This window comes from Schistocerca gregaria, chromosome 4 (assembly GCF_023897955.1).
Source record: "Schistocerca gregaria isolate iqSchGreg1 chromosome 4, iqSchGreg1.2, whole genome shotgun sequence".
Classification (NCBI taxonomy): Eukaryota; Metazoa; Arthropoda; class Insecta; order Orthoptera; family Acrididae; genus Schistocerca; species Schistocerca gregaria.
The window spans coordinates 512,723,585-512,867,763 of NC_064923.1; the positions used below are offsets into that span (position 1 = coordinate 512,723,585).

Genomic DNA, 144,179 nt, shown 5'->3' on the forward strand with positions numbered 1-144,179 from the left:
CCTGGAAAAGATAAAATAGCAAATTTCTGGCTAAAGTAGTTCACCTCAACACATTCACATCTAACTAAATTATTTAAGTTACATTGCAGAGCCATACATATTCCCTGATACATTTACACATGGAATAATGTATATGAAACCTAAAGATCAAGCAGACACAGCAAAACCAGCAAAATATCGCCCATAACATGCCTACTAACAATATACAAAATATTAACTTCAGTCATTACACAGAAATTAATGACACATACAACACAGAACAAAATTATAAATGAAGAACAAAAAGGCTGTTGCAAAGGAGCACGGGGATGTAAAGAGCAACTGATAATAGATGCAGAGGTGACATATCAAGTTAAAACTAAACAAAGGTCGCTACACTACGCATACATTGATTACCGAAAAGCTTTTGATAGTGTACCCCACTCATGGTTACTACAAATATTGGAAATATACAAAGTAGATCCTAAATTGATACAGTTCCTAAACATAATGAAAAATTGGAAAACCACACTTAATATCCAAACAAATTCAAATAATATCACATCGCTGCCAATACAGATTAAGTGTGGAATACACCAAGGAGACTCATTAAGTCCTTTCTGGTTCTGCCTTGCTCTGAACCCACTATCCAACATGATAAATAATACAAATTATGGATACAATATTACTGGAACATACCCACACAAAATCACACATTTGCTATACATGGATGATCTAAAACTACTGGTAGCAACAAACCAATAACTCAACCAATTACTAAAGATAACAGAAGTATTCAGCAATGATATAAATATGGCTTTTGGAACAGACAAATGTAAGAAAAATAGCATAGTCAAGGGAAAACACACTAAACAAGATTACATATTGGATAACCACAGCGACTGCACAGAAGCGATGGAAAAAAAACAGATGCCTATAAATATCTAGGATACAGACAAAAAATAGGAATAGGTAATACAAATATTAAAGAACTACTAAAAGAAAATTATAAACAAAGACTAACAAAAATACTGAAAACAGAATTGACAGCAAGAAACAAAACAAAAGCTATAAATACTTATGCTATACCAATATCGACCTACTCATTTAGAGTAGTGAAATGGAGTAACACCGACCTAGAAGCAGTCAGTACACTTACACTATCACAATGCCACAAATATAGAATACATCACATACATTCAGCAACAGAAAGATTCACATTAAGCAGAAAGGAAGGAGGAAGGGGATTTATCAACATAAAAAACCTACATTATGGACAGGCAGACAATTTAAGAAAATTCTTTCTAGAACGAGCAGAAACTAGCAAAATGCACAAAGCAATCACTCATATAAATACATCAGCTACACCACTGCAATTTCATAACCACTTCTACAACCCTTTAGGTCACATAACATCAACATATATGAAGAAAGTAAATTGGAAAAAGAAAACACTACATGGCAAGTGCCCATATCATCCAACACAGCCACACATCAATCAAGACACATCCAACACATTGCTAAGAAAAGGCAATATATACAGTGAGATGGAAGGGTTCATGATTGCAATACAGGATCAAACAATAAACACCAGATATTACAGCAAGCATATTATTAAAGATCCCAATACCACAACAGATAAATGCAGACTTTGCAAACAACAAATAGAAACAGTAGTTCACATCACAAGTGTATGTACAATACTAGCAAATACAGAATACCCCAGAAGACATGACTATGTAGCAAAAATAATACATCAACAGCTTGCCTTACAACATAAACTTATAAAACAACACGTTCCCACATACAAGTATGTACCACAAAATGTACTGGAGAATGATTAATACAAATTATATTGGGACAGAACCATTATAACAGATAAACCACCACCACATAACAAACCTGACATCATACTCACCAATAAAAAGAAGAAATTAACACAACTAATTGAAATATCCATATCCAATACAACAAATATACAAAAGATAACAGGAGAAAAAATTGAAAAATACATCCAACTGGCTGAGAAAGTCAAGGATATGTGGCATCAGGATAAAGTTGACATTATACCAATTATACTATCAACTACAGGAGTCATACCACACAATATCCACCAGTACATCAATGCAATACACATACATCCAAACGTACATAATAATAATAATAATAATAATAATTATTATTATTATTATTATTATTATTATTATTATTATTATTATTATTATTATTTAAAATCTTAAAATCCTTCTGATGGTCAGTGTGTATATGGGATGTCCACTAATATCTCAAAAACTGTCTGACATTGCTGAACCATTAACTGTGATAAACGTCTACTTGCTGGTGTTTTTCCATACTTTTCTGAAACTTCCAAGGGCAGCACAAGTTGTAAAAGGGGTGACCCTGAGTAGTGGGAAGCTTCAAACCAATCTAAATAATTTTAGTCCCCACTAAAATCGTTGACTGCAACAAAAAACAAATCCCAAATTATTTTTAAATTAATGAACTCATTACAGGTTAACAAGAGTTTTCAGAAAGGCAAATCTACAGCAATAGCAGCACTGAATCTGGTGAATAGGACAAGGAAAAGTTTTAAGAACAAGAGTAACACTGACACTTTGTGACATTAGTAAAGTGTTTGACTGCATTCTCTTTTTTAAAAACAAGTTCACTCTGTATGGAATCTTATTTGAGAAAAGAAGGCAATTTGTATCCATTCAAAGAGCACTATCATAAGCAGTTCACTTTTTGTGCCTCATATTTGGGGACAGAAAATTCGAAAGGAAAACACAATCTACATCTACACAGATACTCTGCAAGCCCCTGTATGGTGTGTGTGGCAAAGGACACCCTGTACCTCTACTATGTAGCATCATTTATGATACTATATTCCAGTCATGAATGACTTTTGTACCATATGGCTGGAAATTCCTTTTCCTGTCTCCAAGAAAGCAAAAAGGGAAATCCCTTAATAGAGGTTGTTGAGATCTGGCTTCGCAGGATAGAGCGGTTCAGGTTATGGTTGTGGAGGGGGCTGTAATCAATTACTGTTAGTTGCACAAAACACACACACTTTTATTTTCCTAAGAACCACTTAATTACACATTGCCTTAAAAGGATCAATTTAAAATAATACATCTGAAGACCTAGTTAAGAAAACTTGCGATACCTCCTGGGCTGAATGCCTGAACACAACTTATAAAAAAAAATTGCTTTAAAGAATACACACGACTGAAGGCCTTTCTTTAATAAATAAATAAATAAATAAATAAATAAATTCATGTAAGTACTCGGCTGAAGGCCACACAAGACATTCAACAACTTGGGGCTTAGGTCCTGGATAACAAAATTTTTCAGATAGAACACACATTCAAAATTTTAGTTATTAAACAAACCAATCTTCAAATTTTTAATTTCTCAGCTGAAGACCTTATTTAACATTAAAACAAAGTAAATTAATAGACGGCTGAAGGCCTTGTACAATACATCAGACTAAAATGAAAATCACAGTCTAAAACCAGCAGAACAGTGGTGCTCAGAAGTGTTCAGAGGGTCGGCCTGAGGAAGTAGCTCTAACATAAGGTGGGGTGAGACAGGCAGCCAAGAGTAAGGTTAAATAATCGGATGACAACCTGACTCGAGGACAGCTGAAGGACTGATAAACAACCTAACAAATTCCCTTCCGCCCGACCAACGGTATGACACCGGAAAATATGAGCCAAGGATGAAGATACCAGCAGCACTAAATCTTTCAATTCAGTATCTAAGAACAGCCAAGGCACAATAACCACTATTAAGAAAAAAAACATGAGCAACTAAAAGGCTGTCGAGCTACACAATGTGCCAGACAGCATCAACACGGTGAGGAAAAACACACAGCCGGAAAACTACTCAAATGACCAGGGCAGATAACTGGGCCATTAATGGCCACAAGGCAGAAAATACCACTGGTCCACTTCACTGATAAGTAACAAACAATTTAATAGTGAAAGACTATACAGGAAGATGGCTGCAAAATTTTGCCGACTCCAACACACCATAAGTTGCTGCTAGCCGGAACAGCCCATGAAGCAACGACTGGCAATGAACAGAGAGATGTCACAGCAGTTGAGATTTCAAGCTGGTTAACTGATCACTCAACTTCAGTGTCCAGGTTCGGTGGGCAACAAACTTTGCATCTCTCGCAGCTAGCGCCTCACAATCAGACTGCACGTGCATGCCGCCAGCAGTCCCAGCCTGACCTCGTGCTGTGGAGGCTCCCTCACTGCTCTGTTCCAATCGACCAGCTACATGAAGCACACAGACAGCATTAAAATAGCTGCTCAGTCAAAACACACAAGCTACACATGGTTCCACGAAAACACTTCCTCAAACAACTCGAACAGTGCTAAACCAGTGACTGTGGAACAAAAAGGACAAATCACAAGTAGAAACACAAGGGGAACACAGAAGTGGTCAGTGACCAAATACACATCATCCGATGAGACTACCAACCAAGGTCATCCCCACTCAAGTCATGTGTCGGTAACAGTTGGGCGAGTTATGGCTGTCTGGACCTCACTGCTGCTCCATCCGGACTGAACTCCCGGCACACGATGACCCAAAAATACTAGCGGTCGCCCAAACATAGTACAACAGTGCTCTTATCAATAAGCGCTGCTACTACCACTCACAGGCAGGCAAGCCAGCAACTTAGTAACGCCAGTAAATCGAATAAGAAACACGACAGCAGTAGCGCAAAGACGAGATGTCAAGCAATAAACAGCACGAACATGAGCAATGCATGGCTCAGTCATTTTGGTTCCTCAGTTGGTTTTTCACATGTATCGCAAACTGAAGCAAATTGATTAATGCTGCTGGTGCTACTGATAAGAATATAAAATAAATCTTTATCTTTGTTTTTCACTGAGGTCTTCATTTTCCAACTGTTTCAATTTTTTTTCCTACTTCCATTTCATCATCAAACACAATATTTTCAACTTCACTCTTTGGTCCATGAAAACTAATCTCTGAAGTTACTGATGGACATTGTAATGTCCTCATTTGGTATACACCAGTAACTGTGTCACAAAAGGAATGTATTGTGATAGTAATCCATGAATGTAGAAGGGGGGAAAAAAAACAACCCTTGTTCCACATCATTATGATTCAGGTCTAACTTGCAAGAGGGTCCATGGAACATGAAATTAAGTAAATGAACTCAAAGTAGCTACCAGAGTATTAAGAGAGACACTATGAACATTAGAGACTCAGAAAATGGTTGTGGTAGGTATACTACGTAGGGATGGTCTAACTGAATCTTCTTGTGTAAACAAGGAGCTCCACAAAGCCAACAAGACTTACAAAAATATCTGCAAGTCAATTTTAAATGATGTTTCTCTCTCCTTAGATGATACGGAAATAAAGCACTTTACTGATCATGGGAATCATCAAAATAAATGGGACAAATCACTACCCAGCCAGAGGATCGCGACAAGAGCCTTTTTCCTAGAAATAAGAAATATGACACAGCTGCATTGCCAACAGCAAAGGAGATATCCAACTATCTTGCATAACCAAGGGGGCCAAAGTCCTGGAAAATCCCTGCCCTACTAACAAAACATCTGTAGCAGTAATAGAATATGAAGAAACCTCAGCTACAGAAGAAAGAATACAATAACAGTGGCAGCAACAGATGACACAGGGACAACACCACTAAAAGAACAGAACAGTAAGTGAAATGTGTAATGTAGCAGGCAGTTGAAGTGCCTCCATCCTAAACGATCTTTTTTTATTTCAAGCACAAGGAGCGGGAGACCACCACGATAAGTACAACCAAATGTTTAACATTTTTCCACTAATATATTTAATTCATGAAAAACAAAGTTCAGCAACAAAAAGTCAATCTGAAAACACTAGATGGCTCAACTGTGTGTTCTCCAGAACACTGGTGCCAAGGAAATGAAATTTTTTTTTAACCTTATATGAACGTGTTTGTTTTGTTGCAGAGTCTCCATAAAAGATTGGCTGGAGGGGCCAGGGGTTTATGTGCAAAGAGGTAATTCAGCTGTCAGAAATGACCTTAATGACCTTAATGACCTTGCTGACCTTACTACATTAACCATTAACCATTGATAAACATTTTGAACTATCAGCTGATGAAGTAAGAGAACATAGCATGTAAGCGTACTGATTCACCAATGGTGGAGTGGTGGTATGGATATTTTTTCCACAACAGTAAACTAGCCACTAGCTAATATATCTCTTCCAAAAATGAAAATAATTATTTGTGTGGATTTAAGTGTCAATACAGTGAAGTCAGATAGGCCTACTTAAATATTCTGTGTAGTTATGGGATGTCCTCAGTTGTAAATTGTCCCAATAGAGCCGTGGTTACCAATCTGGGGGTAATTACCCCTTGAGAATTAAAAAATAAATGATTTCATTCTGTTTCAGTAATGAAACAAGATTATTTTCAAAAGATCACTACTATTACCAAAACTTTGTAAGACTCTTAATATTGATTATATAAGTTGTCAATAGTCACTTTTCTCAATTAGTAGCATTAATGTGGTGGAGGTTACAGTTTACTCACAGTCCTCCCACTACATGCATATGTTGGGCTTTATCCTGTACATCACTGATGATAAAAGTGAGACATATACATAACAAATGCTAAATATCTCAAGAAAATGTCTTCTCCAGGTTGTAGTTCATAAATGGCTTCATTATTTGTTTCGAAACAGATAAATGAATTAATTGACATGACACAGCAGTAACTACATGAGGGCTACTACAGCACTGTACACACAGTGTTTTGCACATAATTAAGTACAGTTTATGGCAAGAACGAAATAATGTTCAAGCTTTTGCCGCTGTCCATCCCCCCCCCCCCCCTCTCCACACTCTCGAGGGGGGGGGGGGGGGGAGCAGCAGCATCTTTTCCCTTCCATGCTGCATGTCTATCCACTTGCTATTCTTTTCCCCCTCCATTGGGGAACATGTCTGCAGTGTTTTGGGAATGTTCCGCATTGCCTGTCGCTGACATAAGAACAGTCTCACTACTGTTTTTTGTTCCCTTTTTGCTTTCTTTGTTTCCCTTCTTCTCTCATTCCTCCACTTTGACATTTGAAATTCCTCTTTTTCTTCCTCCTTGTGCACTTCTGAAAGCCAGCCCACACATCTGACATGTAATGGGTGACTAAATAACGTAATTCCCAGCCTGAGGTCGACAGATAGGATTCGCACCCCCTAGTACAGGCCAGGCCCAGGGAGGGGTGATTGCCTTAGCTGCAACCTTCCCAAATTGCCGACTGGTCCCTGTGTCAGGTGTTCGGGAGGTGTTAACTGAGATGTGAACAATCACCTAAGGCAGGTGTGCACCTCCTTGTGAAGGGAGCCCCCACTTGAAAGGAGAGCACCATCAGAAACGCTGGCAATCATGGGGATTTTCTCGCAGTGAGTCAATCATCTTCACAATCCACGTCTACGAAACATAAACAGAATTAAACTAACAAAGACCTTCCCAGCTGCACCATGGTTCCTTGTGGTCTCACATACTGAAGGTGGTCAGTCCTGTTTATTATATACAGAGTTATTGATGCAATTACTGGCCCTGTGAAATCCTGTTCTCTTTTATGGAATGTCCCTTTGGTTTTGGAGACTACTTCTGATTCTCAAGCAGAGCATCTGCTTGCTGCATCGGCTCTCCATGGTTACTCTGTTTGTATCGAGGCCCATAGAACTTTGAATTCTTCCCACGGCATTATTTACACTTGGTGTTCAATGGTCTAACTGACGCCAAAATCCAATCTAATCTCTCTGATCATGGTATCATTGCTGACAATTGGGTGATGAAAAAGGTATGATTCCTCTGTAGTGTCCACCAGCACTCTTTTTCTCACCTCTGATAGTATGCGCTTCCGTCAAAGATCAAAGCAGTCTATGAAATTATCACAGTCAAACCACTGCACTGCTACCAGTGTCATTGTTTCAACCACGCTAGGACGTCTTGTTGACCCCAACCAACTGTGTAACCTGTGGTAGGAATGCACGTGAAGGCAACTGTCCATCTCCTTCTCCCCGCTGTATCAACTGCAATAGCGGCCACGTTGCCTGCTCTTGGGATTGTCCCATGTATCTTGATGATTGGGCCGTTTGATGAGTGGGCTGTCAAAGAGATCCAGGTAGAGGAAAAAGTGCCTTTCTCAGTCGCTCACAAGTTATTGGCAGACCCTTCGTTTTCACATCTGGCACCTATAGTTCTGTTTTTGTTACCCCTTGCTCCACACAGACATGCAACCTCAAATTCAGCTCTGAGGTTGTGAAATTGTCCAGTGTCAAGGTCGCATCACTGTGTCCAGCTACGCAACAAGCCATTGAACTCTCCTCTCAATGGGCGAAGCCACCAGCTACACAACTGTAGGCTGGAAAGGACATAAAAAGTACTTCCGTGAAAACTTCCTACATCCCTCCAGCCAAACAACACCCGAGTCTTCCTCTGCTAGCAGGAAGGGCTCGATGAAGTCCACCAAAGGTAAATGGTTGTCTCCTTTGCCAACTCGAAGATCCTCTTTGACGGTGTTGGCACATGATACCTTAGCCTGACCAGCCTCCGTGTCACTTGTTCGCACCACCAACCGTTTTTCTGTGTTGGACTCCACAGACCCACAGTACAAGCAAGCCAATGCTTCTGTGGACCCCATGGAGCAGAATTCTCTGTAGCAGCAACTCTTCACAGGCTAACACTCAGCAGCTGCCAAGGTGAAACCCCTTCATCTCTTCCTCATCATGATTCTCCTCCTCCAATGGAACCTTTGCAGCCTCCAGTCCCACAGAGAGGATTTATGGCTGCTTTTAGCATCACAACATCCTCTTGTACAAAACTGCATCCTCACGACCGCTTTGAGCTTTCATATTTCTTCCCGGTTTGTTTTGCCCTTCCCCCTGAGGTCAGCATTCCATCTCATGGGGGTGTCATGCTGCTCATATGGGATGATGTTCATAGTCAACCCGTCTCCCTGACTACCCATCTTCAAGCTGTTATAGTTCTCCTTTTCCTTCCTCACCTGACTTTTTCCTCTGTACTGTTTGTCCCTCCATCTTTTGATGTCACCAGAGCAGACTTCATTCTGCTTATTGAGCAGCTACCTACCCCATTTCCACTACTCAGTGACTTTAATGCACATCGTCCCCTTTAGGGTTCTACCAGAACCTGTCAGAGGTGCCCTCTTGGCTGATCATCTTAATCTACTCAGCCTCTTCTGCCTTAACACTGCGGCACCCACATTCCTTTCCAACTCCTCACATACCTAGTCCCATTTGGACCTATCCTTCTGCACTTGCCCAGCTTGAGTGGTCCCTTTTCTCTGACTCATACTTGAGTTATCATTTCCCAGGTACTATCCATTTGCTGACTCCTACCCCACCTGTGTGCACTTCCAAATGGCAGCTTACTAAAGTTGACTGGCAGCTTTACTCCTCCCAGGTGACCTTCGAAGAACACGATTTCCACTTTTGTTATGGCCAGGTGGAATATCTCACCAACATTATCCTTACTGGTCATAGAATGAAGGCTTTCATGACTGGATGACATAACTGCTGGGAAACCTTTCAGGGTGTGAGGTTGTGGTCCAAGAAACTCTTCCGTTCCTGACATTTCGTGCAGGACTGTGCTGGACATCTTCAGAGGCACTCTTCCGCTGAGTCTTGCTGACTGACTGGTCAGACATCCAAAGATCGACATATATACTATAGGAAAGGGGGCATGGTCGAAGTAACATGGGATAAGCAGCTTGTCAAAGATAAAACTTAACTATCAATTGTCATCTTGTCAAATATAAAACTGTCTAGCGATTCTGCAGAGCTACTTTCCATATGTTGCTAAGTTTCATTGCCTCCTCTTGTCTGTTAAAAGTATCCTGATGCTTATAAATTGCAATGGATTCTCTACATAGTCATGGATAATAATTTGACGTTGTAGATAAAATTTTGTTTCAGAAAACTTCACTTTGTGGTTTCCTGACTGAAGAGTGTGCTCTGCTACAGCTGATTTCTCTATTTTTCCTAGTTGGCAGAGACTTTTGTTGTCTTTTAACCATGTATTTACACATCTGTTGGTAGTTCCAATATAAACTTTACCATATGTACATGGAATTTTGCATACACTACATGTTGACAGAGGAGGGCGTTTATCTTCACAGATCGGAGTGTTTGACTTATTTTCTTTGTTGGTCTAAAGACCAGTCTAGTGTCACGTTTCTGTAACATCTTACTGATCTGAACCATTACTTTTTTAATAAAAGGGAGAGAAACCGTATTTTTCTGTCGTTGTGATTCATCCTTGTCCTTAGTTCCTTGGTCATAAAATTCACTTTACCTCTTATCCTGAGTAGCTTGCTTCAAATGTTCTATTTCAGTGTCCAGGTGTTATGATGTGCATATCCGCTCGGCTCTATTGACAAAACTTTTAATGACAGCTCTCTTTTGTTGTGGATGGTGATTGGAGTTTTTATGCAAATATCTGTTGGTATGTGTTACTTTCCAAAAAACTTTATGTTCCAAACTTCCATCGCATCATCTCATAACTAATTATCATTTTCCATTTCCATGGAAAACTGGATTTTTGGATTAATTGTACTTAGATGATCAAAGAATTCAACCAAAGCCTTTCTACCATGGCGTCAAACCACAAATGTGTCATCTACAAACCGATATCAGTGAGATGGTTTATAATTTGCTTTGTCCAGAACTGATTGTTTGAATTTCTCCATATAGAAATTAGTGGTTGCAGGACCCAATGGCTACCCATTGCTACGCTGTCAAGTTGCTCATAAAATTCATCATCCCACTGGAACTGTCTCGATGTAAGGCAATGTCTAAAAACAGCAGTTAAATCTCCTGGAAAAATATCCGTTATGAAAATCATAACTTTGTTAACCGGAATCATAGTGAATAATGACACTGTGTCAAAACTTACAAGAATTTATTCAGGATCCAGAATTAGTCCTTCAAGTTTCTCAATAAAATGACGCGTCTTTTATATATGAGTCAGTTTTCCCAATATATGGTTATAAATGATATGCTAGATATCTTGCTGTTTCATTTGTTGGGAAATTGATGGCACTAACTATTGGTCTCAAAGGAAAATCTATTTTATGAATTTTGGGTACACCATAGAGTCTAGGACACATAGCTTCATTCTTCAATTAAGCTCTTTTTATCTCCTTTTTGAATGGAGGTAGATGACTTAGACAATTTGTTTTCCTCGGTATGCTGACTGTAGGGTCCTTCATAAGTATTTTGTACTTTCTTGAGGTTAAAAGGTTCAGAATTTCACTTCGATAATGCTCTGTATTCACAACAACAGTAGCATTCCCTTTATCAGCATAAACAACCACTATCTTTTCATCTGCATTTAAATCTCTGAGAGCCTTCCTCTCACCTTTTGTTAAATTACTTTCCAGAGGTTTAATGTGGCATAAGACCCTACTGGTTTCGATTTGATCGCATTTGCAGATTCCTTGGGGAGATCTCATATACCTGATATACCTGCTTGTATATATTCTCTATAATATCCTCAACTGGTACTCTGTTAGGTGTTACAGGGTAGTTTCCTCCTTTTGCAAGGATGAAAACCTAGTATTGAGATAACCTCTCTCTCCAACTTGTTAACAACAGTATCAGACATCACCGTGTTGCTTGTGATGCTACCTTAGTTTGTAACTTCCTGAACTTTCTCTTCTGTCTACTCGAAGTCATTTCCATCATAGCTTCTGTAGATGTAAACATAAGGTAATCTATTTTATTCCACAGATCTATCTGTATCTTACCAGCAAGGAATAAATGCAGTTTCAGTAACTTACGGTCAACAGCAAAATTCTTGTGTAATGTATCCTTTCTTGGAGTAATGCTCTTTCTGTACAATCACAAATCCAATGCACCTGAGCTGCCTGGAACATCCTCTTCAGCTTTTAAAAGTTTGGTATAGAAAATGAGTCTCTAGAATGTAACAAGAAGGTTAAAGTACAAATTAGATGTGCTCTCTTCTTATGTAAAAATTCCAGACGTGTGATTGATTTTGAGAAATCCTCACCATAGAGTCTTCTGACCATGGAATGAAGGCTCTCATGACCAGATGATGTAGCTGCTGGTAAACCTTTCCCGATGTGAGGTTGTGGTCCAAGAAATTCTTCTCTTCCTAACATTTTGTCCAGGACTGCACTGGACATCTTCAGAGGTGCTCCTCCGCTGAGTCTTGCTGACAGTGTGATGGAAGTTTGAACATAAAGTTTTTCGGAAAGTAACATATACTGACAGATATTTGCATAAAAACTCCAGTCACCATCCACAACAAAAGAGAGGTGTCATTAAAAGTCTTGTCAATAGAGCTGAGCGGATATGCACATCAGAACACCTGGATACAGAAATAAAACATTTGAAGCAAGCCTTCGAGAAAAATGACTTCTCAGAGAAAGCGGTAAAGAGATTTTTACGACCAAGGAACACAAGACCAAAGGACAAGGATGAACCAAACGATGGAAAAATAGTAAAAAAAGTAACGGATCAGATTGGTAAGATTTTACAGAAACATGACATCAGACAAGCCTGTAGACCAACAAAGAAAATAAGTCAAATACTCCGATCTGTGAAGATAAATGCCCTCCTCTGTCAACATGTAGTATATACAAAATTCCATGTACATGTGTTAAAGTTCATATTGGAACTACCAAGAGGAGTGTGAATACATGGCTAAAAGACCATAAAAGTCTCTGCCAACTAGAAAAAATAGAGAAATCAGCTGTAGCAGAGCATGCTCTTCAGTCAGGAAACCACAAGGTGAAGTTTTCTGAAACAAAATTTTATCTACAATGTCAAATTATTGTCAATGACTATGTAGAGAAGCCACTAAAATTTATAAGCATCAGGATACTTTTAATAGAAAAGAGGAGGCAATGAAACTTAGTGACATATGAAAAGTAGCTCTGCAGAATCGCTAGACAGTTTTATCTTTGACAAGATCTATCTCTGCTTATCCTGTGTTACTTCGACCACACCCCCTTCCCTGCAGTATATGTGTCACCCTTTGGACATCTGACCAGTCAGTCAGCATGACTCAGCGGAGGAGTGCCCCTGAAGATGTCCAGCACAGTCCTGGATGAAACATCAGGAACGGAAGAGTTTCTTGGACCACAACCTCACTTCCTGAAAGGCTTACCAGTAGCTATTATTCTTACTGCTGCAGAACGTTCCATTCCTTGCACTTCCTCTTTATGATGATGCATCCCAGTTCCTTGGTGAACTGAGGCCTGCCATGATGCAATCACACACAGAGACGTGCTCTCCACATTTTTAACCGTCGTCCTATGATGGCAAACTGCATTCATTATAAATAGATGCTTGCGAAGTGTCATCGTGTCCTTTGGGAAAGCAAAAGAGCTAGCTGAATTTCATTCACTAGTTCTTTTAACAGTTCCACCCCTTCCTCTGTTGTGTGGGCCAACTTCCAATGGCTCTCTTGGACCTAGATCCATTCACTAATTTCTGGCGTGAAAGTAGCAGACAATGTTATCGTGGACCCTATTGCTATCTTCAACATCTTGGGTCACCATTTTTCAGAAATTTCAAACTCTTCCCGCTATCAATCTGCCTTCCTCCATCAGAAATGAGTGGAGAAGGCTCAGGCGATACCCATCTCTTCTGAGCTTCTCAGAATCATGAATCAGACAAAATTTCAGTTGACGTGATGAATGGCAGCTAGCCCTAAATGTGGAAAAATATAAGTTAGTGCAGATGAGTAGGAAAGTCAAACTTGTAATGTTCGGATACAGTATTATTAGTGTCTTGCTTGATACAGTCAAGTCATTTAAATATTTGGAGGTAATGTTGCACAGCAATACGAGGTGGGACAAACATCTGAGAATTGTTGTAGGGTAGGCGAATGGTTGACTTCATTTTATTCGGAAAATTTTAGGAAAGAGTTGTTCATCTGTAAAGGATACTGTAGCATGCTGGTGCAACCTATTCTTGAGTACTGCTCGAGTATTTTGTATCCATATCAGCTCAGTTTTAAGGAAGACATCAAAGTAATTCAGAGGTCGGCTGCTAGATTTGTTACCAGTAGGTTCGAATAACATGTAAGTGTTACAGAGATGCTTCAGTAAGTCAAATGGGAAGCCCTCGAGGGAAGGCAATGTTCTTTTTGAGAAACACTGTTGAGAAAATTTAGAGAACTGGCATTTGAAGCTGACAGCCAAATGATTCTACTATGTCCAACATACATTGTGTGTAAGGACCACAGAGACAATATACAAGAAATTAGGGCCCATATGGAGGCATACAGACAGTTGTTTTCCCTTCACTCTATTTGCAATCAGAAAAGGAAAGGAAATGGCAAGTAGTGCTACAGGGTACCCTCCGCCTCACACCGTACAGTGGCTTGCAGAGTATTGATGTAAATGTAGACATAGATGTAGAGGAATGTCCAGTTCACCCCTCTCTGAATTACCAACATTGTGACTACATCAATTTGTGGGTCATAATTTAAGAGATCAACTAACAGGACCAGATTTTCTGCCACTTGTCTGAATAGAGCACATTACCTGGTGTTCATTTGAGAAGTGTTGCCACAGTTGTTGGAGACTGTACCTCTTGGTGTCCATGACAGGATATGGTTATTCATGAGAACCTGAACAACAGATACAGTATACTTATCATTTTATAAACAGACAACATGAATACTTGAGAAAGTGCAGCAAAATTGTGTGCAATGTATTTCATGCACTGAGACTAGAGATTGTCGCTTTGAACAGCTGTTAAGAACTTAAGTTATTTGTTACTTTCTCCATGTTTAGAGAGAGCTCTCCAGCTGTATTCCTAGTTAATGAAGAGCCATTCTAGTTGCTAATATATTCTCAATTTTATTCCAAAACCTATTTTGGCTTTTTCATTTAAATCATTTTCTAGTGTCTTTCGAAATAGGTGAAACATAAAAGTCGGTCATAAGCTAAAATAAAGAACATATTAGCAACTGGAGTATTCATTAATACTTAAGCTGTTGCTATCAAGTTTAAGTTTTCTATGTCAATAAAAACTAAATGTTGATTTCTGACTGTTATTCCCTTACCTCAAAGTACCCATTTTAAGATCCTCTGTAATCTACATAATTTTGACCCCAAATGCATAGGAACATGCATAAAACTACATTAGCTGATAGGCTGTTATATAAACTGGTGTGCAAAACTTAAGGATGAATCTAACTTTCACACCATGTGTCATGCCAAGTAACATAGCTTGATCAAATTTTGATCTCACATGAAAAGAGATGCTACAGTATAGTACAGAAAATAACTGAAACAAATATGCAATAAGATGAACTAAAATATGACTATCATTCAAAGACAATAATTACACTGCTGTCACTGTGATTTATGACGGTCCCCTGAGCATTACAAAATGTATAACACTGTTCTTAATAGGGTGCGTGATCACCAGGCATGGCAATGCATGCTCTGCCATGTGCTCCCATGCTGGCCACAAGGTTGGTAAGGTGTTCTTGTGGCAGGACATTTCATTCCTCCATCAATGAGATTGACAACTCTTGAATGGTCATTAGTGCATGTGGACATATTGCAGGACATCTCCTCAATGAATCCTAAACATCCTAGACAGGATTTAAGTATGGTAAATGGGCACACCAGTCTATTTGCCAAATGTCCTTTTGTTCCAAGAGCTCCTCCACTTGTGCAGTTTGATGTGGTTGCATACTGTCAATCACAAAAATGAAATTGGGGCTAAATGCACCTCTGATAATACACACATAAGAAAGGCTTACAGTTCATAATAATGCTGACCAGTGAGCGACAGTGTTTGAAGATAAGGAAGTCAGTACATTATACCTCCCCAGACCATAACATCTGGACTATCGAAACAATCATGTTTGACTAAGTTCCTCAGTGTGTTATGTGTTCCCAGCTCTCACCTTGTGCGGGTACATAATGAATTCAGAACATTGTGAGACATAATCATTTTGGTGGTGCCAATGCTATGGTGTGGGGAGGCATGACATTGAATTCCAAATCTTAGCACACAGTACAGTCACTGGCTGTTATTGTGATGCTGTACTCCTTCTCTTTGTGTGTCTGTCAGAGGTGCATTTATTTTTATGGGTGACAATGGCTAGCTGCTTTAACTTGTGCAAGTGGAGCAGCTCTTGGAACCAGATTGTTTTCGGCAAACTGAACTGATCTAAATTTCAATCCCATGAAGCACATGTGGGATGCATTGGGACACATATTGCAGTATGTCAACGTGCACTAAGGACCACTGAATAGTTGTCAACTGCACTGCTCGATAATGGAATGTCCTCCTTATAAGAACTCCTTACCAGCCTTGTGGCCAGCATGGAAGCATGTTGCAGAGCATGCTCTGCTGTCTGTGGCAATCATACATACCATTAAGAATCTAAACCCTCCTTTGTCATGTCCAGGGGACATACCTGCAGCAAAATTATTGTCTTTGAATAAAAGTGTCATTTCTGTTCATCCCATTGTTCTTTCATTTTGTTACCTTCTGTACTATACTGAAGCAGTTCATTGTACGTGTGGTCCAAATTTATTTGGGCTATGTTACTTGACAGTGACACATCACGTGAAAGTTACTTTTGTCCATAAGTCTTTCACACCAGTGTATTGTGGCTTTTGTGACTGTATGTGGACACAAATTCGCAAAGTGTTCATACATAAGTAAACAAGGTGAGAAATGTAATACTGTATGCGCTACTTCATACTTAAATAGTCTGACATGCTGTTTTGATTGTAAATTATGTGGTTCACATGGTGACATTAAAATAAAATCCTTTAGAAGCGTAAGGGGTAAACTTGTTGATTAAATGTGCCCTGCCTAAAGACACAGCTGGAGATGAATCACATGAAGGCTGTCAAGAAAGTAGCCTCTATTAGGTTTTTAATTAAATAATGGAATAATTGAAGCAAATGTATAATAAAAATCTTAAACTACATTTCTGTATAACATCCCTAATAAAACATCATTCAAATTTTAACATTTATATCTGTCTTAATAGGACAAAGTCACACAGCACAAAATTCTGCCAACTGAGACTGCAGCTATCCTATGACTCTGAAATTAACTTCTGGAGACATCGCTGGGAGCTAAGACACTTTTTTTTTGTGTGAATGATGACATGGAAATACCTCGAGGCAAATCATAGCGTGAATCTTCAAAACTGTCATGTTTGAATTGATGCAGTAATTCTTGATTTCTGGACAATGTATGGTTGAGCTTTCTAATACAAAAGTATGAAAATGTTACTCAAGAGACTACATGTTGAATATTCTTCAAAGTTTTCTTAAAGTCTCACAGTAGGCTTCAAAAGTGATTGTCCTTCCACATTCCATAAAATCCACAACATGTTTCCTTTACTTTAAGAGTTTCAAAAAATAGTAGCCGTAACCTTCCTGCCTGACAGTGTTCTGCATGTTTTCTTTGCTCTGTTGGGCAATGCAGTATGATGCCACACCACTAGCTCCTGTTTTGTCTCCACGTTAGCATTTGAAACCCAAGTCTTATGACAGGTTGGGATTCTATTCAGTAGACCTCTCCCCGCACTGTAACCAAAAAGGAAGTCCAGAGAAATGGTCATTTGTTGAGATTTGTACAAGGGTCAGTCAATGAAAAAATGTTTTCAGTTGCCTGTGGACCATAATTGTACCCAGGTGTATACCTCTTTGTCAAAGCAAATTAACGGCCATGAAACACTTTCCCCAGGGCTCCAAAAATATGGAAATTGCAAGGAGGGAGATTGAGCAAACATGTTGTCAAGGTGTTTTCAATTACCTTGAAGAAGTTTCACTGGAACATCCTAACACATCCTCTATACAGTCTCAATCTCTCCCCATGCACTTTCAATATTTTTGAAGTCCTGAAGGAAGACATGGATAGCCGTCAATTTGCTTTGGACAAAAAGGTGCATACATGGAAGATTCTATAGGCAGCCACAAACAGTTTTCCATAAAGGCACTGACTATCTTGTCTCACAGTGGGATAAATGCAATTCCTTTTGAAATAATCATCTTGATATGTCTGATTTTCATTTGACTGCTTGTTATCGATTAAGCAATGGAAACTCCAGGTAGGAATATTGATGTAGAAGAAGCTGAGTAGCACGTGGTGTAGTGGTTACGATATTAAACTGTTGCATGGAGGGTCGTGAGTTCAAAACTCGCCTGGCCTGTACAATTTTAATTTCTATATTTGGTTCGAGTACATTCTAGAAGTATCCACAAATGGCAAGAATCATTGCACAGGAATGTTCTGTTGCTGTATATATACTGTATGTGTTCTGGCCAGAGGCAGTTTGCTCTGCACTCTTGTATGTGCAAGTGCTGAATAAACCTTCGTTAAGTGAAGTTAGTGTTCAGTCATTCATCTGATTACACCTTCTTCTATGTCACATTATTCTGGTGGAGACACCAGGTATTTGAACTTGTAATAGAGCACATTATCGACGATACAGTGGCTCCCATCAGGCCATGACAGAGCTGCCGTTTACATGGCGAGAAACCAGAGTTTGAGCCATATTCAACAGACTGCAGTCTATCAGACACAGAAGAAGAAGAGGACGTTACAATGACAGCAACTGTGTGCCACCACATGAGACATCCTTCCGGGTTCTGTGGTGATGATGGCCAAGATCCAAACAAGTGGCTGAAGGTATATGAGTGTATAGCCAAATTTAACAAATGGGATGACACCGTGTGTTTGGCTAACATATTTTTCTACTTGGAGGACACTGCCAAGCAATGGTATGAGAACAACAAGGAGAAATTCACAAGCTGGGAAGTATTCCAGATGGAACTGCGCAAGTATTTTGGTGACACAGAATGACAGAAGGGCAAAGCTGAAGATAAAGTGCAGGGCACAGCATCAAGGAGAAACTACAGCATCCTTCATTCAAGATGCCTTGAGCTGTGTAAAATCGTGGATCGTAGAATGAAGGAGGAAGATAAGGTTGCACATCTCATGAAGGGTGTTGCTGAGGACATGTATCAAGCCCTACTCCTGAAGGAGGTTTCGACAGCAGACGACTTCATAAAATGGTGTCTATATATTGAGACAATGCATAAAAAAAGGATTACATGCAAGAAGTTTTAATGGCTTCCAAACACTGTATTGATGTCCGTGATTGAGGAAGCTACTGATCTCACAAGTGTTCTTCATCAGATAGTGAGAGAGGAAGTTCAGAAGGCACGTGGATTGCACGGTGAGCAAAAAACCAACATGTTTCAAGAGGTCATAATGGAGGAAATGGAACAGACGCTGAACCCAGCCTCTTGTTCTTCATTTCCTTTTAAAATGGTGAAAAAAACGAGACCCAGGCAGAGTTATGTTCCTACAATGCCGCATGAGGAACCTGTTTGGGCACCAAGAAAGACTGACATCTGGAGGACCCAGGCTAACAAACCAGTATGTTTTCACTGTGGTCTACTGGGACACGTGGTGCAATATTGTCGAGAAAGGCGGCAGATATTTGATGACGCCCACACCAGAACACTGATCTTAGCCGATGCCAACTCCAGGACAACGAAGATGAACAAGAAGATGTGGGAGCAGGATGACATAGGTCATCGTTGCCACAAGCTAACCACTGGAGAGGATGCTCCCCAACACGCCAATCAAGGTCTCCATCACTGTTCAGAAGCTCTAGCCAATCACCTAGCCACTGCAACCTGGTAAACTAGAGGGTGCGAGCTTCCTTGGCTGTGAGGCTGCCGAAGAGAAAAATCCTCCTCAGTCGATTACTACAAAAATGATAGGGAACTACATCGATATCCTCATGGATGGCTGATCAGCCCAAGCTCTTGTGGACTCTGGAGCATCATATTCATTAATTTCGATGAAGTACCGTCGCCAGTTGCAGAAAACCGTATTGGTCGACAACAAAACATCTCTGCTAAAGGTGGCTAATGGGAAATACGTAAAACCTACAGAAAGATGTACCATTAGTGTGGGTATAAGTGGCCATACACAGCCCTTAGAATTCATCGTCTTACAAGAGTGTAGTCATGGCGTCATTATCGGATGGAACTTTTTGAAGGATTCTCAGGCAATTATAGATTGTGGTCTCTCGAAGATTATGCTAGACAAGATGAGATAATGTGGACAGGAAGACGCGCATCCGAGTGTGTGGAGACTATGTGTACTGGACGAAGTGATCATTCTTGCAGTCAGCGCTAGAAAGATAACTGTCACGTGCCATGCCATGCATCAACCCATTAATCTTGTAGTGGAATGTACGAGAAGCATACCACTGAAGAATAACTTGATCATCCCGGCCTGTGTCATCTTGTTTAAGAACAGGTTCGATGAATTGTGGATAGTTAACTGTCGCCGAGAACCACAGATCCTTCCAAGACGCTTGTGCGTAGCAAACGCTCAGCCATTAATTTAAGAACAGCTGAGCATCATAGAAACCTCCCATACCGAGTATGTGGGCGAAATTAGCACTACCACTATGAGACAAGATCTTCTAGCTCAACATCACCAGATTTCGTTAAGGAACAACAGAAGAATCTACTTGGCATTCTTCAAGAGATCTCTGAATGCTTCAATCCACAGGTGAAGAGCAAATTAGACAAATTGATGGTGAAGCACCGGATTAGCACTGGAGACCATCAACCAATAAGCCAGAGGGAAGCCATGTGTCAGCAAGGGAAAGGTGAACAATTCACAGCAAGGTAGAGAAAACGATGAAGAATGACATCATTCAGCCTTTGCAGAGCCCACAGTCATCACCAGTGGTCCTCGTCAGGAAGAAGGATGGCAGTTGGCCCTTTTTTGACGATTGCAGGAACCTTAATAAGATAATTAAAAAGGACGTTTACCCTCTTCCATGAACTGACGATGCACTAGATTATCTGAAGGGGGCTAAGTTTTTCCCAACAAAGGGCATGTACTCAGAGTACTGGCAAATTCAAGTAGATGAGGCTGATTGTGAGCAAACTGCATTCATCACCCCTGAGGGCGTATATGAGTTTAAGGTAATGCCATTTGGTTTGTGTAATGCACCAGCAACTTTTGAATGGATGATAGATAATCTTCTAAGGCATCTGAAGTGGACAATGTGTCTTTGTTATGTAGATGACATTATAGTTTTCTCAGAGACATCTGATGAACATATAAAAAGACTGAAGGCCGTTCTTAAGTGTCTCTAACAAGATGGACTGAAACTTGATCCAAGAAAGGGTCTCTTTGCAGCAAAAGAAATCAAAATACATGGACACCTTGTGTGCAGCCAGACCCAGAAAAGGTCCATCTATAATGGAATTTCCTATTCCTCAAAGTATTAGAGATGTGAGAAGCTTCCTCGGATTATGTTCTTATTACCATTGTTTTATCAAAGACTTGTGTATCAAAGCCAGGTCACTCCAAGAGTTGTTAAAAGCCAATGCTAAATTTATCTGGGCTGGTGCTCAACAAGATTCTTTCAATATGCTGCGAAAAGCTCTGATGACTGACGCTGTACTTGGTCCGTATGATGAGAGAGCACCTACAGAACTACACACAGATGCTAGTGGGTATGGGATTAGTGCTGGTGTAGATTTCAGGTGGGAAAAGTCAAGAGAAACTACTCAACTACAGAAAGAGAATGTCTTGCTGTGATCTGGGCCACGTGCAAATTTCGACAAGATCTCTATGGAAGTTGTTACAGACCATCATTCACTTTGTTGGTTGACAGTTCTTAAGTATCAAACCGGACTACTCACCAGGTGGGCACTACATCTTCAAGAGTATGACATTACCATAGTGTACAAAAGTGGAAGAAAACACCAAGATGCTGACTGTCTCTCAGGAAGCCCTGTGCAAGACCATCAAGACTTTGCTGAAGATAGTGACTGTCTCACTGCACTCCAGGATCTCTCTGGTGAGCATAAGAAGGATGCCAAGTTATCTCAACTTATAATTGCCTTAAATTGGTTAGAGGATGTGAAAGGACAAGTTAAGGTAGTTAATGCATTACTTTGCAAGAAAAACTTTTATCTGTTTTGGAAAGAGGAGGGTACCAGTGATTCCTAAACACATGCGCTTAGAAGTTCTACAGAAATCCCATGACACACCTGATGCAGGACATTTAGGATTTATTAAGATATACAATAGAATCCGCAAGAGAGTTTTCTGACCAGGTTTATTTAGGAGTGTCTGTCACTATGTGTCGCACTGTTGAGAGTACCAGAGGAGAAAGGCAGTTCCTCAGAAACCACCTAGCCGACTCATACCAATTCCACCAGCCGAAACGCCTTTCCAGCATGTTGGGAGTGACCTCCTTGGACGATTTCCAACGTCTGGTAGTGACAGAAAATGGATTATTGTTTGCACTGATTATCTAACACGTTATGCCATTGCAAAAGCCGTAAAAACAGCCGAAGCATTCGAGGTAGCCAAATTCATCGTGGAAGACATTGTATTAAAACACGGTGACCCAAGGTCATTAATTACCGATGAAGGGAAACTTTTTCAATCAAATCTTGCGAGAGAGATAAACGGTCAGTGCAACATTACTTATCACTTGACGACTGCTTACCATCTGCAAACTAACGGTTTTACTGAAAGCCTTAATAAGACCTTGGCCGACATGCTATCAATGTTCATCAATGTTGAGCAGAGCAACTGATATGAGGTGCTATCTTTTGTGATGTTTGCCTACAACATCGCTACATAAGACCCCACAGGATTTATGCCATTTTTCCTGGTGCATGGGCGTGAGGTGACTATGACTATGGACACTGTGTTTCCGTTACATCCTGATGACATGGACGATGACTACATCGGCCAGGTGTTAACCAGAGTTGAGGAAGCTCAGCAGTTAGCTCAACTCCACACAGTGCAAGCTCAAGAAAACAATCGCCAAAGGTATGACGCAAGTTACCGCCCTGTTGTCTACCAGCCTGGTGACCTCATCTGGATTTTCACTCCTGTTCAGAAGGTTGGGCCCTCTGACTTGCTCTTGAGGCGATACTTTGGACCTTATAAGGTTGTAAGACAACTTGCTGATGTTACTTAAAGTTGAAGATTTTGACCCAGACACAAGATGACAAAAACCTAGAGATATGGTCCACGTGCTTTGAATGAAGCCCTATAAGGATCTGGCCATCGCAGGGTAAATTCAAGGCTCCAGTGACAGGCAACAAGCAGAAGGGTGCTGAAGAGTGTATCGGCAAAAGAAGTTCTACAAAGATCACCAACAGGATGAGAATCAGTCATCAGTAGTCGGAGTATGCACGACTGATGACTCCCAGACTAGGAGGACATAACACTGAGACGCTGTTCTCTTATGGAGGGAGCAATGTCACAGAGAAGATGAGTAGCACCGTGATGTAGTGGTTCAAGAAACATCAAATAAAATGTGTCTTCCCCTCTCCAGCATGATTGCGAACTATACTGGATCCCATTAAAGACAATACGGGTCTGGGGAGACCAGGGATATATCAAATCCTGTACCAGTGTGAGAAATAATGAAGTGACCAGATGTGTCACGCTGTTCAGGATAGAAGCACTGAACATAAGCATCACACCAGATTGTGTTAGCCAGAAAAGTCTGCTGGTTGCTGAACACTGTCTTGACACAGAACACGCCGTGAATTATGGAGAGATGAAGATCCTTTCAGCTGCTTTCATGTGTTGGGACCACAGCATTAAAGAAGCAGGCAAATTATGTGTAAGTAACAACCTGATTAATAAAGACATGGGATTTCAACTCAGAAACGCTTGGGAATCAACATTGGCGGTACTAAGGCATCATCGGCTGCAGATGAGTGAATCCGAGTCAACACCAATGGAGAATCAGAGACCACACACTTAAACTGGGCATGAACACTCTGCCCGCATGCATGCTTGGCCACGATTTGCGGCCACACTTTTCACACGTCACACATGCAAAGTCTGTGGTCCATTTCTCTAGCAGGAGGCACCGGATATCGCCATACTCTTTGATTCGTCTGTGACATTGTTACAGCCCCAACTCCTGGTGCCTACACTTTTTTAGTGAGTCGGCATATACACTCCTGGAAATTGAAATAAGAACACCGTGAATTCATTGTCCCAGGAAGGGGAAACTTTATTGACACATTCCTGGGGTCAGATACATCACATGATCACACTGACAGAACCACAGGCACATAGACACAGGCAACAGAGCATGCACAATGTCAGAACTAGTACAGTGTATATCCACCTTTCGCAGCAATGCAGGCTGCTATTCTCCCATGGAGACGATCGTAGAGGTGCTGGATGTGGAGTGAAATGGGTGTTGCATTGGATAATGTAGTGGAAGCTGCACAATATTCCAACGAGACAGTTGCTCGTCATCTTCAGGTGATTACTGACATGTTGCTGCAGTGGCTCGATAATATACACTCCTGGAAATGAAAAAAAGAACACATTGACACCAGTGTGTCAGACCCACTATACTTGCTCCGGACACTGCGAGAGGGCTGTACAAGCAATGATCACATGCACGGCACAGCGGACACACCAGGAACCGCGGTATTGGCCGTCGAATGGGGCTAGCTGCGCAGCATTTGTGCACCGCCGCCGTCAGTGTCAGCCAGTTTGCCGTGGCATACGGAGCTCCATCGCAGTCTTTAACACTGGTAGCATGCTGCGACAGCGTGGATGTGAACCGTATGTGCAGTTGACGCACTTTGAGCGAGGGCGTATAGTGGGCATGCGGGAGGCCGGGTGGACGTACCACCGAATTGCTCAACACGTGGGGCGTGAGGTCTCCACAGTACATCGATGTTGTCACCAGTGGTCGGCGGAAGGTGCACGTGCCCGTCGACCTGGGACCGGACCGCAGCGACGCACGGATGCACGCCAGGACCGTAGGATCCTACGCAGTGCCGTAGGGGACCGCACCACCACATCCCAGCAAATTAGGGACACTGTTGCTCCTGGGGTATCGGCGAGGACCATTCGCAACCGTCTCCATGAAGCTGGGCTACGGTCCCGCACACCGTTAGGCCGTCTTCCGCTCACGCCCCAACATCGTGCAACCCGCCTCCTGTGGTGTCGCAACAGGCGTGAATGGAGGGACGAATGGAGACGTGTCGTCTTCAGCGATGAGAGTCGCTTCTGCCTTGGTGCCAATGACGGTCGTATGCGTGTTTGGCGCCGTGCAGGTGAGCGCCACAATCAGGACTGCATACGACCGAGGCACATAGATCCAACACCCGGCATCATGGTGTGGGGAGCGATCTCCTACACTGGCCGTACACCTCTGGTGATCGTCGAGGGGACACTGAATAGTGCACGGTACATCCAAACCGTCATCTAACCCATCGTTCTACCATTCCTAGACCGGCAAGGGAACTTGCTGTTCCAACAGGACAATGCACATCCGCATGTATCCCGTGCCACCCAACGTGCTCTAGAAGGTGTAAGTCAACTACCCTGGCCAGCAAGATCTCCGGATCTGTCCCCCATTGAGCATGTTTGGGACTGGATGAAGCATTGTCTCATGCGGTCTGCACGTCCAGCACGAACGCTGGTCCAACTGAGGCGCCAGGTGGAAATGGCATGGCAAGCCGTTCCACAGGACTACATCCAGCATCTCTACGATCGTCTCCATGGGAGAATAGCAGCCTGCATTGCTGCGAAAGGTGGATATACACTGTACTAGTGCCGACATTGTGCATGCTCTGTTGCCTGTGTCTATGTGCCTGTGGTTCTGTCAGTGTGATCATGTGATGTATCTGACCCCAGGAATGTGTCAATAAAGTTTCCCCTTCCTGGGACAATGAATTCACGGTGTTCTTATTTCAATTTCCAGGAGTGTCTGTGCTATGGTCTGTCAAATAGTTACCCGAACTGCTTATGGATGCAGTTTTATCTTTTATACTGTTTTATACACTCACTTCACTTTTGCACACTATTAAAACAACTTTTCTGACATCTCCTACTGCTTCCTCTAATATTTCTTTTATTTCTGTCACAGTATTAATTGTTGCCACATAATACTTGATATGCACCCAAATTGCTATGATGGTGTTAAAATGGCAGTAGTATATGGGGAGCCTAAAATCCTATGACAGTTTTCTTTTCCACCGCCTCAACCACATACTGTCGAAACTGTGGGTTACTGTGTTTCGTAAGTTCCACGAACTACTCCTTAAACAAATCAACATGAACTTACACGTTGTTATGTTTTAACCATTCAACAGTGTCTGCTTTTTTGTTACCTTTGTTGGAGTTTTGGTACGGGGTATTATCAAGAACAATGAACCATGGCTGATTACATTTGCCCGTAGTTGGTTCTTGAACCACTTAAGAAAATTCGTGTGGTAGTTGCTTGTTTTCCCAATCTGTAAACCAGGAGACAGTTTGGTACAAAACCAGAGTAAGTTACAGTTGTTGTTGTTGTTGTTGTTGTTGTTGTCTTCAGTCCTGAGACTGGTTTGATGCAGCTCTCCATCCTACTCTATCCTGTGCAAGCTGCTTCATCTCCCAGTACCTACTGCAACCTACATCCTTCTGAATCTGCTTAGTGTATTCATCTCTTGGTCTCCCTCTACGATTTTTACCCTCCACGCTGCCCTCCAATCCTAAATTTGTGATCCCTTGATGCCTCAAAACATGTCCTACCAACCGATCCCTTCTTCTAGTCAAGTTGTGCCACAAACTTCTCTTCTCCCCAATCCTATTCAATACCTCCTCATTAGTTACGTGATCTACCCATCTAATCTTCAGCATTCTTCTGTAGCACCACATTTCGAAAGCTTCTATTCTCTTCTTGTCCAAACTAGTTATCGTCCATGTTTCACTTCCATACATGGCTACACTCCAAACAAATACTTTCATAAACGACTTCCTGATACATAAATCTATATTCGATGTTAACAAATTTCTCTTCTTGAGAAACGCTTTCCTTGCCATTGCCAGTCTACATTTTATATCCTCTCTACTTCGACCATCATGAGTTATTTTACTTCCTAAACAGCAAAACTCCTTTACTACTTTAAGTGTCTCATTTCCTAATCTAATTCCCTCAGCATCACCCGATTTAATTTGACTACATTCCATTATCCTCGTTTTGTTTTTGTTGATGTTCATCTTATATCCTCCTTTCAAGACACTGTCCATTCCGTTCAACTGCTCTTCCAAGTCCTTTGCTGTCTCTGACAGAGTTACAATATCATCGGCGAACCTCAAAGTTTTTATTTCTTCTCCATGAATTTTAATACCTACTCCAAATTTTTCTTTTGTTTCCTTTACTGCTTGCTCAATATACATATTGAATAACATCGGGGAGAAGCTACAACCCTGTCTCACTCCTTTCCCAACCACTGCTTCCCTTTCATGCCCCTCGACTCTTATGACTGCCATCTGGTTTCTGTACAAATTGTAAATAGCCTTTCGCTCCCTGTATTTTACCCCTGCCACCTTCAGAATTTGAAAGAGAGTATTCCAGTCAACATTGTTAAAAGCTTTCTCTAAGTCTACAAATGCAAGAAACGTAGGTTTGCCTTTTCTTAATCTTTCTTCTAAGAGAAGTCGTAAGGTCAGTATTGCCTCACGTGTTCCAACATTTCGACGGAATCCAAACTGATCCTCCCCAGGGTCCGCATCTACCAGTTTTTCCATTTGTCTGTAAAGAATTCGCGTTAGTATTTTGTAGCTGTGACTTATTAAACTGATAGTTTAATTTTCGCATCTGTCAGCACCTGCTTTCTTTGGGATTGGAATTATTATATTCTTCTTGAAGTCTGAGGGTATTTCACCTGTCTCATACGTCTTGCTCACCAGCTGGTAGAGTTTTGTCATGACTGGCTCTCCCAAGGCCGTCAGTAGTTCTAATGGAATGTTGTCTACTCCGGGGGCCTTGTTTCGACTCAGGTCTTTCAGTGCTCTGTCAAACTCTTCACGCAGTATCTTACCTCCCATTTCGTCTTCATCTACATCCTCTTCCATTTCCATAATATTGTCCTCAAGTACATCGCCCTTGTATAAACCTATATACTCCTTCCATCTTTCTGCCTTCCCTTCTTTGCTTAGAACTGGGTTGCCATCTGAGCTCTTGATATTCATACACGTGGTTCTCTTCTCTCCAAAGGTCTCTTTAATTTTCCTGTAGGCAGTATCTATCTTACCCCTAGTGAGATAAGCTTCTACATCCTTAAATTTGTCCTCTAGCCATCCCTGCTTAACCATTTTGCACTTCCTGTCGATCTCATTTTTGAGAAGTTTGTATTCCTTTTTGCCTGCTTCATTTACTGCATTTTTATATTTTCTCCTTTCATCAATTAAATTCAATATTTCTTCTGTTACCCAAGGATTTCTAGCAACCCTCGTCTTTTTACCTACTTTATCCTCTGCTGCCTTCACTACTTCATCCCTCAGAGCTACCCATTCTTCTTCAACTGTGTTTCTTTCCCCCATTGCTGCCAATTGTTCCCTTATGCTCTCCTTGAAACTCTGTACAACCTCTGGTTCTTTCAGCTTATCCAGATCCCATGTCCTTAAATTCCCACCTTTTTGCAGTTTCTTCAGTTTTAACCTACAGGTCATAACCAATAGATTGTTGTCAGAGTCCACATCTGCCCCTGGAAATGTCCTACAATTTAAAACCTGATTCCTAAATCTCTGTCTTACCATTATATAATCTATCTGATACCTTTTAGTGTCTCCAGGATTCTTCCATGTATACAACCTTCTTTTATGATTCTTCAACCAAGTGTTAGCTATGATTAAGTTATGCTCTGTGCAAAATTCTACCAGACGGCTTCCTCTTTCATTTCTTAGCCCCAATCCATAATCACCTACTATGTTTCCTTCTCTCCCTTGTCCTACTGACGAATTCCAGTCACCCATGACTATTAAATTTTTGTCTCCCTTCACTACCTGAATAATTTCTTTTATCTCATCATACATTTCATCAATTTCTTCATCATCCGCAGAGCTAGTTGGCATATAAACTTGTACTACTGTCGTAGGCATGGGCTTTGTGTCTATCTTGGCCACAATAATGCGTTCACTATGCTATTTGTAGTAGCTTACTCGTGCTCCTATTTTTTTATTCATTATCAAACCTACTCCTGCATTACCCCTATTTGATTTTGTATTTATCACCCTGTAGTCACCCGACCAGATGTCTTGTTCCTCCTGCCACCGAACTTCACTAATTCCCACTATATCTAACTTTAACCTATCCATTTCCCTTTTTAAATTTTCTAACCTACCTGCCCGATTAAGGGATCTGACATTCCACACTCCGATCCGTAGAATGCCAGTTTTCTTTCTCCTGATAACGACGTCCTCCTGAGTAGTCCCCACCCGGAGATCCGAATGGGGACTATTTTACCTCCGGAATATTTTACCCAAGAGGACATCATCATCATTTAATCATACAGTAAAGCTGCATGTCCTCAGGATAAATTACGGCTGTAGTTTCCCCTTGCTTTCAGCCGTTCGCAGTACCAGCACAACTAGGCCGTTTTGGTTAATGTTGCAAGGCCAGATCAGTCAATCGTCCAGACTGTTGCCCCTGCATCTACTGAAAAGGCTGCTGCCCCTCTTCAGGAACCACATGTTTGTCTGGCCTCTCAACAGATACCCCTCCGTTGTGGTTGCACCTACGGTACGGCCATCTGTATCGCTGAGGCACGCAAGCCTCCCCACCAACGGCAAGGTCCATGGTTCATGGGGGGGAAGTTACAGTGTGTAAGAAAATAATTCTTGTGCCTTTTCCTCAGACATTTCTATTTCAAGAAAATGATTTAAATGTCAGTATTATGCAGGTTTTTAAAAGGGTTGGAATTAGAATTTTTTGTGGGTGCTTAGAACTCATCATTCATCTTCCAAAATATTAAAAATATTCTATGTCCACAGGTCTTGCCCAATGCCCCCATGCCCCCCCCCCCCCCCCTCCTGCACTCTTGCAGCAAAACTTACATATATACTGTTGTGTGTTCAGTCTTTTCCAACAGAATGACTGGCCCTTAGGGAGGTTCCATCCAGCCAAACAGTATCTTCAAACTGTATCTCAAAATTGTCTCTCAAGAATCAACAATGCTACACAACAATGTCACTTCTTTTTTATATAATTGTTATGTTCTTTAATTCTGTGTACCTGAAACTGAGGGCTCTGACAACTGTCAACAAATGAGTCTTACTGCCACAGCAAGATTCTGCAGTCTTTTTAAGGTTGAATGTTATTTTTTCATACTATTGCCATATAATTTTTTTGCCCTTTCCTCAGGCATTTGTCTGCCTAGAAAATGATTTAAACAGCATCCTGTTAAAATATGTCCTAGTCCTGTCTTCCCCTTTTTACTTAGAGTGCTTATCTCAAGTGAACCAGCCCCTTGTGCACAGTATTACTTTTTTCTTGCTAATTTTGATGACACATTTTTGTGAGCCTGTAGTTCTTTCAGTTGCCTTTGTTAGAGGGAGTAGAACTGTACTATTGCTCTCTACTCAAAATATTCCAGCACTGAGCACACAAACTCATGTGTAACTCTGCAAAATGTTAGAAGATCGCTGATGCCCTGTTTAGGACTCATACTTTCCTGCACACTTTCTCTGCATGTTTCAGACACTCTACAGCATAAACTTAAGGTGATTCACACGAAAAAAGAAGAAAACCACAACAGTTACGTTACCAGCAGCAAGCACAGTCTACAAATGAACAGTAATCATTAGCCGGTGTACCAAAGCAATTTAGCAGTGGTGAATGGGACAGAATGTGTTACCATTCACATTTTCTTGTTGCCGCTGCAGTAGCAGGCCAACAACCAGATCAATCATTTTGTTATTCTGACTTGTAGTAGTCAACAATTTAATGGACACTTTCCAACAGACTTACAAATCCAATAGTGATACGAATTTACAAAAATTGATATACTGAAATCATCTCTGATTACAGAGCCATTTAACTTGTCCCACTATTTTCATGTGTTTAGTAAGTAACCTGCAACTGAATATTGACTCATACTTAACAGAATAATTCTTGAAAGAGCTAGTAGATAATTTCAGTATCAATCTTTAAAGCTGTAGGAAAGTAATACAAAAGGACTGGATTGATGATTTTTTGGCAGCATGTTGTCTTAGCCGGAAGTCATCGACAGGTGTAGAAATAACTTTGGGTGTGCCCCAGGGAAGTTTGTTGGGACCTTGGTGGTTCGTACTATATATTAATGAGCTTGCGGAGAATATTAATAGAAACCTCTGAAGTTCTGCAGATGATACATCTATCTATAATGTAACTGTCTGCAAGAAGCTGCACAAATATTTAGTTAGATCTTGATAAGATGTCAAAGTGCTGAAAGGATTGGCAACTTGCTTTAAATGTACAGAAATGTAAAATTATGCACTTCAAAAATGGGAAAAACATAGTATCAAACAACGGAAAATCCAGGATGGAACAATATTATGAAAAGGCTGCTCACCACATTGTGGAGCCGTTGATTCACACTTAGGCACAACGAAATGACTGTCAAACAATGCTATCAGCCAAAAAGGCCTTCACCAGAATCAGGCAAAACACACACACACACACACACACACACACACACACACACACTCTCTCTCTCTCTCTCTCTCTCTCTCTCTCTCTCTCTCTCTCTCTGTAGTCATGTGTGTGTGGTATGCGTTTGTGTTAGTGCATGTTGCCTAATTCTGATGAAAGCCTATTGAGCCAAAAGCTTTGTTTGACAGTCTTTTTGTTGTACCATCTGTAACTCAGTGTCTGTGCTATACGGTGAATAAAGACATAGCATCCTAGGACTATGATATCAGTGAGCCCCAGTTGTAATAGGTCACCTCATACAAGTTCCTTGGTATAACCATTTACTGATATGAAATGGAACAACCATATAGGCTCACTTGTAGGTAAGTCTGGCGGCATAGGGCTTTCCATTGGCAGAATACTGGGGAAGTGCAATCAGTTTACATACAAAACACTCATGCGAGCAATCCTATAAGTGTTGGGACCTGTATCAAATAGGATCAGATACAAATGAGGGCAGTATGAATGATCACAGTATGGTTTGCCCTGTGGGAGTGTTTCACAAATATGCTGAAAGAACTGAACTGGCAGATGACTGAAAATAGACACAAACCTTCCCATGAAATACTACTTAGAAAATTTCTAGAGCCAACTTTAAGTGATGAATCTAGGAAAATATTCTAGCTCCCACATATCACTCCCATAGGGAGTGCAAAAACAAGATTAGACAAATTACAGTGTGCACAGGTATGTAGGATTATTTTTCCTGTGCCCCATTCAAGAGTGGAATGGGCAAAGCCCTAATAACTGGTACCATGGGACATATCCTGTCATGCACTTCATGGTGGTTTGAAGAGTGCAGATGGAGATGTATAAAGGAACTTGCAGATTTTTTACAGAATGTCTACAGAGCAGGAAAATTTCCTAAAACTGCAACAATTCTACAAGTATTTTTTTCCAAAAAATATGGGAAAAAAAGAGGAAAGAACTATAGATCTCTCAGCCTCTTCTCCGTTATATAGATGATATTCACCAAAGTTATCACCAACTACATAGAAAAATATGATTTTAATCAATCAAAGATACCAGGTTTGGTTCAGTAGTAGATTCAGCACAAATGACCTTCTGCAAGCCATAAATAAAATTACAGAACAAAGCAAAGAGTATGAATTACCACTTTTCCTGGGATCCATACATTTTTATATATCTATGAAACAATATTCAATTTTCTGTTATGTGTTTCTATGCTCCACACATCAGTCTGCTGTAGCTGAATGGTTGCCTTTCCTTTATTTTACACTTTGTTTCATCCAGAAGTTTCCATTACTGTTGTACATTTTCAGGAATCTTTAGGATATTTTCAACAAAATCTGCAGTAACATGCCTTGAGAAACATGACAGGTATCCAACTGTGGTAGCATACCAAAGAATATTTCAGTGGTGTAGATTCCATTAGACTTAATCATGAAATGAGAAAATCAAAATTTAAAGAGGGAGCAGGCAAGGAGACTTGATATCGTTTAAAACAATCTCAGCACTCCTAGAGGAAGTTTTCAGATCCTTAAACTAGAAAAAAACGATGAATGATTATGTTATGAAAAGGATAGATTGCTACTCACTCTGCAGACAGACACAGCAAAAAGACTGCTACACATTTAAGTATTTGGTCCAAAGGTCTTCTTGTTAATTGTATAGCAGTCTTTTTGTTGTGCCTGTCTGCAATCAACATCTCCTCTACTTGGCAAGTAACAATTTATCATTTTCATAATATTGTCATTATTCCAAACTGAATTTTCCATTGTCTGAAAAATGAATTAATGTATGTTACTAGAACATATCTGAGCCACCTCCATTTTACATGTGATGTTGCACTACTTCCTTCTAATGCAGATAAATATAACAAAGAGTGAAATAACTTAGCAGAGCAAATTTGTAAGTAGATCTCAAAATGAAGACAGAACTAATTGTGATGGAAGTTGTATGGCAACAGTTCAACAGCTTTGTCCAACTAGTTTCATGGCCAAGGGTTATACTGATCTGTTATCTGTCCTCAATTTCTTCTTCTGAAATTTTCAGTTGTTGCAGGGCTTCTTGTGTTTCTTTCATCCAATTGGTCTTTAATTTGCCAGCATTAATGATGTTAAAAATTTGCTTTGCGAGTCTGTTTTCATCCATCTCCAATAAGTATCCATAGACTTGTTGGTGTCTTTTCCTATATTTATTTGAGATGATGTTTGTGTGTTGATAGAGTTCCTCTGTAAATCATCTTACCCAAGTTTCATCACGGAGAAGAGTGTCATATATTTTCAATGAATTTTTTTGCTCTTATTTCCCTCTGTTAGAATTTCGGTCATCCCTTTAATAAATGCAGTTTCTGCTGCATAAAAGGCTTCTGGTAAAACAACTTTGTTGTAGTGCCAAAGACTTACATTACAAGATACTGTTTGTTTGTGCCAGTGATTCCAAGTCAATTTGTACATCTTTTCAGTTTAAATATTCTTTCTGTGTTTGAGAATGTGTTCATCCCTGTGTTGGATGGTTTGTCTTAAGTACCTGAAGTAAGTGACATGTGAGACTATGTTTTCAGTGGAAGTTTTCCACTTGATTTGGTGTCCATATACTGATTTTTTTTTTTTTTTTTTTTTTTTAATGGGAAATTTAGAGTCCAGTTTTACAGATTTAATGTACTGTAGTATATCTATCACTAGTCTGGCTTCATTTTTGTTGTTTGTTAATATAGACAGGTCATCAGCAAAGGCCAGGCACTTCAGTGATGTCCATGACATGTCTGAAGTGTATGTCAATGATACTCAAGTTAACGGTATTGTGCATTTCTGCTAAAAACATCCAACAACCCATATTACCAATAAAATGCTAACAAGGGAACTGTAATTCCCTGCCCGCTCCTATGCTCAGGGTGGGTGTATTTTGTTGAGCATATTGCTGGTTGACATATTTTCGTCCATTTAACACACAAAATGGAAAATATTACTACAACTTGTTTTTAAGTGTAGATCATAAACAAATATATCAATGGTATCAGTGAAAAAGCAATGCCCAGATTTATTTTCATCGAATCCATAATTCCAACACTGAATCATTGAGGAAGTTTGTACTATGATTTGCTTAGTTTCCATAGACAGTAGGAATAAATCAATTAAACAAAGGTTTCTGATTGTTCTTGTTTGAACTTTCAGCTGTAGTACACCGCATAGTTTGAGTATTTCACCTAGGATCTAATGTAAAGAAAAAGAACAAAAACAAAAACTGCATATGTATTATTACATAGAAGCATTAGTGAGATGCTATTGAGTTTCCTCCTGATCTAACAGGCTGCAGATTTACAGTTTGAGTAAAGCAGTAACAGTAACACTTGGAAGCTTTTATAAGTAAAACAATAATACTTATCTTCATTGTAGTATTAGCTTTAATTCGCACTGAATAAGACAGTGTACAATTAAAAACTACCAGTCATATAACAACATAGTTGGCATTATGTCTGACAAAATTATACTGCACAGTAAATATAGTAATTACTAAAATCACCAACCTCCACAGTATACACAGAGTCAGCATCTCAGTTTAATAAAATATGAATGAACAAGCTGCTACTAAATGAGAATGGTGTTTGTTGTCCATGGAAATTGATGGACCAGAAGCAGCAACTGAGAAGCTTTAACCATCTGTAATACACTTGCTAATTTTTGAGATCATTATAACTAAACCTCTATTTTGAGAAGCATTTAACAATAAATAGTAACAACAAAATGTTCAAGTCACTGGTAAACTACATGACTTCTGATGCAGAAGTGCGAACAATTCATAAACTTTGCAAACTTAACTACTGACATACAGAACACTCTTTCATTACCCTCCATGTCAGTGAGTTCCTGCTTTCATACCAGTCCATATATCATAATAGTTTCTGTTTGGGACGTAATACAGCAAGCAGAATTTTAAAGCAATAGCCAAGGACTACTAAAACAATGATACTAAAAATCAACAGAACAGCCACTACATCCAAGAGAAGGTACTGAAATATATTGAGTTCTTTAGCTGCTGACTGTAAATGTGGTGCACCTCCATGTCGAAGAACATATTCTGTCCAGTAAACTGCAGTTTCCATTGGAGACATAGGACGATCACGAAATATCTTAGATGTCTGTATCGCGTTCTCCTTATAACTGCAACAATATAGGAATTTTTTTGTGTTTCAGTCAAATCATCACAAACAATAATTTTGCATGGAAAAAAAAATGAATGATTGATTTTTAAAATATCAGAAGCTGCTACAATTCTAGATCTATAGCTGATAAAGAAACAGTTTAACACTCAGGCCATTGACTTTTGACGCAATGATGAGCACTACATGATTACTACTCCTGGCAAATAACAGATTAAAAAATATTTTAGCAATAGCCCTTAATTAGAAGTAACACTTTTTCCTTAAATTTATAGAAGTCAACTATGGGGAGTGATGTTGCCAAACATTTTACTGTGACAAGAATAGGGCACTTACATGTTTTCCATTTTGCCAGATTACATGCACACTAGTGTGCCAAACTCGTTTTGCAAACTATTCAGGTTTAAAACTTTTACAAAAAATTTTGTGAACTACATACCTTATATTGTAAATTACTTGGTTCAAAGCATTCAACAGGTTTTCCATTGTTAAATTGCTGTAGGATAGCTGAATACCTATCCCTTGTCGAACAATATTGTTTGCATTGTGATCCTGATCTCCAAAGAAAGGTACAGTTACCATAGGAACAGCATTATGTACGGCTTCAATTGTGCCCAATAATCCACTGTGTGTCACAAATGCTTTTACATTGGGGTGATCTGTAAGGACATAAATAACAGAAAAACAGTTTAATTAAACTATGTAGATGCACAGAAATAGCAGAGGAATAAAATTGAGAATGGGGAGGGAGGGAGGGAGGGAGAGTTCATGCAGTGAATACATGGGAAGATAAATATCTCTATCTCAAGCTATTGTCCGATGGCAAATGGGAACACCCTCACCTAAACATAGAGGCTGAATGTGAAGCTGGTTCTGAAGGCATGTGATCAGTATAATCCCCTTGTGCTGTATAATACTGATGATTTTTCAAAATTATTCATTCTGTACACCCATAGTTAAAATTGAAGATATGCAACTAAGACACTTCTTCAAGAATGTCGGTGCAATGTCTGAATTATCTTGAAATAGCAGCCAGGGCAGCCTACAATGAAGTACAGGGTGATTATAATCAAAGTTCCAGTATCAAAATGGTATTAAAAAAAACCACTACTGCTCAGAATGGCATTAAATTTTAATGAGATATTATGGAAGCATTACGGGGAGGGGGGATCTAACAAAATCTTTACATCTAGATGGCACTGTAAGTAGCAGAATATGCAAAATTGTCTGCTGCCAATAAAGCTCCTTTACAAGAACCATGACTGTGTGCAGACATTCTGGACCCCCAAGGGTATGAAAAAAGGCATTGGTCTGATGTCTGACAAGGGCCCGGAGAAAATGATTATGAAATTAAAAAAGAAAGGTTCTTTTGAAGACCAATTGGCAGAAAAAAATTAACAAAATGTGGTGATGCTGGTAGTGGGGTGCAAATATGCAGTACATGGGATTTGCCTGAACTTTGAACATACCTGCAAGTAAAGCGCAGAAAACATCCTGCATTATTGTCCATACAAAGTCACCCATGGTCAGGAGTTGTTTCATGGTCACCTGCCAATAAGAGAAATATTTGCCCTAGCATTTCTTGCTTGCATGAAAGTGGACAATGACTGCCCATGGAATGTTCTGTGGACAGACGAAGGCCATTTCCATCTCCAAGGACACACAATACAGAGAACTGCAGCCTATGGGCAATGAAAAATCTGCTTGCATACCAGCCAGTACTGCTTCATTTTGCTGAGGTAACAATGTGGTGTGGGTTGACAGTATTGTTTATGGTAGGGCCATATTTTTTCGAGGAGGATGGGTAATATACACTCACTGGTAAATGCTATGAGAGCCTTTTGTGCACCAACATAATTCCAACCCTTCAGCAGCACGAATCTGTAGATAGGATCCTTTTTATGCAAGATGGTGCTCCTCTGCACATTACATGCCTGGGAAGCAGCAAAGGCATTTTGGAAATGGTAAAATTAACAGCTGTCATTTTCCTACAGCCTGGCCATCCAGATCACATGATCTTTGCCCATGTGACTTCTGGCTGTGGGATTATCTAAAAGATACAATATTCGGTGCTCTGATTGCAGACGTGCATTGTGCAATACCTTCTGAACATTATTTCTGTTGTGGAACAGGCTGTTTCTCGATTTCAACTTTGGGCAGAACTTATCTTGTGCCAATCTCATCACAACTAAAAACTGATTTCATTGTTGGTTTCAATGCTGTTTGTGGCCTTTGGACAATAAAAAAAACCGATTTTTCTCATCCAATCTGGTACAATCTTGCTGTTGTGGATGGGCTTACCTAAGTAACAGTGCCACAACTGTTGGCTACCAAACTTGTACGCCCGTGCACATTGCATAGTACAGTGGGTTTAATGTGCAACTGTCATATTGAGATTCATCTGTCATTCATAGCTGAACCTATTTACGTTATGATGCTGACTAGGCATCCATAGGGTTTTTGGAGCGTATACTGTATTCAAACATTATGAGTCACCTCGAAGGGAACAATCTATTGATATGTACGAGGGTCGGTCAAAAAGTAATGCCTCCCATTTTTTTTCTACTTAAAAAAATTAAGTTAAGTGAAAAATTTGAATTTGGCGCCATTCCTCAAACCTTCTTCTGCAATCCACTGCAGTAGTAACTTTCTGTGTCAACAGGTGGCAGCACAGCAGAAGTTTGTAAGATGGCCGACATCGATGTTCGTTTGAGACAGCGTTGTGTGATTGAATTCTTGAATGCAGAAGGTGAAACGCCCATACACATTCATGAAAGACTGAAGAAGGTGTATGGTGTTGTGACAGTGGATGTCAGCACTGTTAGACGATGGGTTCGTCGTTGTAAGGAAGCTGAAGGGCAAACACCGTTGACTGACGAAAAGCGGAGCGGCAGGCCGGTGAGTGCAGTGACTCCACACAACATTCAGCAAGTTGATGACATCATTCGTGGTGACCGTCGGGTGACTGCAGATGAGCTGTGTCGCATTATTTCTCTTAGTAAAGGCAGTGTGATCACGATTATTGAACAATTGGGGTACTCAAAAGTTTGTGCACGGTGGGTTCCAAGAATGTTAACCGATCAGAATAAAGAGGCAAGGAAAACAATAGCCTCCCAACACTTGCAGCGCTTCCGTTTGGAGGGAGATGAGTTTCTGAAAAAAATTGTGACCGGGGACGAAACATGGGTGCATTTTTTTGAACCCGAATCAAAGAGGCAGTCAATGGAGTGGCGTCACACAAGCTCGCCGAGGAAGAAAAAATTCAAAACTGTGCGATCGGCAGGGATACAGAGGGTGTGATTCTGGTTGATTTTTTGGAGCAGGGATGCACAATAAATTCTGTTCAATACGTCACAACCCTCAAAAAACTTAAAGCACGTCTTCAGCGAGTTCGCCCAACAAAATCAATGGCAGATGTTCTTCTTTTGCATGACAATGCAAGACCACTCACCAGTCGTCACACCTCTGACGAGATTGTCAAAATTGGATGGGAAGTTTTGCCTCATCCCCCATACAGCCCTGACCTGGCACCATCAGACTTCCATCTGTTCGGGCCACTAAAAGAAGCTCATCGTGGGATTCATTTTGAAGATGAGGAGGCCGTCAAAACATCCGTGCGTCAATGGCTTAGGAAGCAGAGCTGTGATTTTTACCGTGCTGGGATACATGCCCTTGTTCAAAGATGGACCAAAACTGTAGAGATGGGCGGAGATTACATTGAAAAATGACAAAATGATCCTCAATGTTGTGGTTTTCAACCTATGTAATTGCATTTAAATTTCCTGACAATTAAACGTAGAAAAAAAAATAGGAGGCATTACTTTTTGACTGACCCTCGTATAATCAGCATGGTTTCAGAAAACATCGTTCTTGTGCAATGCAGCTAGCTCTTTATTCGCACAAAGTAATGGCCGCTATCAACAGGGGATCTCAAGTTGATTCCAAATTTCTAGATACCGTTCCTCACAAGCGACTTCTAATTGATCTGCGGGCCTATGGGGTATCGCCTCAGTTGTGCGACTGTATTCGTGATTTCCTATCAGGAAGGTCGCAGTTCATAGTAATAGACGGCAAATGATTGAGTAAAACTGAAGTGATATCAGGTGTTCCCCAGGGAAGCGTCCTTGGACCTCTGCTGTCCCTGATCTATATAAATGACCTGGGCGACAATCTGAGCAGTTCTCTTAGGTTGTCCGCAGATGATGCTGTAATTTACCGTCTAGTAAGGTCATCCGAAGACCAGTATCAGTTGCAAAGTGATTTAGGAAAGATTGCTGTATGGTGTGGCAGGTGGCAGTTGACACTAAATAACTAAAAGTGTGAGGTGATCCACATGAGTTCCAAAAGAAATCCGTTCGAATTCGATTACTCGATAAATACTACAATTCTCAAGGCTGTCAATTCAACTAAGTACCTGGGTGTTAAAATTATGAACACCATCAGTTGGAAAAACCACATAGATAATATTGTGGGGAAGGCGAGCCAAAGGTTGCGTTTCATTGGCAGGACACTTAGAAGATGCAACAAGTCCACTAAAGAGACAGCTTACACTACACTCGTTCGTCCTCTGTTAGAATATTGCTGCGCGGTGTGGGATCCTTACCAGGTGGGATTGATGGAGGACATCGAAAGGGTGCAAAAAAAGGGCAGCTCATTTTGTATTATCACGTAATAGGGGAGAGAGTGTGGCAGATATGATACACGAGTTGGGATGGAAGTCATTAAAGCAAAGACGTTTTTCGGCGCGGAGAGATCTATTTACGAAATCTCAGTCACCAACTTTCTCTTCCGAATGTGAAAATATTTTGTTGAGCCCAACCTACATAGGTAGGAATGATCATCAAAATAAAAATAAGAGAAATCAGAGCTCGAACAGCTCGCTTTTCCCTCGTGCTGTTTGGGAGTGGAATCTACATCTACATCTACATCTACATCCATACTCCACAAGCCACCTGACGGTGTGTGGCGAAGGGTACCCTGAGAACCTCTATCGGTTCTCCCTTCTATTCCAGTCTCGTATTGTACGTGGAAAGAAGGATTGTCGGTATGCTTCTGTGTGGGCTCTAATCTCTCTGATTTTATCCTCATGGTCTCTTCGCGAGATATACGTAGGAGGGAGCAATATACTACTTGACTCTTCGGTGAAGGTATGTTCTCGAAACTTTAACAAAAGCCCGTACCGAGCTACTGAGCGTCTCTCCTGCGGAGTCTTCCACTGGAGTTATCTATCATCTCCGTAATGCTTCCGCGATTACTAAATGATCCTGTAACGAAGCGCGCTGCTCTCTGTTGGATCTTCTCTATCTCTTCTATCGACCCTATCTGGTGCGGATCCCACACTGCTGAGCAGTATTCAAGCAGTGGGCGAACAAGCGTACTGTAATCTACTTCCTTTGTTGTCGGATTGCATTTCCTTAGGATTCTTCCAATGAATCTCAGTCTGGCATCTGCTTTACCGACGATCAACTTTATATGATCATTCCATTTTAAATCACTACTAATGCGTACTCCCAGATAATTTATGGAATTAACTGCTTCAAGTTGCTGACCTGCTATTTTGTAGCTAAATGATAAGGGACCTATCTTTCTATGTATTCGCATCACATTACACTTGTCTACATTGAGATTCAATTGCCATTCCGTGCACCATGCGTCAATTCGCTGCAGATCCTCCTGCATTTCAGTACAATTTTCCACTGTTGCAACCTCTCGATACACCACAGCATCATCTGCAAAAAGCCTCAGTGAACTTCCGATGTCATCCACCAGGTCATTTATGTATATTGTGAATAGCAACGGTCCTATGACACTCCCTTGTGGCACACTTGAAATCACTCTTACTTCGGAAGACTTCTCTCCCTTGAGAATGACATGCTGCGTTCTGGTATCTAGGAACTCCTCAATCCAATCACACAATTGATCTGATAGTCCGTATGCTCTTACTTTGTTCATTAAACGACTGTGGGGAACTGTGTCAAACGCCTTGCGGGAGTCAAGAAACACGACATCTACCTGTGAACCCGTGTCTAAGGCCTTATGAGTCTCGTGGACGAATAGCGCGAGCTGGGTTTCACATGACCGTCTTTTTCAAAACCCATGCTGATTCCTACAGAGTAGATTTCTAGTCTCCAGAAAAGACATTATACTCGATCATAATACGTGTTCCAAAAATCTACAACTGATCGACGTTAGAGATATAGGTCTATAGTTCTGCACATCTGTTCGACGTCCCTTCTTGAAAACGGGGATGACCTGTGCCCTTTTCCAATCCTTTGGAACGCTTCGCTCTTCTAGAGACCTATGGTACACAGCTGCAAGAAGGGGGACAAGTTCCTTCGCGTACTCTGTGTAAAATTGAACTGGTATCCCATCAGGACCAGCGGCCTTTACTCTTTTCAGCGATTTTAATTGTTTCTCTATCCCTCTGTCGTCTGTTTCGATATCTACCATTTTGTCAACTGTGCAACAATCTAGAGAAGGAAGCACAGTGCAGTCTTCCTCTGTGAAACAGCTTTGGAAGAAGACATTTAGTATTTCGGCCTTTAGTCTGTCATCCTCTGTTTCAGTACCATTTTGGTCACAGAGTGTCTGGACATTTTGTTTTGATCCACCTACCGCTTTGACATTGGACCAAAATTTCTTAGGATTTTCAGCCAAGTCAGTACATAGAACTTTACTTTCGAATTCATTGAAAGCCTCTCGCATAGCCCTCCTCACACTACATTTCGCTTTGCGTAATTTTTGTTTGTCTGCAAGGCTTTGGCTATGTTTATGTTTGCTGTGAAGTTCCCTTTGCTTCCACAGCAGTTTTCTAACTTGGTTGTTGTACCACGGTGGCTCTTTCCCACCTCTTACGATCTTGCTTGGCACATACTCATCTAACACATATTGTACGATGGTTTTGAACTTTGTCCACTGATTCTCAACACTGTCTGTACTTGAGACAAAATTTTTGTGTTGAGCCGTCAGGTACTCTATAATCTGCTTTTTGTCACTTTTGCTAAACAGAAAAATCTTCCTACCTTTTTTAATATTTCTATTTACGCATTATGATCGCTGATTCCCTGTTTTGCATTAACTGATTCAAATAGTTCGGGTCTGTTTGTCACCAGAAGGTCTAATATGTTATCGCCACGAGTCGGTTCTCTGTTTAGCTGCTCAAGGTAGTTTTCAGATAAAGCACTTAAAAATATTTCACTGGATTCTTTGTCCCTGCCACCTGTTATGAACGTTTGAGTTTCCCAGTCTATATCCGACAAATTAAAATCTTCACCCAGAACTATTACATGGTGGGGAAATCTACTCGAAATATTTTCCAAATTATTCTTCAGGTGCTCAGCCACAACAGCTGCTGAGCCCGGGGGCCTATGGAGACATCCAATTACCATGTCTGAGACTGCTTTAACCGTGACCTTCACCCAAATCATTTCACAATTCGAATCTCCGTCAATTTCCTTTGATATTATTGCACTTCTTATCGCTATAAACACGCCTCCCCCTTCACTGTCCAGCCTGTCTCTGCGGTATACATTCCAATCTGAGTTTAGGATTTCATTACTGTTTACATGTGGTTTCAGCCAACTTTCTGTCCCTGGTACTATATGGGCGTTGTGACCGTTTATTAATGAGAGCAGTTCTGGGATCTTTCTATAGATGCTCCTGCAGTTTACTATTAGCACATTAATATTGTTAGTCCCTGTTGCATTTTGCCTACTCCTGCCTTGCCGCGTCTCAGGAGGCATCTTGTCGGGCCTAGGGAGGGAATTCTCTAACCTAAAAAAACCCCATGTGCACTCCACACGTACTCCGCTACCCTCGTAGCCGCTTCCGGCATGTAGTGCACGCCTGACCTATTCAGGGGGACCCTACATTTCTCCACCCGATAGCGGTGGTCGAGAAATTTGCACTCCAGCTCTCGGCAGAATCATCTGAGCCTCTGGTTTAAGCCTTCCACTCGGCTCCAAACCAGATGACCGCGGTTGGTTCTGGGAACGATACTACAAATAGTTAGCTCTGATTCCACCCCGCGAGCGAGGCTTTCCACCTTCATCAACTCCACCAACCGCCTGTACGAACTGAGGATGACCTCTGAACCCAGACGGCATGAGTCATTGGTGCCGACATGAGCAACAATTTGCAGTCGGGTGCACCCAGTGCTCTCTATCGCCGCCGGTATGGCCTCCTCCACATCTCGGATGAGACCCCCCGGCAAGCAGACAGAGTGAACACTGGCCTTCTTCCCCGACCTTTCCGCTATTTCCCTAAGGGGTTCCATCACCCGCCTAACATTGGAGCTCCCAACGTGTGCCTTGCTGAAGGAGCAGCCACATGTCCACTCCCAGGCAGAGCGGGCGATGCCACACGGCCAGCCTCCACATTGACCCTCCTCCTCGTGCACCGCGAATGCCGCTGAACCCACCACTCCCCTTGGGGAGAGGGTGGCCCAACCGCGCCCGGTACCCGCGTAGATGTCTCGACAGCAGGGGCAGTGGGTGAAGCATGTAACACCTGGGGTGTACCTTGCGACACACCAGACTCCCCACTGCCGCTACACTCTGAGGCAGCAGCCTGAAGACGGCTGACCGCGGCCATCAACACGCTCAGCTGTTCGCGAAGAGTGGCCAGCTCCTCCTGCGTCCATAAACAGCAGTCACACATCCTATCCATCCTAAGGAATCAATTTACTGAAGAGACTTAATCAACTTTTAACTAGACTGCGAATTCACTAAAGGCGGCTGATTATTGACTAAACTGTGATTGCTAACCACTTCTTGTAGAAAACAATGAAAATAGCACTACCTGTCTCTGGACTGTATTCAAAACACTAGCACTACTAGCACTATGACTGACTAAAGGGACTCTCTCTGACTGTATTCAAAACAAACACGAAATCTATGGAACACTATTACTAGCACTTGACAATTAAAGCTTCCTAAAAGCAAAAACACACCGAAGAAGTAGAAGAAGAAGTGACAAGTAAGAAAAATACAGTTAATACTTAAATTAAGGTAGCTCGCTGCACAGCAGATGGCGGTAGAGAGATAGTATGATTGTGGTTCGATGAACCCTCTGCCAAGCAGTTAAATGTGAATTGCAGAGTAATCATGTAGATGTAGATGTAGATCTAAAGGGAAAAAATTTGTTAATTTTTTTCTCATAATGTTTCTCCCCATCTGCTGCTTGTGGTCTTGCGGTAGCATTTTCTCTTCCCGTGCACAGGGTCCTGGGTTCGATTCCGGATGGGGTGTCGTTGTGTTGTCTTCATCATCATCATTCATCCACATTATGGTCAGAGGAAGGCAATGGCAAACCACCTCTGCTGGGATCTTGCCTAGGCGGCATCATCCCCGCGGTCCTCAGAGTATGGGACCTCATCATCATCATCATCATCATCATCAATGTTTCTCCCATCTTTGATAACATTCTGTCCAAATTGGACGTCATTCCAAGAGTGATTTTTTTACAGCATTTTGAAACTGTAACTTGAATTATAATCACCCTGTATATACCAAAGAAATCTAAAAAAATCCTTATAACTGTAACTGCTGATCCCCAATTGAAAGTGAGTGAATTAAAAGTAGCATGACAATGAGCAAAAACCCTCATATGTATTTCTCTGCTGAGAATCTGCATCCTATATATTCTGTGCACTCTACAAGCCCTCTAATTTTGCGACTGCAACTGGTAGTGTCTTGGTGATGTATTGGAGGAGGAACAAAAATGGCAATAATAAGGAGCACTGGACTGTACTCCTTACTGTGCATGCTCTTGATGGCAATGGAAGAGAGGGTTATGATTCAGAAATATACCAATGAGATGGTGTTTATATAAGAAAGCAAGTTGTATGGCTATGAGTGCATTACCAATTGCAGGTAGGTGTTCATGAACCCGTAACGGAAGTAACTACAGAATTTCCTGGCTTCCAGGAGTTAGACCATATATTTTTTATGATCCCTGGTTTGAGCAGGGGAGAAAACTGTCTTCCTGCAAGTGATGATAAATTACACTGATGAGCCAAAACAGTATGACCAACTGCTTTACAGCTTGTTTGTATGTCTGGAATGAAATACATCACTGCATATCGCAGTTTCTTGGTAGATTTGTGGAAATATGTGGCATTAGATGTCTTCGCACAGGTCATGTAATTCACATAAATAATGAACCGCTGATTTGCATACGCGGTAATGGCACCTCATAGCGACCCAGATGGTTTCCATAGAATTTACATCAGGTGAAATTGGTTGCTCAGCTAACAATGTGACTTCACAATAATGTTCCACAAATTACTGTGGCACAGTTTTGGCTCCGAGACACAGTCAGTTATACCACTGCAAGATGACATTGCCATCGCGGGAGACATCAAGCATGGAGTGATGACGGCGGTTCATAGCTGTCAGCCTGTCTTCGATTACTGCCACAGGTCCCATGAAAGCATAGGAGAATGTCTCACATAGCCTAATACTGCTCCCGCCAGCTTGCGTTTGTGGCAGTTACATGCTGCATGTTTCGAGCCACCATTCACCTTGATGACAGATCAACCTAATGCAGCAAAAATGTGATTCACCTGAAGAGCCAACATATTCCATCTATCAACAATTGAATCCTGATGGTACAGTGCCCACCGAAATTGTGATTGATGATGTCATTGGGTCAACACAAGAAAATGTAGAGGTGGTCTGCAGACACGCTTCCAAACCACATGTTCTATGAAGAGTCGTGAATGTCCAACCGTTTACTGCCTAATGGTAGTTTCGTTGCCCAACCTCTTTCCATAGATGCTCACATCAGTAGCAGGTAAAAATTAGACGAGTTACACTGTTTTTGATATGCTTGTTCACAGGCTCTGTGTAATAATAATCTGCCCTTTGTCAAAGTCATGTATCCCAACAGATTTCCTCATTTGCAACCCAATCTTCACTAAGATGATCACACATCTGTGTTCCACTTACATAATTTTGTTATGCATCATGTGCTTGTAATACTAACACGCGGCATCCACTGTCATGATGGGCAGTGGTCATAATGTTTTGGCTCGTCAGTGAATACTGTTTACCTTATATTGTTAAACAGTGGAAGTGATTTTGTTTTATTTGCTTCTTAAATGTTTCAGTACACTGTGTTGGATTTTCTAACAGTTTGAAGATTAACTGGACAAATATCAGTTTGACGTCAGAAAAGGTAAAGATACTACAGAAGCAAATCTGAAATGGCATTTAATGACAGAAGACAGATTGAACTAAAACCAGGATACTCTAGCATTTGTGGACCTAGAGAAAGACTTCAACAATGTAACCACACCAGTTAAAGACTTGAATGATTTCCAATGGATGTAAGTAATTTTGATTATTCTTAAATTGCATCCAAGTTTCCTTCAGTAACACTATTTTCTTGTTTATAATCAAGTCTACACCTAAATTTCCTCCCCACGCTCTCAGCAATAAAACGTATGTCCTGATTTAAATTCTACTCGGTCTTCAATTTTTTTCAATACCCTTCTGATAACCTTGTTGAATCATATTTGATATTATTAAATTACTGTTCCGGCTCTACTCATCTGCCTTCAGACCCTAGAGTACTGCAATTTATTGTTCTTAGACACAACAGCAACGTACCATAACCCAGTGAATGCTCCATGAGGTGCAGAAGACTTGTGCTTCTCAAGGATTTTTGGGACCTTACCAGGACACAGGACACAACAGGATACTGCATAAAGTGAATACAACTATAACCAGTCCGCATCCTAGTTACCTGTATATTTTCCACAGAAAGAAATCATTAGAACTTGTGGTAACAATGAAATGTACAATTATTGACTGCATGTGCATTATGAAGCACTTTCGTAGAAATTTTGAATCAAGCAGCATTAACATCTACCCATTGGCAAGTTAATACTGTAAAAAGAATCCCAAAAAATGGAGGTGCATATATTTTTACCAAATCAGGTATCAGTTTTAAAAGAAGGTGTGAAGCTGAATCACTGAATGCAGAAAAGCATTTTGAAGCAACAGCTGTGCAGTCATAATCATAGTCTTATAGCAGTATATGGATCACCTACTGAAGATACAAAAATAGTTATTAATCAGCTAGAAACAATACTTAACATTCTATTTACTGCAAGAGCCACTACATTGTGTTAGGGGATTTCAGTACAAACTTTATGAACGAAAGTAGGCTGAAAGACCAATTCTTAAATCTCTGATGTAGTTTTAACCTATTTCCTAACTTTTATGACCCTAAGAAGGTAACAAATAATACTGTCTTACACATATCTTTTTTAAAGTGTAGGTCCTACAGTGATAACCAATTTTGTTTTAGGGCTATCAGAGCACAATGATCTTGTCCTCAACATTCCTTCAGTGGCATTGAAAGAAAGAAAAACACACTTCATATATACAAGAAATTTTTCTAAAAAAAAAAAAAAAAAAAAAAAAAAAAAAAAAAAAAAAAAAAAAAAATAACCTGTGCAAACTTTGTAAATATCAAAGCAATGAGTCTTGGGCAGATATGCAGAAATGATGCATATAATTCCTTTCCCTCACTTTTTTGAGATGTGCTTTCCAAACAAGCTGTCAAGAATCAGACCCTATGGTAATGCAGAGGCAAGTCCCTCGATCACATCGGCATAAAAAAAAGGGTTGTAAAACTCTTAAAAAAAGAACTGTGTTAGTCAGATAATATTATATATCCTATATTTGCAAAAATAATATCTCTCTGGCATATAAATGTCAGACTGTTTCTGTATGCTGGCACAGCTGCATGTCTACAACACAATTTTGTAAACAGTTCTATGACAAAATCTCTTCATAGATGTATAGATGGTGATTTTTTTCACCTATTTGTGCTTTGCAGTTGAAAGCTGTCAAAAGCGCTGCCAGGTGTCAGGGATTTCCTCAAGTTGACTTGGATTACCTCAAGTTGGCTTGACTATAGGAGTCTCTTAGCTGCAAAGAATAAGTGTATTAAAACTTCACGCATCATGTGGCATTTTGTTATGTATCTCAGTGTTTATGATATTTCTTGAACCATGTGTGGTACCATGAGACACTTTTGTAGGCACTTTTAACTGCATATGTGGACACTGTCTGCGGAATTAATTTTTATAATATGTATCAAACAATGGAAAATGCAGGACGGAATAATGAAACTATTATGAAAAGGATAGGTTGTTACTCACCATGTAATGGAGATGTTGAGTCACATACAAGAAGTCTGGCCTTGGCAGCCTGAGACAGTGGTTTTTTGTGTGTGTGTGTGTGTGTGTGTGTGTGTGTGTGTGTGTGTGTGTGTGTGTGTGTGTGCATGCATGGGGGGCGTGCGCATGTGTGTTGTCGAATTAACATGAAGGGCGTTTGGTTGAATGTTACTTGTTTAGCAGACTTTTTCTTTAGAATATGTGTGGATGTTAAGAACAACAAGAGGGTATACTGAAAAGTAAATGCTCAGGCAAATTTCTGACTATTGATAGCTACATATGGCAGTCTGAAAACAAATCAAATGCTATTTGGAGAACTGTGAGGACAAACCGGGAACATATGCAGACCAGGTTATCGTTCTCAGAAATGTAGAGAATATTAATATTATAAAATAAAATTTGCCAAATTGTAAAAACATTTATTCTGTTAATGGAACAACTTCATTCAGCATAAAATTCACAATTCAAGAAAAATCAGAGAATGTTCAAAAGCTGTTTGTAGTGTGAAGGTAGATCGACAGACAAACAAGAAGGATTAAAAGCGAGAAAATATCCTTGAGACATAAAATGTTGGCAGGGGTAGATGAGGTACCAGTAGGTTTATAATTAAGTTGCCCCATGTAATTGCAAGGCCCTTGGCATATATAGCTACCTGATCTTTTAGTGAAGGAGAGTTTTGTAGAAGGTTGAAGATATCAAAAATGAAGCCATTGCTGAACATGTTGACTGCTGCAAGGCCACTGGTAGACACAGCAGAGGCTCATGCCATCACCGTGTGCCTGCTGCTGGTAGCTGGCAGTTGCACAAAAATGTTCAAATCTGTGTGAATTCCTATGGGACCAAACTGCTGAGGTCATCGGTCCCTAGATTTACACACTACTTAAACTTAAACTAACTTATGCTAAGAACAACACACACACCCATACCCGAGGGAGTACTCAAACCTCTGGCGGGAAGGGGTGCGCAATCCATGACATGGCACCTCAAACCACACGAGCAGCCATACTGCCCACTTCTGAGTAGACGACTATATTTTTAGAATTATATATTAATACCTTCAGCTGCTGATGGGTGTTGATATATTTCAATGGGGACAGGTAAAAATGTGTGCCCTCACCGTGACTCGAACCTGGGATCTCCTGCTTACATGGCAGACGCTCTATCCATCTGAGCCACTGAGGGCACAGAGGATAGTGCGACTGCAGGAAGTACCTCATACATGCCTCTCGCACTATTGGCCATGACCTTCTTCTTCTTCTGTGTGGATGCACACATATTACCCGACTCTTATGGGACCTGGTAAGAATGCCTTCCACGAGTAATGAGTGTGTTGGGTAGGGACACTATGAATGTAGTGCATAGACATATAAGGTGAGAATGTGGGTCTCGCAGGAGGCATGCCCGAGATAGTCACTGCAGTCGCACTATTCTCTGTGCCCTCGGTGGCTCATATGGAGAGTGTGTCTGCCATGTAAGCAGGAGATCCTGGGTTCGAGTCCCAGTTGGGGCACACATTTTCACCTGTCCCTGTAAATATATAAAGTTTCAAAAACGAAAGTTCAAAATGTTGAACAATATATTGTGTCCAATTTCCTGTACACTCATGTCAACTGTAAGCACTGTAACTGTTCATTTGCACTTCACAATATGCATAAATTTTTGACATGATTTTTGCATTTTCGGAAATACCATTTTGATTATCTGTTATGATGATCTGAAAATGGGTCCCAGCCCAAAACTAGTCATGAAATAAACATACAAAAAATTTGTGACTTTGGCTGGTTTTTCATTGAATTAATTAACAGAAGTTGCTGGCCCATAATTATTCCTGCATGCTGATAGTTTGTCAATCCATAAACACAAATTAATGCACAGTATTGCACTATACACCATTCTAAAGAGAGTGGAGCATGTGGTCACTGGTGGATGCATTGCATCAGGTGTAAATCTCTGTTGTGTCTGCTGGTGGTCACATGGCAGTCAACATGTTAAAAGTGTCGACGCAGATAAAACAGCAATCGGCACTGTATAAGTTGCTCGAGATTCATGTCGATGAAAACTTATATTTTAATGACCATGTAATAAAACTTGTGCAGAAACTCAATTCAATCGGTTTTGCTCTTAGCATTATCACAAAAGTTTGTACATCAGACGGTTCCAGGACAGCATACTTCTATTGTAACATATGGAATAATATTCTGGGGTTCAACCACTTGCCAACTGAAACAATTTTTTTGTTACAGAAGAGAGCTGTCAGGATAATAATTCACAATCCCTGACAGATATACTGAAAACCCGTATTCTGAAAACATAAAATACAGGGTGTATCAGAAAGAATCATCCAATCTGGTACATCTATATTTCTAAAACTAATAAACATATACAATGAATTTTGTTTTTTGATGACAGAAAACTCAAAAAGCATTTTTCAAAACTTTTCATAGCTGTTCAACGTGCCCCCCTTTACATGCACGGCATATGTCAATGTGGTATTCAAATTGTTCACACACTGCAGCGAGCATTCTTGAGTTACATTCTCCACAGTTGCTGTTATGCCATGTCCCAATTCACTCACTGTTGTTGAAACATAAATAGTCTTTTAACCCCACAAGAAATAATCACATATGGTCAGGTTTGGTGCCCTTGGAGGGCACTAGTGTAAGGCTGAATCATTTGGTCCAGTGCGACTAATCCATCATTCAGTAATCCCTTGATTTAAAAATTTCCACACTTCCAGATGTCAGTATGGCAGTGCCCCATTCTATTGGTAAGTGAAGTCATTTGAATCAGTCTCCTATTGTAGAAAAGAAAGTTCTCAAGCATATTGAGATATGTGCTCCCTGTAACAGTGTTGACAGCAAAGAAAAATGGACCATATACCTTACCTCAAATAAAATAATAGTTATAATTTAAAAAAAAATGGATGATTCTTTTTGAAGTGCCAGGTAAAACTCGAGAGTTTGCTCTTTCCAACAGTCATTGCTCATGCACATATCTCAAATAACATGATAGTTATAATTTTTTAAAAATTGGATGGTTCTTTTTTTTTTTTTTTGCACCCTATACTAACAATACCTTCACTATACATAAACCGGCATGCTTCACATATCAGAGCCTATCATGAAGATTTCAGATAAATGCTTGCTTTCATACTTATTTCTAGTGTATGTTAGAAGGTTCAAGATGAAAATAAATTTAAAGCAGAAGTTTTTTTTAAAAAATTACTTGAATAATGCTTTTAAGCAGTGAGTAACTACACTGTTTGGTAACATTTTTCTGTTAATATTTACATTAAATAAAAACTAAAAACACTGTCTTTTCCCCAAAACATTTTCATTATATTTACATATCTAACAGACAGCAGTTGTGTGATATAAAACCTTTACTGCTCCACTGTTATACAAAAGGACTTGCTGGCTCAGTATTAATCTACCACAGTATTATTGAACATGGGAATGAGGGCACTTCCGTCACGTTATTGCGAGCTTTAGTCATTATATTTCATGAGGACACAATGAACTACTTGATACTATATGGACAGCTGTCTTGAAATCATTCACAATGCAATGTGTTTTCCTTAGTCACCACTGTACTTGTTTACTGCAATAACACCACTTGTTTCTGATATCAGTGACAGGAGGCCAAGTGCAATAATATTGTGGTGGAGTAGAACTGAAGAACTGACCATTATTTTTAATAACAGAAGCATATCTTTGTACATATTTGTATTACTATATATTGCATCACCTATGTGTTGTATGTGTTTAGTCTTTTGTGTATTATATTTCTATATTATTTTGTGTACATATTTGTATCTTCCATTTTCTTGTAATGGTTTCATATAAAATTATCATGTGCATTTGGACAACAACATTAGAATATTTACTGATGACAGACAAATAATGAAAAAATAAATATTCATTATTTGTGCTTGATGCTCTTGAATTTGCTGTGTTCACAGTTTAAATTATTGGATGTGAAGTCCACCTATTAAACAGAACCACATTTTTTGTGACCTAAACATGGTTCAACATCTCTGTGTGGTTATCAACAGATTTTCTTTAGCAAAATTTGTGAAATGTGAACATATTTTAACTGATAACTGATCTACAAAAATAGGGCCTAAAGAATAACTTTTGTAATTTTTTTGTTATTACCTTAATTTTACATTATATGCTCATACACTTAGTGCTTATGTACTTATGCATGTATACATAGCATACTATCATGTACTGGTAGTGTGTTACCTGTGACCAAATGATGGTAATGTGAATTAGGTGTGAGAGTTAATCTTACAATGTAATTTTGTTGTGCCAGGATATTTCACGCATGTATCTGCTATTAGTTACATTTTGCTTTGGCAGATCCTTTTTCTTTTGCATTCACATGACTTACTGAGAAGTACAATCAAACTCTGCACGTATTTTACAGAATTTTGTTTGTAATGAGCGCTTTTCACTTCACCAAAATATACTGTAAAAGTTTTTAATGTGTGCCTTATTTCATGGCACCGAATTTTGTTTATCCCCCCCCCCCCCCCTCTCTCTCTCTCTCTTTCTTTGTGTGTGTGTGTGTGTGTGTGTGTGTGTGTGTGTGTGTGTGTGTGTGTGAGTGTGAGTGTGAGTTTTAAACTTCCTGTGCTGTCTTTTTCTAAAGCTCCTTTACTGTGTTAAATAGTGTGCCTTTGCATATTGTAGTGTACTCATTTATAACCTGTTTCCTTCTGCTACTGCCTTCTGTATGCAGAAGCTTTCCTCTATTGTTGGTTTATGGTAGCGGCCATGGACATATTTTCATACTTTTAAATCAGCTTCTACTGCAGTTGGGGTGATTGATGTGTGATATTAGGTAGTCAGCAGATCTGCTGTGGGAGCTGTTACTTTTTAGAGCTCTGAGGTGTCCTAAATACCTTGTTTTATAGTTCCTGCTTGTTTGTCCTATGTATACTGTTCGGTCAGTTTATATACGCCTGATCAGTTGAATCTGTGGATGTTTCCAGTGTTTGGATCTTCGGATCATTTTCTATATTGAGCTGTCTGTTCTGTACCCTATGCGAAGTCTCTGTTTTGTTAGTATGTTGCCTATTATTTTAGATCAGTAAGTGCCATTTAGTTTCCTATGTGTGTTGTTGGTCTGTTATTCACCGCACATGCTCATTGTCTGTCTGTTGTGTTCTGTATTGTGTAAGGTCTAGTGTGCACATGGATGGCTCATTCCTTCTCCGTCTGCATATTTGTTGGTTTACTTTCTCTTTTATATGAGTATCATCACCATTTTGCACTGCTATTTGTTTTATTGTGTTTAATTTCTGTGTGTAGTTCTGTTTGCTTATGGGTGTTCCGTTTAGTCTGTGGAGCATGAATATGAAGCTTGTGTGCTTGAGGGCCAATGGGTGGTTTGATTGTGAATAGTGATGCTGGTGGTTGTTGGTTTCCTGAATATAGTGAAGTCTCGAGTGTTGTTTATCTTTTGTATGCTAAGATCTAGAAAATTTAGTGGTTGCCTTTTTCTGTTTCTAATGCGAGATAAATTTTTGGGTGTAAATTGTTTATTTCATTGTGTAGCTGTTTGTGTGTGTATGTGGTTCATAAATCAAGCATATATTATGTCACTGAAACAACGGCACCAGTTTACATCTTTGTATTTGTTTAGTTTTATTATGTGTCTGAAGAGCTTGTTCTTCTAGTTCTCTGCCGAACACAAAGTAATTTTGTGCTTTTATGCTCCACAGTATGGCTACTATTTCATCAATGTGTGCATCTGATGTGCCTCCTTGTTGTTTTAGTCTTCGTGTGATGCTGACAACTGTTTCATCAATTGGAATGCAAGTATACACTGATGTGACATCAAATCATATAAGTGTTATTGTGTCCAATATATATATATATGTCCTGCCACCTCTAGACCCTGCACGCTCCACCAGGTGGCGCTGATTCCTCTTCCCTCACCTGTACCCTGCTATCCCTCCCCCTTCCCCACTCCACCCTGGATTTTGGCTCCCGTTCAATGTCTTTCTGTTCCAGTGTGACCAAAGTGGACAGAGGTAGTGGTCATATGTATATGAGGTATGCTTGCTCGTATGAATGTGTGAGCATTTCTCTTTTCTGAAGAGGGCTTTGGCCAAAAGCTAACATGTAGCAGTATTTTCATCATGACTGTCTGCAGCTCAACACATCATCTTTATGGTGAGTAGCAATATGCCATTTTCATAATATTGTTGATATTCCAACACGAATATTCCATTGTTTAAATCATTAACTTAATTTTGCAATATTTCTTCAGTGCTTAAGTTTATTAATTTTGATTCTGAGACGTATATATAGCTGCAAAATATCCATATAAGAATATCATTAAAATAATTTTACATTATTTGTGTGTAGGCTGACATATTACATACCCATATTACTTACTCTTTGTCATGTAAAATTAGATATTCTCAAACATGATTTCAAAACATGTTAATGTGTCCACTGACCACCTCTCTTCCCTTGCCTTCAACATTGTGCGAATAGGAGGGAACTGGCTGTCACTTCACTGTACAGTACTTCTCTCATGGGCATTCATTGGCAGCAATGGTGTGGAGAGAGCCAAACAACCAGTGGGTGCAAAATTTTGAAAACTGTACTTCCAATGCTCATAACTGTGTACCCTCAGAATTATGGCCCTAGTTTTCACATGGAGCTGGTTGCTGGGACTGATATCTTGCAAGTATGGTTTTGTTCTCCTTAAAATATGAGGTCAAGTTGGTGATGTTTTCCTGTAAGATGGTCACCAGCTGGAGATCCTAATAGGGGACTATTTTACCTTCAGAATATTTTATCAAAGAGGGTTCCATCATCATTTAACCATATAGTAGAGCACCATACCCTCAAGGAAAATGAGAGTTGTATTTTCCTGTTGCTTTCAGCTATTCACAGCAATGGCACATCAAGGCCATGTTGCCTAATGTTACAAGGCCAGATCAACCTGTCATCTATGTTATTACTTCTACAACTACTAAAAAGGCTGCTGCCCTCTCCAGAATCAGTAGGTTAGTGTGGTCTTTCCACAGGCATCCCTCTGTTCTGGTTGCACCTAAGTACAGCTATTTGGTGAGGCCTGCAAGCGACCCCACCTTGGCAAGGTCCATTGTCCACATGGGTTACATAAATATAGAAAGTCTTCATTATATCACCACTGAAGAAACATCACTATAATCAAAAGCCAATTACATAATGTGGTTTGAGGTTTTGTGCTCTGAATAATCTGTGCCCGAAGTTACAGGAATAGCAAAGAAAAGAATCAACTCTATGTACTGATAAATTTATAAGAGATACACATAACAGAATATTGTGATTCCTGTGTGTTCCTTCTTTTCCATTCATCTCATGATGAAGAGATGCTAGATTTTGAAAACTCAAAATTTCCGTAAGCTGCTGCTCTAACTTAGTTTCTGTGATTGGTAAGTAACTACTATTCAAATTTGTATTTAATATAAATAAATAACATATTAACTGAAGAATATTATTTCCAATTGAAAACTTACTGAGTACATCAAACTGAGGTATCCAAGATTTTGTCATGAGATTTGCTGGACGTTCATACAATTCAGATGACCATCGCCAAAGTACACGCTGTTTGAGACGTGCAAATGCGTGGACCATTGCATCACGTTTTTCATCTGGCAAAGCATCTATTTTCAGTAGGGAACCAAAGCTAACATACACAACACCATATTCTGCTTCATCCATGAACTTTGCTATGTCCTGAAATTAAGAGATTTTTTAACAAGAGTTCTGGATGTATTAACTTTTTATATTAAGTGAATAGAAAAGGAGCAAACAAGATATAGCATTATGCAATGTTTGTGATGCTTTACTGTGAGGTATCACAATTTCCATCTTTCATTTTTTCATTCAGGGCAAAATGTTTGCTACAAACAATAGCACAATTGGTGTAAATATGAACATTCAGAAATCTGCTGAGTGAGGTATGTAGTTACAGAAGTGGTGTAAGGGTACAGTATCTCAGCCCCTGGTGCTATTTGTGCTGATGCAACTCTTACTGAAAGGAACTGACTCTCATAACTTGGGATGTGGCTCTTCTGATGATGGACACTATTGAAAAGTAATGATGATACATGATCTGCACACAAAAGTTGGAGATAGGTAGTAGGCAGTCAAGTCATGCATGAGCTGTAAGGAAGCATTTCAATCATGTGAGAACAAATTGTGGTTAAGTTTCATTACTCACCCATTATTTAGTTTGTGGCGGCTATTGACCAAGTCACGTGTAACATCTTTGTTTTGACAAGCTTTTTGTGGTAGTCTGTGGTCACACATGAAAGTGTACACACATGCACAGAGAATCAAGAATGCATATAGCTGTATATGTGTGCTTCTGAGTAATCAAATAGTGTTTATTACATGTGGTGTAGTGTGCATATTGGATTCTGCAGTCCTACACACTAAATAGTGTTTATTACATGTGGTGTAGTGTGCATATTGGATTCTGCAGTCCTACACACTAAGTCCTACAACACTAAAACCCATACTGGTGACCCTGAATTTTGTTTGTGAGTGCTACAACGAACTCTCGTACGGTCGAGTGGTACACAATGGATCGCTTGCTGCCCGCTACACCGTACATGTGCCAACAAAGTTTTTCAATAGACACTTCGGCATGGTTTTCCAACTATCCACCTTGTGTTTGCAATAGTTTGATTCAGTTCCGAACACACCGACTAGCTGTACTCAACAGGACAGTGCTTCTACATTCCCACAGCCACGTGTGCCGGCATCAGGTACGAACAATAACTTTCTGTTACCGTACGTGAGTCAGCAGTTGTGTGGCAGTATTCTGTACCAACAGAACGTTTTTCATGCACAAAATTTTGAATGCAAACATTTCACGTTGAATATGAACTTTCCATGTGTTCCGAGTGCTCAACAACGGCCGACACAATGTGCTCAAACCCCAGTGACTATGTTTACAGGTTTCCCAAAAGCCAGTGTGAACTTTCCACCTGAATCAGTGGCGGTACAAATCAAGCGCTTAAGACGGGAAATTTCTTGTTTATCCTGGAACTCCAGATTTAGCACCAACCCCCTCTACCCCCCCCCCCCCTCCCGTACTACCACCGTCCGCTTTATGAGTGTTTCTGACGGCACATGCTGTTCCTGCCACGTCTACCGCATGTGTTCCACAAACATTAGGTGATTTTAACAATTTTAATGCACCTGTAGGGGAGGGACTCGGAAACTATACTCCGTCGTTCTCTGCACATCGGTCGACTATGGTCGACTCTACTGCACAGGTCCATTCTATGCCTGTTGGCGTTACTCCATCGAACACCCAATTTGTTGATTTCTCTACCAAGGTCGAGCCAGCCGCGCCTACCATGCTGCGTGTCACTGACAGTGTCAGAAGCTGCTGCACTGCTACTGCACCCGAGCCAATTACACAGCAGAACTATGGACAGTGAGTGACAATTTCTGATAAACATTTATGTCAAGACTTCCCCATCCACTGGTCAAAGCTACCACACCTTCGCAAGGACTACCCACGCACATGATCTGCCCTGGTCGACCACGTCCTGCAGCAACACAGTGTTGCCTATTACAATTCGAAGTTCCTTTGCTTACTATGTCACCTCCATGATGAACTGGACCTGATCTGCGATACTGTGGCTTCGGCCCCCATGATGGACAAATATGCGTTCGCCCGACGCACTATCCTTGAGCGACTATCCACATCAACAGAGGAAGCTATCCACCTCATCAATCAAAAGTGGCTGGGTTCCAGATCCCCGTTGCAGCTCTGGTGTCATCTCCACGCCATGAGAGACACACATCACATGCCAGATGTTACACTTTGGTCCATCTGGTTGCTCAAACTTCCTCCAGTCTCAGGAGTTGGCACACCTGTGCGGCAGCTTCCATCGTGCAGTACAGAGTGCGCACAACTTGCTCCGTGCATGTGAGTGGGCCCAACACCGCCTGGCAGGCACCACCGTAACTCCTCTCCTACCAGTACTATTGCAACACAGCCGTCGGAGAAACCTACAAACAAGAACCCCTCCACTGCCACTTCGACCTCAGCCAGCACGATGGATGACACCACGTGCTGTCCACATTAGTGTTATTTCCATTCCAGCTTTGGCGGCGCGGCTAAGAAATGTTATTCTCCATGCGTGTTCCCAAACTAATAATGCGACCCAATTCAGACACTGCGGGCTGCGTTGCATCGCACAGACTCCTATCACATAATACTTCTTCTACTCATGGGCAAGGACACTTGTACGTGAAAGACCCAGTGTCTTGCCTTTCACTTCTAGTCGATACAGGGGCCGAGAGGTTAGTGCAATACCTTTGTCTGCAGGTATTAAATTCGAGCGTCAGCCTTGCCCCCCACTTCGAGCTGCCACTAAGTTCCTGATCCAATCTCATGGAGTAACTAATTTAAGCCTTAAACTTCAGGACATTAATACCTCCGTACAGTGGACTCTTGTTATCATGGAGGTGGATGAACCTGTGCTTGGGGTAGATATTCTCTTAGCACACACACTGTCACCTAACCTATAACGAGGTACACTAACCTTTAACTCGATAGACCGTACCACTGGTACAGGTATCTCTTCCCTCTAATCCGAGTGCGCCACTCTATTGTGTGAGCTAGCTAAAACCGCTGTTGCAGTGCTCTCTCTTGGATCACACAACGACGAACTTCGGGACACCAATGAAGCCCTCCATTTATGCATCGCTGCCATGCAAGCCAAGTTCACAGACACTCGTAAGCAGGTTGCCCAGCTGTCACAAACAGCCACGTCCCCTCACCCCGGGCACCGCTTCCTCCCACCTGCCGTCAATGCCACGTGACATTACTACTGCTGGACAGAATCTGTGCCTGTAACACTACCAAGTACCCCACCGAGCTCTACGACAAGGACTACCAGCGAATCATGGCCACTGCTGCTGACCTGCCAGTCTGGGACACACATGCGTGTGCATTACAGGTTAGTCATAGTCCATCAGGTGTGGGTCCATCATCCCCATCAGTGTTCGCGATCAGCAAAGGTACTGTCCACAGAATCAATACCACAGAAGGTCCACCGGTAAGTGCAAAGGCTAGGTGTTTAAATCCGGAAAAACTTAAACACGCCAAAGCTATTATTCAGGAACTTTTAGATAGTAAAACTATTTGCCCTTCTTCTAGAAGTTGCTCATCACCCATTTATTTGGTGCCCTAGAAAGATGGCACTTTCCACCTCTGTGGTGACTCTTAGGCGCTTAACACCAGAACAATTCTAGATAATTATCCCATCCCAAATATTTAAGACTTTGCTTCCCAACTGCAAGGGGCACAAATTTTCAGTGTAATCAACTGCAACAAGGTGTACTACCAACCGCCAGTGGCACTGGAGGATGTTGAAAGAACTGCTATCACCATCCCATTCAGGTTGTTCGAGTATTTGTTTATGCCATTTGGCCTTAAAAATGCTGCACAGACGTGGTAACGGTTCATCAACTCATTGGTTGGAAAACTTGACTTTGCATATGCCTACCTGGACAACTTGTTAATTTTTTCTTCCTCCCTTGAGCAGCATGAACTGCATTTAAATACAGTGTTCCAACAATTAAAAGCAAACGGTGCCACAGTGAACAATGCTAAGTCACAACTCCGCCGCACTAGTGTCACTTTTCCGGGCCACAGGGCTTCTGCCAACGGCAACCGCCCCCTACCCAAACGGGTCAAGGCCATTAGTACGGTGCCTTTGCCCAAAAATTTTCAGGGCCTCCACTGCTTCCTTGCAACGGTAAATTACTACCGCAAACACATCCCCCTCGCTGCCGACATACGAGCTCCACTGATGGGTGCTCTTATAGGAAAAAAACACTTCAGGGTCTCGGGCAGTTACATGGATTCCAGATATGTGTTGCACATTTGATAACCTAAAGACAGCCTTACAGACGGCCGTTACGCTTGCTCACCCCATTCCTGATGCTCCCATCTCACTTACTACAGACGTGTGTGATACAGCAGTGGGAGCCGTACTTCAGCAACCTGCGTGTTGTGTTGTACAGCTGCTCAGATTTTTCTCACACAAACTGTCTGCTTCCCAACATAAATGGGCGATCTTCGACCGGAAACTGTTTGCTATTTACACTGCTATCAAATATTTCCAAGACGATATCAAAGGTCGCCATCTCGTGGTATTTACCGACCATGAACCATTGATATATAATTTCAATAACCCAGGCAAGGACTCATTCCCAAGACGTTTTTGGCACATGGACCTCATATGTCACTTTATGGATGACATACGTTATGTCAGAGGGGCAGACAATGACGTCGCCGATTTTCTATCTCGTGTGTCGGTTTTATCTTCACAACTGGACCTCAGTGAACTCCCTAAATTGCAGACAGAGGATACTGAACTTGCCGCATTGCACTCCGATGTTAAAACAGGACTCTTCCTGGTTTTTCATCACCCATCTGGTGCGACATTTCAACAGAACGCATATGTCTGATGATTCCTACACCTCTCTGCTGGGCCATTATTAATAGTATCCACAAGTTGGCACACCCTGGCATTTGCACCAGCACACATCTGGTATCTGAACATTTCATTTGGCCCGGGGTGATAAAACAATGTCGCAGTTGGGCGTGAGCATGTGTGGCTTCTCAGCGCACATAAGTAGGAAGTAGGACGTCATGCACAGGCCCCCATTGGTACGTTCGATGTGGCAAAAAGAGGATTACAGCACTTACACATCGATATCATTGGGCCCTTACCCCCCTCGGGCCCCTTCCATTACATACTGTCTGCAATTGACTGGTTTACCCGCTGGATAGAGGTAATTCTTCGCACTACTATCACAGCCGATGCAGTGGCCCGAGCCCTTTTATTAATGTGGATCTCGCACTTCGGCTGCCCAGTTTCTATCACCACTGACCAGGATCGCCAGTTCGAGTCCACCCTCTTCTGACAGCTTTGTGAACTCAGTGGGGTGAAATGATTTAGGACTACAGTATACCACCCCTAGAGCAATGGGCTTGTTGAACGCTGGCACCGAATGCTTAAAACTTCCCTGATGTGCCACGGAAGTGAGTGGGCCGACGCCTCACCATGGGTAATGTTTGGCATTCGGACCGCATACAAAGATGACCTTGGTGCATCCCTGGCAGAAGTACTGTACGGAGAACCCCTCACACTCCCAGCAGAGCTAGTCGAGCCTTCACTTCCTCCAGATCAAATCTGCGACTCGACATTTGTCGGGCATGTCAAGGAGCTAACTGCTAACATTTGCGTGCCTCCTCCTCGACTGCACTTGTTCCCTCCCATATTTCTGCATAAGGACTTGGTGTCGTGCACTCCTATCATGGTGTGCGATGACAGTCCGACCAGCACTCAGACCTCCATACTTGGGCCCGCACTGAGTCATATCGCGGCGTACCAACATGTTCGAAGGGCTCATTTACGGCACACCTCAAACGGTATCTGTCTGCCGCCTCAAACTGGTGTGGTCTCTGGGAGAACTGCCCGATACCCCACCCAGTCAGCCCCGACCCCCTGATACACCGACCTTGCATGAGGCATCTACTGACAGTCTGCGGATGAGTGATGCCCATTCCCACACGTGTGATGTTACCCATTTCGTCATGTGACAGTGCTACAGGTGCATATGACATTTCCATACAGAGTGATGCATGTGATGACTCCCCATCCTACAGGCAGCCTCTTGCCTCTCCCCTGTTAGGATTCAGTGACATATCAGGGGCCAGCCCCGGAAAATGTGAGGTTGCCAACAATGACTCGTGTGGAGATTCTGTCAGCCCGTATATGGAAGTGGTAGTGAATGTGAACACAGATTTTATTTGCAGCTCTAAAGTGTTTTTTTTTTTTTTTGTTATGCAGCCAAATAATGTGTGTATCTTCTACAAATGAGCCAGCTCCCCCAATGACAACTTAACACAAATTCATCTTCTCCAGGCTGTCTCATTGCCTGTTGGTACTGACCCAGCAATGGTAAAAGTACTATGTACCACAACAGGTATTCAGGTCCACTACCCTGGCTCCTCAAAACCCCTCCCTGGATCCCACGACAACTGTACGAGGATTCAGCCAGTCAGACAGGACCATCCGGCCCCCTTGCTGGCTCGAGTACTTCAGTTACTAATGTAATGTAAGGTATGGTTCCAGTTTAAACACTCTCCCCCCCTCCCACCTTATGTTTTTTGCTCCACACTCTAGAGAGGAGGGGGGAGGGGGTGATGTGGAGACTATCGACCAAGTCGCGTGTAATATCTTTGTTTTGGGAAGCTCTTTGCGGTAGTCTGTGGTCACGCAAGAAAGTGTACACACATGCACAGAGAATTAAGAAGGTATATAACTGTATATGTGTGCTTCTGAGTAATAAAATAGTGCTTATTACATGTGTTATAGTGTGAATCACTGGATTCAGCAGTCCTACAACACTAAAACCCTTAAGTTCCTTTATGATTTACTGTCAGGTGCAGAAGGCACAGTGTAAAACTTATGGAGCTCCAATAATAATAATAAAATAATTAGTGAACTTTAACTTGAATTCAGGTGTTCATAGCAAACCCTGCCGACTGAGTGTGGTGCAAATACAATATTTCTTTTGAAAGGCAAGTAAACTTAAATTTATTTACTGAAAGGGGTAAACTGTGGCTTATTCACTTCTAATTATGATCTTGAATAGTGGATAGTTGAGTACATGATACAGAATTTGCTAGGAGAGTAATCCTGTGTGTTTTGGAACAATAAATCAACTCACTGAACACTTATTTCATTTCAAATTACCTTCACCTACCGAAGAGTGGTAAGATAATACTGAGCCAGAAAGGTAAAGACAGCACAACCCCTTCTGTGAGCAGTGAGATGTCTACTCTTGCACCTAATGGGCGCATCTAGAACACCTACTGGGGCATTGCTGATAATAATAGGCTTACCACAGGGCCAGCAGTAAGGAAGGGAGATGCAAATACTGGCTCAAGTGAAGGGAAAATATGGTAAATTAAAGGAGATACTGGATTCAAGGAAATGAAGGCATGGATTGACAGAGAGTGGCAAGAAATCTGGGACAGGGCAGAACAGGGAGGTGAACCTAACATTTGCTTTCTAATGTAAAAGAAAGATTAAGAATGTCATAATTCCTTGCAAGCAAGAAAGCTATAACTGTTGGGAGACGGTCCATATCTCACCTACTTACTGAAAAAATACACCACAGAATGTGGAGCAATCAGTACGTGGATCACGTCCCTGGTACAGTGTCATTAGACAAGCTATTACAGACCAGGAAAAGAACATGTTTGGCAATACAGTAACCCACAACACAATAAGAAATGGGGAGTTTTGGCATAAGATGAACTTTCTGACAGCTAAAGTATCTGCTTATAAACTGCAAACCTACAAGGGCAAGAGTGAACCAAGAAGAGGCCACACATCATGGCAAAGAGAGACACCATGGCAGAACATCCACCTACAACACCCTTCTGGAGATGAGCCTCAGTAATGACTAGGACGGAATTCCTGGGACCCTGACAGCCATCTTGCAAATCTCTTCATCTTGGCTGACACTTGTAGCACAGTCCCTATGAATGCTGAGTTGTGCCTCAGTGCTCCAGGGGCTAACTATTCAGACTATGAGGAAATCTGGTTTCATTCTGATGCCAGTACAGCAGTGTAACGTAATGCTCTGTAGTATATTCTTGTGTAGTATAGTCTAGTCTGAAATTACAAAATTTGTGATGTAGCAATATAGCATAGTACAGCAGATCAACATCATGTGTCCTCTGGATTCTGGATGAACATGTATCCGTCTGCCAGATGCACAAAGGTTAGTTATAGATTTTTAAAATTATTTATATTTTGTTTTTAAATAGATATTTTACTAATTTTTTCCCTTAAACATCACAATGCTTAGGCATATTAACTCATCTGAAGTTATATTAAAATATTAACTGTTATTTTCATATATTCTAATTCCTGTGCAACATTTGGTCTGTTCTTGTATCTAGGTAACAGGCTAAAAGAAAATAGCAAATAAACAAACAAATAAATAAATAGTACTATTGGCGGCAGCAGCAGCAGCTATTGTGTCCAGCCTGAAGGCTGCTTTGATGAAGCACACCATTCTAGTCTGATCTCTGTTTACAACTTCCATTCCCCTCCTCCTTTCCCACTATTAACTAATTGACTATTTCTTGGTGCCTCTTGATGTGCCTTAGCAGTCCTGTCTTTTACTCAAATTGTACCACACATTTTTTTTTTCTGCCCAATTCACTTCAGTACCACTTCATCAATTATTGAATATACCCATCAAATATTCAGCATTCTTGTACTGAATCACATTTGGAAAGCTTCTGTTCTCTCCCTGACACTGCTGATTACACGAATCCAGCAGGTAGAATGCGGGTGGGGGGGTTGTGTTGTATGGAGTGTGTGAGAAGAGAAAAAAAGTGGTGAGTGGGGAGGGAGGGTTGGGTAATGATGGATGATGGCATGGAGGGAGGCAGCAGGTGGATGAGATAGGAATATGGGAGGGACAGGCGGAAGATGAATAGTACATCAATGTGACACACTCCCACAAAAACCAGTTAGTTTGTGCAGCGATGTGCAGTGTTGTGAGGGAGTGGATTTGGAGGGAGCAACATAATAGAGGAAAGGGAAACTGTGGCGAAGATGGTGTGAGTGCAGGGGTTACAGTCCACAGCACAGTCTTGGGTACCCTCCCATGCTAATCTGTTAACAAGTCATCTACAGGAAGTCTTCATGGCCTCCAAAAATTCCAAGTCCCTCACCCGGTTCAGGTTCATTATCCAGATGCAGGGTCTAGACACTCTAGTCTCATATCTTCAATGCCTCAATTCTTTCTCACCCACTTGCTTCACCTGGTCCTCCTCAGTCCAATGTGCCCTTTTCCTTGACATTGACTTCCAGCTCTCTGATGGATCCATCCACATTTATATCCACATCAAGCCCACTAACAATCAACAGTACCTGCAATCTGACCGTTGTCATCCTTTGCACATCACAAAAATCACTCTCATATAGTGTGGTCACCCGTCTCCAATATGGGGTGACCATACTTGCCCAATATGCTGAAGGTGTCATTAAGGCTTTCACAGATAGGAACTATTCCCCAAACCTAGTCCAGAAACAGACAACAGCCTTGCCACAGTGGATACACTGGTTCCCATCAGATCACCGAAGTTAAGCGCTGTCAGGTGTGGCCAGCACTTGGATGGGTACCATCCGGGCCGCCATGCGCTGTTGCCATTTTTCGGGGTGCACTCAGCCTCGTGATGCCAACTGAGGAGCTACTCGACTGAATAGTAGCGGCTCCGGTCAAAGAAGACCATCATAACGACTGGGAGAGCTGTGGGCTGACCACACACCCCTCCTATCTGCATCCTCAACTGAGGATGACAAGGTGGTTGGATGGTCCCGATGGGCCACTTGTGGCCTTAAGACAGAGTGCTACATAGTCCACAAACAGATTTACCATGCCATTTCCTCAAATGCCCTAACCCTCCCACTGCCTCCAACAATCAGCTGCAAAGTAATAACTTCCTCATCATCCAATATAATCCTGGACTTAGGCAACTGAACTATATTCTTTGCCAGGGCTTAAACCATCTACCATCGTAACAAACAATGAGGGACATCCTCCCTGCAGTCCTTGCCATGTTACCTAAAGAGGTATTCTGCTAACCAAATAATCTACAAAATATCCTAGTCCAACCCCATGCTGCATCTACTCCCAACGTCCTGAAACATGGGTTGTATCCCTGAAGAAGCTACAGATGCAAGACCTGTCCATTTCACCAGCCAGCAGAACCTACTCTTGTCCAGTGACAGGCTTATCCTACCTCAACAAAGGCAGGGTCACCTGTGAAAATAGCCACACCATATACAGACCCTGCTGCAATTGCTGCACAGGATTTTATGTGGGAATGACCACCAATCAACTGTCCACCAAAATGAATGGCCACAGTACCTGTAGCCAGAAGCAGAAATGACCAACCAGTGGATGGAACACACTGCTGAGCCTAACATACTCAGTTTCACAAGCTGATTCACAGCTTGCACTATCTGGACCCTTTTCCGCAGCAACAGCTTTTCTGAAACATCTTCAAACTCGTCTTTCATTCCTGAATCCTCCTGGGCTCAATCTCCAATAACCTCCTGCACTCACGCCCTCTTCACCACCACCTCCCATTTCTCTATTCTGTCACTCCCTGCTAATTCTCTCACTTACATCACCGTCAACAAATCCTGCATGAACTAACAGATTCCGGTGCCTCTGCGTCACGTTCCTATCCCACACACCTGCTGTCTCTCCCTCCTTGTATACTTGTTACTTCATTCAGAGCCATCAGCCACCCTCCCCCACTTCTTCCTCATACTCCCCACTTCACTCTCTCCCCACCCATTTCATCCCCCCCCCCCCCCCCCCCTCCCAAGTCTGTCTACAGAAAAAGTACCCTGGCAATGTGTAGTGAGCTGGCACAGTGTAGTTGTACAGGTGTGTGTGTGTGTGTGTGTGTGTGTGTGTGTGTGCACTTGTTCTTGTGCTTGTGCACTGATTTACACTCATGCTCATAAATCAAGGATAATGCTGATACATGGTGAAACAATGCTCTGGTGTGCGGTTTGCGGCTTTAAATCACCTTGGGGTATGACCACGCAGTGGATTTGACCTGCGGTTGTTGCATGGTGGCACTGGCAGCAGTCCACATATGTAGAGGTGTGTTGGTGCATGTCAGAGTAAGTGTGCAGACGTTTTCAGACATGCTAATGGTGACTGTGTGTTGAAAATGGCTCAAAGAACACATATTGATGACGTTGTGATGGGTAGAATACTAGGGCGACTGGAGGCTGGTCAAACACAGCAGGTCGCAGCACAGGCCCTCTGTGTGCCACAAAGTGTGATCTCACGATTATGGCAACGATTCCAGCAGACAGGAAACGTGTCCAGGTGCTACAGTACGGGATGTCCACAGTGTTCAACACCACAAGAATACCAATATCTCACCATCAGTCACGGAGTACTACAGATAGCATTGCTCAGGACTTCACTGCAGCCACTGGAACAGTTGTCTCCAGATACACAGTCTACAGATGACTGAACAGACATGGTTTATTTAGCTGGGGACCTGCAATGTGTATTCCACTGGCCCCTGGTCACAGGAGAGCCTGTAAAGCCTGGTGTCAAGAACACAATACATGGTCATTCGAACAGTGGGCCCAGGTTCTGTTCACGGACAAGTCCAGGTACAGTCTGAACAGGGATTCTCACCGGGTTTTCATCTGGCGTGAACCAGGAACCAGACAGTAACTCCTTAATGTTCTTGAAAGGGACCTGTATGGAGGCTGTGGTTTGATGGTGTGGGGTGGCATTATGATTGGTGCACGTACACCCCTGCATGTCTATGACAGAGGAACTGTAACAGGTCACCAGTAGGTCTGCCTTTTCAGGGGTGTAGTGGGTCCCACGTTCCTGCTGATGGATGATAACACATGACCCCACCGAGCTGCCATCCTAGAGGAGTACCTTGAAACAGATGATACCAGGCAAATGGAGCGGCCTGCCTGGTCTCCAGACCTAAACTCTATTAAGCACATCTGGGATGCTCTTGGTCGACGTATCGCTGCACATCTTCTAACCCCTATGACACTTCAGGAACCTCGACAGGCACTGGTGCAAGAATGGGAAGCTATACCCCAGCAGCTGCTTGACCACCTGATCCAGAGTATGTCAACCCATTGTGCGGCCTGTGTATGTGTGCATGGTGATCATATTCCATATTGATGTCAGGGTACATGCACAGGAAACAGTGGGGTTTCGTGGGACATGTGTTTCGGGACAGTTTTCTCAACTTATCACCAATGCTGTGGACTTACAGATCTGTGTCATGAGTGTTCCCTAGTGCTCATGCTATTAGCACCAGTTTTATGTAGTGCCACATTGTGTGGCACCATATTCTGCAATTATCCTTAATTTATGTGAGCATGAGTGTACATGTACCTTTGGTCAAGAAAGGATTTGTCTCAAAGCTGACAAAGTTTTGTCTCTTGCCACTTCGGCTTACTGCTAAATAGGTTGTTTGAAATAATGCAAAGCAACAAAACCATCAAAAGTACTACCATATTTTACAGACTATAGGACACACTTTTTTCTTTGAAAATTTTCCTCCATAATTAGGGTCCATCTTATTGAAATTAATACAAAAATATCCAGTGATTGATTTAAAATTTCCACCGGTCTTAAAAATTGTCACATATCCGACGACATGGAAAACCTCTCCCTATCAGGCAACACTGGATTCAACGGGCAGCAGCAGTGTACCAATGCAGAGAACATGAATTGCGTGGATTCACAAGCTTGCTAACACTGTCTGCTTCCCATCCCACCATCACACACTGAGAACACTGACTAGCATATGATGCATCATTGTTGTCTACAGTGCCATGAACTTGAATTGGAAGTGATTTGTATTATCAGTAATAGTACAATATTTTTGTTAACAGTCAGTTTCATAATAGAAAAACCAAAGGTATGTGAGCTATAAATTGAAAGTAGTAGCACATTCAGAAAAACATGGAAACAAAGCAGCTGAGTGGCATTTTGACCCTCCACCAACAGAAAGAACCATTTGCAATTGGTGGGCTAGTAAAGATGAATTAAAAAAAAAAATGAGGAAGACTAAATGTGCAAATAGAGAATTGAATGCAAAATGGCCAAAACTAGAAGATGACATATTGAAATGGATTCAAGGACATCATCAAAAGTCATTGGAATTAATGCAAAAATGATTCAAATACACCCTCATTAGTGTTACAATGGAACTTAGAAGACGTTATCAAGGATGGAGTTGGTTGGCGCTACAGGTTTATGAAGCATCAGGGACTTAGCATGGGGGAAAAAAAAAAAAAAAAAAAAACAGCAAATGCCATAAGCACATAAAGACAAAATATTATCTTTCCATCATCTTATTATTCAACACTGAAAGAAAACCATTGTGGAACTAAGCCAAAAAGTGACTACGGACAAAACTCTTCTAGATTAGATTAGATTAGATTAATACTTGTTCCATAGATCATGAATACGACACTTCGTAATGATGTGGAACGTGTCAGGTTAACAAAAGATGTCTGTACAAGAAATTACATTACACAAAATATTGCATGACACTAATGATTAAGTTTTTTTTTTTTTTTTTACTTAGTTTATATCTAAAAATTCAGCCAATGAGTAGAAGGAGTTGTCATCTAGAAATTCTTTTAATTTATTTTTAAATGTTAGATGGCTATCTGTCAGGCTTTTGATGCTGTTTGGTAGGTGCCCAAAGACTTTTGTGGCAGCATAATTTACCCCTTTCTGTGCCAAAGTCAGATTTGATTTTCTGGGTAACAGAACTATTGCCATGAAACACGCTAAAAGTGTATGTATAAAAGTGGACATGAAAAAATACACTAAAATGTTTCCCTTTCATGTTGTACTGATGGTACTAAACTTAATCCAATGATAATTTTCAAGCACAAAACAATGCCTAAATCATCGGAAATATTGTTGTATTGTTGTTCATGTACATGACAAGAGTTGGATGGACAAGGGTGGTATAAAATTAGGGATTAACAGAGGGTGGGAGAGAAGGACAGGTGCTTTATTGAAGAAGAGTTCTCTTCTTGTGCTAGATAAATCTAGTAGCCATTTGAAAATTTCTGTGAAAGAGAAATTGAGACTGGGAAATACAGAGTTTGCTGTTATTCTGGGAGGACTTACTTCACAATTGCAAACTCTTGATGTCTCAATAAATAAACCATTTAAATTGTATATAAAAGAGAAATGGAACAAATGGATGATGGATGAAACCCAACATGAATTCATACTGGAGGGAGATTTAAAAATGAACTACAATCAACAAGTGTGTCAGTTGATAAAACAGTTGTGGTCTAGAATGAGACAAGACATTATTGTTAAATCTTTCAAGAAGTGTGGCATAAGTAACACTCTTGATGGCAGTGAAGACCATCTTATAGATGAAGAGGAAAATGATGACGACAACAAGGAGGAGGAGGAAGAGGAGGAGGAAGAAGAAGAAGAAGAAGAAGATAGTACAAATAATGATTTTCAGGGATTTTAAAAGTCAGTTCAGCTTTATAAACTAAGATTTTTTTGCCTGGCTTTGCGATCTAATAATAAAACTGTTAAAAATGTTATTGAAAATGCTTAAAAATGATGGTGTGTGATACTGTCCACAGTATCTTATGCCCCATAAAATATGATAGATAAAGTACACACCCAAGTGGGCTAGTGGATAAAGGGATACATTGGGTACAGGTAAGAAGCATATTTATTACATAAATGGCGACACTGTATTAACAAAATATTTAATATATCACTGAATTACCTAGTCAGCTAGGAATCTATAAGAAGTATAAGCTTTTAAAAGCTACATTAAACATAGTTACATCAATGAAGTAAAAACACAATACAAAATTTACAAGTACATACAAATAGGTTAACAAAAGGTCATGCAGATCACAGAGGTACGGGATACAATGTCAATAACCCAACAGGAATAAGAGACAAAGTACTACAATGTAATGTCCAAACACTTGTAGAAACAATCGGTTCTTTGAACACCAGCACATATACTTAAAAAGCCACACAGTAACAAAATGAAGTAACATCATGATCAAAGCTGACAAATTAAAATTAAATAAACATAAAATTACTGACATACTTGTTTAAAAAGCAACTAAACCATAGTGAAAAAGACTGTGTTAGTTGGTAATGAGGATCACCCTGTGGCTAAACATGCCTTGGTGCACAGCCAGCACATCTTGGCACAGTGTTACACTGTCCGGGTCATCTGTATACTTCCCACTACACCAACCTGTCAGAACTCCGGAGATGGGAACTTGCCCTTCAGTATATCCTCTCTTCTCGTTATCCGCCAGGCCTCAACCTCTACTAATTTCAAGTTGCCGCCGCTCATACCTCACCTGTCTTTCAACAACATCTTTGCCTCTGTACTTCCTCCTCGACTGACATCTCTGCCCAAACTCTTTGCCTTTACAAATGTCTGCTTGTGTCTGTGTATGTGCGGATGGATATATGTGTGTGTGTGTGTGTGTGTGTGTGTGTGTGTGTGTGTGTGTGTGTGTGCGCGCGAGTGTATACCTGTCCTTTTTTCCCCCTAAGGTAAGTCATTCCGTTCCTGGGATTGGAATGACTCCTTACCCTCTCCCTTAAAACCCACATCCTTTCGTCTTTTCCTCTCCTTCCCTCTTTCCTGATGAAGCAATGGTTTGTTGCGAAAGCTTGAATTTTGTGTGTATGTTTGTGTTTGGTTGTGTGTCTATCAACCTGCCAGCACTTTTGTTTGGTAAGTCACATCATCTTTGTTTTTAGATATATTTTTCCCATGTGGAATGTTTCCCTCTATTATATTCATATTAATAATGTTTAATGTTACTTGTAAAAGCATTATACTGCTTGTGGATTCCTTGTTTACTAGTTAATTCAGTGATGTAATAAATATTTTGTCAGTGCAGTAGCACCGTTCTGTGTAATAAAGATGCTTCTTCTCCATTCCTGATGTCTCGCTTTATCCACTAGCCCACTTGGGTTGTGTATTTTATCTAGTACATAGTGTGTTGCTTTAGATAATTTGGTTTTTACATGATTTTTGAATTGTGATTGGTTTGTTACTGCCGCAATATGCAGCACCCCCTTTTTACCTCTCCTGTTATCCTTTCTCTCCCTAATGAACTACGTGAAGCTTAATGCACTTTTGTGTATATAATTTTGAATTATTGTATTTAGTTTGAATCACTGTATTGCAATTTTGAATTATTTTATTTAGTTTTACGTATACGTCTTTCTTCCTATTTCTTACAAATTTTCAATAGTATTGTATTATCAAGTTGTTCATTTATTTTTGCGCACACTAGTGATGCCACAGTATCCATACAGCAATGCCACCTGGTGGCATATTTTGATACCTTGGTTTTGAAACACAAATGGTGAGGAAGCATACATCACATTATACTTTGTATGGAGGAAAATTTTTCTTTGGTATAATTATTTTACCTTGTATATTTTATAATGCTTTCAGTACCTTTACACTGAAGGACTTTGTAAGTTATGCTTTGGCTTAAGACATTGCATTTCATTTGCCACACATTCTGAAGATGGGCTATACCCAAAATGTGTCAGTATAAATTTTGGAGCAACAAATGACCAGTTTATTTCAACTGACCTATTCAACAGTGTCAGAAGTGCTTTCAAATGTTATATCATGGTTACAGGCTTCCTGAGTAGTTTTATGTTGTAACTTGTTTCCAGCCTTGTCTGTGTGACTGTTGACAACTCAGTGCCCCTACTATTCAGTGAGTTGTTACCTGTCTCCTGTAATATTTACATACATTTCTTTATGCATAAATTTGATTTTTTTCCTATATACAGAGTACCTTTTCCGAGCCTGCCACTATTTTAACTTTGCTCTTGGCCACAATTAGCCAGTGGCTGTTCATTTGGATACACAGTTGGCTGATGGTCATGCCCACATAAAAGGCTGTGGAAAAGTTACAGCAGAATTGGTTTTTGATAGGACTGCTTTCACAGGTGGCCTGGCACCTGATGGGGCACAATATGACTGCAACAGGAAGGTTTCCATCTGACACACAGGTATCGGCAGGATGCACCAGGGAAATGTGATAGGACTGTTTGTGTTTGTTATATACATTAATGATCTGAAGGATATGGTGAGCAGCAGCTTGTGACTTTTTGCTGATGATGTTGTAGTGTACGGGAAAGTGTTGTCTTTAAGTGACTGTAGGAGGATACAGAATGAATTAGATGGGATTTCTGTTTGGTGAGATGAATGCTAGCTTACTCTATATGAATAAAAATGTAAGTTAATGCAGGTGAGAAGGAAAAACAATCCTGTAATGTTTGAAAACAGTATCAGATGTGTACTGCTTGACACCGTCATGTTGACTAAATACTGTGCCTATAGTTGGGAAGGTAAATGGTCAACTTTGGTTAATTGGGAGAATTTTTGGAAAGTGTAGCTCATTTATAAAGGAGACCACATACAGAATTCTGAGTCCCATCTCTGAGTACTGCTTGAGTGTTTGGGATCACCATCAGGTCAGATTAAAGGAAAACATTGAAGCAACTTAGAGGCATGCCGCTAGATTTGCTGTTGTAGGTTCAATGTGCACATGAGTATTACAAAGATGCTCCCTGAACTCAGATAGGAATTCCTGCAGACAAGACAATGTTCTTTTTATGAAACACTATTGATAATGTTTAGAGAAACAGCTTTTGTGGTTGACTGCAGAATTATTCTACCACCGTCAATGTACATCTTGCAGGTGGACTAAAAAAAAAAGAATTAAAAAAAAAAAACCAGGTAAGAGGAATTAGGCTATGTAGAGGAATTATAGCATATAGACAGTTATTTTTGCATGTGAAATAGGGAAAGGAATGACTAGCAGAGGTAGAAGAGATGTAAATGTAGAATAGAATGTGCTGGGTGGTTGTGTAGAATAGGTATTGCACCTAGATCTTGACCTTCAGCATACTGGGCAAGTTAAGTGCTCATCATTGCAGATGCACCATCCACAAGTGGCCAACTGTATGGAAGCAAGATTTTTTTTTCCAGAAGGGACAGCAGCTATCAAAATGGTGGTATTATTGATGACTAGCAGACTTGATATGAACAGAGATCAACTTTCAGAAAGATGACTCTTTGCACTATGGAGGAGCAAATGAAGATGATAGCCGAGAACATTTTAAGACTGTGGAGCTGGGTCCATATCATTGAAAATGCACTAGATAACGAAGTTGTGATACTGGGTAGCTAGGAAGAGAGATGACACATAAACAGGTTGCCCTTCAATGATGACGTGAGCGTCCACGGCCATGGTACAGTTTTGTTTGTATATTTCTCACTTATAGGAGAAGCAATTACTGGTAAGAGTGTAGCTTGTTAGGTGTATAAGGAATGAGATGGTGGGTTTGGAGTCGATAAGACATCATAAAGGTAGCGGGTCATAGGTGGTGATATGGGAAATGTGGTGTCAATGGTGAAAAAAAATGAACCCAAGTGGTAATGAGGTGACATGGTAGAGAACCAAAGAAGAAAGTGGTTTGTGTCTTTGATACAGAAAGTTAGGCTGTGGGTAATGGGTTGGAAGTATTTCTAATGATCTGAGAAGGTGCTGAAGCTTGTGCTGGACTTCTGGGATGGGATTAGTGCAGCAGGATTTGAAGCTGGAAGGGAGACAGTTGGCATACAACTCCTGTCAGGTAATTACTGTGGTTCATCATCTCAGTGGTGGAGCTTTTGCCTGCAGGGAGAGTGATCAAATTAGGTGTGCCTTAATGTTCTGGGTGATTTCTTTCCTTCACAAAGAGACCTATGTTTTTGGGAGGGATTTGAGAAAGAACGATAAGGCCAGATTGAAGGTAAGAAATTTCTGGAAGGTAACCAAGGGTACACTGGACGGGAATAGGAAACAGTCACACTTGGACAGAGGAATGAACTGGGAGACACAAGGTTCCATATTGGATTTTGGATAGTTTTGGTCAGAGATGTTATAGTCAAAAAGTGTTTCCACTATAGGGATCGGGAGAAGGTGAGTAGGTCTTTGACCAGTTTTGCTTTATTGAATGTCAGCCCTATGTATAGGACCAACATTTTTGAGATTGAGGTTTTTGGCAGACAATAACTCTTATGAATTAGGTACAAGTAATTGTAACATCACCTAAAACAGGGTCATAGACAGACAGTGCAGGTACTAAGGAGGAATGGAAGAATACTGTTTGCTACACCTGTTTTAGTAATATTCCCATTCTCACCCCCCCCCCCCCCCCCTCTCCTGCCCTCTCAGTTTCAATAAGATTTCTCTTTTCCCTTGCAACATTCTCACCAACAATTTCCGTTGTGAATTTTTGCTCAGAAATAAATTTATGGTTTCCAAATATCATCAGGTGTTTGATTATGAGTACTTCAGTTAGTCCTCCAAAATTTGTTATTGGTGTAACTCCATTATTTTAACACTTTGATTAATACTTACTTTAGCAAGTATTGCTACACTACTACACAAAAATATTCAGAATTTCTCATTAGTTAAAAAATACCCACCTGTGGAAGTTTCTTGACTTTTGGCAAGTGCATTCCAGCAACTTCAATTATACTTGGTACATATGGTCTTGGAGAATTTATAACAGGATGTGTATTGATGAGCAGCAGACTGGTGTTGTATGCTATGCTACTAAGCCTTGGAATGGATAAACCAAAATGGTACCAAGCCACTAATTCTGAAGGTATGTCATACATAATGTAAAATACTGCCTTTGTCCATAAATACATTATAGTGTTTGAAACTCTCTCAAAAAAGTTCATATGATTTGTAAGTGGCAGAAACATATTTGCAACATATGCTGGACTGTCAGGATTTCCAAAGCGATCAAGAGACGTTGGAACAGGGACACAGGAGCTTAATGCAATATGGGGAGCGCCAAACTTGTGTACAAAGGGCAGCACACAGTCAGAGTTGAAAAGCTCTGTAACAATGAGATCAAACTTCTCATCAGATTTCATAAGTTCTTGCATTGGTTTAGAGCCAAGAACTCCTGCACATTGGACAACACCTCCCAACCCAAAGAAAAACGCAGTGATATAAGCCTTTAGAGGCAACAGTGTAAAAAATGGTGGAATAGCATTTGTGGCAAAATCTTGATGCCTAGAGTCAACCAAACTCACATCTGTGTAATTAGGGGGTGGATCTTTCAGTGGGAAGTGGCTGTATACGACAACATCATGTCCTACTGCAGTGAGGTAACGCAAGTAAGGTTCAAATGCCATGAAATGACTTTTACCAATGTGTGGCAGTAGAACAAGTACTCTGCCAGTTTTTACTTCATCTGGTGACCATATTACCAGTAGAAGAAACACAAGAAGGTGAGATGACCATCTATCACACATCTGAAATAGATAAAGAAAACACTGTAAACATGAAACAATATTTTACCTGGTAGTTGTATTTAAAATCAATTGCTTACTTTCTCAGTGATTGTATCCTTTTCTCTTCCACAGAGCTAATTTTTTTTTTGCAAACTGAAGTGCCTAATCAATCATTACTTTTTCTTCCAGCATTGGAAATGTGCCAGCTTAAGTTTGAGGTCAATGTAATAACATAATATGATTAATCCTGAAAGAAACACCATTTTAAATTACTTAAAAGAACAGGTACATGCTCTCCATTACAGTATATGCAATAAATATGAGAGTAAACTAGTAATTTAATCAACATCTTGCTAAAAATATCTCGCAAAAAGAATTTTATGATTTTATATTGTCACAGAAATCAGACTAGCTAACAAATTTAAATTTTTGGGGTATGAAATTCACAAACTGAAAGTTTTTGTTTGTGTATGTTACAGATGATATGAAGAATACAGAACAATAATAGCTGTTTAAGGACAGGAAGAAATGTTTATGGTTAAATGCCCCACTGTTGATGATGTCATTAGAGATTGAGCACAAGTTCAAATTTTAAAAATATCAGGAAGGAAATCAGCTGTGCCCTTTGAATCTATCCCCACATACACGATAAGTACTTCATGGAAATAATGAAAAACCTAAATGTGTTGGCAACAAGGGGTTTCGACTCACAAGCCCCGCCATAACATTAAAGGAAAGGTGTAGTGTTTTACATGATTTATTCAGATCAAACATTATACTCAGTTTCAAACTAATTACTGAACACAGTATGGGAAGTAACCCCATGGACATTGTTATACCACTGGTTCAGCAGTTTCATATATACAAGGTGTATGAGAAAAGTAATGAGATTGACATCACTGTGAGCAATCTGGCAAAACTATGTTGCTCAGCTTGTGTAGTCTGGTGTGTTCATCCCTTCCAGGTGCTTATTCCAAGTTCCAGCTCTGCACAGCCATCACGTGATTTTTGAGAGTGCCATCATTAGTGAAGTTGTGTTTTTGTTATGAGTACAAAAATGGAGCAGCAGAATTTAGAGCAAAATTATGCCATCAAGTTTTGTTTCAAATTTAGGGACACTGTGAGTGTGACATTTGAGAGTTGAAAGAGGCCTGTGGGGAACATTCCTTATAAAAACCACAAGTTTTCTGCTGGCAAAAATCATTTCTGGAAGGCTGAGAACAGGTTGAAGATGAATCTCACTCTGGAAGATTTTCAACCTCAGAAACTGACAAAAAAATCAACACATATGTGCATGCTCTTGTGAGACCAGACCAATTTTTACTAATAAGAATGATGGATGACCTGTTACACACTTTCACTGTTCATCTAATTTTGACCAAAGTTTTGCACATGTGAAACACTTGTGCCAAAATTGTGTCGAAAAACCTCACAGCTGAGTAGAAGGACAATCGAGTAAATGTGTGTGTTGATTTTTTTGAGAGGATTTCAATTATTATGATTGGTTCAGTTGTGTGATCACAGGTGATGAACCCTGGATTTTTCAAGTATGATCCTGAGACAAAGTGAGGAGTGGCACACAGAGATATCTCTTCAACCAAAAAAAGCTTGAATGAGTAAATTGAACATCAAAACAGCACTGACTTGCTTTTTTTGACAGTAGGGGTATGATGCATGAAGACTTTGTCCCTATAGGACACACTGTCAACCAAGTGTTTTACAATGATGTCCTTGAAAGGCTCAGTCTGCAGCTCGTGGTCTAGTGGCTTCCATTACTGCCTCTGGATCACGGGGTCCTGGGTTTGTTTCCCAACTGGGTTGGGGATTTTCTCTGCCCAGGAACCGGGTATTTGTGGTGTCCTCTTCATTACATCATCACCACCATCACCATCACCATCATTTGTGACAATGGTTAAATTGGACTGAGTAAAGAAATTGGACTGTGCAAAAAATTGGGACTCTGTATGGGCGCTGATGAGCGCACAGTTCAGCGCTCAACAAAAACAAACATCCTCACCATCATCATCATCATCATTGAAAGGCTCAGGAAAATGGTTAATTGAGTGAGATTGGACACTAAAGTTAAGAGGATGCTGCATCTTGAAAATACCCTACACCACACAGCCTCTTCCATCACAGAAGTTTTGGTCTCAAAAGGCATCCCTGCTGTTCCACAGCCCCCCTATTCATCTGGTCTGAGTCCTTTTACCTTTTCCCAAAATTGAACAGTGCCTTACAATATGTCATTTTGGCCCTCCGGAGATCATTCAAAAGAATGTGACCGACATGTTAAAGGCCCTACCAGTTGAAGCCTTTCAGTGCTACTGCCAACACAGGAATGATGACTCTGGTGGTTTACAGCTGCTGAAGGACCCAATATTGTCGTATGAAAAAAATAAAAAACTTTGGTAGATAAAAAATCAGTCTGATTATTTTCCTCACACACCTGATAAAACAAAAAGTGGGGATGTCAAGCACGTACCTAGTTGATCAAGGATGGATGGAATTGAGGTAGAACACACTCAGATGATTTTCCAGTGATATAATCTTGGACCTTTGCCACACATCGAGTTTTCATGGGGCCTTTGACAACATCTACAATTTGAAGTCTTGAATCACATACTTTTGCCACAGTCAACAAAGAAATGTTGTGGAAGGGATGTTGTGGAAGGGATGTTGTGGAAGGGGTCAGAAGGCAAATTAATTAGATGATGTTTGTGACTAAAGAAGTATTTATTGAAACAGTAAAAAAGTGTTGTTCAAGTGCTGTAATACACTGAAATTTTAAAATACCATAGAGATACTCTGTACAGTAAACGAAAACTGTGATGCAAGGAAATTAAACCACTCATCTACATTTACATCTACATGGCTACTCTGCAGTTCGTTAAACCAGCTTCACAATAATTCTGTGTTATTCCACTCTCAAACATAGTGCAGAAAAAACTAACACCTATATCTTTCTGTGTAAGCTCTGATTTCCCTTATTTTATTATAATGATCATTTCTTCCTATGTATGTTCACATCGACAAAATATTTTCGCATTCAGAGGGGAAAGCTGGTGACTGAAATTTTGTGAAATGATGCCACTGCAATAAGAAATGTCCTTGTTTTAATTATGTACACCCTAAATCCTGTATCATGTCCATGACTCTCTCTCTCCTATTTCTTGATAATACAAAACATGCTGCCTGTTGAACTTTCTTGATGTACGCTGTTAATCTTACCTGGTAAGGATCCCATACTGCACAGCAGTACTCCAAAAGAGGACAGACAAGTGTACTGTAGGCAGTCTCTTTAGTAGAGATGTTGCACCTTTTAAGTGTTCTGCCAATAAAATGAAGTCTTCGCCTTCCCCACAATATTTCCTATGTGTTCTTTCCAATTTAAGTTGTTTGTAATTGTAATTCCTATGTATTTCGTTGAATTATGGCCTTTAAATTTGATAGATTTATTGTATAACCAAAGTTTAATGAATTCCTTTTAGCACTCATGTGGATGACCTCACACTTTTTATTATTCAGGGTCAGTTGCCAATTTTCACATCATACAGATATTTTATCTAAATCATTTTGCAATTGTTTTGGTTTTCTGATGACTTTATTAGATGATAAACAACAGTATCATCTGCAAACAACCTAAAACAGCTGATCACATTTCTCTTAAATCGTTTATGCAGATAAGGAACAACAGAGGCCCTACAACACTACCTTGGGAAGTGCCAGAAATCACTTCTGTTTAATCTATTACTTTTCATCAGTTACTGTGACCTCTCTGACAGCAAATCACAAATCCAGGTGCATAACTGATATGATATTCCATAAGCACACAATCTGATTACAACCTGCTTGTGAGGTATGGTGTCAAATGCCTTCTGGAAATTTGGAAATAAGGAATCAATTTGAAATCCTTTGTCGATAGCACCCAAAACTTCGTGTTTCACAAGAATGATGTTCTCAAATCCTTGTTGACTATGTGTTTGTAGATTGATGCTTTTGAGGTAATTTGTAGTGACCAAACACAATACACATTCCAAAATCCTGCAGCATATCAATGTTAATGATATGGGCCTGTAATTCAGTGGATAACTCCTACTGTCTTTCTTGAATATTGGTGTGACCTGTGCAACTTTCCAGTCTTTGGGTACGGATCTCTTGTCGAGCGAGTGATCATATATGATTGTGTCAGCATACTCTGAAAGGAAATAGTTGGTATACAATCAGGACCAGAAGACTTGCTCTTCTACGTGATTTAAGTTGCTTCACTACTCCGAGTATATCTACTTCTAAGTTACTCATGTTGGCAGCTGTTCTTGACTCGAATTCTGGATTATTTACTTTGTCTTCTTTGGTAAACAAATTTCAGAAAGTTACATTTAGTAACTCTGCTTTATCAGCACTGTCGTTGATAGTATTTCCATTACTATCATGCAGAGAAGGCACTGATTGTGTTTTGCCACTAGGATACTTAACACACAACCAGAATCTCTTTGGATTTTTTGCCAAGTTTCGAGACAAAGTTTTGTTGTGCAAACTATTATAAGCATCTCACACTGAAGTTCACACTAAATTTAAAGCTTACATAAAAGATTGCCAATCTTGGAGGTTTTGTGTTCATTTGAATTTGACATGCTTTTTCTGTTGTTTCTGTCACAGTATTCTGCCCATGTTTTGTGAACCATGGAGGATTAGCTCTGTCATTTGTTAATTTATTTGGTACAAATCTCTCAGTTGCTGTTGATGCTATTTCTTTGAATTCAAGCAACATCTGGTGTATACTTACACTGTTAATTTGGAAGGAGTTGATGTTTGGTTTGTGGGGCATCCTACTGTGTGGTCATCAGAGCCCATACAAAGTCCCAATTTTTACACAGTCCAATCTAGCCACAGTCATGAATAATGATGATGATGATGATGATGACGATGATGATGAAATGATGAGGATAACACATACCCAGTCCCCGGGCAGAGAAAATCCCCAACCCAGCCGAGAATCGAACCCGGGACCCCGCGATCTAGAGGCAGCAATGCTAGCCACTAGACCATGAGTTACGAGCAATTTGGAAGGAGTGGAGACTGTCTCTGATAAAGGTGTCATGCAAATTTTTATCTGCTTTTTTGAATATGTTTATTTTTGATAGATTTGCAAGTTACAGTATTCAGTCTCGCTAAGACAAGCCTGCATTCCCTAATCCATGTATCCATTTACATGCTCATTGTTAGCTTAGAATTATTTATTGTTAAGAGATCAATAGTGTTTTCACAGCTGTCTACTGTTCAAGTGGTCTCATGAAGTAGTTGCTCGAAATAATCTTCAGAGAATGCATTTAGCACAATTTCCGATGATGTTTTATGCGAACCTCCGGATTTTAACATGTATTTTTGCCAACATAGGGTAAATTGAAGTCAGCACCAACTATAATTGTATGAGTCAGGTACATGTTTGAAATTAGACTTAGGTTTTCTTTGAACTTTTCAGCAATTGCATTATTTGATTTGGCAAGTCAGTAAAAGGATCGAATTATTATTTTATTCCAGGTGTCATGAATAATGACCTCTATCCATATTAACTCACAGGAACTATCTACTTCAGTTTTCTTACAACATAAACTACTTCTAACAGCATCAAACATGACACCGCTAACTGTACGTAGCCCACCCTTTATGAATTCAATTAGGTCCTTCACAAAAATTTCGACTTATTTCCAGCTTTGGCCAGCTTTCAGTGTCTAGAGCATGAGTGCTTCCTACTAGTGCTTGCTGTTCTGGTACTTTCTCAACACAGTTATGACAATTTAAAATTGTTATACTGATGGCTTCTAGATCTAGGTTCTTTCTGTGTTCAACCAGCACCTTTCGAGACTTAAGTCCTGTCTGTGTTTCCCCAAGGCTCTCTGACCTAAAAGACCACAATTTTCACACCAAACAGATCCATGTAACCACCTCCTGCTTGTAATGAACTCCTGACCCATGTAGCAAAACCCAAAACCCCACCACCCTATGGCACAAGTCAAGGAATCTGCACCCTATAAGGTCGCACAACCATCTGAGCCTCTGATTTTGACCCTTCATTTGGCTCTGTACCAGACATCTGCAATTGGTAATAATAATAGTAATGATAATGATAATAATAATACTCATCTTGAGGTCGAAGCTCTTTTGGCTGTGTTTGCTTTAACAATAGATATGTTTTTGGATGAGGTTCGCCTTTAGCACAACACAACTTTGTTTTTTTTATCCCAAAACATGTTTCACTTCAGTTGCAGCATCATCAGTGGGCTTTTATTTTATGGCTGTTAAACATAAAGAATGTTCTTTGCTGAAACTTCCTGGCAGATTAAAACTGTGTGCCCGACCGAGACTCGAACTCGGGACCTTTGCCTTTCGTGGGCAAGGGCTCTACCATCTGAGCTACCGAAGCACGACTCACGACCGGTACTCACAGCTTTACTTCTGCCAGTATCCGTCTCCTACCTTCCAAACTTTACAGAAGCTCTCCTGCGAACCTTGCAGAACTAGCACTCCTGAAAGAAAGGATATTGCGGAGACATGGCTTAGCCACAGCCTGTGTCAGGGGAGTCAAATTATAAAATAATGAACATTAAACACACGCAATAAAGGCATAAACTGAAAAAAAAGGGGGCAGTCATTGGGTCACAGACCGAGAAGACTGTAAAAGAAGTCCCAGCCACAACCAACCTGCCCCTGCTCCAAGACTAAAGTAGAACCTTATATCTGGAAAGAAAAGCTACTTTCACAGAGGAAACTGAGGACCAGTTCAACATGCTGTGGATCCTCTGCTAATATTATATTTAAGGAATCGGGAAGACTATACTTAACATGAAGGGCTGTCAGAAGGTGACAGTCCACCAATAGTGAGATATCGTCAGTCTGGCTCATCAATCACATTGTGGGGGGTGAGTCATTACATAGGAGAAAACAATGGGTGAGCCGGGTATGACCAATGCATAAACAGCATAAAACAGTGGACTCCACCTGAGAGGAGTGGAAGGAAGAGTGCCAAACTGCAGTAGACTCCTTGATTGTGTGGCGTTTATTACTATGAACAGTAGTGCTCCAGATGGTATTCCTCTTTTGGGCAAAGAGAGATTTGACACAGATCCGCATATCCACAGCTGAAATCATGAAAGTATATGGGGGTAAGTATCTGCTTCTCAAGCCAAATGGTCAGCCAGTTCATTCCCTGGGATGCCCACATCACTTGGGACCCAGAGAAAGATGACTGAACAGGTAGCATACACAAGGGCAGAGAGAAGATCATGGATAGAGTTCAAAGGGTGACGAGAATAGCATCGGTCGATAGCCTGCAGGCTGCTCATGGAGTCTGAACAAATAAAAACACTGTGGAGGGAAGACTGAGAAACAAAAAGGAGGGCCCTGGGAATGGCTGCTCTGCTGTGAACACATTACATGATCTCAGCAGTAAATGGTGTTCGAAGCCAGTAGGAGACATGAAAGTATAACCCACCTTATTAATTGTCTTAGAACCATCAGTGTAAAAGATGGTGGCCCTCTGGAACTCTGCAAGGACGACCCATACAAGATGCCGGAAAACCATAGGTGTGACAGAGAGCTTAGGACCCTGGAATAGATTGGTCCTAATCTATCGTCTTAGGCACCATCCAAAGGGGTTTTGAGAGGAAAGACAGGGGGTGCAGTCCACTGGGAGGAGATGGAGATCCCGACACAGGGAAGTGAGATGCATGCCAACCGTCAATTCCAACCAGGAGTGGGTGTTAGGAGGGAGACATCTCTCACTGGCGAAGAGCACAGGGTACACAGGGTGATCAGGGAATTGGTGAATGGCAATTGCATAAGAAACAAGGAATTGGCTCCATCAGAGGTATAGAGGGGGAGTCCCCGCTTCTGTGAGGAGACTCCTTTTGAGCAGTTTACAAAGTACATTCGTCAGGCTAATTGAGTGGTAGCCGTCTAGAGTCATTGAGTTTTTCCTGGGCTTAAGGATGGGGATAACTATTCTGTCTTGCCATTGCGACACAAAAGCACCCGTGAGGCAAATGTGGTTTGTTGCCTATGGGAATGTCCAAGTGTTGGATCATCTGGCTGTGGATGGGATCAGGGCCTGGGGCTGAGTTATGAAGAACTAAGAGCCTGCGCCAAATTTCATTCAATGAAGGGTGCATTATAAGGCTCAATGTACTGTTGGATGAAACAGAGGGGTGTCTGTTAAACTCTGTGTTTCTGCTGGAGAAAGGTAGTAGGGTAGGAAGAGGAAGACGATGCCATTGAAAAGTGTGTTGTGAGGTGTTCTGCAAGGACCAATAGATGAGTGCACAGAGCACCTCGGAGGTTCATACCCTGGACAGTTGACTGTCGCTGGTGGCCTAGACGGTTACAGAGCTTGCACCAAACGTGCAATGAAGAGGCATGCATCCCCAGGGAGGAAGGATAGCGCTTGTAGCATTCCTTTTTACTCCATGTAATAAGATAATGAGCCTTAGCATGGAGACGCTTAAAACCGAGGAGGTTGGTCTGTGAAGGATGTCGCTTAAATCGCTACAGCACTTCTCAGCGGTCCTGGACAGCAACTGCAATGTTCTTGGTCCACCAAGGAGCACCACTTAAATAATTTGACAATTCAGAGGCTTCCTTTACCAGGACACAGATTAGCTACCTGTTTTTCAAGATGTTCCTTGTGGGGTGGGGGTTTGGCTATCTACATAAAAAAACAATATTCCATTTGAGTCCATAGACCTATCATGGCAATGCACTGAACAGATATTTGAATGTTGTGCAGGGGCAGTTGAATTTAGTGAAACTAAACTTGTAATTGTTGTTATTTATAGGTACCCCAACTTTGACTTCAGAGCATTTCTGCTCAAGCTAGAGAGGGCTCTTGATTCACTTTGTAGGAAGTACCAGATTTTAGTTATATGTGGTGACTTCAGCATAAATTTTGTGTATGATGGTGCAAGAAAAAGAATGTTGGTAGATCTCCTAAATTCATATGATCTGATGCAGACTGTATTTTTTCCAACTAGGGTGCAGGGGAACATTAGCACAGCCATAGACAATATTTTTATTCATTCTTCATGCATGAATGGCCTTTCAGACCATCATGCACAAATTTTAACACTAAAAGGCCTTTGTACTCAGACAAATGTCACATGTAATTACAAACTATGTAGGAAAGTTAATCCAACAGCAATAGAGAGTATTTTAAAAACTTGTCAAGGAACAAGAGTGGCAGGATAATTATAGTGCCGATGACACAGATGGTAAACATAATGCATTCCTTAACACATTTTTCATGCTCTTCGAGAGTTGCGTTCCATTAGAACATTCTAAACAGGGTTTTAGCAGTAATAGGCAGACTGGGTGGCTGAATAGTGGGATAAGGGCACCATGTAGAACAAAAGTGGGAATTATACCAAAATGTTAGAAGTAGTCACAAGTTGCAGTATCCTATTACAGACAGTATTGTAAGATGCTTAAAATGTTATTAGGAAGGCAAAGAGTATGTGGTATGCAAATAGAATAGCTAATTCACAGGATAAAATTAAAGTCATATGGTCAGTTGTGAAGGAAGAGTCTGGTCAGCAGCACAACGTCGACGATATAAAGTCAGTTTGCAGTAAAAATATTTCTGTTACTGATAAATCAGATATATGTACAGTATTTAACAATCATTTTCTGAGCATTGCTGGTGAATTAAATAAAAATTTAGCTTCTACAGGGATCATATAACACTATTGGCAAATGCCTTTCTGAGACTGATGTCTGAAATACTCCTCTGTGATACAGACAAGGGAGAGATTGAGTTAATAACTAAATCACCAAAGAATAAGGACTCTCATGGTTATGATGGAGTGTCTAGCAGAATATTAAAGTAGTGTGCTGCACGTGTTAGCCCTGTATTTAGCCATATTTATAATTTTTCCTTTATAACAGTCAGTTTCCTGAATGGTTAAAGTACTCAGTAGTACAGCTGCTTTATAAAAAGGGAGAAAGGGATGATGTAGATAATTTTACACCTATTTCTATGCCATCAGTGTTTCCTAAAGTTATTGAAAAGGCTGTGTACATAAGAATAAGCGATCATTTTATATCACGATTTGCCATCAAATGTACTGTTTGGCTTTAGAAGTCGCTTAACAACTGAAAATGCTATATTCCCCTTTCTCTGTGAGATACTTGACGAGTTAAGTAAAAGGTTTCAAATGATAGGCGTATTTTTTCATTTAACTAAGGCATTTAATAGTGTTGATCATAAAATATTGCTCCAGAAGTTGAACAATTATGGAATACAGGGAGTAGCTCACAATTGGTTCATCTCTTACTTTAGCAACAGACAGCAAAAGGTCATTATTGATTATCAATGTTGAGAATGGCTATGATGTGGGGTCACTGAGTGGGGTACGGTCAAAGTGGTGGGTGCCTCAGGAATCAGTGTTGGGGCCACTCCTGTTCCTTATTTATATAAATGATACGCCTTCTAGTATTACGGGTAACTCTAAAATATTTCTGTTTGGTGATAACACTAGCTTGGTAGTAAAGGATGTTGTGTGCAACATTGGCTCTGTTTCAAATAGAGCAGTTAATGACCTAAGTTCATGTTTTGTAGAAAATAAACTAAAGCTAAATCACAGTAAAACTGTGCTTTTACAGTTTCTAACAAACAATTCAGCAAAACCTGACGTTTTAATTTCATAGAATGGGCATATGATTTGAACAGTTCAAATTTATAGGTGTTCAGATAGACAGTAAACCATCATGGAAAGCCTATGTTGAGGATCGTGTTCAAAGACTTAATGCTGCCATTTTTACTATTCAAACGGTATCTGAAATGAGTGATCGTTGACACAAAAATTAGCCTACTTTGCTTATTTTCATTTGCTTATGCCATATGGTATTATATTCTGGGGTAAATCTTCCCCTTCTAAAAGGATATTTTTGGCTCAGAAATGGGAGGTTCGGGCAGTAAGTGTTGTAAGTCCACGAACCTCTTGTCAACCCCTGTTTACGAGTATGGATATTTTGACATTAGCCTCTCAATATATATATTACTGTCATTTCTTGCTAACAATATTAACTTATTCCCAAGAATAAGCAGCTTTCACTCAGTTAATTTTTGGCAGAAATCAAACCTGCATTTGGATCTGCAGTATACTGCTGCATCCATTTTCAATAAGCTACGACTCGAATTCAAAAATCTTAGCAGTAATCCATGCACTTTCAAATTGAAACTGAAGGGTTCCCTCATGGGTCACTTCTATTCTGTCCAGGAGTTTCTTGAAAAAGTTAGCTGGTTCTTGTTGTACTGTTGATTGCTTTTACTTAAACTTATGGACTGACTTCTTTTGGGTTCATAAACTTCTTTATTTTTATCTGTTATTACTTTTATGTTGTAATTTCAGGACCTGTGGACAGGGGGACAGCAGTACCAGCAGCATGAAAAATAGTGGCAGAGATGCCTTGTACAACTACGTCAATGGAATTCAAGAGAGAGGTGTCAAAGTTCACAGCAAACGTACGGGTGAAAGTTCATAGCAAATGTATATAAAGACCAACTGGCCCTGTGGAATGCCCAATATGAGGGCCTGTCTGCCAGGCGGCAGCAGGGGAATGATAGAATCACTGGAGAGTGGTCACTGTCACAAAGGTCATCATGGGATGGCCAGTGTAGGGAAGTCACGAGGGTAGGGGAGGAGATCATGAGATCGATAGCAGATAAGGTGCCATGACCAGCACTGAAGTGCATAGTGGAACCATCATTAAGGAGAGGCAAATTGAGATCCATGATATGTTGATCAATTAGGATACCCCCTACCCGTCGAAGTGACAGTCCCCCATAGTGGATAGTGGGCATTGAAGTTCCCAAGGAAGAGAAATGGGGGCAGGAGTTGAAGGATTAAGGTAGACAGTGTAATGTAAGGAAGTGGCCTACCTGGAGGGAGGTGGACACTGGAAATGGTGATTGCCGGAGTTGTGTCCACTAGAACTGCTATCGCTTCCAAGTTGGTACATAGGGGGATCCAGTTACTAATGACATCGGAGCAAACCAAAGTGCAGACCCCACTGGATGCAACCCGGGACCACCACGGATCTGACAGAATGCCCTATAATCACAAAATATTGGAGAGTGTTCATTACAGAAATGTGTATCTTGAAGAGCAAGACAGAACACAGAATAGGAAGGGACAAGATGTTGCATTTGGGGTAGGTGATGATAGTATCGGTTGCAAGTCAACTGGATGATTTGTGGTGAGCTGAGGGGGGAGGACAGGTCACTCGGTCAGTTGTCATCACTGACAAAGGTGGGGTTACATCCATAAATAAGGTATGAGACTCATCAGGTTACCTTCCATTCAGAAGGCTGTTGCACTCAGCGACTTGTAAATTATAGATTTCAGCTATCAGCTATCAGTCGTCCTTTTAAATTTTATTGGCAGATCTAGATTTCAGCTAGAAACTAGCCATTGTCAGTGCACTATCATACTAAATGAGCTGTGTATGAAGCCCGACCAACAGGCATTACATGCATTGATAAAAAGTGATAGTACATTTAGAATGGCTAGTTTCTAGCTGAAATCTAGATCTCCCAATAAAATTTAAAGAGGACAACTGATAGCTGAAATCTATTATTTACAACTATCAGACTCATGTCATGAGGGGGGAGATGGCACCTACGGGAGCACTGGGGGTGCGTTGTCTTGGGATTTATGTTTCTTCTTCTTCTCTTTCTGAGGTGGGGGTGGGCAGGGCACAGAGAGAGTACGGGCTTCTGCAAGATCTGGAACTGAAAGAGAGGGGGTGACCTTGGGGTATACAGATGGTGTGCCTTGTGAACGAGTGGTGGGAAGATTCTTCTGGCCTGAGAGACACTGGGGAGAAGGGTCCTGGGAGGGAACCTGATCACCAGCAGATGCCGAAGAAGGGGGGCACTTCGCTGAGGCGGGGGAGTGGCTCCCTGATGGGAGGTCATGGAAACTGCATGGGAGGGGGAGAGAAGAGAGGGACGGGGCTGGGATAAGGACAAGGGAAGAGGAGGAAATGAAGTAACAGAGGCAAAAGTTGAAGATAGTGACACTGAACGGAGCCTCTCATACTTTTGACGAGCCTCAGCATAAGACAGGTGATCCAAGGACTTGTATTCTTGGATTTTCCTTTCTCTCTTGTAAGGCGGGCAATCCAGTGAGCAAGGGGAGTGGCGGTCAGCACAATTGACATACATAGGTGGCAGAACACAGGGCTTCCCTCATGGAGTGGGTCGCCACAGTCACCACACAAAGGATCTGTCATACAGATGGAAGACATACGCTCAAAATGCAAGCACCAAAAGCACTGCATAAGTGGAAGGATGTACGGCTTCATGTCACATCTGTAGCACATAACCTTGACCTTCTCTGGGAAGCCAGAATGAAGGCGCCAGTATTGGTATGGTTGTCTTTGCGACCCTTCTGCACATGTTGAACAAAATGAATGCCACACTGCACCAGATTAGGCCAGAGTTCATCATCAGTTTGCAGGATGAGGACCCTATGAAAAGTAACTAGCTGGACCATATCCATAGATTGGTGAGAAGTGATAGACACCAGGATGTTGCCAAGATGATCATAGGCACAAAGAGCTGTGGATTTGGTGGCAGAAGCAGCTTTGACCAAGAGGGAGCCCGACTGCATCTTACTAAGAGACTTCACTTCACGAAACTTATCCTCGATATTTTCCATGCAAACAGTGGGAATGTGCCCCCATCCATCCTAGTACAAACAAGGTAAAGGGGAAAGGGTTTCATCACAAGATGGCGAGCTTGGCCCTCCTCCCATGATGTATCTAGGGAAGGGAGGTTGCTAGGTCATACAAGGCAGCATTCAATGATCCTTCATCATTCGAAGAGACAGCTGTTTGAGAACAGCCAGATTTTTGCAGCTCGATGTGCTTCATGTCCCAAGCATCTGCCGATACCATCCACTCCGACCTGGGGCTCTCCCCATTGGTGTCACTCAGCCGCAGCAGTGGCCATGTGGCACGATGGCCATTGCCGGGAATTCCGATGCTCCAAGAAGGTAAGCAACCACTCCTTGGCATACAGGGGGAAGGTACAGCTCAGGTATCAGTAGTGTGATCCCTGAGTTGTCAGGGCACTCAGCCATATGGGTACATAACAGCCCCACCACACGGACTGGATATACATGCTGGTGACCTAGCGGGTGGAATGGGGCTACAGTGGGGAAGGGAGAGGGGAAGGAAGGGGGGAAAGGAATCCACATCGTAGATGCTAGAGAGGGAGTTCTTTCCCATATGGCTCACACTAAAAACAGGAAATTTTGAAGTGGAGATCAAACCTCAAGTGGGGACCTAAATGTCAAAAAGGATGAAAGAATAGGCAAAAGGAACAAAATTGCAACCAATACAGGAAACCAGGTGGATAGCCAGGTCAACATAAATCAGAACACCAAGAGAGAGGAAGGAGGTGACAACAGGAAAGGAGCGAGGATAGGGAGGGAAGGCAGAGTGAAGGAAATGCTGCCAGGGAAAGAAGAATTGGCTGCAATAGCTTGGAGCCCCATGTGCGCTACGCACAAACTCACGAAAGAACCATGAGCCCCCTGCGCACGTGCACGCGCACACGCACCTGTGTGTGTGTGTGTATTTTCATTATGTTTCACTTACCTTTTCTTTTCTCCTCATCCTCACACACACACACACACACACACACACACACACACACACACACACACACATGCACACATGCATATGACAAACCTTAAAAGAAAACAGACACTGTAAAAACATAATACAGCAGGAAAACCACACTATGCGATTAAAAGGTATGAACAGATAATTTTATGTTATGAATAGTAAAGAGCATTCTTTATGTTTAACAGCCATAAAATAAAAGCCCACGGATGACGCTGCAACTGCAGTGAAACAAGTTTGGGGTAAAAAACAAAATTGTGTTTTGCTAAGAGCGGACCCCATCCAAAAACATAGTACATATTAATAATAATACTGATTATCTTTGCTCAGCAATCAAAGTTGAGTTCCATGGAGGAGGGACATTAGGTACCACAATCTACTGAGTCCTGTCATCTGCAAAGGCAGGTGTGGGATTCCAAGTAATGTCCTGAGTCAGGACAAGTACCATGGACGAATGAGTGACTTTACAGCTTTTTGTATATTACCTGCAATCACTCTTCCTCCCACAGACTCATAAATGCTTCCTTCTCAGTAATGAGAAGAATGCAGGGATATAATATAAGTATCTCTGCAGACATCTGTGGCTACTGTGTTGGAAATATTATTTCCCACATGTTCTGGTACCCAAAATAAGGAAACCTTTCCTTGGTTTTGAATATTGGTACAGTATCAGAAATGTTCCCCCATCATTGTCTCTGTTAGTACACTGTTTGACCAAATGTGAGCCAATGAAGAACTTCTGGCTGTAGTGACATCATCTCATCATCTACTTAACTGCTTTATGAAATAATCCCTATAAAAATAAATTAGCACCTAAGGATATTGACTTGCTTATATCGGGGAGTATATACAAAATCATGATGATAAAAAAAAAAAAAAATACTTAATAGCTGATTTAACTACAATCATAGGTGGTGCAATGGTTCTTGTATTTTCTTGTTTCTAAAATTAGTTTGGGTGTTATAATCAGCCAGGTCAGTGAACTGCTCCTGTTATGATTCAGACTCTTAACATCTACAATGTCAAACTGTGTAAGACATTATGTCTACTTTTAAACTACTACTCATCAGATTTACTGGTGAAATTATTTTGTGTCAATAGTTACAGCAGTGGCTAGATCCTTAAAACAGGTGCCACTACCAAGATATGCTGTTTCATTCTTCTTGGGTAACTAGAGGTCACATGGCTGTTCCCCTTAAAATGAACAGTATCTAACTACTTCGAGTTACACATGCCTGCTGCTTCATACATTGTATAATCATATTCAAGTTGGGAATAAACAAAAGGAGGATGATAGATTTTAAAAAAGGAATGAAGGCGAGGGTTTTACAATTTTTTGATGATGAATTCATTAGAAATTCAACAGAAGCAATGCTTGGACATTGTCTTTTCAAAAGGACAATTCCAGCTTTCATCTGAAGTGAAACAATGGAAAACCTATATCTATCTGAACAGGATTTGAATCCTACTCTTAGACAACATGAGTTCAGTGACTTAACCATTGCAGCATATCCTTTGGTAAGAGACAAAAGTTTTTAAAATTTAAAATAGTATATTTTTAGTGGACATTCGATAAGTTGAAATATGATTTGATCTATGAAAATTACTGTGTACTCACTCAACCCTCAGTATATAGCTTTACCACAAGAGGCCTCCATCACTCAAGCACATTATTTGTCACGTGCCTCCTCAGTTCTGAACAGCAGCCTCCGAATGGCACTCGCCAACTATCTTCTGCTTCCGCAACATGTCCATCAGTGCGTCATATCCATTCAATGATGGTGTTTCCAGTTGCCACAGAGAGAGCCGGCAATCATGGATTACTTTGTTTTTGTGAAATACAGGTGCAAATGGGGAAGCCATGCCCAACAGGGATAAAAGTCGACATGTTGCCACAGTTCCTGCAATTATGCTATGTAGCACACTCCAGTGCTACAACAGTTCTGACTCTTCTACAAACAGAGTTATTAAGTTCTATAATGACTACATTTCCAAAATAGCAGTTGCTATTTACAGAAGTAGGAGCAGATAAGTAAAAGTGTCTGTAGAGTACTGCCAGTCATAATGTCTAAACCACAGAGTGCCAAGAGACAGCAAAGTTATTTGGAAGGGGCAGTCGAATAAAAATGAAAGTATATGATTTAGACAGGGTTTCTATTTTGTGTGACAAATGAGAGCTTGCTCCAAAAGTAGAAAAATGTAGGTTATGAGTAGGAAAAATGACCCTGTAATGCTGATATACAGTATTGGTGGTGTGCTGCTAGATGCAGTTATGATAATTAAACCTCTAGGTATAATGCTGCAAAGCGTTATGAAATGGAATGAACATACAGTATGATGTGAAAGTTTGGGTTGTTCTGGGGAGTGTGCATAAATAGCCGACTTGGTTAATGGAGCATTCCATATCAAATCACCCAGGCCTTGAAACCCACTATCTAGCTGAGAACTGAGATATTGTGTACTGCAATTAAACTTGACTTGATAAATTCATGCAATTTTTTTTGCTTTATATACATCCTATTGGCAGTAGGTAATTGCAAAACATCTTATGCAACGTACAGCAAACTGTGAACATTTGAGAATTGGCTGCAATTTTTATGTGGAAACAAGTAGGTTGACAATTTTTTTCCTAAACATCCTTTCTGACTTGTCGTTTATGAAAACATGGAGGAACTGCCCATATAAAATTTTGTATATTAATTTAATTTTACTTTTTTTCTAAAATTAAAGAATGGGACAGTTGCACCCCCTCCTCCTCCCTCTTAAAAATCACTGAAAAAATATGAAGTGATTTACAACACGAGTTATGGAAAAAAAAAATAATTTGAGACATGAATGGCACTAAAAAAAAGGGGGGGATTCGAATTCTGAGAACATTTCCATTCACAGCTACCTTCATTCAGTGGTTGATGGGTCTCTTTAGTTCTCTGAGTCAATTCAGAGCTTTCCATATATTTTTTTTTTAAATCTGGACATTACACATACAGCTGTTCGTGCCAGAACTAGATATCTCTTAATGAACTTGCCCTCACAGCTGATCTAATGAGTGTACATGCAAATGGCACACAAAAGCTAGGTGTGCATCCCTTATAGATCTTCTTCAATCTGACATATGAAACACAATTATTTTAATGGTTTAAAAACAAAAAGTCCAGGTTGGAATATCAACTATTATGGAAAGGATAGATTTTTACTCACCATAAATATGACACATTGAGTTGCAGGCAGGAACAGTGAAAAGACTGGAAATAGCGTTCATGTGTGCATGAAGTGTGATGCTTGTGTGAATGTTGCATTTTCCTTTCTTTTCTAAGTAAGGCTTTGGCCAGAAGCTCACTGTGTAACTGTCTTTTCATTGTGCTTGTCTGCAGCTCAATGTTACCATTTTTTGGTGAGTAGTAATCTATTTTTTTCATAATTGTTTGGATTTTCTGCTCTTCGTTGAAATTTCATAACTCCACGTAAGATGTTCACCTGTGACATGCCAGCAGAAGAGCACCTTACATATTTAATTTTTTATGTGATTTTTATGCATTCTTAGGTTAATTCTTAAATTCAGTGCATGTGTTGTTGTTTTTTACTTGAGATGTGTAATCTTGTGTTTTAGTAGCGCAGGTGACATTTATTTTGAACATCCAGCTACAAAGCTCAGCAAGGCATCAGCCTTCGTTGGTGACATGCTGGTAGATAGTAAGTTACATATTTAAATTTATAATTAATTCTTAAGTTAGTAGTACTAGGATGTACAGGGCATATGCATGCTATCTGTAACGCAGAAGGAACTGGTCACAGTTTGCGAACATCTGAAGATGCTTTCTGCCACAGACAGCTGTCTTCAGACTTCTGCTTCTGGATGTAGCAGTAAGAGAGAGTTGACATGTCACATTGGACACCTCGGTGTCTCTTGTTTTGCTCACGCGCTCTGTTGACAAGGCACCTCCCAGTATACACAACGAGATGGATGCTACGGCACCACATGATAAGTGGTGGGTGGTAATGCATTCTACATTTACATTTACACACATACTCTACACGCCACTGTATGGTGCATGGTGGATAGTAGCCTGTACCATTACTAGTCATTTCCTGTCCTGTTCCATTCACAAATAGAGCAAAGGAAAAACTACTTTCTATACGAGCCCCAGTTTCCTTTATCTTGTTTTCATGGTCCCAACATAGAAATGTTCTTCAGACAGCTTCAAATGCCACTTTTCTAAATTTTCTCACAAATGTGCTGTCTGTGAAAGAATGCCTCTTCCCTCCAGGGTTTCCCATTTGAGTTCCCAAAGTATCTCCATAATACTTGCATGTTGTTCAAATCTACCAGTAAAAGATATAGCAGCTCACAGATAAATTGCCTCAATTTCTTCCTTTCACCTGAGCTGGTGAGGATCCCAAACACTCTAACAGTACTCAAGAATGGGTTGCACCAATGAACCAAACTTTCCTAAAATTCTCCCAACAAATAGAAGCCAACCTTTCCACCTTCCCTAATACAATCCTTAGCCTACATGCTTACTCCATTTCATTTCGCTTTGAAACTTATGCTTGTATATTTAATCAATGTGACTGTGTCAAGCACCACACCAATTATGCTATATTTGAATATTACAGGTTTGTTTATCCTCCTCATCTGTAGTAACTTAAGTTTTTCTACATTTAGAGCGAGCTGCCATTCATCACACCAACTGGAAATTTAGTCTATCATCTTGCACTCACTCGCTCACCCTGTCTGCCAGATCATTTATCTATAGAGAAAATAGCAGTGGTCCTATACCACTTCCTTGGGGCACTGCTGACAGTACCATTGTCTCTGTTGAACACTTACCGTTGAGATAATGTGCTAGGTTCTACTACTCAAGAAGCCTTTGAGCCACTCACATATCTGGGAACCTATACCATATGCTCCTATCTTTGCCTACCTCCATTAACCTTCTGTAGTAGGGTGCAATGTCAAATGCTTTTTGGAAATCTAGGAATATGGATTCCGCCTGTTGACCTTTATGTGCAGTTTGCAGGATATCATGTGAAAAGAGGGCATGCTGAATTTTGCACGAGATGGAATGTTAATGTGGAGGCTGGCCATCTGGCCTTCCTTGCTCATTCACCCTAAGTGTGTACAGGTGGCCACTCCTTCAGCAGGGTCTGAGAAGGCACAAGGAGGGATTATGAGCCCCTTAGGGAACAAAATCCTAGCCCACAAAGAAATCCAATGTACACTTGATTTGGCAGCCACGGACGGGGGTGTGTAGGGCTCATCCGAGATGTTTGGAGGAGACTGTGTCTGTAGCTGTCGAGCATTCAAGGCACCATCTGCAAGTTGTGGCTCATGTCACCCCACTGAGGTCTGTTGCTTGGGTTCGTACAGGTGGCTGGCAGAAGTGGTGAAGCCTCCTGGCATTGTGCACGTGATGTAAGCAGAGCTCAAAATTTGCAGCATTGCTTCCAGAACTGATCGGATCCTTTGCTTTTGAGCTGAGTGAACATCTCAATCAAAGGCTACATTGATTTTGTATCCATTTATTCTGTCACAGTTCTACCTGCATATTTTTGGACCTGTGTTATGGCATTGAGTAATGTAGGACTTACCTTGATTGGTCAGTGGTCCACTGCACAAAGGTAGCAGTTTCCCACACAGAAGAGTACTTGTCCTGCATACAGAGTATAAGGGAGCAGTCAAATGAAAATAAGATAGATGTAAAAATAAAGTAAAAAAGTTGTGTATTATTTCAAAAGTAATTACCACAACTGTTAATACATTTATCCCACTGTGAGACAAGGTGGTCAATGCATTCATCGAAAAATGTTTGCAGTTCCCTACAGAGCCATGATTGTATCCAGGCATACACCTCTTCATCCAAAGCAAATCTACAACATTAAAGTCTTTCTTCAGGGCTCCAAAAATATGGAAATCACATAGGGAGAGATTGGGACTTCATGGAGGATGTGTACGGGCTGAGGATGTGTATGACTGAGATGCAGTGGGTTCTGCAGAGGTTAGCCACTAATGAGTATCTTGCCTTAAAAACCATCCACCCCACAAGCACTTAACACACCCTGAAGGTGACTGAGCTTCTTTTTATACTCCCCCTCCCCATTTGAACCATCTTCACAATCATGGCAGTGAAGTCAAGGTCTTCATTCCATATGATGTACCATGTTCCGCTATTGCATCGAAGCATGTACAGATCATATAGTTACAGAGAATTGTTGATGTTAACCACTTCTCTGCTAATGAACACTGGGATCACAAGACCCATACCTAACGTCTACTGGCTAGACTCCTGAGGGTAGGGATAGGGCAATCAGAGGTTCTACAACAAAATCATAAGAGATAGCTTACTCCTTGTGGCTGCTGGACGTATTAAGTGGATGACCAACAAACAAAAAGCAACAGATATTATCAGCCAACTTTCTTGCAGTGTCACATTAACTGCTGGTTTCTATTTTTAAATGTGCCTCCATTGAATCTCGTTATGACCCAAACCAGCTCCTGGTCAAGTGAACAATGTTTTGGTGCCCAGTCCATGTCGGACATGTCCTTAGAGTCTAGACTGTAAATTTTAAATTAACAACAGCCTCAGTTGCAATGTTTACCCAGATTTACTTAGGTTTCAGTTGGGATAACCCAACCTTCTTGAGAATAAAAGTAACTACAATTTGTTCATAATGGTCAACATCAAAAACTAAAAACTATAATACTGTAATACATGTCATATTGCAATAACTTATCTGGAAAAAAACAGCCTCGGCCCCACTTCGTGACTTCAGTACGGCTGCAACGGATGTTGTACTGGAACTGGCTAAAGCCTTGAGAGGGCATGCGCTATAGTGTGTCATGCATACTTGTTAACACTGGTACTAATATGTATTCCTAAACTTAAAATTTTCATGAATAACCAGGTATGAATAACAGTAACTATGATGTCCTTGGCAGCCAATACTCTGCTGCCTTCCTCACAAGACTTATCTGCCGCCAACTCTTGGTCTGAGATGCGAACAGACTACCACCCAGCTCTGCGCTTCTGAGGAACTGCCGCTGCATGATTTAGTACTGCAGCCTACAATCTAGGGTTCATCTTCTTGTAAAGCACTACCTGCTGTCACACCACTAGGACACCACCAACTACAGTGTTAAGATGCCTTCGCTGTCTTGTCACTGGCCGCCTGCTTCTAGCTGAGGGCCGTGACTGCCTCCACACTCTCAGCACCCCAGCTTCTCAGCAATGCTCAATTCAGCATGCCACCTCCCAGGCAAAATGGGTATGCCCTAAGCTGTTTGCTATGCCTATCACACTGAGGAAAGAAAATGGTTACTAGCTTGGCATTCTGGTGTGAGCTGTCAGATTGGCAGTTATGTATGCATAATGTGAGCTTGCTTGTGCGTATGAATGGCACGTGTTTCTCTTTTGATGATTAAGTCTGTAGTTGAAAACTTTGTGTAAGTGTCTTTTAACTATACCTGCCTGCAACTTAATGTACTATCTTTACAGTAAGTAGCAATCTATCTTTCCCTACATTGTTGATATTTCTACCTGGAGTTTCCATTGCTTGATTTTATTAGAGAATGCCTGAGACAAAGGGTGCTCCCATATAACTGTCCACAGCACACTGAACAACAAAGAATTGTTTTGTTCATCAATTGCTTTTTGCAGACTCCTACAATGTCTGTGTCTCCCTCACCATCAAATGAACCCAAAATGTCCCAGATTGTGGTCGAGCACTGCCTGACAAGCACCACCCAGAAGTAGTCATTGTACAACCAACCCCTACATTACTATATTTTACAGAATTAGGCTGTGGTGATTGCTTCAGCCCATAAACATATATAACTTGTTTTGTTCCATATCCCTGAAGGCTCTCCTTCATGATGGGATTTACAGAACATGAATGAATGGGGCTTGTTTCCTACATCAACTCCTGCTCTAATGATGTTAAACCACAGATCTGTAATGCTTAAATACAACACATTTCCTGTTTTGTAACAAGCCCTATTTTTGATGGTTTAAAAACTTCCAAATGCTCAAAGGAAGGGAAGACATTTTGATGTACAGCAGCATTATAGCAATAACTTATTGTCACTCTCCCACACCAGGACAAAATGGTTACAACGGGGATTCAGATATTAGTATGGTTCACAAGATTACTAGTTACTGGTTTCTTCTTATGTAATTTCTGACTTACATGGTTCATGTCGCAGTTGCACAGTAAAATTAGAACAAATACACATAAAAATAAACTAAAAGTTCTGTTTGTATGTGGGGGAGAGGGATTTTTATTCTGGAAATATTAAATGAATTTCATAAATGCAAGCAAAATGATGGAGTGGGGGGGTGGGGAGGGGGGGGGGGGGGTACACACAGTAAGAGAGAGTAGGAATAAATGGCAAAGGAATATGGGCAAACTGAGACTGCGATTAATGTTTCTTCTATATCAACACCACACAATGCTATCCTCCCTATTATTAACATTTCTGGTCATATCCTCTCCCCCTCATTTGGTGTCTCAAGACTTGAATGTGGATAACTGATACCTATCTTTTATCTTTTGTTCACACCATTCCATAAAAAAAGTTGGCAGAAACTTGTAATTTGAACTGTTACAATTCATTGTAACACTTTTGTATTTGCTAATTGAGAATAGCATACCTTTCTTTTTAAAAAAATACAATTTCTTTTATTTCTCATTGGAGACTGGTCCCCAAGTTGTTACTTTAGAGCTGAATCATTTCTAAAATCAAGTTTTTCACAATCTGTTTGCAATTAAAGTATTCACAGAACTAGTAGGGCCAGTGTTTGGTAAAAGTGACATATTGGACCCCCCCCCCCCCCTCCACTTAAATTTTTCAGTGCAGTGTACATGTAAACATTATGCTTCACTAGCTGTCAATTTGTTACCACATGCAGGTTTTCTGCATTTACACATGTTCGCTCCACCAACTCACAATCTAATTATCATCTTCCAAGTTAACCTAGACCTCAGATTGCATTACAGATGAGTAGGCTTACCATAAACCACACTTACATCTGTAGCTGGTCGCGGTGGCCGTGCGGTTATAGGCGCTCAGTCTGTAACCGCGTGACTGCTACGGTCACAGGTTAGAATCCTGCCTCGGGCATGAATGTGTGTGATGTCCTTAGGTTAGTTAGGTTTAAGTAGTTCTAAGTTCTAGGGGACTGATGACCACAGATGTTAAGTCCCATAGTGCTCAGAGCCATTTGAACTTACATCTGTAAGTAGAAACTAATTCTATTTATTAAATTTTGGTACTTATAGGATTTATTGTAAATATCAGTGAGGTATCTTCATCAGACTCAAATATACACAAATTAACACTCAACACTTGCAGTTAAGTACAAAACACAGCAGTTGAAAATAAAATGTAGGTACTGGTTCTGGGAGAGGCATGTTCCTGTGAACATGTACAGAAGAAGCCAGGTGAAAATTGCATGGGTAGGTTGGATAATTAATAAGAAGGTACTGAAGCCAACAGGGAAAAAAGAAAATTATTGTACAATTTAATTAAATCAAGGGAGTAGTTGATAAGAGACATCCTAAGATATCAAGGAATTATCAGTTTGATGTGGAAGTAAGTGTGACAGATGTAAATTCTGGAAGAAGGCCAAGGCTTGTATAAAATATGCAAGTCCAAATTGGTGTTGACTGCAGTTAAACCTAAAGTGAAGAAGCATGCACAGGATGAACTAACGTGGAGCACTGCGTCTACGGACTGAAGGCCACCACAAGGCAATGAAAGATGTCAGTGCAACAGTATATTTTTGGATGTAAGTTTATACCAGAGCTTCACTGTCACCCCGATCTTAAATGGCACATCAGGCCATGATAGACAGCTTCTCACTCTACCTGACTACAGACCTCTCAAGAAAACAGTCCCATCCTGGAAGGCAATCAGATTTATGAACAAAGAGTCCCAGAAAATTTTTAACCGTACGCTGCAGCATCAAGACTGGAATTCAGGGCACAGAGTAGATAATGTTGATATAAAGTTTAACAAATTCATAAATGAATTCCTATCCCACTTTGAAGAAGCTTTTTCTAAAAAGTTTGCTAGGAACAATATTTCCACATCCTTAAAAAAGCCATGGATCACAAAGGGTATTAGAGTGTCATGTAAATGTAAGAGGGAACTTTATAGAGCAACCAGAGGGTCCAGGGACAGAGATTTAATCAGAATTATAAAATGTATTGTAAAATCCTAAAGAAAGTTATTCAGACATCAGAAGCACTGTATTATGTAAAAGAAATTGATAATAATAAAATGAAGACTGCCTGTCAAGTAGTTAGCAAGGAGACAGGGAACAATAAAAAACACGAAGGGAATCTTGAGCAAAATTCTGAGATCATAGCTGAAATCTATAGCAAACACTTCCAATGTGTGTCTGAACAAATAGGCTGCAACGGTTCTGTGAATCACAAACTGATAGAACAATTGCCTCCATGAAAACTAAGAACTCCTGTGGGGTAGACAATATTTCTAGAAAATTGTTAAAACTGTGTTGTGCTTCCGTAAGCAGTATACTGTGTCACATTTTCAATGCCTCTTTGCAACAAGGAATTGTTCCTGACAGACTAAAGTAGTATGCTATTGTGAAGCCTCTCTTTAAGAAAGGGGAGAAAACTGATGTTACAAATTTCAGACCAATTTCTCTCCTGACTGTGTTTTCAAAGGTACTAGAAAAACATATGTATTCCAGAATTTTAGAACACCTACATAAATTCAATATTCTTAGCAAACATTAGTTTGGAAAGGTCTGTCAACTGAACAAGCGATATATGCCTTATAGATAAGGTTTTGGAATCTCTAAATGAGAAAATGGTGACAACATGGTTATTTTGTGATTTATCTAAAGCCTTTGACAGTGTGAACCACCAAATACTATTACTGAATGCAGACCATCTAGGAATAAGTGGTGTAGAAAACAACTGGTTTCAGTCATACCTGACAGATAAGAAACAGAAAGTAGTCTTAGATAAGTCAGACAATTTGTGTGGTGGAATGATTTAATCAGAATGGAGAAACATAAATTGTAAGTGCCATAGGTCTCTATTCTTGGTCCTTTACTGTTCCTGTTATTTATAAATTATTTACCTTACTCTACCATGATACAGTGTAATTTTACCATCTTTGCACATGACTTGAACATAATGACTAATGCTGATAAATGGGAAAATTAATATTACTCTTATAAATTTAATGAAATGGTTTACTCCAAATGGTCTTTCACTAACCTTTAGTAAGGCTAATTATATTCAGTTCACCCCAATTGTCAAAAGTGAGGAAAAAATCACTGTTAAATGTGCCACACAAGTCACAGAAAGAGTGGAAGTAACAAAGTTTCTAGGTGTGAAGATTGACTGTAGAGTGAACTGGTCCCATCATATTTTAGATCTTTACAAGAGACTACTCTCTTCGATTTTTGCAGTGTGAATCATCTCTGACAGTGCAAACTTAAGCATTAAAAATCAGAGTACTTTTTGTTACTTCCATTCTTTGATGGCATATGGCATTATTTTCTGGGGAAATCAACCTCGTGGAAAGAAAATATTCATTGCTGAGAAGTGTGTTATAAGAGTGATGTGGTGTAGACCCTAGATGCAGTTGCAGAAGCCTATTCCAGAATCTGGGAATTCTTACAACTACTTCTCAATACATATATTCACTTACATGTTTCATAAGTAAAAACACTGATTTATACAAAGCTAACAGTGAATGCCATCAGTACAACACTGAAGGTAAAGATTTGAAGGTTGTGAAGAAGCGTGTATAGTACTCTGGTATAAAGATATTTAATGCTCTTCCTCCAGATATAAAATGTGAAATAGCCAACAAATCTCCATTTAAAGAGCTTCTGAAGCAATTTCTTTTAGCCATGCCATTTTACAGTTTGGAAGAGTTTATGAAACACAGTGAGAAACTGCCTTAAAATAAAATAAGATGCATTATCATTTGAATTGAACATTAAGCTGTACATTCTTGTCACATATGTAACACTTTTACTGTCAACTGCTTATATTTAACCCTCTGGGTTATATGACCTTTTCATATTTAAATTACTATGTTTTATGCTTTGTAATCTGTAGGCATAAGGTTTCTCATTTCATCATGTAGTGTTATGGATCATTGTAGTAGTTATGTAACTTTCTAATCTTTACTTGTAAACATAGTGTATAAGTACTTGTCATTAACAATGTAAAAATTGACACACACTACTTCTATGTGAATTTCTCACAGTTGGATCCATGGTGTAAGAAATAAATAAATCAATAAACACACATTAGAGCCCGTTCATGTTGTGGTTCTGTGTAGTTAATGCGGTGGCTGTCATTTGAATTCAGCGCCATTTCCAGTGTCTCAAAAACTAATGAGGCGTCTGGCTTATGTTTCTCCTTTCTGCGTGTGCTCTTTGGGGCAGCTGTGTAGTCCGCTCCAAAGCATCTCTGTGTAGTGTGTAAATACTTGTGCCGATAGTGTCATTCTGTACAGTGTACGAGTCTGTTTCTCTGGAATACATTTATCAACAGTGAAGATGTGTTTGTTGTAATCCAACCGCCTATTCTCATGCACATCTTAACAAAATCGTGCACTTAAAAGTTACAACAGTTCATTTTTAAAGTTGTCCCGTATCGTACAGCGTATGCATTCTGTATCAGTAAAGTTGACTGCTTCACCTAGGACGAATATGTCGCTATCAACAATTCCTGGTGTTCTGATTGCAAAGAAATGTTTAAAAGTGCCGGTAACTCAGTTCTTGATTGAATGACAGCCCAATTTTGAGGCTGCTCTCTGGAGCCAACGACCTACACAATTTTACGTCTTGTTTAGCAATTCACCCACTGCATGCTGCTGACCATTACATGCGATTTATAGAGCACTTTTGGTCATCTAAAACTATCACTTCATTGTCCCATAAACAACGCAGCACCTTTCAGTCCCTTAACAGGAAAGCAGAAACGCCAACTGGTGCAAAGTAAATCAATAAGTAAGTAAATGTTACTGACAACTGGCGGAAACTTGATGGTTTTTCTTTTGTCTAGATTCGTCCGTATAACTTTCCAGCGTTTCGAAAGCAAACGTGAAGCAAAGTACTATTTCGAACATCACTTCACACGTATCTCCTACAAGAAAGATTCGATGTTTCCCACGGAAGTCTTAAAACATCAGTGATGTGTGAGCAAAGACACGAAAGTAAATAAAACAATAATTCTGTTTACAAACCACTTGTTACAAAATCGAGCATCCCGCGTCCGCCCGGCATACACTAGTAAAACAATTGCTACTCACTACTGGCGAGCGTCCCACAGCGTTGGCTGCCAGTGGTGGGGGAAGAGACGTGTGGTGGGTCCGGACGCCGGTCAAGGTCACCGCAACAGCTGGCCAAAGCAGCATCTGCTCAGCTGGAGAGTGCAGCACAAGCAAATTGCAAATGTGCTGAGCAACGGTGATGCTGCGAATAGCCCTTTCTCTGAAGCGACCATGTAATCGTAACATCTACGGTGGAATGTAATGGCAGCAATTATATGGCGTGACAGAAAATTTCATTTGAGAAACCACTAACGCGTGTCTAAACAAAGAGACAATGTTCAGTTTGATAAGGGATACGATAAAATACGGTATGCTTCCTATGTGAAACAAATGGCATATAAAACTACTTCTTTGTATAGATATAGGGCACTGAAAACGTCGAAGCTGAGTGATCTACTTCGAAGTTGTTACCGGCCAAACCAAATACCGGGAGTATGCTGAGATGAATTGTTTAAGGATACTGGTATTGCGACTGTATCGTGGAAACGGATAATCTGAGTGACAGGTTACTCGTTAATGCATTTCTCTCTAGACAATCTACTTACAACTTTTCAAACATTCTTTTTAAGTAAATCAAGCATCGCAGTTTTGAGATGAGATTACACTCATTGCTAAAAATGACTCAGCAGAAGAACTGGAATAAAGAGCCGCTACAAAAAAGAGGGAGGCTTATAAATATTTCTGTGAAAACAACTTGTTTGCAAACGCAAATAAGACAATATACAGACAATTACAGGCCGAGCGGTTCTAGGTGCGTCAGTCCGGAATCGCGCGACTGCTACGGTCGCAGGTTCGAATCCTGCCTCGGGCATGGATGTGTTTGATGTCCTTAGGTTAGTTAGGTTTAAGTAGTTCTAAGTTCTAGGGAACTGATGACCTCAGATTTTAAGTCCCATAGTGCTCAGAGCCATTTGAACCATTTTTAGACAGTTACAAACACCGGACTCCCTTGCTCAATGAGAGGGCTTCAAATCCCCGGCCGATCGTCATGGATTTAGGCTTTGCATATTTTCCTTAAATGGATAATGTGAATACTAGGTCGATTATTCTGAATAGCACGCAGCAGATTTCCTTCTTCGTCATGTACAAATCATAAAGGTAAAATTACGGTAACTATTGCTCGACCAGGTATACAGTGTGTGAAACCGCCATTCTTCTCGCGCTCCATCCCCTAATAGTATGGAAAGAAAAATGAGTTTCCGTATAAAACAATTCTACATATTTTACAGCAAAGTATGGATGTAATCGATGGATTTTCGTCGTTTACGTTTCTGACCGACCATAGTCCAGCGCTGATGGAACCCTCTATTTAACAGCACAAAAGTTATTAGACCACTGCGTTTCGTACTGCCGAAATGACAACCTAACTTCAGTTGCCTTTCTCCTGCAGGCCATGAAATCATCGCTGAAACCGACCCAAATACAGACTACCTTATCTAACCCATCAATCGCAAATGAAGTCTGCAACTAATCTTTTCTTTGCTTCGCTGTCATACTGTTCATCTCCTTAGGCTCACATCGCACCTACCAATCCCTCCACACACTGATTGCCTACAGTTTTTTCCATATAATGATCTCCCCAATACTTCCCACATTCCAATCCCACAGACAGTGAGCTGGAGCCCCATCTTTTCATTCGGTATGTAAACGATATGACAGAATCATTTTTGGGATGACATTACACGCATAGCTAAAAATGACTCAGCAGAAGAACTGGAATAAAGTGCCGCTACAAAAAAGAGGGAGGCTTATAAATATTTATGTGAAAACAGCTTGTTTGCAAACGCAAATAAGACAATATACAGACAATTACAAACAAACTACAAAGAATAACAAAATCTACCTTGGACTAGGTAATTTAGTTCTCAAAAAGGAGAGAATTACAAATTCTTGGGCCTCATCGTTGATAGACAGTTGACGTAAGGGGACAATGCCAGCAAAGTTTGCTCAAAAATAAGCACTACCATATTATTAATGAGAAAGATATCTAGGACAATAAACACAATCGCTCTACTAACAAATGGCCTAGTGTGGCCCCACTTGTCCTGCTGCGTTATAGGCTACACAAATGCAGCAAGTTAGTGAGTCTTTAGAAGAAAGGATTGCAAATTTGACCCCAAGATAATCACGCAGAAATAAATTCAGAGGACTAAATATTACGACTTCCAGACTGCCCTTCACTGTATACATTTGCAAAAGTTACGCGTTCGAAAGCAAACAGTACCGTACAGTTAATTAGAGATATGCGATTACAGTTTGCGAAATAGGGACACTTCTTATCTGCGTAAGAAACGACTCAAATTAACCGAAAAAGATGCCGTAACTGTGTGGCGCATTTCATACAATAAATTTACATTCGGAATAAAATGCCTTGTAAAGGGGTCATTTCCAAAATGAACTGTTTCCCAATAGAATTGCCACAATTTAATCTTCGTACCACTCAAAAGGATGAATGAAATACGTGTTTGTGTCAGAGGCGTTGAGAAACAGCTGAAATCGTTAAAAGCGAACAAAGCTCCAGGGACGGATGGAATTTCTGCCTGCCGGATTCTATACTGAATTTGGAGTTGAGTCAGTCCCTCTTCAAACTACAATCTGTCGTAGATCCCTCGAACAATAAACCGTGCCCAAGGGCACAGGTAACACCCGTCTACAAGAAGGCCGATACAAGTGATCCATAAAACTACCGTTCAATATCCTTGACATTGATTTGTTGTAGAATCTTAGAACACACTCTGAGCTCAAACATAATGAGGCGTCTCGAACAAAATGACCTCCTCAATGCTAACCAGCATTGATTTCGAAAACATCGATCACGTGAAGCACAGCTCGCACTTTTCTGAAATGACATAGTGAAAGCTTTCGATCAAGGCAATCGGATAGGTGCTGCATTTCTTGATTTCCAAAAGCATTTGACTCAGTACCATACCTATGCTTACTGTCAAAAGTATGATCATACGCGATATCAAGTGAAATTTGTGACTGGGCTGAGGACTTTCTCGTAGGGAAGACGCAGTATGAGATCTTGGATGGAGAGTGATCATCACGAACAACTTAAATTGGAAAGAACACAAATATTGTGAGGAAGGTTAACCAAAGGTTGCGTTTTATTGGCAGGACACTTAGAAAATGTAACAGAGCTACTAAGGAGACTGGCTACACTACGCTGGTCCGTCCTCTTTTAGAATGCTGCTGCGCGGTGTGGGATCCTTACCAGGTAGGACTGACGGAGTACATCGAAAAAGTTCAAGGAAAGGCAGCACATTTTGTATTATCGCGAAATATGGGAGAGAGTGTCACAGAAATGATACGGGATTTGGGCTGGAAATCATTAAAAGAAAGGCGTTTTTCGTTGCGACGGAATCCTCTCACGAAATTCCAATCACCAACTTTCTGCTTCGAATGCGAAAATACTTTGTTGACACCAATCTACATAGGGCGGAACGATCACCACGATAAAATAATTGAAATCAGCTTTTGTAAGGAAAGATATAGGTGCTCATTCTTTCCGCGCGCTATACGAGATTGGAATAATAGAGAATTGTGAAGGTGGTTCGATGAACCATCTGCCAGTTACTTAAACGTGCTTTGCAGAGTATCGGTGTAGATGTAGAAATAACTTCAGATGTGCCCTAGGGAAGTGTGTTATGACCCTTGATGTTCATGTTGTATATTAATGACCTTGTAGACAATATTAATAGTAAAATCAGGCTTTTTGCAGATGATGAAGATATTTGTAATGAAGTTCTATCTGAAAGAAGCTCCATAAATATTCAGTCTGATCTTGGTAAGATTTCAAAGTGGTGCAAGGATTAGCAACTTGCTTTAAATGTTCAGAAATGTAAAATTGTGGGCTTAATAAAATGAAGAATGACTATAACACCAATGAGCCACTGTTGGAATCCGTCAACTCATACAAATGTGTGGGTGTAACACTTTTTAGAAATATGAAATGGAATGATCACATAGGTTCAGTGGCGGGTAAAGCAGATGGTAGAATTATTGGTAGAATACAAGGAAAGTGCAATCCATCTACAAAGGAGATTGCTTACAAATCACTCATGCGAGCGGTTCTGAAATATCGCTCAAGTGTGTGGAACCCATACCAGGTAGGACTAACAGGAAGTATTTAACGTATACAGGGAAGGGCAGTATGAATGATCAACGGTTTGTTTAAGATGGGAGAATGTCACAGTGATACCGAAGGCACTAAACTGGAAGACGCTTGAAGACAGACGTAAACTATCCTGAGAAAGTCTAGTAAAAAGTTTCAAGAACAGGTTTTAGATGATTACTCTAGGAATATATTGCAACCCCCTCTGTATCGCTCACATAGGGATCGTGAAGATAAGATTAGAAAAATTACTGCATTCTCAGAGGCATTCAAACATTCATTCTTCCCGCGCTACATACGTGAATGGAACGAGAAGAAACTCTAGTAACTGGTACAATGGAACATACCGTCTACCGCATCTAGATGCAGATTTCGTCCGTAATTCAAGATTTCTTTGCACTTGCCTTCCTTGTATCAATATTTGTCTGCCGAACTTTTGTAACTGTGCTTTTTAGGGACATTCATTCCTCTTCAAATAAACTGCCTACTGTGTTACACACTGAATAGCCAAAGAAATTGTTACACCTGCCTAATATCGTGTAGCGCCCTTCCGAGAACGCAGAAGTGCCGCATCACAACATGGCATGGACTCTAGTAATGTCTGAAGTAGTGCTGGAGGGAACTGACACCATGAATCCTGCAGGACTGTCCATAAATCCGTAACACTACGAAAGGCTGGAGATCTCTTCTGAACAGCACGTTGCAAGACATCCCAGATATGCGCAATAATGTTGATGCCTGGGGAGTTTAATGGCAGTGTAAGTGTTTTAAACTCAGAAGAGTGTTATTGGAGCCACTCTGTAGCAATTATGGACTTATGGGGTGTCGCATTGTCCTGCTGGAATTGCCCAAGTCTGTCGGAATGTACAATGGACATTAATGGGTACAGGTGATCAGACAGGATGCTTACGTACGTGTCACCTGTCAGAGTCGCATCTAGGCACATCAGTGGTCCCATATCACTCCAACTGCACACGCCCCATACCATTACAGAGCCTCCACCAACTTGAACAGCCCCTGCTGACGTGCAGGGTCCATGGATTTATGAGGTTGTCTCCATAACCGTACTCGTCTATTCGCTCGATATAATATGAAACGAGACTCGTCCGGCCAGGTAACATGTTTGCAATCATCAACAGTCCAATGTCGTTGTTGCTGGGCTTAGGCGAGGCGTAAAGCTTTGTGTTGTGCAGTCATCAAGGGTACACGAGTGGGCTTTCGGCTCCGAAAGCCCACATAGATGATGTTTCGTTGAATGGTTGGCATGCTGACTCTTGTTGATGGCTCAGCACTGAAAGCTTCAGCAATTTGGGGAGGGGTTGCACTCCCGTCACACTGAACGATTCTCTTCAGTCGTCGTTGGTCCCGTTCTTGCAGGATCTTTTTCTGGCCGCAGCGACGCCTGGGATTTGATGTTTTACCGGATTCCTTGTATCCATGGCACACTCGTGAAATGGTCGTATAGGAAAATCCCCACTTCATCGCTACCTCGGAGATGCTGTGTTCCATCGCTCGTGCGCCGGCTGTAACACCACGTTCAAACTCACTTAAATCTTGACAACCTGCCATTGTAGCAGCAGTAACCGCTATAACAACTGTGCCCGACACTTTGTTGTCTTATATAGGCGTTGCCTACCGTAGCGCCGTATTCTGCCTGTTTACGTATCTCTGTATTTGAATAAGCACGCTTGGAAAAATATGGAAATTTGTGGTAAGTTCCTATTGGACCATACTGCTGAGGTTATCGGTCCCTAGGCTTACACAATACTTAATCTAACTTAAACTAATTTACGCAAAAGACAACACACACATCCATGTCCGAGGGAGTACACGACCCTCCGGCCGGGGGAGCCGCGCGAACCGTGGTAAGGAGCCCAAGACCCTGCGGCAACCCTCGCGGCAATACGCATGATTACACAAGTTTCTTTCGTCCTTCAGTGTTCATTACCAGATTATCTACAGCTTCAGAGAACTTCAAACGCACAGCATTAATCAACACTTCAGCGTTCCTCCATACTTCAGTAGCCAAAGTTTTTCTTGCGATTCTCTTAAAATTCACCTTACTTATACATCAGTAATAAGTTTTGCTTGAATCTTAATCTGTTCCGGGTGAAAATTACAATCCGGTATCTGATTTCGAAGTTTTGTAAGACCAAGATGGTATCTTTCCGCCTTTCCAGGTTTTCCATTATGCACGTCATTTCTTGTAATTTTGTTATTACTAGATGAAATTTATAGGGGGTTTCAAGGATACTTTCTTCTCTTTCATTTCCGTTATCTATCTCGTATTTTTCCTCTAATCTGTCTTCCATTTCTTCTCCTATTGTAGCGTTCCAAGACTCATGATTATTAGATTTTTTCTCCGTTTATATACCGGTACTGCGATAGTCGTTCAATACCTCGTACACACTTATATTTTCATCTCTGCTTGTGTCGCTCATATGTACACCTGTACTACTCTGTGTGTGTTAGTTTACTCTCTTCTGATGAGAATAATTCTACTACTGACTTGTTCGCAGTAACTCACTTTTTGCTCTGTCTTCCTGTTCATAACGAATTGTACTCCTGCTGTACTATTTTCTGCCTTTGTTGATGTTATCCAGTATTCTTCTGAGCAGATTCTTATCTGCTTTACAGTTCATTTCACTGTCCACCTACTATTAGTGCGAACTTTTGCATTTCCCTTTTCTAATTCTCTAGCTGCCTATACCACGCTCTGATTCTTAGAATATTACCTTCTCATTGATTTTTCGATCAGTTTCTCATAGTTACCACTCACTGTGCAGTCCTCCCCCAGAGATCTGAACAAGGGGGTAGCCCAGATTCTTTGCCAGTGGAGAGATAATTATGAGACTTTTTTAGTTAGAGGCCACATTTCCTGTTGATGTACATTATGTATCTTTAATGGAATGGTTTCCATCGCCCTCTTCTCAGCAGCGCCAGGTTTACAGACGACGGCGCCCTAGGCTTGACACTTTTTGGTGTCATTTCACTCGTTTATTTCTCGGTTTCAACGTTTTCAATTTTCATACATTTTTATTTCCCTACGAAATTAAGATTCCATATTACAAAAATTATGATCAATAATGGAAGTACTTAAAAGAAACTTACCATTATAGATTCTGCATTTATAACCACCAACTGTGTAAGTTTAACCGGTACCTTACATTTTTCATTCAGTAGTTCGTTTCCTGTTTTGTACGCCACTTAGCTTCTTCACGTCCCTTATTGTGTTAGATCAGACTACCTTTAAAAAGAATAAGACCTAACTCGTGCAATGATGTTGGCATGTCGCAGTCTATTGCGAGACCGGCGCGTCTCATGTACCAGTCACAAAACGATTTATAATAATTACTATTTTAACATAATTCGCATCACTTCGTAAAAGATTGAACGATTATAATGAATAAGGTCAGTGATTATATGAATACGTGGTGTCCCAAGGGCCAGACACCACCTGGAAGTTGCAGCTGGGATACTTATTGTGTAATAGAAGGTGGAAGGGGGCGGAAAGGAAAGGAAAGGGAAGGTACTAATGATATCACCTGCATCAGGACTATATGCGGAATCAGCGGCGACGAGTGAAAATGTGTGCCAGACGGGGGACTTGAACCTGGGATCTCCTGCTTACTGGGCAGTTGCGTTAACCACTGTGTCAGGCGGGCACAGTGTTTACAAACAATGCGCGGACCATCTAAATACGCTCCCACCTATAATCCGTTCGTTATAAGAATTAACCTGATGTAAACATTGCACTATGTGTACTTCCGCGTTTGCTGGAACCTCATTGGATTTAAGTTTCACGTGGGACTACAGCGAAGCTGTCTCGAGTACTGTCAAGTACGATAATAAGGGTACGTTTCGTGCTGTGCGTTACGCGGACATCGACTTGGTAACAATAGGGGACAACAGCATTACCGGCACATTTAACTTGAACAGCACTGGCCGGTCAGCTGGTACAGCTAGCGTGCATTGACGTGGCCAGCTGCAGTTCACACGTAAAAAGAGGAGCAATACAGCTTCGAATGTCATTTATTTATTAACCAGAATGAAATAATACACTGCAAATCTCTTACAATCCGCTTCTTAGACGACTACTCGAAAACCGCAACACATTATCGTTTTTAGCTAACGTACTGTTGTAATTAAAAACAAAAATTATGAAAATTCCTGACTTAACCACAGGGTAATTGTTTTGCGTAAGCTGTGTGTAACGTAAGAGAATATTGAAGGATTTCATCGTATAGTTAAATATTGAAGCCACTGAAGGTATTACTTACAGTCAGACGTCTGGTAATCTCTTAGCTCCTTCCGAGAAATACATTTCAGTTCTGGAAGTGTCACCCGCTACGTTGATAACGAGCCTGTCAACAACAGAATCCACGAAGCTAACCAGGCGCAGCATTTTCTCTTCTTCTTTTATGACGAGCCGTTCTACACCCCGCCAGCGTTCGGCAGTGACGTGTGAGAAAGCTGAGTGCGTTATTTCCAGTACATCTGGCAACTTAACAGTCTTGTTACTTGTCGGGCCAAATCCCTCAGCTTGACTCCAGATCAGTTCTGTTGGGTTCATATTGTAATGGTACAGTAGCAAACGTAAAAATGCAGCATTTGTATGATGTGCTCGATGCTGTGAAAAAGATTGTTTTTCGTGTTTCTACGATACTTATTTACCTCTGTGATATAAAACAATGGACATCGTCCAAATAAAGAGGATTTGGCTTTTCATTTTTGCCTTAAAAATTAAATTGTTATGTTTTCTTAATTTAAACAACTTTTATGAACAGTCTTTCATAAAACATCGATAATTAAGAATTTGTATTTGAAATGGAAACAGACATTTCGTGTCCAGTATATAATGAGAAACAAGAAGACGTGTATTATTCATAAAAAATGATGAGTTTTATAATTACGAGATGTAAGTATTTCAAATTGAACGAGAAAAAAATATACTAGGGAGATTTGAATTAGTGCACGAATATCCGCATTTCGTTCTTATTCAGTTACATTAACGACTGCGCTACACGTTCAAGGTGGATACATTTATCAATGTGGATACATTTATCAACTGCAGTATATACAACGCTGGGAAACTTCAAAGCCGATTACCTCCGTAAATTTATGAAAAACATTAGGAACAGTCTATTTCTCGGCACTTTTTAACCGTGTTCCACGCGCGTGTTTCACTACCTCAGCTATTTTCATACTGCATATTGCAATCAGAGCACAAAGCTGCAGAGGCTGTGACTGTCTACGATTTTTGAAATAAGAACTACGTAGCTAAATCACGATTAAGTGAAAAGTTGATGACTATTAATACATTTGGATATCTTAAAGTTTTATTTTACGTAACTTATTAATAAGATATCTAGTACATAATTAGGGCCTACTTCCAAGAGCGTAACAATAGCGGTGTATGCGTGCTTCGGCTTCTGACCAATCAGCGCGTTTGTGTTTGTTTACATCTGGTTCATTCTTACGAGGAACGAATTACAGTGCCACTTATCCACAGTCCCCGTCCACATCCTCCATGTTCGCTAATTTTATATTCCCTCAAGAGGTCGAACGTAAATGTGCGTCTATAATGAAGGCTATGAGTTAATTGTCCATCAAACAATTATACGAATGTGTAGTGTCTGTTCTTACAGACTTGTAAAACAGAACGGACACGACGAAGTATCTTCAGCTGTAGTACATAATATGTAATAGAAGGTGGAGGGGCCAGAAAGGAAATGAAAGGGAAGGAATTAAATATCAGCTGAAGCGGGACTTTATGCGGAATTAGTGGCGATGAGTGAAAATGTGTGTCAGACTGGGACTCGAACCCAGGATGTCTTGCTTACTAGGCTAGGATTCCCCATAAAGTCCCGAAGTACATCTACATCTACATCCATACTCCGCAAGCCACCTGACGGTGTGTGGCGGAGGGTACCTTGAGTACCTCTATCGGTTCTCCCTTCTATTCCAGTCTCGTATTGTTCGTGGAAAGAAGGAGTGTCGGTATGCCTCTGTGTGGGCTCTAATCTCTCTGATTTTATCCACATGGTCTCTTCGCGAGATATACGTAGGAGGGAGCAATATACTGCTTGACTCCTCGGTAAAGGTATGTTCTCAAAACTTCAACAAAAGCCCGTACCGAGCTACTGAGCGTCTCTCCTGTAGAGTCTTCCACTGGAGTTTATCTATCATCTCCGTAACGCTTTCGCGATTACTAAATTATCCTGTAATGAAGCTCGCTGCTCTCCGTCGGATCTTCTCTATCTCTTTCATCAACCCTATCTGCATCAAACCAGTCTCAGGACTGAAGACAACAACAACAAAAAAAAAAAAAAAGTAAAACATCTGGTACGGATCCCACACTGCTGAGCAGTATTCAAGCAGTGGGCGAACAAGCGTACTGTAACCTACTTCCTTTGTTTTCGGATTGCTTTTCCTTAGGATTCTTCCAATGAATCTCAGTCTGACATCTGCTTTACCGACGATCAACATTATATGATCATTCCAATTTAAATCACTCCTAATGCGTACTCCCAGATAATTTATGGAATTAACTGCTTCCAGTTGCTGACCTGCTATATTGTAGCTAAATGATAAGGGATATTTCTTTCTATGTATTCGCAGCACATTACACTTGTCTACACTGAGATTCAATTGCCATTCCCTGCACCATGCCTCAATGCGCTGCAGATCCTCCTGCATTTCAGTACAATTTTCCATTGTTACAACCTCTCAATATACCGCAGCATCATCCACAAATAGCCTCAGTGAACTTCCGATGTCATCCAGAAGGTCATTTATGTATTTTGTGAATAGCAACGGTCCTACGACACTCCCTTGCGGCACACCTGAAATCACACTTACTTCGGAAGACTACTCTCCACTGAGAATGACATGCTGCGCTCTGTTATCTACGAACTCTTCAATCCAATCACTCAATTGGTCTGATTGTCCATATGCTCTTACTTTGTTCATTAAACGACTGTGGGGAACTGAATCGAACGCCTTGCAGAAGTCAAGAAACACGGCATCTACCTGGGAACCCGTGTCTATGGCCCTCTGAGTCTCGTGGACGAATAGCGAGAGCTAGGTTTCACACGACCGTCTTTTTCGAAACCCATGCTGATTCCTACAGAGTAGATTTCTTGTCTCCAGAAAAGTCATTATACTCGAACATAATACGTGTTCCAAAATTCTACAACTGATCGACGTTAGAGATATAGGTCTATATACAGAAAGCAAAGAGAGCTTCACTCCATGTTTAAACGCAGCCAAAACCTCTCAGACAAACAAAAGCTAAACGATGTCAAAGTTAGCGTAAGGAAGGCTATGCGTGAAGCGTTCAGTGAATTCGAAAGTAAAATTCTATGTACCGACTTGACAGAAAATCCTAGGAAGTTCTGGTCTTACGTTAAATCAGTAAGTGGCTCGAAACAGCATATCCAGACACTCCGGGATGATGATGGCATTGAAACAGAGGATGACACGCGTAAAGCTGAAATACTAAACACCTTTTTCCATAGTTGTTTCACAGAGGAAGACCGCACTGCAGTTCCTTCTCTAAATCCTCGCACAAACGAAAAAGTGGCTGACATCGAAATAAGTGTCCAAGGAATAGAAAAGCAACTGGAATCACTCAACAGAGGAAAGTCCACTGGACCTGACGGGATACCAGTTCGATTCTACACAGAGTACGCGAAAGAACTTGCCCCCCTTCTAACAGCCGTGTACCGCAAGACTCTAGAGGAACGGAAGGTCCCAAATGATTGGAAAAGATCACAGGTAGTCCCAGTCTTCAAGAAGGGTCGTCGAGCAGATGCGCAAAACTGTAGACCTATATCTCTGACGTCGATCTGTTGTAGAATTTTCGAACTTGTTTTTTGCTCGAGTATCATGTCGTTTTTGGAAACCCAGAATCTACTCTGTAGGAATCAGTATGGATTCCGGAAACAGCGATCGTGTGAGACCCAACTCGCTTAATTTGTTCATGAGACCCAGAAAATATTAGATACAGGCTCCCAGGTGGATGCCATTTTTCTTGACTTCCGGAAGGCGTTAGATACAGTTCCGCACTGTCGCCTGATAAACAAAGTAAGTGCCTACGGAATATCAGACCAGCTGTGTGGCTGGATTGAAGAGTTTTTAGCAAACAGAACACAGCATGTTGTTATCAATGGAGAGACGTCTACAGGCGTTAAAGTAACCTCTGGCGTCCCACAGGGGAGTGTTATGGGACCATTGCTTTTCACAATATATATAAATGACCTAGTAGATAGTGTCGGAAGTTCCATGCGGCTTTTCGCGGATGATGCTGTAGTATACAGAGAAGTTGTAGCATTAGAAAATTGTAGCGAAACGCAGGAAGATCTGCAGCGGATAGGCACTTGGTGTAGGGAGTGGCAACTGACCCTTAACATAGACAAATGTAATGTATTGCGAATACATAGAAAGATGGATCCTTTATTGTATGATTATATGATAGCGGAACAAACACTGGTAGCAGTTACTTCTGTAAAATATCTGGGAGTATGCGTACGGAGCGATTTGAAGTGGAATGATCATATAAAATTAATTGTCGGTAAAGCGGGTACCAGGTTGAGACTCATTGGGAGAGTCCTAGAAAATGTAGTCCATCAACAAAGGAGTTGGCTTACAAAACACTCGTTCGACCTATACCTGAGTATTGCTCATCAGTGTGGGATCCGTACCAGGTCGGGTTGACGGAAGAGATAGAGAAGATCCAAAGAAGAGCGGCGCGTTCCGTCACAGGGTTATTTGGTAACCGTGATAGCGTTACGGAGATGTTTAACAAACTCAATTGGCAAACTCTGCAAGAGAGGCGCTCTGCATCGCGGTGTAGCGTGCTCGCCAGGTTTTTGAGAGGGTGCGTTTCTGGATGAGGTATCGAATATATTGCTTCCCCCTACTTATACCTCCCGAGGAGATCACGAATGTAAAATTAGAGAGATTAGAGCGCGCAAGAAGGCTTTCAGTCAGTCGTTCTTCCCGCGAACCATACGTGACTGGAACAGGAGAGGTAGGTAATGACAGTGGCACGTAAAGTGCCCTCCTCCACACACCGTTGGGTGGCTTGCGGAGTATAAATGTAGATGTAGATGTAGTTCTGCACATCTGTTCGACGTCCCTTCTTGAAAACGGGGATGAGCTGTGGCCTTTTCCAATCCTCTGGAACGCTACGCTCTTCTAGAGATCTACGGTACACCGCTGCAAGAAGGGGGGCATGTTCCTTCGCGTACTCTGTGTAAAATCGAACTGGTATCCCATCAGATCCAGCGGCCTTTCCACTTTTGAGCGATTTTAATTGTTGCCCTATTCCTCTGTCGTCTATTTCGATATCTACCATTTTGTCATCTGTGCGACATTCTAGAGAAGGAACTTCAGTGCAGTCATCCTCTGTGAAACAGCTTTGGAAAAAAAACATTTAGTATTTCGGCCTTTAGTCTGTCATCCTCTGTTTCAGTACCATTTTACTCACAGAGTGTCTGGACATTTTGTTTTGACCCACCTACCGCTTTGACATAAAACCAAAATTTCTTAGGGTTTTCTGCCAAGTCAGTACACAGACCTTTACTTTCGGATTCATTGAACGCCTCTGGCATAGTCCTCCCACACTACATTTCGTTTCGCGTTATTTTTGTTTGTCTGCAAGGCTTTGGCTGTGCTTATGTTTGCTGTGAAGTTCCCTTTGCTTCCGCAGCCGTTTTCTTACTCGGTTGTTGTACCACGGTGGCTCTTTTCCATCTCTTGCGATCTTGCTTAGCACATACTCATCTAACGCATATTGTGCGATGGTTTTGAACTTTGTCCACTGACCCTCAACACTATCTGTACTTGAGATACAACTTTCGTGTTGAGCCATCAAGTACTCTGAAAATCTGACCCTCAACACTATCTGTACTTGAGATACAACTTTCGTGTTGAGCCATCAAGTACTCTGAAAATCTGCTTTTTGTCACTTTTGCTAAACAGAAAAATCTTCCTACCTTTTTTAATGTTTCTATTTACGGCTGAAATCATCGACGCAGTAGCTGATATCATTAGTTTTTTTCCTGTCCTTTCCTTTCCTTCCTCCTCCCTCCACCTTCAGTTACAAAATACGTATCGTAGCTGCAGATTCCGCGTGGTGTCTGTTCTTTTGGACACCACACATTCATATAATCACTGACATTAAAAACGTTAAATATTTTACGAAGTGATAGGAATTATGGTAAAATAGCAATGATTATAAATCAAATTGTGATTGGTAAATGAGATGCCGCAGTCGAGCAATAGACTGCCACGTATCAGCATCATTGCACGAGTTAGGTCTTATTCTTTTTAAAAAGTAGTCTGATGTAACACAATGAAGGGCGTGAAGGAGCTAAGTGGTGTACAAAACTGGAAACGAACTACTGAACGAAAAATGTAAGATACCGGCGAAACTTAAACATTTGGTTTCTATAAATTCAGAATCTATCATGGCATGTTTCTTTTAATTAATTCCATTTTAGATCATAATTTTTGTAATATGGAATCTTAGTTTCGTAGGGTAATAAAATTGTATGAAAATTTAAAACGTTGAAATGGGGAATAAAAAAATGGAGTCACCAAAAAGTGTCAGGCTTAGGGTGCCATCGTAAGTAAATCTAGTTAGTCCTGCTGGCGATGGAAACCATTCCATTAAAGACGAATAATGTGCATCCACAGGAAGTGTGGTCTCTAACTGCAAACTTGCCATGATTATCTCTCTATCGGCAAAAAAAGAAAAATCTCATTGGCTCGTGAGAATTGCAGAGATTTGCAGAGTGGAGAATGAACTCACTTCTCGGAAGGGGCACTCCAGTTCGAGAGACAGTGGAGGACAATTCTGATCGAGGCACAGTAGAGTACACTTTGTTTGGAGGAGTGGTAGAACAGACTTCAGCTTGGAACTTGGTGGAGACTTCTAGTCGAGGCACGGAAGAAAACACTTGAGTTAGGTATGGCATTTGGAGATCAGAGGCAGAGCTAATATGTGGTAGTTTGCGACCGATCGTGGCATCCACTATGCTTCACACATCTGAGGGTTGAACGTGGCCAGTGATTGCAGCTCAGGCGAGCAAGGCACAAGAATCAATGAGTGTCTGTAGGTGCAGTGTTTTGATAAGTCTCATTTCAGAACTCAGTATTTTTGCAACTAGTTGAAGGCTCTTTGTATTGCGTGCGTGGACAGTTCTTTCATTCTTCTAGCAAATTTAGGCAGTCGCTGACTCTTCTATAGATTATGGTCTTATCCCATTCACACAAATTATACAAATTTTGCTGAGTTATTCACGTGTTAGAAGTGTGTTCTACCAGGTTAACAACTAATAGTTTTCTTATTCTCGGCTTTGCTTGCAGTCGAAGTGAGCCTATAAGGATTTGTTATTCAATAGGGAGTTTTAAACGGAATTTATGGGGAATAATTCTGACCGGGAATCTTTCGTGTAGCAAAGTGAAACCAAACCAGCCTTCATTTAAGTGCTGTAATTGTTTTCAGAAAACAAAATTTGAGTGATAAGTATGAGTTTCATAAACGTATCTTCTTAGTTTGGGATCTGCAGCAATATGAAACTAGGGTATGACATGGCGGACACATGTTGCAAGGAATTTCTTCCCGTACTCTACTCGTGAACTGTAGGATAAAAATATTAAGTCTCTACATACGTATCTTGAAGACTTTGCAAGTATTCGAACTAGCTACGAGAGCACCATGCTCTTTCTCTGTCAGTAAAGTCAAAATTGAACATAAATGTGCCAAGAAGTACCTGCCAAAGTTCAATCTTTGAGATGTACTTCCCACACTAATAAAAGGAAGATAAATGGAATGGGGACAACAGGGAATACTACAGTAATAGACGGAAAGAACACATATTTTTCCATAACAATTACACCATATTAAATGATCTACACTGGAAACAAAGGAATAAAATTTCTTGTCTTGTCAAGTGAATCAGTTATAGTAGCCTTGTATTTTCTGCCACGTGGAACTTGGTGTAATATTATGAAAGCATAAATTTCGAACATGACTCTAACAAGCCAACTTTGGTATTAATAACACTCTTTTGTGCAAAATTTGTCGTAATATTATGTAACTATGTGACACATTTCTGTTTTTAAGTTTTACTTATCGCCGTCAGACCTGATGACCCGTAAGAGTATAAACGCCAAAATAGCCTAACGGTATTCACTTGTCCTCCAAAATCTGTGTGTTGACTTCGAGAAAAGTTAGTATCTTACGTCCCGGATAAAAGTAGAAAACTCTAAATATCGTGGGAGGCGAGGACGCTATCGAATAGAATGAAGGCAAAAGATTGTGCGAGATATAACGAAATCTGATTACTACAAACACACTTCTTTTTATATCAGCATGTGTTATCGTTCTGTTTGTTAAGGTGGTTGAGTGGCTTAGAGATGTATTAATCAGCAATACTGCTGGCGGCGATCAGAGACTGTTTTCTTAACTGCTGACTCATTCTGAGATATGTGTGAGGAACGCCGACAAGTAATTCCCAGAACAACAGACATTTATTTAAGGATCTAGGGATATTCACAGTAGCTTCTCAGTATATATACTCTCTTATGAAATTTGTTATTAACAACCAAACCCAATTCAAAAGTAATAGCAGTGTGCATAATACAATACTAGAGGAAAGGATGATCTTCACTATTCAATATTAAATCTAACTTTGGCACAGAAAGGGGTGAATTATGCTGCCACTTAAGTCTTTGATCACTTACCAAATAGTATCAAAAGTCTGACAGATAACCAACTAGTATCTAAGAAAAAAAATTAAAAGAATTTCTGAATGACAACTCCTTCTATTCCATAGAGGAATTTTTTAATATATTGTTGTTGTTGTTGTCTTCAGTCCTGAGACTGGTTTGATGCAGCTCTCCATGCTACTCTATCCTGTGCAAGCTGCTTCATCTCCCAGTACCTACTGCAACCTACATCCTTCTGAATCTGCTTAGTGTACTCATCTCTCGGTCTCCCTCTACGATTTTTACCCTCTACGCTGCCCTCCAATGCTAAATTTGTGATCCCTTGATGCCTCAAAACATGTCCTACCAACCGATCCCTTCTTCTAGTCAAGTTGTGCCACAAACTTCTCTTCTGCCCAATCCTATTCAATACCTCCTCATTAGTTACGTGATCTATCCACCTTATCTTCAGTATTCTTCTGTAGCACCACATTTCAAAAGCTTCTATTCTCTTCTTGTCCAACCTAGTTATCGTCCATGTTTCACTTCCATACATGGCTACACTCCAAACAAATACTTTCAGAAACGACTTCCTGATACATAAATCTATATTCGATGTTAACAAATTTCTCTTCTTCAGAAACGCTTTCCTTGCCATTGCCAGTCTACATTTTATATCCTCTCTACTTCGACCATCATCAGTTATTTTACTTCCTAAATAGCAAAACTCCTTTACTACTTTAAGTGTCTCATTTCCTAATCTAATTCCCTCAGCATCACCCGATTTAATTTGACTACATTCCATTATCCTCGTTTTGCTTTTGTTAATGTTCATCTTATATCCTCCTTTCAAGACACTGTCCATTCCGTTCAACTGCTCTTCCAAGTCCTTTGCCGTCTCTGACAGAATTACAATGTCATCGGCGAACCTCAAAGTTTTTATTTCTTCTCCATGAATTTTAATACCTACTCCAAATTTTTCTTTTGTTTCCTTTACTGCTTGCTCAATATACAGATTGAATAACATCGGGGAGAGGCTACAACCCTGTCTCTGGTTTCTGTACAAATTGTAAATAGCCTTTCGCTCCCTGTATTTTACCCCTGCCACCTTCAGAATTTGAAAGAGAGTATTCCAGTCAACATTGTTAAAAGCTTTCTCTAAGTCTACAAATGCAAGAAACGTAGGTTTGCCTTTTCTTAATCTTTCTTCTAGGATAAGTCGTAAGGTCAGTATTGCCTCACGTGTTCCAACATTTCGACGGAATCCAAACTGATCTTCCCCGAGGTCTGCATCTACCAGTTTTTCCATTCGTCTGTACAGAATTCACGTTAGTATTTTGCAGCCGTGGCTTATTAAACTGATAGTTCGGTAATTTTCACATCTGTCAGCACCTGCTTTCTTTGGGATTGGAATTATTATATTCTTCTTGAAGTCTGAGGGTATTTAGCCTGTCTCATACATCTTGCTCACCAGCTGGTAGAGTTTTGTCATGACTGGCTCTCCCAAGGCCGTCAGTAGTTCTAATGGAATGTTGTCTACTCCGGGGGCCTTGTTTCGACTCAGGTCTTTCAGTGCTCTGTCAAACTCTTCACGCAGTATTGTATCTCCCATTTCGTCTTCATCTTCATCCTCTTCTATTTCCATAATATTGTCCTCAAGTACATCGCCCTTGTATAAACCTTCTATATACTCCTTCCACCTTTCTGCTTTCCCTTCTTTGCTTAGAACTGGGTTTCCACCCGAGCTCTTGATTTTCGTAAAAGTGGTTCTCTTCTCTTCAAAGGTCTCTTCAATTTTCCTGTAGGCAGTATCTATCTTACCCCTAGTGAAATAAGCCTCTACATCCATACATTTGTCATCTAGCCATCCCTGCTTAACCATTTTGCACTTCCTGTCGATCTCGTTTTTGAGAAGTTTGTATTCCTGTTTGCCTGCTTCATTTACTGCATTTTTATATTTTCTCCTTTCATCAATTAAGTTCAATATCTCTTCTGTTACCCAAGGATTTCTATTAGCCCTCGTCTTATTACCTACTTTATCCTCTGCTGCCTTCACTACTTCATCCCTCAAAGCTACCCATTCTTCTTCTACTGTATTTCTTTCCCCTATTCCTGTCAATTGTTCCCTTATGCTCTCTCTGTAACACTGTACAACCTCTGGTTCTTTCAGTTTATCCAGGTCCCATCTCCTTAATTTCCCACATTTTTGCAGTTTCTTCAGTTTTAATCTACAGGTCATAACCAATAGATTGTGGTCAGAGTCCACATCTGCCCCTGGAAATGTCTTACAACTTAAAACCTGGTTCCTAAATCTCTGTCTTACCATTATATAATCTATCTGATACCTTTTAGTATCTCCAGGGTTCTTCCACGTATACAACCTTCTTTCATGATTCTTAAACCAAGTGTTAGCTATGATTAAGTTGTGCTCTGTGCAAAATTCTACTAGGCGGCTTCCTCTTTCATTTCTTAGCCCCAATCCATATTCACCTACTATGTTTCCTTCTCTCCCTTTTCCTACACTCGAATTCCAGTCACCCATTACTATTAAATTTTCGTCTCCCTTCACTACCTGAATAATTTCTTTTATTTCATCGTACATTTCTTCAATTTCTTCATCATCTGCAGAGCTAGTTGGCATATAAACTTGTACTACTGTAGTAGGTGTGGGCTTCGTATCTATCTTGGCCACAATAATGCGTTCACTATGCTGTCTGTAGTAGCTTACCCGCATTCCTATTTTCCTATTCATTATTAAACCTACTCCTGCATTACCCCTATTTGATTTTGTGTTTATAACCCTGTAGTCACCTGACCAGAAGTCTTGTTCCTCCTGCCACCGAACTTCACTAATTCCCACTATATCTAACTTTAACCTATCCATTTCCCTTTTTAAATTTTCTAACCTACCTGCCCGATTAAGGGTTCTGACATTCCACGCTCCGATCCGTAGAACGCCAGTTTTTTTTCTCCTGATAAATTAAGAAAAATTAAGAGAAAAAAGAAAAAAAAACAAACAAAAAAATTATTAAAAAATTAAAAAAACAAAAAATAAAATGTTATATTAACTTAATTATGCTGTTAAATTAACTTAATTATGTCATGTATTGGAAAATTTGACTCGTTCCACATCATTACGAAATGTCTTATTCATGATCCATGGAACTAGTATTAATCTAATCAAGATCAAAGAACGGGAGAAGCGTGTATGTCTCCAGTCGGTAGCGTTTCACGTCTACGGCTTTTGTTTATTTTCTTCTACCATGGAACGATTTAAAAACGTGGACATCGCCTTACTTCAGATTTGTGTCCAATGCGATCATGCGAGCTTCAATACCATTACAATCTGTATAAGTTTCCTTACGATCAGAATACGTTTGTATTGTAAGAGTTTCAATTTTCTGCTTATTGTACATTCTTCTAGGCACAGTTTTCTCGAATCTAAGATCTTCATTACCTGCTTGGTTATAATTTCGTTGCCGAAATCGTCATAAGAAGTAGTTAGACTATACGATCTTGGGATTACACGGTCCAGTCACATTAATGTGAGCACCGTCTATGTTCGATGTCAGCGTGCAACAACCAATCAAAGGCGGCAGGTGGCAGCAGTATCATTGAAGAGTGTGCAAAGCTTATCGGGGTACGCCGTTAACAGTGCAGTCGTTGTAATGCGGAAATGGAGTGATTTATCTGACTTCCAAAAGGGCATGATCATTGGTTTTCGGGCTAAGGGTTCATGCATCCATGGTGACTGCTGTTCATCGGTGACGAAGGATGGAATTTGCACACCAGTGCAGCAACTGGTGGTACACTGTGTGGCGAATGGTGACCGTTTCAGATGAATCACATTTTATGCTTCATCAGACAGATGGCCTTTGGTGTGTATCGCCTTGCCACAGTCGTCAGAAGGTTCAGGCAGGAGGAGGGAGCGTTATGCTATGGGGGATGTTTTCATGGATTTCTCTGGTTAATCTCGTCATTCTGGAAGCCACAGTGAATCACAACTATTCATGTCCTTCCCAACATGTAGTGGCATCTACCAGCAGGACAATGCGACGTGCCACATAGCTCGCAGAGTACGTGAGTGGTCCAAAGAGCACCACGATGAGTTTACCATACTCCCCTGCTACCAGCCCTCTCCACCCCCCGAATTTAAATCCAATCGAGAAATGCGGGAATCTTTTCGCACCGTATATCATCAACTATGAAACGAGGCAGCATGACTCCACATCGCTGTTGGTAACTTATAGAGCCGGCCAGAGTGGCCGAGCCGTTCTAAGCGCTACAGCCTGGAACCGCGCGACTGCTACGGTCGCAGGTTCGAATCCTGCCTCGGGCATGGGTGTGTGTGATGACCTTAGGTTAGTTAGGTTTAAGTAATTCTAAGTTCTAGAGGACTGATGACCTCAGAAGTTAAGTCCCATAGTTCTCAGAGCCATTTTTAACTTCTAGAACCTCAGTGACTCCTTTTCTGCACGTCTGCGTTGCAAAAGGTGGTTACTCTGGCTTTTGACAAGTGGTCACATTAATGTGACTGGACCGCATACGACCAGCTATCTAAAACCGTCTAGATATTCTTCTGCACTATTTTCTCCAGCAACTCAACATGACATTATATAAGTTGTTGACAGTTCGGTAGTTATCTTCTGCTAAGATGAAGCACGTTAGATAATGCGTCCATCAGTGTCGGTTTGATGGTATGGCATGTGTGTAATTGCTGGACATGTAGTTCTGTATAACAAGATCTCAGTAGGTGAATAATTTGATGAGTTTGGGGTACTACTCAAGACTGAACAAGTCCTTCAAGGCATTCGTACAGAGCACATGCGAGTCAGCTAGATGTGTTGTTGTCAAAGATATCATCGCCATCTTGAAACGAATCATGTACTCGAGTTCACCAACTACACACATGCCTTACATTTAGGTCGACACTGATGGACCCACACTGGCCAAGAATATCAACCAGGTTGTCGCGAGAGTAGTTTACCGTTTCTCCATGCCATCAGTGGCTCAAATGGTTCAAATGGCTCTGAGCACTATGAAACTTAACTTCTGAGGTCATCAGTCCCCTAGAACTTAGAACTACTTAAACCTAACTAACCTAAGGGCATCACACACATCCATGCCCGAGGCAGGATTCGAATCTGCGACCGTAGCGGTCGCGCGGTTCCAGACTGTAGCGCCTAGAACCGCTCGGTCACCCCGTGCCATCAGTCCTCATTAATTTTAGCTAAGGCAGCGGTAGAGTTCGAACACCTCAGCTGCGATGCCGTGCTCAACATTGCGGCGCTCGTAGACTGAGTATCCATTTTATCTTCTTTATGAAACACCTATAAATTCTTTAGTTTTCACGTCGCACTGGAGTAAGCACCACACACTGCTCAATTCCTCTCACTGTAATGCTATGCCTGGCTGTCCAATAATTTGTCATAAACGTCGACAGACGGCACACCCGAAATGACAAGTTTGTACAGTGGCCATATGTTTGCAGCTGACCACTGCAATTGCAACACCAGTAATTCTACTTCTATACTTATGCAATGTAAAGGGATGGATATATGATTAAGTTTGTAGGTGATTTGGGTATATACAGGGTGCAACATTTAGTACACAGAGATGCTGCCTCTGAAAGCAACAACCCAGTTGGGCACCGAGACGAACAGAGCCTCGATGAGAGATGCTGCTTCAACTCTCTGCCATAGCTCACCAATCCCAGTGGGTAGCTCGTTGTGGTTTGCCAGTTTGTGGGCAACCCGGAGACCTATAGCCTGGGGAGCATAAGGGACAGGGCAACAGTCGAACAGCCTCTGTATTGAGCTACGTCTAACATGAGCAACGCGCGGTCTTGCCCTATCTTGTTGAAAGATAATGTCAGAGGGACCGCCGGTCTTAACACCTCAAAAATGTAACGGCAGCTGTCCAAATTATTAGACATGTGAACTGGAGGTGATGGTGTTGTGTCTCCAATGGTATACCATGCTATCACACTGCGAAGCTGTACGCAGGAGCGAGACTCGTTTGGAAAGACGACGGTGGTGCCACTCCCTGAGTCAAGTGCTGTCATTGCTCGTAGCGCTCTCTGATGCCGCGCCAGGGAAGCCCCAACCATCGTCGCCGAGTTTATAATCCATGGTTTCCAGATGTCACCAGTGTCCATGTGGACACCTCTATTGATACAATGAAGAGCATTTTATGAATCAAGGCACGTGGCGCAGGTTGTGAGATACCTCCTGAAATCGTGTAGCATCTTCTTTTGACCGGCGTAGCGCAGCAACACGGCATGACGTGGACTCAAGTTGTTGGAAGTCCCTTGCAGAAATAATGAGTCATGCTGCCTCTATAGCCACCCATAATTGCGACAGCATTACCAGTGCAGGATTTTGTGCACGAAATGACCTCTCGATTATGTCCCATAAATGTTCGATGGGAATCACGTCGCACAATGTGCTTCAAACCAGTCGTGAACAATTGAGGCCCGGTGATAAGACACATTGTTATCCATAAAAATTCCATCGTTTTTGGGAATGTGAAGTCCATGGATGCTGCAAATGGTCTCCAAGTAGCCAAATGTAACCATTTCGTGTCAATGATCGGTTCAATTGGTCCAGAGGACCGACTCCATTCGATGTAAACACAACCCACACCATTATTTTGCCACTGCCAGTTTGTACAGTGCCTTGTTAACAACCTAGGCCCATATCTTAATAGGGTCTGCGCCACACTCGAACCATACCCTAAGCTCTTACCAAATGAAATCGGGGCTCATTTGACCAGGCCAGGGGTTTCCAGCCGTTTAGGGTCCAGTCGTTATGGTCACGGGCCCAGGATTGGCGGTGCAGGCGATGTCGTACTGTTAGCAAAGGCACTAGCGTCTGTCATCTACTGCCATATTCTATTAACGTCAAATTTCGCCGCACTGTCCCAACTTTTACGTTCGTTGTATGTCTCACGTTGTTTTCTGTGGTTATTTCAAGCAGTCTTGCTTGTCTGTTAGCACTGATAACTCTACGCAAACGCCGTTGCTCTCGGTCGTTAAGTGAAGGCCTTGGGCCACAGCATTGTGCATGTGCGTGGTGAGAGTAAATTTATGAACTTTGGTATTCTCGGCACACTATCGACAAAGTGGACCTCGGACTATTAAATTCCCTAACTATTTCCAAAATGGAATATCCCTCGTGCCTAGCTCCGATTACCTTTCCGCATTCAAAGTCCCTCAGTTCCCTTTGCGTGACCATGATCACGTCGGAAAACTTTTCACTTGAATCACTTGAGTGCAAATGCTAGTGTACTGACCTGTTATTCCGTGTGTACGCCATACTACTTCCATCTTTATATGTGCATATCGCTATCCCATGACTTTTGTCACCTCAATGTATTTCTGTCTTCTGAGGAGCTAGTTACGTGCGGCCGTTGAGATCCTGCACGAAGTTGAGTATGGCCGTCCTGAAGCCATTTGTTCCCCATTCTCGTAAAAGTTGACGGAACCTAACAAACGCAAGCAGAAATACCACGGTATGATAAATTGTAGTCTTGAAAGGCATCGATCCGCCACTGTTTAATATCAACACACGGTGGTAGACGTCTCCTCTCCCTGCGTGAGGTATAACACGACCTTCTCAGAAACAAGCAATATTTGACTGTGATTTCTGAATGAGAAACCGGCAGTGAAATCTTTCTCTCTCCGAAAAACTTTTAGAGGTGGTAGTATGGCCAAAACCAAAAAAAGGAAGTCTAGTCAAGATGCGCTCTAAAAGGTATGATCACTAGTGAAGCTTTTATAGCGAAAAAGTGCTCATAGCTTTTAAGGTATACAGTCTGGAGCCCACGTTTACCAGACTTTTTCTTTTTTTTTTTTTTGGGCCGTACTACCTCGTCCCAAGATATGGAAAGTGAAGAGCTTGCAGTAGAAGAAGTGTGTTTCATAGTATCGAAGATGAACAAGTGTTCATAGCTGTTATTGTATGCATTATAGAGCCCATTTTTATTGAACTTTTTTTTCTTGTTTTGGTGCATGATACCACTTCTGAAAGTTTGTTAGTGGAGTTCTGGTTCGCCCTGTACACAGAATGTATGTTCAGACATGTGGTACACATCATGTTAATTTGAAGTTTGTTTCGTGCCATCTTCATGGTGCTGCAGTTGTTCCTAGACAATGGGCGTTGACATCTTCCTAATGTAACTGCCATCTGATGTTAGAAGTGAAATTGTTAATGCATGCTATTTCCGCAGTGCTTCTTTCTTTGCACCACACATAAAATGAGTGGAATTTCATTCACTAAACTGAATGCCTTCTCTGAATGTGTGAATAAGCAAATATTCGCTGTACATGAAGAAGTCTCTTTGCTCGTCATATGAGACTATTGATATGGATCTTCATACATTAGATGTACATTTCAATAACTTTAAAATATCTTAGGATAATTGAGCCAAATCCTAAGCTGAGAGAGTGAATGGCCGAGTGTTTCTTTAGATAATGTACAAATGAACCTATACATGAAATTTATTCGCAGTTGCGAATACGAACAACCATTAGCTGTGTTAAGGGAGTGACGATAATAAAAGTTTGTGCCAGACCGGGTGTCGAACCCGGATTTCCCGTTTTAGGCGAGCGGTCGCCTTAACCGCTTTGGCTATCCGTGCACGATTCACGACCAGACCCAAACTTCCATATGTCGTCGTTATTAAAATGTATTGATAGTTGCGGAAGATGGTGTCAACATAAAAAGCAAAATACCTTCTCTGGTGTTGAAATGGGAAGAGGTGAAGAAATATTATTTTCGGTTTAGGTTGTCTGATGTACCTTTATGTACTGCTACTCTTCGATGGATACTTGCATGTATTAGTACAGGAAAAGGCTCAGAAGGCGAAAGAATCCATTTTACTACACAAAGAAGCCCCAAGCGCCCCTGATAGCTATCTTTCTTCTGAAAGAAAAGTTGCGGTCAGTTGTGGAAATAGAAAAGGAACGCCATATGGGGAACATACTAAAAACTGTAATGGAGATCAGTTAATAGGTTTTTCTGCCTTCAGTCATTTAAACATAACAAATAGTTTTTCCTCCCTATAAAGATATTCATAAATTTACACGGAGTGATAGGGGTACTAGATCTATAATACTCTAGGTTATTGCAAATGAGAAACCCATCCTGTTAATAGAAGACACCGGAGTCTACAGATGATAGGACGTTAATATTGCCATTTTCTGGTAATATCAAGACTAAGAAGCCCACTGTATAAAAATAAAAGCACAATCAAAAAACAAACACCAGAAGAAGTCTATATTACACATTTTCCACAAAAAAAGAGGAAACGTTTAGACGAGGAACTAAAACATGCACCAGAAAAACTGAATATTAATGAAGAGCGGAAGAAATACTGAGAATAATATACGTACCTGCTGGTGAAGCTTTGGGAAAAGGATAAAATACAAAAAACAAAAAGAGACTTCCAATCTGGAACCAAGAAAGGAACTAGCCGATGTCAGGCCTACCGAAAATATTTACAAGAAGGCTATTTGAATACCAGCGTCACACAGCAGTGGTCAAAAGAGAGACAAGAAAACTAAAATGACAAAGCTATGGATATTTTCTGGCAATCAGAGAGATGAGGCATGATGTACGCGGGAAAGAAACTAAAACTTATTGGATGCTGAAAAGATGAAAGAGAGATAATTCAAATTAACCCCACTTCAGAAAATGAGTGTTTGGATTATTTCCAAAATAAATCTATAGACAGGTGATGAGGAGAAGTGAAAACTGCAATTAGTGACGAGCATGTTGATCTTATATCCGTGGAATAACTAAACATAATATTAAAAATATCTAAACATCTGAAAACAGAAAATTCTTAGTGGAAGACAAGATCGATGTGAAATATACTTCGGAATCATTACTCACAAGACTAATGAGTTTCGTAAATACTTGTTGGAAATACAGCAACATACCATAAGATTGACAAACAGCATTTGTTATGCCATTATTTAAAAATAGGAATCGCAGAAAATGTGATTATGATCCAGGTACTTTGGTTACAAGATATACGCAAAACAGATAACAAAAAGACTGAAGGTATTTTCAGCAACGTGTCTTACTGAAGAACAGAACAGGTATTGTATGGAAAATGTTTAGGCAGTGTTTTCCCAGTCAGCCAAATTACCGAAAAACATTGCAAATACAATCGCCCCATATACAGGGTGTTACAAAAAGGTACGGCCAAACTTTCAGGAAACATTCCTCACACACAGATAAAGAAAAGATGTTATGTGGACATATGTCCGGAAACGCGTAATTTCCGTGTTAGAGCTCATTTTAGTTTCGTCAGTATGTACTGTGCTTCCTCGATTCACCGCCAGTTGGCCCAATTCAAGGAAGGTAATGTTGACTTCGGTGCTTGTGTTGACATGCGACTCATTGCTCTACAGTACTAGCATCACCCACATCAGTACGTAGCCTCAACAGGTTAGTGTTCATCATGAATGTGGTTTTGCAGTCAGTGCAATGTTTGCAAATGGGGAGTTTGTCAGATGCCCATTTGATGTATGGATTAGCACGGGGCAATAGCCGTGGCGCGGTACGTTTGTATCGAGACAGATTTCCAGAACGAAGGTGTCCCGACAGGAAGACGTTCGAAGCAATTGATCGGCGTCTTAGAGAGCACGGAACATTCCAGCCTATGACTCGCGACTGGGGAAGACCTAGAACGACCAGGACACCTGCAATGGACGAGGCAATTCTTCGTGCAATTGACGATAACCCTAATCTCAGCGTCAGAGAAGCTGCTGCTGTACAAGGTAACGTTGACCACGTCACTGTATGGAGAGTGCTACGGGAGAACCAGTTGTTTCCGTACCTGTACAGCGTGTGCAGGCACTATCAGCAGCTGATTGGCCTCCACGGGTACACTTCTGCGAATGGCTCATCCAACAATGTGTCAATCCTCATTTCAGTGCAAATGTTCTATTTACGGATGAGGCTTCATTCCAACGTGATCAAATTGTAAATTTTCACAATAAACATGCGTGGACTGACGAGAATCCGCACGCAATTGTGCAATCACGTGAAAGTTTGGGCAGGCATTGTTGGTGATGTCTTGATTGGGCTCCATATTCTTCCACCTACGCTCAATGGAGCACGTTATCATGATTTCATAGGGGATACTCTACCTGTGCTGCTAGAACATGTGCCTTTACAAGTACGACACAACATGTGGTTCATGCACGATGGAGCTCCTGCACATTTCAGTCGAAGTGTTCGTACGCTTCTCAACAACAGATTCGGTGACCGATGAATTGGTAGAGGCGGACCATATCCATGACCTCCACGCTCTCCTGACCTCAACCCTCTTGACTTTCATTTACGGGAGCATTTGAAGGCTCTTGTCTACGCAACCCCGATACCAAATGTAGAGACTCTTCGTGCTCGTATTGTGGACGGCTGTGATACAATACGCCATTCTCCAGGGCTGCATTAGCGCATCAGAGATTCCATGCGACGGAGGGTGGATGCATGTATCCTGGCTAACGGAGGACATTTTGAACATTTGCTGTAACAAAGTGTATGAAATCACGCTGGTACGTTCTGTTGCTGTGTGTTTCCATTCCACGATTAATGTGATTTGAAGAGAAGTAATAAAATGAGCTCTAACATGGAAAGTAAGCGTTTCCGGACACATGTCCACATAACATATTTTCTTTCTTTGTGTGTGAGGAATGTTTCTCGAAAGTTTGGCCGTACCTTTTTGTAACACCCTGTATATAAACTTTATTGGCTATGAGAAAGTGTTTGACAGAGTTAATGGATTGAAATTATGAGAAGTTTTAGAAAAGAATGGACTATCCCAACATCTAGTAAATATAATTCAAAGTACACTGAAAAATCAAAGAAAATGGTACGCCTGCCTAATACCATGTAGGGCCCCCACAACCACGTAGAATTGCCACAGGATGACGTGGTGTAGACTCGACTAATGTCTGAAGTAATACTGGAGGGCCAATGGCCTTGGTGCAGTGGTAACACCGGTTCCCGTCAGATCACCGCAGTTAAGCGCTGTCGGGCTGGGCTAGTAGTTGGATGGGTGACCATCCAGTCTGCCAAGTGCTGTTGGCAAGTGGGATACACTCAGCCCTAGTGAGGCAAATTGAGGAGCTACTTGATTGAGAAGTAGTGGCTCCAGTCTCGTAAACTGTCATACGGCGGGGAGAGTGATGTGCTGACCACATATCTCTCCATATCAGCATCCAGTGATGCCTGTGGTCTGACGATGACATGGCGGCCGGTCGGTACCGTTGGGCCTCCCAAGGCTTGTTCGGACGGAGTTTAGTTTAATCCTGGAGGGAACTGACGCCGTGAATCCTGCAGGGCTGCCCCTAAATCCATAAGATTACGAAGAGGTGGAGGTCTCTTCTGAACAGCACGTTGCAAGGCGTCTCAGACATGCTCAATGATGTTCATGTCTGGTGAGTTTCTAAGGCATCCAGATTTTACAGACCTTACATGAGCTTGATCCATAACGACAGGGCGATGCAGTATGAGATCCTCAGAAAATAATAATTATACTATATCGACAAACGGAAATTGCAGTCCTCAGAAAATAATAATTATACTATATCGACAAACGGAAATTGCAGTTAATCTCATGTACCAAAAACTAATGAAACAATATCTACCAATAAATGGACTGGCATGAACAAACAAATTAAAGTGAAACAAATTTTGGAGACGAACCGAGAAGGTGGTTAATGGTACCGTAAAACTCCCATTTAGCAAAGGAATGGCGAGCTTCAGCGCAGAAAGGGATAAGGCCAGAACAATACATCATTCCTTTTAACATAAATAAGGCCGGTACCAAGGGTAAGTGGCTGTACGTGATTAACAGGGCTAGACTGTGACCCAGCAAGAAAAATAAATTTGTTTATTCACCTCTAGTGAGACAGTGATTGGCTGTAGAAATACTTGGCGACGCAGATGCGACATGGTGGAGAAGTTCCAATTATATAAAAGCATTTTGAGACCTTAAGGCTCTCTCTAGTATCTTGGCGGACTGCACAGGTGTGTGGAAATAAGCGAGAGAACTGGTAGCTTTGCTTTCTAGGAAGTGAGGACGATACGCTTCACGTATCATGGCGACAGATAGCAAAGCAGTAGTTAATTGTTCCTGCTGGCATTTTTGCGGGCAAAGAAATTGTGTACATTGCTCCAACCAATAGCAAGTGTGCAACAGCCATTATTTCGACTAGGGAAGGATTAACGTTCTACGGAATGCAGGAAAGTTGCAACTGAGTGAATTCAGTCAAGGCCAGAGTAGGGAATTAGTTTTTCAGATCCAGCACGGAGACAACGCCATTGCAGATGCCGCTTGGTAAAGTACCATTGCGCATTAGGCCACAGTACTGGTTGAGTCAAGATTTTGCTCACTCCAACTTGCGTACACGTTGACCATTGAATATCAAAAGCTTGGATACTAAGCTACCCTGACATTGAGTACCCTCACATTGACATCTGTCAAGGAGTGAGACAAGGTTGTTCTTTATCACCCACATTATTTAATATATACACAGACAACGTCATAAAGACATGGCAGAATATACTAGTGCACCATTGTTAGCTGAATAATGCAGTTATAAATATACACCAGTTGACAAGTTGCAGAGAGCAATTTGGTTCTCGCACAAGGTGGCAAATGATTATAATATGACATTACCTAAAAATGAAACTAAAATAAAGCTGTACTGTCTTCCATTTTAGGAGCAACACTATTAATTACAGATCGGCCGCTAGAACAAATAAATACTTTGAAATACCTGGATGTGAGGTCTCATATATCGCACACAGTGATCAAGAATATGGACTGCAAAAATTACAGCTGTTGGTAGGTACTATAAATCACACCGTCCTCAAAAAGGTTAGAAAAGAGATTGCTCTAAAATCTTATAATGCGATGTCAGTGCCTGTTCTAATGTGTGGGTCAGACACTAATCGCCATTCAATCGAGGGGGGTTATGGCTGCAGAGATGAGACTCATACGACCTCTGACTGGTTACAGACTCATAGATCGGATGAAAAATAGTGGAATAAGGAATGAAATGGGTATCAAAAGCATATTTCAGAAAATAGAGGAGAGCTAAAAGAAATGGCATGAACATGTTCAACGGGTGCCAGAAGAATGAATACCTAAAATATTATACAAATGTAGGGGCAAGGATGCTTAAACCAAAACTGGATACGATGATGATGATGATGAATACAATAGAGTGCCTGGGCCAGTGGCCCTACACTCATAGGAAAATTGATTTTTTCTGTAAGATATTTTTAGTGAATAACGTATTAAAACCAAGAGCGGAATAAGAAGAGGATGTCCTCCGATACGGCTGTCTAATAGATAATTTGATAGGCTAGAATAGAAATGCAAGTGGGCCAAGTCATATAAAATACACGCTATTTCTGGCATTTGTTAATGTTATGACAAGAGATAGGGCACAAAATGAAGTACTAAATAGAGACAGGCAAGGAAAGAAGTTGTGGTTAAGCCTTACTAGAAGAAAATCTGTAGATACTGACAGATGGCAATATAGCTTCGTACAAGTACACACCGTCGGAAGGTATGTAAATGATTAGAGTTGAAATTCTCTGTGACAGATAGATAAAGCCACCAGAGTGCGTTAATGTTATTCTTCTTTACTGTTGTTACCACGCTGGCAGCATGTATAAGGGACGTGAACACTGTCAGATGGTTTTTCTTGTTTAATGTTGTCAGCACGCCTCTTAGGGTACATAAGGGAAGTAAACAGTGTCAGATGTTGAGTGACACTGTGAAGGACACGGAGGTGCCAAGTACTAGTTAGTGGGAGACGGCACCTGACATGAGTTTAAGTGTAGTCTTATTGTGTGTCTCCATTTGGTCTTCCATTGATGTGGCTATTGTTGACGTTAGGAATATTTCTTAAAAACCTTTTATTGAGATTTTTACTGTATAGGCTATTGTTACTGTGATCAATATTGCTGTAATTTTTTGGCTGCTTCATCTGCATTATTAGTAGGCTATAAAATGCCTTGTAATTCTGTCTTCCATTTTCTTTAGTTTATCGACAGTTCTGAAGGGGTATAATTCACATTTTGGCCGTCAGTGGCGCTAGCGGTGCATTCGCTTACGTTATGGATACACGGCCTCTCTCGCCGGCATTTCAACTTTCGCTTGTGCATAGTACGGGACTAATAGGTATGTATGCAGCACTGGTAAGTCACAACCTCCACTCAGGGATCACATGGTCCACTCACACACGCCGGTAGTTGTATAGACAATATATCCTTTTTCGTTTGTTTCAGTATTTGAAAGGCTGCCTACCTAACTTCCATGTCTGGCAGCCGCTCTGAGTGGCCGCGCGGTTTGAGGCGTCCTGCACGGGCTGCACGCCACTCCCGCCGGAAGTTCCAGTCCTCTTTCGGGCATGTGTGTGTGTGTGTGTGTGTGTGTGTGTGTGTGTGTGTGTGTGTGTGTGTGTGTTGTTCTTAGCATAAGTTAGTTTAACTGAGTTTAAGTAGTGTGTAAGTCTAGGGACCGATGACCTATGCAGTTTGGTGCCTTAGGAATTCCCACGCGTCTTCAAGCCCGGACCTTCGTAAATTTTGGAATGTGAAATATAGGATGTTAGGTCGTATAATATTTTGATCTTATTTACGATGGTTCCGCTCTTAATTTAGGGACCTATGTCTTTTCATGAAGATGCTACTCTGTTCAAAAATGGTTCAAATGGCTCTGAGCACTATGGGACTTAACATCTGTGGTCATCAGTCCCCTAGAACTTATAACTACTTAAACCTAACTAACCTAAGGACATCACACATATCCATGCCCGAGGCAGGATTCGAACCTGCGACCGTAGCGGTCACGCGGTTCCAGACTTAAGCACATAGAACAGCACGGTCACACCGGCCGGCTGTTACTCTGTGAGAGGTTTTCTGTTAGGCCTAGGAACTGAAGGCTTCTCCAGTTTATGCCATGTACCCGGGAGGCACTATTTTAACCTAATTTAACCTCTGTTATTCGACTTTTATGGACTCACATTTGATGTACGTACATTGGTTTTTTTTCTTAAGAATTTTATTACGAGTTCTGCTTAGCATTCTTAATGCTAACTATTTGGATATACATCATTATTTATTTATAAACTTGCAGATGCACCCGAAGATGGAACATAGGTCCCGAAACCGGGTTGTCCTTTCCTTTTAGAAATAAAAATTTTACAAGTGTAACTGATCTTATCATTGATTGATAGTGTTCGTAATATTGCAAGTTTTTAAGACAGAGTGCGTCTCGACGCCAAGAATAAATTGGCACCCGTTAATAGAACAACAGGCAACGGCCTTGTCGCAGTGGTTACACCGGTTCTCGTGAAATGGCCGAAGTTAAGCGCTGTCGGCCGTTGTCGGCACTTGCATGGTTGACCATCCAGGCCGCCATGCGCTGTTGCCATTTTTCGGGGTGCACTCAGCCACGTGGTGCCAAGTGAGGAGCTACTCGACCGAATAGTAGCAGCTTCGGTCAAGAATACCATCATAACGACCGGGAGAGCTGTGTGAAGACCCTACGCTCCTCATATCCGCATCCTCTACTGAGGATGAAACGGCGGTCGGATGGTCCCGGTTTGCCATTCGTGGCCTGAAAGAGTGCTTTTAATAGAGCAACAGCCAATGCGATATCTTCTGGTAATGTGCTTATACTGGGCAGGAGGGCCAGGAACGACAGCTGTGGTTAACTGAGTACCTGGTATTATATCTAAACAAAACGAAATCCGTTAGAAGACTAGTGCTATTACGTCACGTTACAATTTTGGGACATAGTTAGTAGGTTTGGAGATAAATACAGCTCGAAATTTCAAAGATACCTGGTAATTGATTCCCATCTTGGAAGACGCCAGTTTTTAACTTAGGAAGCCTAATATATATTTCAACAGAAGAGCTTCCCCCCAAAAAATACTTTCTGTTACAGTGAGTTTTATTTTCAAGAAGTATTATAGGATTTTTAGAGCATTTTAGTCTCCAGAAGCGACTTAGCCGGTAAGAAGTTTGGCGTGGTCAAGAGCAATCTCAGGTTTCTCCTAACCGAACTTTAATTTAGGTTGTATTTCAAGAGGATTATAATTTTAAGATGATCTTCATCTTTGAGAGCTTAAGTTTCAAGAGGATTAACGTTTTTATGTTTCCTTATAAACAAGGGAACGTTTGGTACCGAAAGACTTCAGAGTCAGTAAGAAGTTCTCCTTGCTTTTAATTTTACTCACATCGCTCCCGCTCACCCTCGCACTCGCGAGCACGCCACTTGCGGCGTAGTGGGAAGTGAGGGAAATGCGTTCGCACTGTGCACCATGTGATCGTGACAACGAGGGAATGTGAAGTACAGGAGAGTAAAGTTTTGAGAGCGGCGCCAGCCAATAGCAGTAACAGCGAGTCGATATTGTTAACACAGACAACGTCTGTGCATGTGGAGCCGCAGTTCGAGGAATCTTCTACACAGAAAGATAGGTGCACAAAACGTTTAATGTATCGCAAGATACTGCTTTCGCCAAGTTGAATCTACAAAAGCACTACATGGGTTACTACGTTGAAAATGTGGAAACGGGTAATGGGAAGGACCTGAGTGTGTACAATAGGTTTTAAAATTTAAAAGGAAGGTCTCAGAAGAGCAGGAAGCAAAATCAAGTGAGTGTACCGTTCTGATGAGCTTCAAAATTGGACTACCATTAGCGAAGTATTTGCGCCCTTTTACGGACGATTTAATAAAAGAATACTTGGTAGTTGTAGGTGAACACTAACGTTCACTTCAGGTACAACAGTTTTGAGTGGCCTCGTTATATAAAATATGACAATCATGCGCCCTGTAGAGGTTATGGCACAGGACGTTCAGACCTATCTGGCAAAATACTTGTAAAAGGTTCTTTGCGGGTCCGAAAGAACAGACGCCAAATTTGACCCTGCTTAGTTATACAACAGTCACTCAAAAAATAATGGTAGTAGCTGCTAATGGACAACGAATTAAATCACTGGGGACGGTTGATAATTTGTGCCGGATCGCTACGAGTAGTGAGGATAATGGACATGGGCGCTACTTCAGTATTGTGTGGTAAGTCGGAAATTTCGGCCGGTCACGGACCGTGTGCGGATGGCCGAAGCGCTCAAAGCGAGAGTTCGCGAGAAACGGAGACATCTGGCTCCAGAGTCCCGGTGCGGCACAAAGTTTCAGCGTTCGCCAATGATTGAATTCATTCCCCAAGAGCAGCTACTGCCATTATTCCTTTGATTCATTGACATATGAAGCTGCAGGATCAAATGTGGTGTCTGTTCTTTCAGACATGTTCGAAAGAAAAGACACCACACCACACACACACACACACACACACACACACACACACACACACACACACGTACTACTGGCCATTAAAATTTCTACACCAAGAAGAAATGCAGATGATAAACGGGTATTCATTGGACAAATATATTTTCACGCAATCTGTGCGCATAGATCCTGAGAAATCAGTACCCAGAACAACCACCTCTGGCCGTAATAACGGCGTTGATACGCCTGGGCATTGAGTCAAACAGAGGTTGGATGACGTGTACAGGTACAGCTGCCCACGCAGCTTCAACACGATACCATAGTTCATCAATAGTGACTGGCGTATTGTGATGAGCCAGTTGCTCGGCCACCATTGACGAGACGTTTTCAATTGGTGAGATATCTGGAGAATGTGCTGGCCAGGGCAGCAATCGAACATTTTTTGTATCCAGAAAGGTCAGTACAGGACCTGCAACATTCGGTCGTGCATTATCCTGCTGAAATGTAGGGTTTCGCAGGGATCGAATGAAGGGTAGAGCTACGGGTAGTAACACATCTGAAATGTAACGTCCACTGTTAAAAGTGCCGTCAATGCGAACAAGAGGTGAACCGAGACGTGTAACCAGTGCAACGCCATGCCATCACGTCAGGTGATACGCCAGTATGGCGATGACGAATACACGCTTCCAATGTGCGTTCACGGCGATGTCGCCAAACACGGATGCGGATGCTGTAAACACAACCTGGATTCATCCGAAAAAACGACGTTTTGCCATTCGTGCACCCACGTTCGTCGTTGAGTACACCATCGCAGGCGCTCCTGTCTGTGATGCAGCGTCAAGGGTAACCGCAGCCATGGTCTCCGAACTGATAGTCCATGCTGCTGCAAACGTCGTCGAACTGTTCGCGCAGATGGTTGTTGTCTTGCAAACGTCCCCATCTGCTGACTCAGGGATCGAGACGTGGCTGCAGGATCTGTTACAGCCATGCGGATAAGATGCCTGTCATTTGGGCTGCTAGTGATACAAGGCCGTTGGGATCCAGCACGGCGTTCCGTATTACCCTCCTGAACCCACCGATTCCATATTCTGCTAAAAGTCATTGGATTTCGACCAAAGTGAGCAGCAATGTCACGATACGATAAACCGCAATTGCGATAGGCTACAATCAGATCTTTATTAAAGTCGGAAACGTGAAGGTAAGCATTTCTCCTCCTTACACGAGGCATCACAACAACGTTACACTAGGCAACGCCGGTCAACTACTGTTTGTGTATGAGAAATCGGTTGGGAATTTTCCTCATGCCAGCACGTTGTAGGTGTCGCCACCGGTGCCAACCTTGTGTGAATGCTCTGAAAAGCTTATCATTTGCATATCACATCATCTTCTTCCTGTCAATTAAATTTCACGTCTGCAGCACGTCATCTTCGTGGTGTAGCAATTTTAATGGCCTGTAGTGAGGTGGCGCAATGTTCCTATCAGTGCGATGCACTCACACGCCCACGCGCTCAACTCCCATGGGAATTAGCGATCGCTATGAGTAGTGAGGGTAATGGGCAGGGGCACTACGTCAGTAATGTGTGGATAAGTCTGAAATTTGGGTCCGTAGGGGACCCTGTCCGGATCGCCGAGGTGGTTAGTGCGACTGTTCGCTAGAATCGGGGAAATCCGGATTCGAGTCCCGGTCCGCCACAAAATTTCAACGTTCCCCAATGATTTAATTCATTCCTTTGATGAATTGTCTCTAACAGCTGATGGGTGCTTTACATGCTACGCTGCCAGCGAACGCGTCTTGATTGCTCTGAAGGGCGAGGTGACCCATCGTTATTAGCACTTTTACGTCGAGCAGTATGATTTCATTATTAACTTCACATGTTCTACATCCACCGAGAGCTCCCATGAACTCGATGCTCTAGCTGCGACAGTTGTCGCTGTTATTCTCTTCGTCTATACAGTGTGACGTGCTAGGCCAGCTGTCATTCACAGATGACCTGAACGCGTAGTCACGTAGGAGGTAGGACAGTTATTATACCAGGTTAAGGTCGCTGGAGAGTCTTTGCCTAAGTGAACTATTATTCCGCAGACTTTCGCAGGATGTTGAGAAAGAGGAACCTCTCAATTCTGAGTCAGAAAATGTGACGTGCTAGATACGGACTAGATGTTAACGCAAACAAAAAGTTAAAAGCCTTTTTTTTGGCCATCAACACTCTTACCTTTTTTGAGGGAAATGAGAAACATGAGAACCGGCGTCATCAGCATGATAACTAGAGAAGTACAATGGCAAATAACCAAATCTGTTCCCCACACTCAAGTTCCCTCCGCTGATGCGTCTAAAAGGTGCATTTCCCTATACTCATCCTTTCTGACAAGCGAACCGACGAACATGTCAAGCTGTCCTGTACAAATGAATGAACTTTGCTACAACCCCTCGTGTACTAGTTTTGATATTTTCTTTATACCTCAAGCGTAGGAGTTCCTCATTGGCTCAGCTATCCGCATAATCCCCGGGGCACCAACAATGAGCCACAACCTGCAGCTATTCAGTTACAAATCCTGGTCACTAAAACAGCTTCCTGTCTGTTATAAAGTTTCTAACCCCTTCCGTAGCCGACGTTGGCAGAACACTCCTTTCCAGTGACTCTCAGCTTAGAGGGAAGTGGAGTCGAATCCTGTGGATGATATTTTTACTGCTAGCAATTGACCAACAAAGGAGGAGGACTTTCTTTGTGTCCGAACAAGCCTCGGAAGGCCCAGCGATACTAACCGATTGGCATGTCACCCTCAGCCTATAGGTGTCACTGGAGCGTCATGTGGTCATCACACCGCTCTCCAAGCCGTTGTCAGTATACGAGACTGGAGTCGCTACTTCTTAATAAAGTAGCTCCTTAATTTGCGTCACAAGGACTGAGTGCACCCCACTTGCGAACAGCGCTCGGCAGTTCGGACGGTCATCCATCCAAGTGCCAAATCCGACAGCGCTGAACTTCAGTGATCTGACGGGAACCGTTGTGACCACTGCTGCAAGGCCGTTTGCAAGGGAAGGAGAGGTGGCGGCGTAAAACTGCTGGTCACCGATTTTTGGACCAATATCCACGTTTATATTCTAAACCTCTCCGAAAATAAAATGAGTGCGTGCAAGACTCCCTGATTATAATCCATCAGTCGGACAGAAAAGTAAAGCTCGGCAGTCCCGTTGGTGCTATTCTATGTGCCGGAACCGGGTTTCACTATTTCCAGTCATCATCCCAGAAGGCTAACACGACACTACACTACATACACATGTATTACACCTACATACACTCTAAAAATATACACAGGACGCATCTCTCACACATCCGCAAAGAAAGGGGCTAATTTGCGCGAAGAACGGCAACTTACCGACAGGCGGCTGAACCTCCCCTCCACTTTTACCTCCCATCCCCACCCCCACCCCCACCCCTTCGATATCTTGTGGGATATAGCAGTTAACAGTGCCATACGACATTTTCATTTTTTCAAAAAGGAAGTTCATTTCGATGCAGCCCGTTTGAGATGACACATGCATTGCGGTCTCAAATCCTACTCTTCAGAATTTGCGTACCATACGATATGATAACTGAGAGAAATACTTCAAAATACATTTCTGTAAAACCAAGTGAGACACAAAAATTGTGGGCCACCCACTCCGCATACAGCACTATCAACAAGTATCTCTGTTCAAATTGCAGCTATCCATTGAGAGGTTTCTGGAAATATTAGGGAAAAAAAATCTACATCCAAAGAGTTGTTCCCTTTGAAGAAGACCGAAGAGGATCAAAGAAAATAATACCGTTTTTCTTCCTATCAATTCGGAATTTCTCCACATATTTCTTTTTGGTACTTCATTCTTGATTGCGGAAGAGAGTGAGTGTGTGAATGAGAGAGAGAGAGAGAGAGAGAGAGAGAGAGAGAGAGAGAGAGAGAGAAGATCTTCTGTAGAGATTAGAATAGTTTTTTAACCAGTGTTTACTATATGACGCGACAAATTTTCCAGGTTACTCACATGTTCATGCCTATTTTATAATGTAAATTATTGTCCATTAAACTGGAATTGTGACCCTCAATTGACTTATGCAGGTAAAATAAAATTAATGACACCGTCCAGTGAATTTTTAGTGTTGATTTAATTTTTGGTTTTCCTAAGCGATGTTC

General features: G+C 41.1%; 1 protein-coding gene and 1 pseudogene across 3 annotated transcripts; one reads left to right on the top strand and one right to left on the bottom strand.

Annotated features, from left to right (window-relative positions):
* Positions 1-34,875: 34,875 nt before the first annotated feature.
* LOC126266904 (UDP-glycosyltransferase UGT5-like) lies at positions 34,876-104,931 on the bottom strand. 3 transcript variants are annotated; one of them, XM_049971580.1, is made up of 6 exons: positions 104,828-104,931; positions 76,941-77,089; positions 76,021-76,863; positions 56,372-56,591; positions 36,094-36,313; positions 34,876-35,655 (listed from the first exon to the last, which is right to left on the bottom strand). In XM_049971580.1, exons 3-6 carry the CDS (start codon positions 76,861-76,863, stop codon positions 35,385-35,387), a joined length of 1,554 nt encoding a protein of 517 aa, XP_049827537.1. In that variant the 5' UTR covers positions 76,941-77,089; positions 104,828-104,931; the 3' UTR covers positions 34,876-35,384. The 3 variants fall into 3 exon arrangements, with proteins under 3 accessions (XP_049827537.1, XP_049827538.1, XP_049827536.1); XM_049971581.1 differs by having other exon boundaries at positions 104,762-104,845; XM_049971579.1 differs by lacking the exon at positions 104,828-104,931 and adding an exon at positions 88,772-88,819.
* A 28,737-nt stretch (positions 104,932-133,668) lies between these two features.
* LOC126268282 (5S ribosomal RNA) lies at positions 133,669-133,786 on the top strand (annotated as a pseudogene).
* Positions 133,787-144,179: the final 10,393 nt, after the last annotated feature.

Excerpts from the sequence above, each read along its gene's own strand:
- LOC126266904 (XM_049971580.1), bottom strand. The coding sequence starts at position 76,863 with ATGTGTGATAGATGGTCATCTCACCTTCTTGTGTTTCTTCTACTGGTA. Across the intron at positions 36,314-56,371 it reads ACCTCAGTTTGATGTACTCA|ATCACCCCAATGTAAAAGCA; the intron begins GTAAGTTTTCAA and ends ATGTCCTTACAG. Across the intron at positions 35,656-36,093 it reads CAAGTAATTTACAATATAAG|TTATAAGGAGAACGCGATAC; the intron begins GTATGTAGTTCA and ends ATATTGTTGCAG.